The 144,179-nt window shown below is 45.9% G+C and overlaps 1 protein-coding gene and 1 pseudogene across 1 annotated transcript; both read left to right on the forward strand.

The window, feature by feature from the left end:
- Positions 1-83,337: 83,337 nt before the first annotated feature.
- LOC139001066 (proline-rich protein 23C-like) lies at positions 83,338-84,083 on the forward strand (the record flags this gene model as incomplete). Its single annotated transcript, XM_070402905.1, has 1 exon — positions 83,338-84,083. A coding segment is annotated over one exon (746 nt), but the record flags the coding sequence as incomplete, so codon positions are not given.
- Positions 84,084-85,958: 1,875 nt separating this feature from the next.
- Positions 85,959-86,324, forward strand: LOC139001067 (transcription initiation factor TFIID subunit 10 pseudogene; annotated as a pseudogene).
- Positions 86,325-144,179: the final 57,855 nt, after the last annotated feature.

A 144,179-nucleotide genomic window follows, 5' to 3' on the forward strand; every position in this document is an offset into this window, starting at 1 on the left:
TGAGTGTCCCTGCTTGGCCTCCCGGGTCCCCTGCTGTGGAATGTGGCATTTATGAAACTGGCGCGGAAGTGACCATTAGACACTGTGAGGTTCAGGAAAGAGCCTTTATTTAAGCAGCACTGCTGGTTCTGAGGCCTCTAAGATCCAGATCCTGAACTGCCTGGACAGTGAGATTTCTCTCTCTACACTGGAAGCGTTAAAGAGAATAAAACAGGGCAGAGAAAGACTTATTGTGCTTAGTGGAGATCCTGCAGAAAGCTTGCAGCCTTGAGCACAGCACAGCTCAGATAACCAGAAGACACCTGGCATGGGAGGAACCAAGGACGGACCAGACACCCACGTCAGCAGAGCGGCTTGCAGGACCAGATAATTAAGAGGGGGCAGTGACTTAATTATAGGCTCTCAGGAGTGTGCATGAGGTTACTGGCACAGATTCAGATTGCTAGCCCCCACCTCCCAAAAAATGTCTTTTTCCTCATCACCCCCAGACCAGTGCCCCCAGTCAGGAAAACGTGTCGCCTGACTTGCAGAGGGCACCCCTCGGTTAGAGGGTGTCTCTTACCCATCTGGCCAGGTGGAAGCCCCAGCGCTTCTCTGGGGACCCAGTGCCCAGAAACAAGGGGAACTGAACACTTTCCCTGCTGAGGAGGGAGGTACCCCCACCTGCTAACAGAACCCCACAGCCCCCCACAAAAGGCCCCGGGCTGCCCCTCCCCTTCTACCCTCCCTAGGGGACTCCTTCCTTTCCCGTTGGGGAGGGCACCCCCTCTCGTGCTACCCAGGGAATCCCACTCACTAGGAGGTGCCCTCCTGCTCCTTTGCAAGCTCAGAATGTGTGTGTGTGGGGGGAGGGGACAGTTAAATGGCTCAGCGAGAGATCTGGTCCCAGGGAGGGGGTGGGGTGCAGGGGGAGCACCAGCTCAGAGTGGGGCAAAGGGCTGAGGGGCCTGGAGGCCAGGCAGGACTCTTAGGGGTCCCAGATGCCGCCTCCTTTATCTTCCACCCTGAATGCGCCCCATCTCTGCTGACCTGGCAACTCAGCAGAGTCGGGCCTGGTTAGGGCTTGGATGGGAGCCAGCCGGGGAGTATGGAGTGCTGTAGGCTTTTCTGCCCCAGAGATGCCAGCCTGCCCGCTCCCCAAGCTGAACAGGCACCTGCTGCTCCTCCGGGCAAGTCCATCAGCTCAACAGGGCCTCCTGCTGGCAGGTCCTCATCGCACCTGCTGTTCCTGGGGCCCCATGTTCTGAGATGTCACATCCTTGACTCCATTTCAAGGATCAGATGCATTTCGCGCTCCGATTCTTGCTACGTTCATGTTGTGCACGAGCAGGACTCCCTCACTCAGAGAGGAAATGTTCCCGTGGGGACTGCCTGCTGGTGACATCAGGCAGATCCATCAAGCCCAGGCCTGAGTCCAGGACATGCTGAGAGGTGCTGTGGCCTGAGGTGTCCAATCCGGATGCTGTGATGCAAACCCAGGCGGAGTGACTGCATTACCAATGTGCTGTCAGCATTGTCACAACAGCAGGGCCATGTGCCACCATGTCAACAGGAAATGCTAAGGATAAACCTGAGGAAGTTGACAGTGAAAAGTATAAAACGTTACAAGAGAATGAACCTGAGTAGACGTCCTAGTTCACAGTCCCAACTCCCAGTGTCTCTGAGGTGACTGTTTCCCAAACGGAATGAGCACCCTCCCAGGTCTTCAGGAAAACATGCTTCCCGGAGGAAGGAGGGGAGATTTCAGCAAAGCGAGGGGACCTGTGAGGAAAGACACGAATGGAGCAACAGCCTGGAATAACCCTTCTGTGTGTCAGGAGAACTGCCTGCGCCTGCGAAGGGGCAGGAGGGAGGTTTAGCACAGGAACCTTGTCCTTGTGAAGCAGGAGGAGCTGATGGAGTCTACAAGGAGAGAGGGTGGGAGGCAGCCCCGAGGCTGACAGGCAGGTGAGTACGGGCCTGGCCTGGGCTGTGACCTGCATGTGCCCCTGGGGAACAGGCAGGTGGGTGTCATCTGACCTCCCAAGTAGCTGTGAGACCTGCCAGTGAACAAACGGGGCCCCATGGGATCTCAGGCTCCTGCCTGTGTCTCCAGGGCTTCCAAATGCTTGTCAGACCTGGATAGAAAGTCTATCCATACACCTTCCCCCCAGTAACAGCGTCTTCCAGGGCCTCCTCAGCCTGTGCTGAGACCATGTGCCATGCCCTGTGGGAGCCGGCGCTGAGACTGAGCTTGTGGGGGAGGGGGGAGGGGGAGGGAGGACGGCAGGTCTGCAGTGACGCTTGTGTTCCTGACCTTTTTCTTCCTTGTGACTGTGACCCTGAAGGTCTCTGTGGGACCCAGAGCCCAGGCTTCCCTCTGCCCCACAAGGAGTCAGAGATTGTCCCACAGAGCAGGACCCTGGAAAGGGCCAGAGAAGGCAGACAGCTGAGCAGAGATTGGGATCAAGAGCTACGGATGACTTAGGGTCACCCAAGAAACACAACCAATGGGATGGATCGCTATTTTATATTTAGCTCTATTTTTCTCACCTCTATCTTACCATCTTTCTCTCTCTCTCTCTCTCTCTCTCTCCATTTTTAAGAATTTTACAAAAATTGTTTCCCATGACTTTAAAACCCGGCAAGGTTAAATGTGCAGTAGCGTATGGCAGGCCACCGACAGAGAGAAGAACGGCAACATGTGACCATTTCGTCTGCGGGCAACCTGCTGGCGAATTCCCGCACTGGAGAGGTCAGTTGTTGAGCTATCAGGTACGCTGCTGACTTTCTAATTCCCACCGACACGCATGGAGATCTCTGCGCGTCAATCTAATTATTTAATTATTAAGTGATATAAGCAGACACACTAGAGCAGCGGTTCTCAACCTGGGGGTCACGACCCCTTTGGCGGTCGAACGACCCTTTCACAGGGGTCGCCTAAGACCATCCTGCATATCAGATATTTACATAACAATTCATAACAGTTATGAAGTGGCAACGAAAATAATTTTATGGTTGGGTCACAACATGAGGAACTGTATTTAAAGGGCCAGAAGGTTGAGAACCACTGCACTAGAGTAAAGCTTTAACAACAATCTGAGAGCATGGGCTGCCTCCGCTCCCACAGGGCAGGCGCTGTCATAGCACCTGGGGCTCTGGCTGTGGGGGTGGGGGGGGCGCCTGTGCTGAGCTTCAGGGCTAAGGGCAGCTTCCAGGTGTCTCCCTGTGTCCTGCGGTCCCCTCACCTTGTGACCTCCCACATGACCCAGGTGGCTCTCCCCGATGCACATGCTCATGCAGCGCCACCCAGCACCACCCTCCTGCAGGGTGGGCCCTGCCCTCTGCCCTCTGCAGGGGCCCTGCAGCGCTCCCCGCTCACCAGCCTCTGTCATGGGCTGTGACCCAGGAACCAATGCCCACAAAATACACACCCTCTGGGGATGCAGATCCTGGTTCTGGTCTCCATGTCACCTACAGCAGATGCTCCTACTTACAGCTTATGGATGAAACTGCACAGCACGGACCGCAAACCAAAGGTCCACGCAAAATGCCGGTGCCCCTAATGGGTACCAAGTTGGACTGACTGTTACTGTCTTAAAATTCTTATATGGAGCGAGGACGGGGAAATGAGTCTCTAGCTCATCTTTTTACTGCTTTCTCACCCCAACCTCACACAGGTGGCCTCAGCGCTTGCTTCTCAGAGTGTATTCAGATCTGGGGGCTCTCACACCATTGTCTCTCCTTTTTGAAATCCCATCTCATTTCCCCGTTTCCTGCATCTCTGCTCTGTGTGTTCTGACCTCTCAAGTGAACTGAACTGTGGACAAGGGGAGAGGGAGCAGCAAGCCCTGCTTCCCACTTTCACTTGTATTTTTGTGTCTTGCTTCCAGGCTGTGCTGACTCCGACAGCGGTTGCTTCCTGGGCTCAAGAGCGAGAGCATGTGCCAGAGAGGAGGCAGCAGCACAAAGATGAGCAATGGCCTGGCAACAACAGCAGCCAAGCAGCAGCCATAGAAACTGGGACCTGGAAGGTCTGCTCGCAGCCATCCAAGATGGAGCTGCGGCTTCACGTCAGGCAGAAATGCTTCCCAAGACTCTCCGAGGTCCTGCCTCCAAAAAGGCTGCACATTAGGGCCCGACCTGGGGAGACCTCGGTGATGTTCCACGTCAGTGAAGGGTGAAGACAGCTTTCCCCCTCCAGCTGGTCCCTGCACTCTGTGGTCACTCCTGCGCCCAACCTGTGACCACTCTGCGGCCAGAAGGCTCTTCCAGCATCTCTGCTTTGAGGAGCTGGCACATCTCTCACTGCTTGTCCTCAGCCTGGTGACCTCCCACAGGCAGACACTTTATGTTCTGGGCAGATTCTTCCTGGACCATCTATGGAATTGTCAATGGGAGGCTGACGCCAAAGCTCAGGAGTTAAGAGACTAATGGAATCTGACCACAGGGATCCCGGATAATCCAATGTCAGGTCTTTGTGAACCAAAAACAACAGCTGACTCCTGTGCCCTGTCTGCACGCCCCCTGCCTGTTGCTGGTTCTCGCTATGGCCTTCTGTGGCCACAGGCGGTAGGGTGTCCTCTGGTTTCCTGTGCTCCCTGAAGGAGTCACCCTGACGCCCGCGGACCCCTGTTCTCAGTATGTGCGTGCTGCTGACCTCATCGCTGTGTCAGCATTGTAATGCATGGGGCTCTATCCAGTGAAGGAGAAATCTGGGACAGTTAAGGAGGGCAACGTGTATAGCTCTGACCTCATCATTTATAACTCAGCCAGGGCACCTGCCTTAGGCCTGTCAGTTCCCTAGAAATTTCTGGAAGTGAAAGATGAAGGCTGCATAACATGAATTGGGAATCAAATATGACAGTTTAGTAAATGTAACAAATTTTAAGGAAACAAAAAATAAATGAATGGGATCTGCTGTGGGGGTGAATAAGCGCGTTTGTGTGTGTGTGTGTGTGTGTGTGTGTGTGTGTATTTAAATATATTTATTTATTTATTATAGAGAATAAGGGAGAGGGACAGAGAGTTAGAAACATCAATGAGAGAGAAACATCAATCAGCTGCCTCCTACACGCACACCACTGGGGATATGCCCGCAACCAAGGCACATGCCCTTGGCTGGAATCAAACCTGGGACCCTCCAGTCCCCAGGCTGACGCTCTATCCACTGAGCCAAACTGGTTAGGGCGAGTGTGTTTGTTTTAATATCATCTTTTTGGAGTGACCTTGGTGGAAGGGGGTGGAAGGGTGCATGTTTTCCCTCCCCCTGAAATATCAACAAGTTAAGAATATATAATTCCATAAAGAAATCCCTGCTCAACACAGAGGCATGACTGAGAGACCTGCACACTGAAACGTCTAAAGGTGGGCTCCCAGGAATGAATGGGGAGATGAGAACAGAGAAAAACACAGGTGGCCCACAGACCTGTGGGGAACTAGTGGGGGGCTCAGCTGGGAGAGGGGAGGAAACTGGCAGCAGCAGGAAATTCCTTTGGTGGTGGTGGTGGGGGACGTCCCAGCAGGGCGAGCTGCAAGCAGCGAGAGAGTGACAGTGTCTGAGTGGGCAGACGCCTGGCAGAGCACGGGGTTCTCCCATGCAGCTCACACTGTGGAGCTGGGAGGTGGGTCTCAGACAAAGAAACGAAACCACAGAGCCTGGCTGCTGCCTGAGCTCCCAAAACTCCTCTCCCATTACCTGGGAGTCAGCTGAGGAGCATATGATCTGTAAACCAAGAGCTGCTGCGGTAGAATCCTGTTTTCCTCTGTGACTGATCCCCGAGAGGGGTGCTTGGGGTGGGACCCCATGGAGGTCAGGGGTCGCCATTAAGGTGAGGGCAAAACAAACCAGGCGGCACAGATGAACTTTTAGGGAAGCTGAGTCTTTTCAGCACTGGGAGACCACAGAGGTAAAAATCTTGCGATTCAATGCATCTCCTGGGAAACAGCAGAAAGAGCTCTTCAGAAATAAGTGCATAAGGAAACGAGGACAGCAAACACCAAAAAGAACCGCAGTAACGAAGATGACCAGAAAGAAAATGGAAAATATCCAGTGAGCAGGGTGGAACACCTGGGAACATGGGATATAAATGAGGAGGGCAATGTGCATAGCTCGTTGAGAGGCAATTCAGTGCAGAGAGGCAATTCAGCGCACTTAAGAAACAAATCAATGAACAAAACAAGGACATTGAAACTTTAAAAAAAGAAATAATCAAAAATCCTGGAAATGAAGCATGTAATTGAGATTAAGAGTGAACTAGTGAGCCATAGCGGTCAGACAAGAAGAAGAAATAAAAGGCATGTATATTGGAAAAGAAGAATTAAAACAGTCATTATTCTCACATGACATGATATTGTACATAGAAAGACTCCATCAAAAAAGTACTAGACTGAATAAATGAGTTCAGCAATGTAGCAGGATATAAAATTAACACCCAGAAATCTATAGATTTTTTCAACAACGATAATGAGCTAAAAAAAAAAAAAGAAACTAAAAACACAATCCCATTTATCATTGCACCAAAAAAATTAAGATACCTAGGAATAAACTTAACTAAGGAGGTGAAAGACCAGTACTCGGAAAACTACAGGACATTGAAAAAAGAGAGAGAGGAAGACATAAACAAATGGAAGAATATACCATGTTCATGGACTGGTAGAATCAGCATCATTAAAATATCTATACTACCCAAAGCAATTTATAGATTCAATGCAATCCCCATTAAAATAACAATGGCATATTTCACAGACCTAGAACAAATGCTCCAAAAATTCATATGGAATAAAATAATTTCTCAAATAGCCACAGCAATCCTGAGAAAGAAGAAGAAAGTTGAAGGGATCACAATACCAGATATCAAACTATATTACCAAGCTACAGTTCTCAAAACTGCCTGGTGCTGGCACAAGAACAGACATATAGACCAATGGAACAGAACAGAGAATCCAGAAATACACCCAAGCTATTATGCTCAATTAATATTTGACAGATGTTACAATGAAATCAAGAACAAACAATGCAATCAAGACAGTCTCTTCAATAAATGGTGCTGGGAAAACTGGACAGATACATGCAAAAAAAATGAAACTAGACCACTAATTTACACCATACACAAAAACAAACTCAAAATGGCTAAAGGACTTCAATGTAAGATGAGAAACAATAAAAATCTTAGAAGAATAGGCAGCAAAATCTCAGGCATATGTCATAGCCATATGTTTACCAATACAGCTCCTAGGGCAAAGGAAACTAAGAAGAAAATCAACAAATGGGACTACATCAGAATAAAAAGCTTCTGCACAGCAAAAGAAACCATCCACAAAACAATAAGAAAGCCCACTGCATGGGAGAACATATTTGCCAATGTTATATCCGATAAGAACCTAATCGCCAAAATTTACAGGGAACTCATACAACTTAAAAAACAGAAGATAAACAATCCAATAAAAAAAAATGGGCAAAGGACTTAAATAGACACTTTTCGAAAGAGAACATACAGAAGGCCGAGAGACATATGAAAAATGCTCAAAGTCACTAATCATCCGAGATGCAAATCAAAACATCAATGAGATACCATCTCACACCTGTCAGAATGGTCATCATCAATAAATCAACAAACGACAAGTGCTGGTGAGGATGTGGAGAAAAAGGAACCCTTGTGCACTGCTGGTGGGAATGCAGACTAGAACAGCCACTGTGGAAAACAGTATGGAGTTTCCTCAAAAAATTAAAAATGGAACTCCCATTTGACCCAGTGATCCCACTTCTAGAAATATATCCCAAAAAATCAGAAAGGACATATGTTCACAGCAGCACAATTTAACATAGCTAAGATTTGGAAACAGCCTAAGTGCCCATCAGCAGATGAGTGGATTAGAAAACTGTGGTACATCTACACAATGGAATACTACGCTGCTATAAAACAGAAGGAACTTTTAGCATTTGCAACAGCATGGAGGGACATGAAGAGCATTATGCTAAGCAAAATAAACCAGTCACAGAAAGATAAATATCACATGATATCACTAATTTGTGGAATATAATGAACAACATAAACTGATGGACAAAAATAGATCCAGAGACAGGGGACAGACCACCAAACCTCAGAGGGAAAGGGGGTGAGGGGGGAGATAAGAGCTCAACTAAATCAGGAAGAATTAGAAAATCTAAATTGACCAATCAGCAGCGAGGAAATTGAAACAACCATAAAAACCTCCCAAAAAGCCAAAGTCCGGGACCAGATGGCTTCCCCAGTGAATTCCACCAAGCGTTAAAGGAACATTTAAAGCCTGTGCTTCTCAACTCTTCCAGAAAATTGAAGAAGAGGCGACACTTCCTATGAGGCCAACATAACCCTGATACCAGAACCTGGCAAAGAAAGAAAACTACGGACCATTATCTGTGATGAATACAGATGCAAAAACCCTAAACAAAGTACCAGCAAATCAAACACAGCAGTACATCCAAAAAACAGTACATTACTATCAAGTAGGGTTCTTTTCAGGGGCAAATCAGTCAATGAACTACACAAAATTAACAACAGAAAAGGTAAAAATCATATGATCCTATCGATAGATGCAGAAAAACCATTTGTCAAGATACAACACCCACTTGAATGGCGGCCAGTGCGCCTGCCTGTAAGCAGGTTGCCTCCGCGTGAGCGGCCCTGAGTGCCGCCGCCGCCGCCATTGCCGCCGAAGCATCCAGATCCTCGGTTTGTAGCCACCCAGCCTCTGTTGACACTCGGTACCGGCCTGGGCTGCGTGACTATCTTCGAGGTGAGGATCTGGATGTGGAGGGGACGGCCATCCAAAGGGACGCCGTTGTACTGCTTCCTGGCTTCCAGGGCGTCTGCCTTGCGCTCAAAGTGCACGTGGGCTGTTCCCAGGCTGCGGCCAGAGCGGTCGTAATGGACAGCGGCGTGCTTCAGAGGCCCGAACTCCGCAAACAGCTGCTGGATGTCCGCGTCGGACACTCCGAAGTCCAGGTTGGACAGCAGCAGCTTCCCCCCGGTCATCAGGCCGGCGCCCCTGCCGAAGGCCCTGCGGAAGCGGTCGTGGTGCCACTGGTCGGGAAGCTGTCTCGGCCTGCTGTAGGGCGCCGGCCGGTTCCTGCCTCGGCCGAGGGCCGCCCTGTTCCGGAAGGGCCCGCCGCCCCAGCTCTCGGGGGCGGGGGCGGGGGCGGCGGCGGCGGCGGCCTGCGCTCCGCCACCGCGGGGGCCTCCCTGGGAGCCGGCCCTGCCTCGGTCCCTGCCCCCGCCGCGGCCTCCCTGGGAGCCGGCCCGGCCTCGGTCCCAGCCTGGGTCCCCGCCTCGGTCCCCGCCCCCGGCCCCGCCGCGGCCGCGGCCGCGGCCCCGGCCATGGCCGTCCCGCTGGCTCCGGTCCAGCCGAATGATGTCGTCCAGTGACATGTGGATTTTGTCGGCCATGGCGGGCCCCGAATCAGCCTCGGATCGAGCCCGTGCGGAGGCACGCCGGTCCTTCACTTCCTTCCCGCGCGGCGCCGGGGCTCTCCCAGAGCTTGGGGTCCAGGCCCAGGGGTTCCCAAGGGTGTGGACGGGTCGGTGAAGAAGAAATGACACCGAGACAGCGTTCAGTGGATCAGCAGCCCAGCCAGGCTCTAGCCAGGTGCTCTCGCGGCTTCTATGTCCCGGGACCGGGTCTTGGCGAGACCTCTCTCCTGAAAGCTCCCTTGGAGAACGAGGACGACGACCACGACCACAAGCCTAGGGCTGAGAAGCTCTGCAAAGAAGGCCCTGCGTTCTTTTATAGCCCCAGAGCTGGTGGGAGGAGCCAAATCAGCTGCCCGCTCGACCAATCAGCCGCCCCCAGGACCGACGTCACCGGTTGGGCCTCAAGTTGAGGAGAGGAGGCTTGCATTGGCGCTGCAGGACCAGGAGAGGGCGCCACTGGCCCGCACAAGCGACTCACGGGGCTTGGGGGAGGACTTGGGAGACAGGGCAGGTGCCCAAGGAGGCCTGCAGGGCTCTGTCTCCACGCCTTGCGGGACGGCATCGCCGTTTTTTCTCGGTGGAAGAGGGGACAATACATACTTAGACAGGCTCCCGTGGACCCAGGACGGGCCAAAAGGAAACAAAGCCACGGAAAATCTCCTAGGCGTGCCTCACTCGGCAGATATCTTGTTAGCGGGATCTTGTGCTCCCGTGTGTGTGTGTGTGTGTGTGTGTGTGTGTGTCGGGGGACGCGGGGGGAGGGGGGATTGGAGGCGGGAGGGATAGGTGTGTGGGTGTGGGTGTGGGTGTGGGAGTTTGTGTGTGCGTCTGTGCGTGTACATCCGCAGTCACGCACGGACACTCCTTGCTTTGAACGGTCCGTCGCCATCCATGAACACCCTTCAGTCCCTGCCTTCTCAAAGACAACGCCCCCTGCACGTCCTTCCCGCCTCGGGTCGAGCCAGAAATGGGGAAGTCCAGTCACCTGTCTGTGCTTTCCCCACAGGCGTTTGCAGGAGGGGGGCTTGCATTGACGCTTCTCGACCAGCAGAGGGCGGGGCGGGCTCTTCGGCCCCTGCCCCAGTCCACCCAAATTCTGTAATCCACAGCCAAAGATGACGTCCTGGCCTGTCCACATGATCGACACCGCGCCCACGCCCGCTGCTCCCCCCCCCCCCCCCCCCGCCCCTAACCCCCACTCCCAACCCCGCTCACTCTGTGGATGGACGGTCAGGCCCCCTCCCAGAGACCAAGTCCAGGCCTGGCCACCTGGGCTTGCCAAAGCCTCAGAAATTGGAAAGGCGGGATCAACCTTTTTTTTTCTGAGGAGGGTATTTTGTTGTTGTTGTTTTATCGGAGGGAACGAGTTATTTTGTTTGTTTGTTTGTTTGTTTATCCCACAGCTTTTCGGGTGATTATGGTCAAGGTGAAAACAGCAACCGGTAAAATGAATCCCGAAAATGACTCGGCACAAAACAGGTCTTTTTCAGAGTTCTTGAATAAAATACAAGTTAACGAAAAATCTTTCCAGGAGTTTTAAATCCTATTTCCAAACAGAAGAAACAACTCCATCATTGGCCCCAGGTCCCCGGCCGTCCTCGCGCACACTGACTTGCTGGAGCTTTAGCTGGTGTCCATCATCGCATCGTCATCGTCCAGCAGGGCGTCCAAGTCCTCGGCGTCCTTCATCGCGCTGTCAGCGTCCAGCTGGGAGTCCAACTCCACGGTGTCCCTCATGGAGCTGTAAGCGTGCTTCTGGGCGTCCAACTTTTTGGTGTCCCTCATGGCATGGTAAGCGCCCAGGTGGGCGTCCATCCTTTTGGTGTCCCTCATCGAGTTGTAAGCGCCCTTTTGGGCGTCCAACTGCTGGGTGCCCCTCATCGCGCTGTAAGCGTCCTGCTTGGCGTCCAACCGCTTGGGGCCCCTCATCGAGTTGTAAGCGTCCAGCTGGGAGTCCAACTCCTCCGCCGAGATCTGTGGCTCTGAATGGCGGCCAGTGCGCCTGCCTGTACGCAGGTTGCCTCCGCGGGAGCGGCCCTGAGTGCCGCCGCCGCCGCCGCCGCCGCCGCCGCCGCCGCCGCCGAAGCCTCCAGATCCTCGGTTTGTAGCCACCCAGCCTCTGTTGACACTCGGTACCGGCCTGGGCTGCGTGACTATCTTCGAGGTGAGGATCTGGATGTGGAGGGGACGGCCATCCAAAGGGACGCCGTTGTACTGCTTCCTGGCTTCCAGGGCGTCTGCCTTGCGCTCAAAGTGCACGTGGGCTGTTCCCAGGCTGCGGCCAGAGCGGTCGTAATGGACAGCGGCGTGCTTCAGAGGCCCGAACTCCGCAAACAGCTGCTGGATGTCCGCGTCGGACACTCCGAAGTCCAGGTTGGACAGCAGCAGCTTCCCCCCGGTCATCAGGCCGGCGCCCCTGCCGAAGGCCCTGCGGAAGCGGTCGTGGTGCCACTGGTCGGGAAGCTGTCTCGGCCTGCTGTAGGGCGCCGGCCGGTTCCTGCCTCGGCCGAGGGCCGCCCTGTTCCGGAACGGCCCGCCGCCCCAGCTCTCGGGGGCGGGGGCGGGGGCGGCGGGCGGCGGCGGCCTGCGCTCCGCCACCGCGGGGGCCTCCCTGGGAGCCGGCCCTGCCTCGGTCCCTGCCCCCGCCGCGGCCTCCCTGGGAGCCGGCCCGGCCTCGGTCCCAGCCTGGGTCCCCGCCTCGGTCCCCGCCCCCGGCCCCGCCGCGGCCGCGGCCGCGGCCCCGGCCATGGCCGTCCCGCTGGCTCCGGTCCAGCCGAATGATGTCGTCCAGTGACATGTGGATTTTGTCGGCCATGGCGGGCCCCGAATCAGCCTCGGATCGAGCCCGTGCGGAGGCACGCCGGTCCTTCACTTCCTTCCCGCGCGGCGCCGGGGCTCTCCCAGAGCTTGGGGTCCAGGCCCAGGGGTTCCCAAGGGTGTGGACGGGTCGGTGAAGAAGAAATGACACCGAGACAGCGTTCAGTGGATCAGCAGCCCAGCCAGGCTCTAGCCAGGTGCTCTCGCGGCTTCTATGTCCCGGGACCGGGTCTTGGCGAGACCTCTCTCCTGAAAGCTCCCTTGGAGAACGAGGACGACGACCACGACCACAAGCCTAGGGCTGAGAAGCTCTGCAAAGAAGGCCCTGCGTTCTTTTATAGCCCCAGAGCTGGTGGGAGGAGCCAAATCAGCTGCCCGCTCGACCAATCAGCCGCCCCCAGGACCGACGTCACCGGTTGGGCCTCAAGTTGAGGAGAGGAGGCTTGCATTGGCGCTGCAGGACCAGGAGAGGGCGCCACTGGCCCGCACAAGCGACTCACGGGGCTTGGGGGAGGACTTGGGAGACAGGGCAGGTGCCCAAGGAGGCCTGCAGGGCTCTGTCTCCACGCCTTGCGGGACGGCATCGCCGTTTTTTCTCGGTGGAAGAGGGGACAATACATACTTAGACAGGCTCCCGTGGACCCAGGACGGGCCAAAAGGAAACAAAGCCACGGAAAATCTCCTAGGCGTGCCTCACTCGGCAGATATCTTGTTAGCGGGATCTTGTGCTCCCGTGTGTGTGTGTGTGTGTGTGTGTGTGTGTGTGTGTCGGGGGACGCGGGGGGAGGGGGGATTGGAGGCGGGAGGGATAGGTGTGTGGGTGTGGGTGTGGGTGTGGGAGTTTGTGTGTGCGTCTGTGCGTGTACATCCGCAGTCACGCACGGACACTCCTTGCTTTGAACGGTCCGTCGCCATCCATGAACACCCTTCAGTCCCTGCCTTCTCAAAGACAACGCCCCCTGCACGTCCTTCCCGCCTCGGGTCGAGCCAGAAATGGGGAAGTCCAGTCACCTGTCTGTGCTTTCCCCACAGGCGTTTGCAGGAGGGGGGCTTGCATTGACGCTTCTCGACCAGCAGAGGGCGGGGCGGGCTCTTCGGCCCCTGCCCCAGTCCACCCAAATTCTGTAATCCACAGCCAAAGATGACGTCCTGGCCTGTCCACATGATCGACACCGCGCCCACGCCCGCTGCTCCCCCCCCCCCCCCCCGCCCCTAACCCCCACTCCCAACCCCGCTCACTCTGTGGATGGACGGTCAGGCCCCCTCCCAGAGACCAAGTCCAGGCCTGGCCACCTGGGCTTGCCAAAGCCTCAGAAATTGGAAAGGCGGGATCAACCTTTTTTTTCTGAGGAGGGTATTTTGTTGTTGTTGTTTTATCGGAGGGAACGAGTTATTTTGTTTGTTTGTTTGTTTGTTTATCCCACAGCTTTTCGGGTGATTATGGTCAAGGTGAAAACAGCAACCGGTAAAATGAATCCCGAAAATGACTCGGCACAAAACAGGTCTTTTTCAGAGTTCTTGAATAAAATACAAGTTAACGAAAAATCTTTCCAGGAGTTTTAAATCCTATTTCCAAACAGAAGAAACAACTCCATCATTGGCCCCAGGTCCCCGGCCGTCCTCGCGCACACTGACTTGCTGGAGCTTTAGCTGGTGTCCATCATCGCATCGTCATCGTCCAGCAGGGCGTCCAAGTCCTCGGCGTCCTTCATCGCGCTGTCAGCGTCCAGCTGGGAGTCCAACTCCACGGTGTCCCTCATGGAGCTGTAAGCGTGCTTCTGGGCGTCCAACTTTTTGGTGTCCCTCATGGCATGGTAAGCGCCCAGGTGGGCGTCCATCCTTTTGGTGTCCCTCATCGAGTTGTAAGCGCCCTTTTGGGCGTCCAACTGCTGGGTGCCCCTCATCGCGCTGTAAGCGTCCTGCTTGGCGTCCAACCGCTTGGGGCCCCTCATCGAGTTGTAAGCGTCCAGCTGGGAGTCCAACTCCTCCGCCGAGATCTGTGGCTCTGAATGGCGGCCAGTGCGCCTGCCTGTACGCAGGTTGCCTCCGCGGGAGCGGCCCTGAGTGCCGCCGCCGCCGCCGCCGCCGCCGCCGCCGCCGCCGAAGCCTCCAGATCCTCGGTTTGTAGCCACCCAGCCTCTGTTGACACTCGGTACCGGCCTGGGCTGCGTGACTATCTTCGAGGTGAGGATCTGGATGTGGAGGGGACGGCCATCCAAAGGGACGCCGTTGTACTGCTTCCTGGCTTCCAGGGCGTCTGCCTTGCGCTCAAAGTGCACGTGGGCTGTTCCCAGGCTGCGGCCAGAGCGGTCGTAATGGACAGCGGCGTGCTTCAGAGGCCCGAACTCCGCAAACAGCTGCTGGATGTCCGCGTCGGACACTCCGAAGTCCAGGTTGGACAGCAGCAGCTTCCCCCCGGTCATCAGGCCGGCGCCCCTGCCGAAGGCCCTGCGGAAGCGGTCGTGGTGCCACTGGTCGGGAAGCTGTCTCGGCCTGCTGTAGGGCGCCGGCCGGTTCCTGCCTCGGCCGAGGGCCGCCCTGTTCCGGAACGGCCCGCCGCCCCAGCTCTCGGGGGCGGGGGCGGGGGGCGGCGGCGGCGGCGGCCTGCGCTCCGCCACCGCGGGGGCCTCCCTGGGAGCCGGCCCTGCCTCGGTCCCTGCCCCCGCCGCGGCCTCCCTGGGAGCCGGCCCGGCCTCGGTCCCAGCCTGGGTCCCCGCCTCGGTCCCCGCCCCCGGCCCCGCCGCGGCCGCGGCCGCGGCCCCGGCCATGGCCGTCCCGCTGGCTCCGGTCCAGCCGAATGATGTCGTCCAGTGACATGTGGATTTTGTCGGCCATGGCGGGCCCCGAATCAGCCTCGGATCGAGCCCGTGCGGAGGCACGCCGGTCCTTCACTTCCTTCCCGCGCGGCGCCGGGGCTCTCCCAGAGCTTGGGGTCCAGGCCCAGGGGTTCCCAAGGGTGTGGACGGGTCGGTGAAGAAGAAATGACACCGAGACAGCGTTCAGTGGATCAGCAGCCCAGCCAGGCTCTAGCCAGGTGCTCTCGCGGCTTCTATGTCCCGGGACCGGGTCTTGGCGAGACCTCTCTCCTGAAAGCTCCCTTGGAGAACGAGGACGACGACCACGACCACAAGCCTAGGGCTGAGAAGCTCTGCAAAGAAGGCCCTGCGTTCTTTTATAGCCCCAGAGCTGGTGGGAGGAGCCAAATCAGCTGCCCGCTCGACCAATCAGCCGCCCCCAGGACCGACGTCACCGGTTGGGCCTCAAGTTGAGGAGAGGAGGCTTGCATTGGCGCTGCAGGACCAGGAGAGGGCGCCACTGGCCCGCACAAGCGACTCACGGGGCTTGGGGGAGGACTTGGGAGACAGGGCAGGTGCCCAAGGAGGCCTGCAGGGCTCTGTCTCCACGCCTTGCGGGACGGCATCGCCGTTTTTTCTCGGTGGAAGAGGGGACAATACATACTTAGACAGGCTCCCGTGGACCCAGGACGGGCCAAAAGGAAACAAAGCCACGGAAAATCTCCTAGGCGTGCCTCACTCGGCAGATATCTTGTTAGCGGGATCTTGTGCTCCCGTGTGTGTGTGTGTGTGTGTGTGTCGGGGGACGCGGGGGGAGGGGGGATTGGAGGCGGGAGGGATAGGTGTGTGGGTGTGGGTGTGGGTGTGGGAGTTTGTGTGTGCGTCTGTGCGTGTACATCCGCAGTCACGCACGGACACTCCTTGCTTTGAACGGTCCGTCGCCATCCATGAACACCCTTCAGTCCCTGCCTTCTCAAAGACAACGCCCCCTGCACGTCCTTCCCGCCTCGGGTCGAGCCAGAAATGGGGAAGTCCAGTCACCTGTCTGTGCTTTCCCCACAGGCGTTTGCAGGAGGGGGGCTTGCATTGACGCTTCTCGACCAGCAGAGGGCGGGGCGGGCTCTTCGGCCCCTGCCCCAGTCCACCCAAATTCTGTAATCCACAGCCAAAGATGACGTCCTGGCCTGTCCACATGATCGACACCGCGCCCACGCCCGCTGCTCCCCCCCCCCCCCCCCGCCCCTAACCCCCACTCCCAACCCCGCTCACTCTGTGGATGGACGGTCAGGCCCCCTCCCAGAGACCAAGTCCAGGCCTGGCCACCTGGGCTTGCCAAAGCCTCAGAAATTGGAAAGGCGGGATCAACCTTTTTTTTCTGAGGAGGGTATTTTGTTGTTGTTGTTTTATCGGAGGGAACGAGTTATTTTGTTTGTTTGTTTGTTTGTTTATCCCACAGCTTTTCGGGTGATTATGGTCAAGGTGAAAACAGCAACCGGTAAAATGAATCCCGAAAATGACTCGGCACAAAACAGGTCTTTTTCAGAGTTCTTGAATAAAATACAAGTTAACGAAAAATCTTTCCAGGAGTTTTAAATCCTATTTCCAAACAGAAGAAACAACTCCATCATTGGCCCCAGGTCCCCGGCCGTCCTCGCGCACACTGACTTGCTGGAGCTTTAGCTGGTGTCCATCATCGCATCGTCATCGTCCAGCAGGGCGTCCAAGTCCTCGGCGTCCTTCATCGCGCTGTCAGCGTCCAGCTGGGAGTCCAACTCCACGGTGTCCCTCATGGAGCTGTAAGCGTGCTTCTGGGCGTCCAACTTTTTGGTGTCCCTCATGGCATGGTAAGCGCCCAGGTGGGCGTCCATCCTTTTGGTGTCCCTCATCGAGTTGTAAGCGCCCTTTTGGGCGTCCAACTGCTGGGTGCCCCTCATCGCGCTGTAAGCGTCCTGCTTGGCGTCCAACCGCTTGGGGCCCCTCATCGAGTTGTAAGCGTCCAGCTGGGAGTCCAACTCCTCCGCCGAGATCTGTGGCTCTGAATGGCGGCCAGTGCGCCTGCCTGTACGCAGGTTGCCTCCGCGGGAGCGGCCCTGAGTGCCGCCGCCGCCGCCGCCGCCGCCGCCGCCGCCGCCGCCGAAGCCTCCAGATCCTCGGTTTGTAGCCACCCAGCCTCTGTTGACACTCGGTACCGGCCTGGGCTGCGTGACTATCTTCGAGGTGAGGATCTGGATGTGGAGGGGACGGCCATCCAAAGGGACGCCGTTGTACTGCTTCCTGGCTTCCAGGGCGTCTGCCTTGCGCTCAAAGTGCACGTGGGCTGTTCCCAGGCTGCGGCCAGAGCGGTCGTAATGGACAGCGGCGTGCTTCAGAGGCCCGAACTCCGCAAACAGCTGCTGGATGTCCGCGTCGGACACTCCGAAGTCCAGGTTGGACAGCAGCAGCTTCCCCCCGGTCATCAGGCCGGCGCCCCTGCCGAAGGCCCTGCGGAAGCGGTCGTGGTGCCACTGGTCGGGAAGCTGTCTCGGCCTGCTGTAGGGCGCCGGCCGGTTCCTGCCTCGGCCGAGGGCCGCCCTGTTCCGGAACGGCCCGCCGCCCCAGCTCTCGGGGGCGGGGGCGGGGGGCGGCGGCGGCGGCGGCCTGCGCTCCGCCACCGCGGGGGCCTGCCTGGGAGCCGGCCCTGCCTCGGTCCCTGCCCCCGCCGCGGCCTCCCTGGGAGCCGGCCCGGCCTCGGTCCCAGCCTGGGTCCCCGCCTCGGTCCCCGCCCCCGGCCCCGCCGCGGCCGCGGCCGCGGCCCCGGCCATGGCCGTCCCGCTGGCTCCGGTCCAGCCGAATGATGTCGTCCAGTGACATGTGGATTTTGTCGGCCATGGCGGGCCCCGAATCAGCCTCGGATCGAGCCCGTGCGGAGGCACGCCGGTCCTTCACTTCCTTCCCGCGCGGCGCCGGGGCTCTCCCAGAGCTTGGGGTCCAGGCCCAGGGGTTCCCAAGGGTGTGGACGGGTCGGTGAAGAAGAAATGACACCGAGACAGCGTTCAGTGGATCAGCAGCCCAGCCAGGCTCTAGCCAGGTGCTCTCGCGGCTTCTATGTCCCGGGACCGGGTCTTGGCGAGACCTCTCTCCTGAAAGCTCCCTTGGAGAACGAGGACGACGACCACGACCACAAGCCTAGGGCTGAGAAGCTCTGCAAAGAAGGCCCTGCGTTCTTTTATAGCCCCAGAGCTGGTGGGAGGAGCCAAATCAGCTGCCCGCTCGACCAATCAGCCGCCCCCAGGACCGACGTCACCGGTTGGGCCTCAAGTTGAGGAGAGGAGGCTTGCATTGGCGCTGCAGGACCAGGAGAGGGCGCCACTGGCCCGCACAAGCGACTCACGGGGCTTGGGGGAGGACTTGGGAGACAGGGCAGGTGCCCAAGGAGGCCTGCAGGGCTCTGTCTCCACGCCTTGCGGGACGGCATCGCCGTTTTTTCTCGGTGGAAGAGGGGACAATACATACTTAGACAGGCTCCCGTGGACCCAGGACGGGCCAAAAGGAAACAAAGCCACGGAAAATCTCCTAGGCGTGCCTCACTCGGCAGATATCTTGTTAGCGGGATCTTGTGCTCCCGTGTGTGTGTGTGTGTGTGTGTGTGTGTGTGTCGGGGGACGCGGGGGGAGGGGGGATTGGAGGCGGGAGGGATAGGTGTGTGGGTGTGGGTGTGGGTGTGGGAGTTTGTGTGTGCGTCTGTGCGTGTACATCCGCAGTCACGCACGGACACTCCTTGCTTTGAACGGTCCGTCGCCATCCATGAACACCCTTCAGTCCCTGCCTTCTCAAAGACAACGCCCCCTGCACGTCCTTCCCGCCTCGGGTCGAGCCAGAAATGGGGAAGTCCAGTCACCTGTCTGTGCTTTCCCCACAGGCGTTTGCAGGAGGGGGGCTTGCATTGACGCTTCTCGACCAGCAGAGGGCGGGGCGGGCTCTTCGGCCCCTGCCCCAGTCCACCCAAATTCTGTAATCCACAGCCAAAGATGACGTCCTGGCCTGTCCACATGATCGACACCGCGCCCACGCCCGCTGCTCCCCCCCCCCCCCCCCCCCGCCCCTAACCCCCACTCCCAACCCCGCTCACTCTGTGGATGGACGGTCAGGCCCCCTCCCAGAGACCAAGTCCAGGCCTGGCCACCTGGGCTTGCCAAAGCCTCAGAAATTGGAAAGGCGGGATCAACCTTTTTTTTCTGAGGAGGGTATTTTGTTGTTGTTGTTTTATCGGAGGGAACGAGTTATTTTGTTTGTTTGTTTGTTTGTTTATCCCACAGCTTTTCGGGTGATTATGGTCAAGGTGAAAACAGCAACCGGTAAAATGAATCCCGAAAATGACTCGGCACAAAACAGGTCTTTTTCAGAGTTCTTGAATAAAATACAAGTTAACGAAAAATCTTTCCAGGAGTTTTAAATCCTATTTCCAAACAGAAGAAACAACTCCATCATTGGCCCCAGGTCCCCGGCCGTCCTCGCGCACACTGACTTGCTGGAGCTTTAGCTGGTGTCCATCATCGCATCGTCATCGTCCAGCAGGGCGTCCAAGTCCTCGGCGTCCTTCATCGCGCTGTCAGCGTCCAGCTGGGAGTCCAACTCCACGGTGTCCCTCATGGAGCTGTAAGCGTGCTTCTGGGCGTCCAACTTTTTGGTGTCCCTCATGGCATGGTAAGCGCCCAGGTGGGCGTCCATCCTTTTGGTGTCCCTCATCGAGTTGTAAGCGCCCTTTTGGGCGTCCAACTGCTGGGTGCCCCTCATCGCGCTGTAAGCGTCCTGCTTGGCGTCCAACCGCTTGGGGCCCCTCATCGAGTTGTAAGCGTCCAGCTGGGAGTCCAACTCCTCCGCCGAGATCTGTGGCTCTGAATGGCGGCCAGTGCGCCTGCCTGTACGCAGGTTGCCTCCGCGGGAGCGGCCCTGAGTGCCGCCGCCGCCGCCGCCGCCGCCGCCGCCGCCGCCGCCGAAGCCTCCAGATCCTCGGTTTGTAGCCACCCAGCCTCTGTTGACACTCGGTACCGGCCTGGGCTGCGTGACTATCTTCGAGGTGAGGATCTGGATGTGGAGGGGACGGCCATCCAAAGGGACGCCGTTGTACTGCTTCCTGGCTTCCAGGGCGTCTGCCTTGCGCTCAAAGTGCACGTGGGCTGTTCCCAGGCTGCGGCCAGAGCGGTCGTAATGGACAGCGGCGTGCTTCAGAGGCCCGAACTCCGCAAACAGCTGCTGGATGTCCGCGTCGGACACTCCGAAGTCCAGGTTGGACAGCAGCAGCTTCCCCCCGGTCATCAGGCCGGCGCCCCTGCCGAAGGCCCTGCGGAAGCGGTCGTGGTGCCACTGGTCGGGAAGCTGTCTCGGCCTGCTGTAGGGCGCCGGCCGGTTCCTGCCTCGGCCGAGGGCCGCCCTGTTCCGGAACGGCCCGCCGCCCCAGCTCTCGGGGGCGGGGGCGGGGGGCGGCGGCGGCGGCGGCCTGCGCTCCGCCACCGCGGGGGCCTGCCTGGGAGCCGGCCCTGCCTCGGTCCCTGCCCCCGCCGCGGCCTCCCTGGGAGCCGGCCCGGCCTCGGTCCCAGCCTGGGTCCCCGCCTCGGTCCCCGCCCCCGGCCCCGCCGCGGCCGCGGCCGCGGCCCCGGCCATGGCCGTCCCGCTGGCTCCGGTCCAGCCGAATGATGTCGTCCAGTGACATGTGGATTTTGTCGGCCATGGCGGGCCCCGAATCAGCCTCGGATCGAGCCCGTGCGGAGGCACGCCGGTCCTTCACTTCCTTCCCGCGCGGCGCCGGGGCTCTCCCAGAGCTTGGGGTCCAGGCCCAGGGGTTCCCAAGGGTGTGGACGGGTCGGTGAAGAAGAAATGACACCGAGACAGCGTTCAGTGGATCAGCAGCCCAGCCAGGCTCTAGCCAGGTGCTCTCGCGGCTTCTATGTCCCGGGACCGGGTCTTGGCGAGACCTCTCTCCTGAAAGCTCCCTTGGAGAACGAGGACGACGACCACGACCACAAGCCTAGGGCTGAGAAGCTCTGCAAAGAAGGCCCTGCGTTCTTTTATAGCCCCAGAGCTGGTGGGAGGAGCCAAATCAGCTGCCCGCTCGACCAATCAGCCGCCCCCAGGACCGACGTCACCGGTTGGGCCTCAAGTTGAGGAGAGGAGGCTTGCATTGGCGCTGCAGGACCAGGAGAGGGCGCCACTGGCCCGCACAAGCGACTCACGGGGCTTGGGGGAGGACTTGGGAGACAGGGCAGGTGCCCAAGGAGGCCTGCAGGGCTCTGTCTCCACGCCTTGCGGGACGGCATCGCCGTTTTTTCTCGGTGGAAGAGGGGACAATACATACTTAGACAGGCTCCCGTGGACCCAGGACGGGCCAAAAGGAAACAAAGCCACGGAAAATCTCCTAGGCGTGCCTCACTCGGCAGATATCTTGTTAGCGGGATCTTGTGCTCCCGTGTGTGTGTGTGTGTGTGTGTGTGTCGGGGGACGCGGGGGGAGGGGGGATTGGAGGCGGGAGGGATAGGTGTGTGGGTGTGGGTGTGGGTGTGGGAGTTTGTGTGTGCGTCTGTGCGTGTACATCCGCAGTCACGCACGGACACTCCTTGCTTTGAACGGTCCGTCGCCATCCATGAACACCCTTCAGTCCCTGCCTTCTCAAAGACAACGCCCCCTGCACGTCCTTCCCGCCTCGGGTCGAGCCAGAAATGGGGAAGTCCAGTCACCTGTCTGTGCTTTCCCCACAGGCGTTTGCAGGAGGGGGGCTTGCATTGACGCTTCTCGACCAGCAGAGGGCGGGGCGGGCTCTTCGGCCCCTGCCCCAGTCCACCCAAATTCTGTAATCCACAGCCAAAGATGACGTCCTGGCCTGTCCACATGATCGACACCGCGCCCACGCCCGCTGCTCCCCCCCCCCCCCCCCCCCCGCCCCTAACCCCCACTCCCAACCCCGCTCACTCTGTGGATGGACGGTCAGGCCCCCTCCCAGAGACCAAGTCCAGGCCTGGCCACCTGGGCTTGCCAAAGCCTCAGAAATTGGAAAGGCGGGATCAACCTTTTTTTTCTGAGGAGGGTATTTTGTTGTTGTTGTTTTATCGGAGGGAACGAGTTATTTTGTTTGTTTGTTTGTTTGTTTATCCCACAGCTTTTCGGGTGATTATGGTCAAGGTGAAAACAGCAACCGGTAAAATGAATCCCGAAAATGACTCGGCACAAAACAGGTCTTTTTCAGAGTTCTTGAATAAAATACAAGTTAACGAAAAATCTTTCCAGGAGTTTTAAATCCTATTTCCAAACAGAAGAAACAACTCCATCATTGGCCCCAGGTCCCCGGCCGTCCTCGCGCACACTGACTTGCTGGAGCTTTAGCTGGTGTCCATCATCGCATCGTCATCGTCCAGCAGGGCGTCCAAGTCCTCGGCGTCCTTCATCGCGCTGTCAGCGTCCAGCTGGGAGTCCAACTCCACGGTGTCCCTCATGGAGCTGTAAGCGTGCTTCTGGGCGTCCAACTTTTTGGTGTCCCTCATGGCATGGTAAGCGCCCAGGTGGGCGTCCATCCTTTTGGTGTCCCTCATCGAGTTGTAAGCGCCCTTTTGGGCGTCCAACTGCTGGGTGCCCCTCATCGCGCTGTAAGCGTCCTGCTTGGCGTCCAACCGCTTGGGGCCCCTCATCGAGTTGTAAGCGTCCAGCTGGGAGTCCAACTCCTCCGCCGAGATCTGTGGCTCTGAATGGCGGCCAGTGCGCCTGCCTGTACGCAGGTTGCCTCCGCGGGAGCGGCCCTGAGTGCCGCCGCCGCCGCCGCCGCCGCCGCCGCCGCCGCCGCCGAAGCCTCCAGATCCTCGGTTTGTAGCCACCCAGCCTCTGTTGACACTCGGTACCGGCCTGGGCTGCGTGACTATCTTCGAGGTGAGGATCTGGATGTGGAGGGGACGGCCATCCAAAGGGACGCCGTTGTACTGCTTCCTGGCTTCCAGGGCGTCTGCCTTGCGCTCAAAGTGCACGTGGGCTGTTCCCAGGCTGCGGCCAGAGCGGTCGTAATGGACAGCGGCGTGCTTCAGAGGCCCGAACTCCGCAAACAGCTGCTGGATGTCCGCGTCGGACACTCCGAAGTCCAGGTTGGACAGCAGCAGCTTCCCCCCGGTCATCAGGCCGGCGCCCCTGCCGAAGGCCCTGCGGAAGCGGTCGTGGTGCCACTGGTCGGGAAGCTGTCTCGGCCTGCTGTAGGGCGCCGGCCGGTTCCTGCCTCGGCCGAGGGCCGCCCTGTTCCGGAACGGCCCGCCGCCCCAGCTCTCGGGGGCGGGGGCGGGGGGCGGCGGCGGCGGCGGCCTGCGCTCCGCCACCGCGGGGGCCTGCCTGGGAGCCGGCCCTGCCTCGGTCCCTGCCCCCGCCGCGGCCTCCCTGGGAGCCGGCCCGGCCTCGGTCCCAGCCTGGGTCCCCGCCTCGGTCCCCGCCCCCGGCCCCGCCGCGGCCGCGGCCGCGGCCCCGGCCATGGCCGTCCCGCTGGCTCCGGTCCAGCCGAATGATGTCGTCCAGTGACATGTGGATTTTGTCGGCCATGGCGGGCCCCGAATCAGCCTCGGATCGAGCCCGTGCGGAGGCACGCCGGTCCTTCACTTCCTTCCCGCGCGGCGCCGGGGCTCTCCCAGAGCTTGGGGTCCAGGCCCAGGGGTTCCCAAGGGTGTGGACGGGTCGGTGAAGAAGAAATGACACCGAGACAGCGTTCAGTGGATCAGCAGCCCAGCCAGGCTCTAGCCAGGTGCTCTCGCGGCTTCTATGTCCCGGGACCGGGTCTTGGCGAGACCTCTCTCCTGAAAGCTCCCTTGGAGAACGAGGACGACGACCACGACCACAAGCCTAGGGCTGAGAAGCTCTGCAAAGAAGGCCCTGCGTTCTTTTATAGCCCCAGAGCTGGTGGGAGGAGCCAAATCAGCTGCCCGCTCGACCAATCAGCCGCCCCCAGGACCGACGTCACCGGTTGGGCCTCAAGTTGAGGAGAGGAGGCTTGCATTGGCGCTGCAGGACCAGGAGAGGGCGCCACTGGCCCGCACAAGCGACTCACGGGGCTTGGGGGAGGACTTGGGAGACAGGGCAGGTGCCCAAGGAGGCCTGCAGGGCTCTGTCTCCACGCCTTGCGGGACGGCATCGCCGTTTTTTCTCGGTGGAAGAGGGGACAATACATACTTAGACAGGCTCCCGTGGACCCAGGACGGGCCAAAAGGAAACAAAGCCACGGAAAATCTCCTAGGCGTGCCTCACTCGGCAGATATCTTGTTAGCGGGATCTTGTGCTCCCGTGTGTGTGTGTGTGTGTGTGTGTCGGGGGACGCGGGGGGAGGGGGGATTGGAGGCGGGAGGGATAGGTGTGTGGGTGTGGGTGTGGGTGTGGGAGTTTGTGTGTGCGTCTGTGCGTGTACATCCGCAGTCACGCACGGACACTCCTTGCTTTGAACGGTCCGTCGCCATCCATGAACACCCTTCAGTCCCTGCCTTCTCAAAGACAACGCCCCCTGCACGTCCTTCCCGCCTCGGGTCGAGCCAGAAATGGGGAAGTCCAGTCACCTGTCTGTGCTTTCCCCACAGGCGTTTGCAGGAGGGGGGCTTGCATTGACGCTTCTCGACCAGCAGAGGGCGGGGCGGGCTCTTCGGCCCCTGCCCCAGTCCACCCAAATTCTGTAATCCACAGCCAAAGATGACGTCCTGGCCTGTCCACATGATCGACACCGCGCCCACGCACGCTGCTCCCCCCCCCCCCGCCCCAAACCCCCACCCCCAACCCTCCCCCACCCCCGCTCACTCTGTGGATGGATGGTCAGGCCCCCTCCCAGAGACCAAGTCCAGGCCTGGCCACCTATGAAGTTACAATGGCTCTGACGTTATGATGGCTACGACGTGACGATGGCTCCATTGAAAATGGCTACGCCGACACAATGGCTATGGTATTACAAATATTATTACTTTGCAATGTCTACGACTTTACAAATGCTACGCCGTCTCAATGGCTGTGACGTGATAGTGGCTATGAGGTTACAATGGCTATTATACCACAATGGGTGTGAAAGTACAATGGTTATGGCACTAGAGTGGCTAGGCCATTACTATGGATCCGATGTTTCATGGGCTATGACATTACAGTAGCTATGATATTGCAAGAGCCATGAATTTGCAGTAGATATGATGTGCTAGTGGCTATGACATCACAAATGGTATGAAGTCACAATTGACAAGCCTTCACAATGACTATGATATCACAAGGGCTATGATGTTCCAATTGCTGTGACGTCACAATGGCTAAGACGTCACAATGGCTACGACGTCACAATGGCTATGACAATACAGTGGGAACGACTTTACTATGCCTATTGCATGGTAGCGCCTAAGATATTCCATTGGCTGTGACATTATAGTGGCCAGGACGTCACGGTTGCTGTAACGTCGTGTTGGCAATGACATCGCAATTGTTATGAAGTCACAAATGACATGACTTCACAATGACTATGATATCACAAGGGCTATGATGTTACAGTGGCTATGATGTCACAATGGCTATGAGGACACAATGGCTATAACGGTACAATGTCTGTGATATTATTGTGACTGTGACTTTACAAAGGCTATGACATTATTGTGGTAATGATGTCATAGTAGCTATGACGTTACCACGGCTCTGATGTTTTCATGGCTATGATGACAATGAGTATGCAGACACAATGGCTAGCATATTACAAAAGCGATGACTTTACAAAGTATTTGATATTACAAAGGTTACGACGTTACAATGGCTATGACATTAATGTGGCTGTGAGGTTTCAATAGCTATGACATCACAATGCCCATGACATAACAATGGCTATGACGTCACAATGGCTATTACGGGACAGTGATAATGACTAGACTATCTCTATGACATTGTGGTGCCTATCACATTACGATGGCTGTGACATTATAGTGGCTATGCCATCACAATGTCTATGACATCATGATGGTTATGAAGTCAACGGCAATGACATAACAATGTCTATGAAACTACAGTGGCTTTGACCTTACAATATATATGATGTCATAGTCGCTGTGATGTCACAATGGCTATGCCATCACAATGGCTATGACATCACATTTTCTATGACATCATAGTTGCTATGATGTTCCAATGGCTATGACATGAAAATGGCTATGACGTTAAATTTGCAATGACTTAAATATATCTGTGTCATTACGCTGCCTGTGACGTTACAATGGCTGTGAAATTATTGTGGCTATGACGATGCACTTCCTGTGGCATTGTATTAGCTATGACTTTTCAATGGCTGTGAAATTAAAGTGGGTATGATGTCACGTTGGCTATGTCATCACTATGGCTATGACTTGATAATGGCCATGACATCACAATTGCTACGAAGTCACACTTGATATGACTTCACATTCATGTGATGTCACAACAGCTCTGATGTTAACATTGCTATGTCACAATTGCTACAACGTCACAATTCCTATGGCGTTGCAATGGCTGTGATATTATCATGACCATGACGTTATAAAAGCTATGACATTATAGTGGGTAGGACGTCCCAGTGGCTATGAAGTTACAATGGCTCTGATGTTATGATGGCTACGACGTGACGATGGCTCTATTGAAAATGGCTACGCCGACACAATGGCTATGGTATTACAAATATTATTACTTTCCAATGTCTACGACTTTACAAATGCTACGCCGTCTCAATGGCTGTGACGTGATAGTGGCTATGAGGTTACAATGGCTGTGATATCACAATGGGTATGAAGGCACAATGGTTATGGCACTAGAGTGGCTAGGACATTACTAGGGATCCGATGTTTCATTGGCTATGACATTACAGTAGCTATGATATTGCAAGAGCCATGACTTTACAGTAGATATGATGTGCTAGTGGCTATGACATCACAAATGGTATGAAGTCACAATTGACAAGCCCTCTCAATGACTATGATATCACGAGGGCTACGATGTTTCAATTGCTGTTACATCACAATGGCTAAGACGTCACAATGGCTACGACGTCACAATGGCTATGACAATACAGTGGGAATGACTTTACTATGTCTATTGCATGGTAGCGCCTAAGATATTCCATTGGCTGTGACATTATAGTGGCCAGGACGTCACGGTTGCTGTAACGTCGTGATGGCAATGACATCGCAATTGCTATGAAGTCACAAATGACATGACTTCACAATGACTATGATATCACAAGGGCTATGATGTTACAGTGGCTATGATGTCACCATGGCTATGAGGACACAATGGCTATAACGGTACAATGTCTGTGATATTATTGTGACTATGACTTTACAAAGGCTATGACATTATTGTGGTTATGATATCATAGTAGCTATGACGTTACCAGGGCTCTGATGTTTTCATGGCTATGATGACAATGAGTATGCCGACACAATGGCTAGTCTATTACAAATGCGATGACTTTACAATGTATATGGTATTACAAAGGTTACGACTTTTCAATGGCTATGACATTAATGTGGCTGTGAGGTTTCAATGGCTATGACGTCACAATGCCTATGACATAACAATGGCTACGACGTCACAATGGCTATTACGGGACAGTGGAAATGACTAGACTATCTCTATGACATTGTCGTGCCTATCACGTTACTATGGCTGTGACATTATAGTGGCTATGCCATCACAATGTCTATGACATCATGATGGTTATGAAGTCAACGGCAATGACATAACAATGTCTATGAAACTACAGTGGCTTTGACCTTACAATATATATGATGTTATAGTGGCTGTGATGTCACAATGGCTATGCCATCACAATGGCTATGCCATCACAATGGCTATGACATCACAGTTTCTATGACATCATAGTGGCTATGACGTTCCAATGGCTATGACATGAAAGTGGCTATGACGTTAAATTTGCAATGACTTAAATATGTCTGTGTCATTACGCTGCCTGTGACGTTACAATGGCTGTGACATTATCGTGGCTATGACGATGCAATTCCTGTGGCATTGTAGTAGCTATGACTTTTCAATGGCTATGAAATTAAAGTGGGTATGACGTCACATTGGCTACGTCATCACTATGGCTATGACTCAATAATGGCCATGACATCACAATCGCTACGAAGTCACACTTGATATGACTTCACATTTATGTGATGTCACAACAGCTATGATGTTAAAATTGCTATGTCACAATTGCTACAACGTCACAATTCCTATGGCGTTGCAATGGCTGTGATATTATCATTACCATGACGTTATAAAAGCTATGACATTATAGTGGGTAGGACGTCCCAGTGGCTATGAAGTTACAATGGCTCTGATGTTATGATGGCTACGACGTGACGATGGCTCTATTGAAAATGGCTACGCCGACACAATGGCTATGCTATTACAAATATTATTACTTTCCAATGTCTACGACTTTACAAATGCTACGCCGTCTCAATGGCTGTGACGTGATAGTGGCTATGAGGTTACAATGGCTATGATACCACAATGGGTGTGAAGGCACAATGGTTATGGCACTAGGGTGGCTAGGCCATTACTATGGATCCGATGTTTCATTGGCTATGACATTACAGTAGCTATGATATTGCAAGAGCCATGACTTTACAGTAGATATGATGTGCTAGTGGCTATGACATCACAAATGGTATGAAGTCACAATTGACAAGCCCTCTCAATGACTATGATATCACGAGGGCTACGATGTTTCAATTGCTGTTACATCACAATGGCTACGACGTCACAATGGCTATGACAATACAGTGGGAACGACTTTACTATGCCTATTGCATGGTAGCGCCTAAGATATTCCATTGGCTGTGACATTATAGTGGCCAGGACGTCACGGTTGCTGTAACGTCGTGATGGCAATGACATCGCAATTGCTATGAAGTCACAGATGACATGACTTCACAATGACTATGATATCACAAGGGCTATGATGTTACAGTGGCTATGATGTCACCATGGCTATGAGGACACAATGGCTATAACGGTACAATGTCTGTGATATTATTGTGACTATGACTTTACAAAGGCTATGACATTATTGTGGCTATGATATCACAGTAGCTATGACGTTACCACGGCTCTGATGTTTTCATGGCCATGATGACGATGGTTATGATGACAATGAGTATCCCGACACAATGGCTAGAATATTATACATGCGATGACTTTACAATGTATATGATATTACAAAGGTTACGACGTTTCAATGCCTATGACATTAATGTGGCTATGAGGTTTCAGTGTCTATGACGGCACAATGCCCATGACATAACAATGGCTATGACGTCACAATGGCTATTACGGGACAGTGGAAATGACTAGACTATCTCTATGACATTGTGGTGCGTATCACGTTACGATGGCTGTGCCACAATAGTGGCTATGCCATCACAATGTCTATGACATCATGATGGTTATGAAGTCAACGGCAATGACATAACAATGTCTATGAAACTACAGTGGCTTTGACCTTACAATATATATGATGTTATAGTCTCTGTGATGTCACAATGGCTATGGATCACAATGACTATGACATCACAATGGCTATGACGTTAAATTTGCAATGACTTAAATATGTCTGTGTCATTACAGTGCCTGTGACGTTACAATGGCTGTGACATTATAGTGGCTATGACGATGCAATTCCTGTGGCATTGTAGTAGCTATGACTTTTCAATGGCTATGAAATTACAGTGGGTATGACGTCACAAAGGCTACGTCATCACTATGGCTATGACTTGATAATGGCCATGACATCACAATTGCTACGAAGTCACACTTGATATGACTTCATATTCATGTGACGTCACAACTGCTATGATGTTAAAATTGCTATGGCACAATTGCTACAACGTCACAATTCCTATGGCGTTGCAATGGCTGTGATATAATCAGGACTATGACGTTATAAAAGCATTGACATTATAGTGTTTAGGACGTCCCAGTGGCTATGAAGTTACAATGGCTCTGATATTATGATGGCTACGACTTGACGATGGCTATATTGAAAATGGCTATGCCGACACAATGGCTATGATATTACAAATATTATTACTTTCCAATGTCTATGACCTTACAAATGCTACGCCGTCTCAATGGCTGTGACGTTATTGTGGCTAAGAGGTTACAATGGCTATGATATCACAATGGGTATGAAGGCACAATGGTTATGGCACTAGAGTGGCTAGGCCATTACTATGGATCCGATGTTTCATTGGCTACGACATTACAGTAGCTAAGATATTGCAAGAGCCATGACTTTACAGTAGATATGACATGCTAGTGGCTATGACATCACAAATGGTATGAAGTGACAACTGACATGACTTCACAATGACTATGATATCACAAGGGCTACGATGTTACAGGGGCTATGATGTCACAATGGCTATGAGGACACAATGGCTAAAACAGTACAATGTCTGTGATATTATTTTGACTATGACTTTACAAAGGCTATGACATTATTGTGGCTATGATGTCACAGTAGCTGTGACGTTACCACGGCTCTGATGTTTTCATGGCCATGATGATGATGGCTATGATGACAATGAGTATGCCGACACAATGGCTAGGATGTTACAAATGCGATGACTTTACAATGTATATGATATTACAAAGGTTACGACGTTTCAATGGCTATGACATTAATGTGGCTATGAGGTTTCAATGGCTATGACGTCACAATGGCTATTACAGGACAGTGGAAATGACTAGACTATCTCTATGACATGGCGGTTCCTATCACGTTACGATGGCTGTGACACAATTGTGGCTATGCCATCACGATGTCTATGACATCATGATGGTTATGAAGTCAACGGCAATGACATAACAATCTCTATGAAACTACAGTGGCTTTGACCTTACAATATATATGATGTTATAGTCTCTGTGACGTCACAATGGCTATGGATCACAATGGCTATGACATCACAATGGCTATGACGTTCCAATGACTATGACATCAAAATGGCTATGACGTTAAATTTGCAATGACTTAAATATGTCTGTGTCATTACGCTGCCTGTGACGTTACAATGGCTGTGACATTATAGTGGCTATGACGATGCAATTCCTGTGGCATTGTAGTAGCTATGACTTTTCAATGGCTATGAAATTAAAGTGGGTATGACGTCACAAAGGCTACGTCATCACTATGGCTATGACTTGATAATGGCCATGACATCACAATTGCTACGAAGTCACACTTGATATGACTTCACATTTATGTGACGTCACAACAGCTATGATGTTAAAATTGCTATGTCACAATTGCTACAACGTCACAATTCCTATGGCGTTGCAATGGCTGTGATATTATCATGACTATGACGTTATAAAAGCTATGACATTATAGTGGGTAGGACGTCCCACTGGCTATGAAATTACAATGGCTCTGATGTTATGATGGCTACGACGTGACGATGGCTATATTGAAAATGGCTACGCCGACACAATGGCTATGATATTACAAATAGTATTACTTTCCAATGTCTATGACCTTACAAATACTACGCCGTCTCAATGGCTGTGACGTGATAGTGGCTATGAGGTTACAATCGCTATGACATCACAATGGGTATGAAGGCACAATGGTTATGGCACTAGAGTGGCTAGGCCATTACTATAGATCCGATGTTTCATTGGCTATGACATTACAGTAGCTATGATATTGCAAGAGCCATGACTTTACAGTAAATATGACGTGCTAGTGGCTATGACATCACAAATGGTATGAAGTCACAACTGACAAGCCTCACAATGACTATGATATCACAAGGGCTACGATGTTCCAACTGCTATGACGTCACAATTGCTACGACGTCACAATGGCTATGACAATACAGTGGGAATGACTTTACTATGTCTATTGCATGGTAGTGCCTAAGATATTACATTGGCTTTGACATTATAGTGGCCAGGACATCACGGTTGCTGTAACGTCATGATGGCAATGACATCGCAATAGCTATGAAGTCACAGATGACATGACTTCACAATGACTATGATATCACAAGGGCTACGATGTTACAGTGGCTATGATGTCACAATGGCTATGAGGACACAATGGCTAAAACGGTACAATGTCTGTGATATTGTTGTGACTATGACTTTACAAAGGCTATGACATTATTGTGGCTATGATGTCACAGTAGCTGTGACGTTACCACGGCTCTGATGTTTTCATGGCCATGATGACGATGGTTATGATGACAATGAGTATCCCGACACAATGGCTAGAATATTATACATGCGATGACTTTACAATGTATATGATATTACAAAGGTTACGACGTTTCAATGCCTATGACATTAATGTGGCTATGAGGTTTCAGTGTCTATGACGGCACAATGCCCATGACATAACAATGGCTATGACGTCACAATGGCTATTACGGGACAGTGGAAATGACTAGACTATCTCTATGACATTGTGGTGCGTATCACGTTACGATGGCTGTGCCACAATAGTGGCTATGCCATCACAATGTCTATGACATCATGATGGTTATGAAGTCAACGGCAATGACATAACAATGTCTATGAAACTACAGTGGCTTTGACCTTACAATATATATGATGTTATAGTCTCTGTGATGTCACAATGGCTATGGATCACAATGACTATGACATCACAATGGCTATGACGTTAAATTTGCAATGACTTAAATATGTCTGTGTCATTACGCTGCCTGTGACGTTACAATGGCTGTGACATTATAGTGGCTATGACGATGCAATTCCTGTGGCATTGTAGTAGCTATGACTTTTCAATGGCTATGAAATTAAAGTGGGTATGACGTCACAAAGGCTACGTCATCACTATGGCTATGACTTGATAATGGCCATGACATCACAATTGCTACGAAGTCACACTTGATATGACTTCACATTTATGTGACGTCACAACAGCTATGATGTTAAAATTGCTATGTCACAATTGCTACAACGTCACAATTCCTATGGCGTTGCAATGGCTGTGATATTATCAGGGCTATGACGTTATAAAAGCTATGACATTATAGTGGGTAGGACGTCCCACTGGCTATGAAATTACAATGGCTCTGATGTTATGATGGCTACGACGTGACGATGGCTATATTGAAAATGGCTACGCCGACACAATGGCTATGATATTACAAATAGTATTACTTTCCAATGTCTATGACCTTACAAATACTACGCCGTCTCAATGGCTGTGACGTGATAGTGGCTATGAGGTTACAATCGCTATGACATCACAATGGGTATGAAGGCACAATGGTTATGGCACTAGAGTGGCTAGGCCATTACTATAGATCCGATGTTTCATTGGCTATGACATTACAGTAGCTATGATATTGCAAGAGCCATGACTTTACAGTAAATATGACGTGCTAGTGGCTATGACATCACAAATGGTATGAAGTCACAACTGACAAGCCTCACAATGACTATGATATCACAAGGGCTACGATGTTCCAACTGCTATGACGTCACAATTGCTACGACGTCACAATGGCTATGACAATACAGTGGGAATGACTTTACTATGTCTATTGCATGGTAGTGCCTAAGATATTACATTGGCTTTGACATTATAGTGGCCAGGACATCACGGTTGCTGTAACGTCATGATGGCAATGACATCGCAATAGCTATGAAGTCACAGATGACATGACTTCACAATGACTATGATATCACAAGGGCTACGATGTTACAGTGGCTATGATGTCACAATGGCTATGAGGACACAATGGCTAAAACGGTACAATGTCTGTGATATTGTTGTGACTATGACTTTACAAAGGCTATGACATTATTGTGGCTATGATGTCACAGTAGCTGTGACGTTACCACGGCTCTGATGTTTTCATGGCCATGATGACGATGGTTATGATGACAATGAGTATCCCGACACAATGGCTAGAATATTATACATGCGATGACTTTACAATGTATATGATATTACAAAGGTTACGACGTTTCAATGCCTATGACATTAATGTGGCTATGAGGTTTCAGTGTCTATGACGGCACAATGCCCATGACATAACAATGGCTATGACGTCACAATGGCTATTACGGGACAGTGGAAATGACTAGACTATCTCTATGACATTGTGGTGCGTATCACGTTACGATGGCTGTGCCACAATAGTGGCTATGCCATCACAATGTCTATGACATCATGATGGTTATGAAGTCAACGGCAATGACATAACAATGTCTATGAAACTACAGTGGCTTTGACCTTACAATATATATGATGTTATAGTCTCTGTGATGTCACAATGGCTATGGATCACAATGACTATGACATCACAATGGCTATGACGTTAAATTTGCAATGACTTAAATATGTCTGTGTCATTACAGTGCCTGTGACGTTACAATGGCTGTGACATTATAGTGGCTATGACGATGCAATTCCTGTGGCATTGTAGTAGCTATGACTTTTCAATGGCTATGAAATTACAGTGGGTATGACGTCACAAAGGCTACGTCATCACTATGGCTATGACTTGATAATGGCCATGACATCACAATTGCTACGAAGTCACACTTGATATGACTTCATATTCATGTGACGTCACAACTGCTATGATGTTAAAATTGCTATGGCACAATTGCTACAACGTCACAATTCCTATGGCGTTGCAATGGCTGTGATATTATCAGGACTATGACGTTATAAAAGCATTGACATTATAGTGTTTAGGACGTCCCAGTGGCTATGAAGTTACAATGGCTCTGATATTATGATGGCTACGACTTGACGATGGCTATATTGAAAATGGCTATGCCGACACAATGGCTATGATATTACAAATATTATTACTTTCCAATGTCTATGACCTTACAAATGCTACGCCGTCTCAATGGCTGTGACGTTATTGTGGCTAAGAGGTTACAATGGCTATGATATCACAATGGGTATGAAGGCACAATGGTTATGGCACTAGAGTGGCTAGGCCATTACTATGGATCCGATGTTTCATTGGCTACGACATTACAGTAGCTAAGATATTGCAAGAGCCATGACTTTACAGTAGATATGACATGCTAGTGGCTATGACATCACAAATGGTATGAAGTGACAACTGACATGACTTCACAATGACTATGATATCACAAGGGCTACGATGTTACAGGGGCTATGATGTCACAATGGCTATGAGGACACAATGGCTAAAACAGTACAATGTCTGTGATATTATTTTGACTATGACTTTACAAAGGCTATGACATTATTGTGGCTATGATGTCACAGTAGCTGTGACGTTACCACGGCTCTGATGTTTTCATGGCCATGATGACGATGGCTATGATGACAATGAGTATGCCGACACAATGGCTAGGATGTTACAAATGCGATGACTTTACAATGTATATGATATTACAAAGGTTACGACGTTTCAATGGCTATGACATTAATGTGGCTATGAGGTTTCAATGGCTATGACGTCACAATGGCTATTACAGGACAGTGGAAATGACTAGACTATCTCTATGACATGGCGGTTCCTATCACGTTACGATGGCTGTGACACAATTGTGGCTATGCCATCACGATGTCTATGACATCATGATGGTTATGAAGTCAACGGCAATGACATAACAATCTCTATGAAACTACAGTGGCTTTGACCTTACAATATATATGATGTTATAGTCTCTGTGACGTCACAATGGCTATGGATCACAATGGCTATGACATCACAATGGCTATGACGTTCCAATGACTATGACATCAAAATGGCTATGACGTTAAATTTGCAATGACTTAAATATGTCTGTGTCATTACGCTGCCTGTGACGTTACAATGGCTGTGACATTATAGTGGCTATGACGATGCAATTCCTGTGGCATTGTAGTAGCTATGACTTTTCAATGGCTATGAAATTAAAGTGGGTATGACGTCACAAAGGCTACGTCATCACTATGGCTATGACTTGATAATGGCCATGACATCACAATTGCTACGAAGTCACACTTGATATGACTTCACATTTATGTGACGTCACAACAGCTATGATGTTAAAATTGCTATGTCACAATTGCTACAACGTCACAATTCCTATGGCGTTGCAATGGCTGTGATATTATCATGACTATGACGTTATAAAAGCTATGACATTATAGTGGGTAGGACGTCCCACTGGCTATGAAATTACAATGGCTCTGATGTTATGATGGCTACGACGTGACGATGGCTATATTGAAAATGGCTACGCCGACACAATGGCTATGATATTACAAATAGTATTACTTTCCAATGTCTATGACCTTACAAATACTACGCCGTCTCAATGGCTGTGACGTGATAGTGGCTATGAGGTTACAATCGCTATGACATCACAATGGGTATGAAGGCACAATGGTTATGGCACTAGAGTGGCTAGGCCATTACTATAGATCCGATGTTTCATTGGCTATGACATTACAGTAGCTATGATATTGCAAGAGCCATGACTTTACAGTAAATATGACGTGCTAGTGGCTATGACATCACAAATGGTATGAAGTCACAACTGACAAGCCTCACAATGACTATGATATCACAAGGGCTACGATGTTCCAACTGCTATGACGTCACAATTGCTACGACGTCACAATGGCTATGACAATACAGTGGGAATGACTTTACTATGTCTATTGCATGGTAGTGCCTAAGATATTACATTGGCTTTGACATTATAGTGGCCAGGACATCACGGTTGCTGTAACGTCATGATGGCAATGACATCGCAATAGCTATGAAGTCACAGATGACATGACTTCACAATGACTATGATATCACAAGGGCTACGATGTTACAGTGGCTATGATGTCACAATGGCTATGAGGACACAATGGCTAAAACGGTACAATGTCTGTGATATTGTTGTGACTATGACTTTACAAAGGCTATGACATTATTGTGGCTATGATGTCACAGTAGCTGTGACGTTACCACGGCTCTGATGTTTTCATGGCCATGATGACGATGGTTATGATGACAATGAGTATCCCGACACAATGGCTAGAATATTATACATGCGATGACTTTACAATGTATATGATATTACAAAGGTTACAACGTTTCAATGCCTATGACATTAATGTGGCTATGAGGTTTCAGTGTCTATGACGGCACAATGCCCATGACATAACAATGGCTATGACGTCACAATGGCTATTACGGGACAGTGGAAATGACTAGACTATCTCTATGACATTGTGGTGCGTATCACGTTACGATGGCTGTGCCACAATAGTGGCTATGCCATCACAATGTCTATGACATCATGATGGTTATGAAGTCAACGGCAATGACATAACAATGTCTATGAAACTACAGTGGCTTTGACCTTACAATATATATGATGTTATAGTCTCTGTGATGTCACAATGGCTATGGATCACAATGACTATGACATCACAATGGCTATGACGTTAAATTTGCAATGACTTAAATATGTCTGTGTCATTACAGTGCCTGTGACGTTACAATGGCTGTGACATTATAGTGGCTATGACGATGCAATTCCTGTGGCATTGTAGTAGCTATGACTTTTCAATGGCTATGAAATTACAGTGGGTATGACGTCACAAAGGCTACGTCATCACTATGGCTATGACTTGATAATGGCCATGACATCACAATTGCTACGAAGTCACACTTGATATGACTTCATATTCATGTGACGTCACAACTGCTATGATGTTAAAATTGCTATGGCACAATTGCTACAACGTCACAATTCCTATGGCGTTGCAATGGCTGTGATATTATCAGGACTATGACGTTATAAAAGCATTGACATTATAGTGTTTAGGACGTCCCAGTGGCTATGAAGTTACAATGGCTCTGATATTATGATGGCTACGACTTGACGATGGCTATATTGAAAATGGCTATGCCGACACAATGGCTATGATATTACAAATATTATTACTTTCCAATGTCTATGACCTTACAAATGCTACGCCGTCTCAATGGCTGTGACGTTATTGTGGCTAAGAGGTTACAATGGCTATGATATCACAATGGGTATGAAGGCACAATGGTTATGGCACTAGAGTGGCTAGGCCATTACTATGGATCCGATGTTTCATTGGCTACGACATTACAGTAGCTAAGATATTGCAAGAGCCATGACTTTACAGTAGATATGACATGCTAGTGGCTATGACATCACAAATGGTATGAAGTGACAACTGACATGACTTCACAATGACTATGATATCACAAGGGCTACGATGTTACAGGGGCTATGATGTCACAATGGCTATGAGGACACAATGGCTAAAACAGTACAATGTCTGTGATATTATTTTGACTATGACTTTACAAAGGCTATGACATTATTGTGGCTATGATGTCACAGTAGCTGTGACGTTACCACGGCTCTGATGTTTTCATGGCCATGATGACGATGGCTATGATGACAATGAGTATGCCGACACAATGGCTAGGATGTTACAAATGCGATGACTTTACAATGTATATGATATTACAAAGGTTACGACGTTTCAATGGCTATGACATTAATGTGGCTATGAGGTTTCAATGGCTATGACGTCACAATGGCTATTACAGGACAGTGGAAATGACTAGACTATCTCTATGACATGGCGGTTCCTATCACGTTACGATGGCTGTGACACAATTGTGGCTATGCCATCACGATGTCTATGACATCATGATGGTTATGAAGTCAACGGCAATGACATAACAATCTCTATGAAACTACAGTGGCTTTGACCTTACAATATATATGATGTTATAGTCTCTGTGACGTCACAATGGCTATGGATCACAATGGCTATGACATCACAATGGCTATGACGTTCCAATGACTATGACATCAAAATGGCTATGACGTTAAATTTGCAATGACTTAAATATGTCTGTGTCATTACGCTGCCTGTGACGTTACAATGGCTGTGACATTATAGTGGCTATGACGATGCAATTCCTGTGGCATTGTAGTAGCTATGACTTTTCAATGGCTATGAAATTAAAGTGGGTATGACGTCACAAAGGCTACGTCATCACTATGGCTATGACTTGATAATGGCCATGACATCACAATTGCTACGAAGTCACACTTGATATGACTTCACATTTATGTGACGTCACAACAGCTATGATGTTAAAATTGCTATGTCACAATTGCTACAACGTCACAATTCCTATGGCGTTGCAATGGCTGTGATATTATCATGACTATGACGTTATAAAAGCTATGACATTATAGTGGGTAGGACGTCCCACTGGCTATGAAATTACAATGGCTCTGATGTTATGATGGCTACGACGTGACGATGGCTATATTGAAAATGGCTACGCCGACACAATGGCTATGATATTACAAATAGTATTACTTTCCAATGTCTATGACCTTACAAATACTATGCCGTCTCAATGGCTGTGACGTGATAGTGGCTATGAGGTTACAATCGCTATGACATCACAATGGGTATGAAGGCACAATGGTTATGGCACTAGAGTGGCTAGGCCATTACTATAGATCCGATGTTTCATTGGCTATGACATTACAGTAGCTATGATATTGCAAGAGCCATGACTTTACAGTAAATATGACGTGCTAGTGGCTATGACATCACAAATGGTATGAAGTCACAACTGACAAGCCTCACAATGACTATGATATCACAAGGGCTACGATGTTCCAACTGCTATGACGTCACAATTGCTACGACGTCACAATGGCTATGACAATACAGTGGGAATGACTTTACTATGTCTATTGCATGGTAGTGCCTAAGATATTACATTGGCTTTGACATTATAGTGGCCAGGACATCACGGTTGCTGTAACGTCATGATGGCAATGACATCGCAATAGCTATGAAGTCACAGATGACATGGCTTCACAATGACTATGATATCACAAGGGCTACGATGTTACAGTGGCTATGATGTCACAATGGCTATGAGGACACAATGGCTAAAACGGTACAATGTCTGTGATATTGTTGTGACTATGACTTTACAAAGGCTATGACATTATTGTGGCTATGATGTCACAGTAGCTGTGACGTTACCACGGCTCTGATGTTTTCATGGCCATGATGACGATGGTTATGATGACAATGAGTATCCCGACACAATGGCTAGAATATTATACATGCGATGACTTTACAATGTATATGATATTACAAAGGTTACGACGTTTCAATGCCTATGACATTAATGTGGCTATGAGGTTTCAGTGTCTATGACGGCACAATGCCCATGACATAACAATGGCTATGACGTCACAATGGCTATTACGGGACAGTGGAAATGACTAGACTATCTCTATGACATTGTGGTGCGTATCACGTTACGATGGCTGTGCCACAATAGTGGCTATGCCATCACAATGTCTATGACATCATGATGGTTATGAAGTCAACGGCAATGACATAACAATGTCTATGAAACTACAGTGGCTTTGACCTTACAATATATATGATGTTATAGTCTCTGTGATGTCACAATGGCTATGGATCACAATGACTATGACATCACAATGGCTATGACGTTAAATTTGCAATGACTTAAATATGTCTGTGTCATTACAGTGCCTGTGACGTTACAATGGCTGTGACATTATAGTGGCTATGACGATGCAATTCCTGTGGCATTGTAGTAGCTATGACTTTTCAATGGCTATGAAATTACAGTGGGTATGACGTCACAAAGGCTACGTCATCACTATGGCTATGACTTGATAATGGCCATGACATCACAATTGCTACGAAGTCACACTTGATATGACTTCATATTCATGTGACGTCACAACTGCTATGATGTTAAAATTGCTATGGCACAATTGCTACAACGTCACAATTCCTATGGCGTTGCAATGGCTGTGATATTATCAGGACTATGACGTTATAAAAGCATTGACATTATAGTGTTTAGGACGTCCCAGTGGCTATGAAGTTACAATGGCTCTGATATTATGATGGCTACGACTTGACGATGGCTATATTGAAAATGGCTATGCCGACACAATGGCTATGATATTACAAATATTATTACTTTCCAATGTCTATGACCTTACAAATGCTACGCCGTCTCAATGGCTGTGACGTTATTGTGGCTAAGAGGTTACAATGGCTATGATATCACAATGGGTATGAAGGCACAATGGTTATGGCACTAGAGTGGCTAGGCCATTACTATGGATCCGATGTTTCATTGGCTACGACATTACAGTAGCTAAGATATTGCAAGAGCCATGACTTTACAGTAGATATGACATGCTAGTGGCTATGACATCACAAATGGTATGAAGTGACAACTGACATGACTTCACAATGACTATGATATCACAAGGGCTACGATGTTACAGGGGCTATGATGTCACAATGGCTATGAGGACACAATGGCTAAAACAGTACAATGTCTGTGATATTATTTTGACTATGACTTTACAAAGGCTATGACATTATTGTGGCTATGATGTCACAGTAGCTGTGACGTTACCACGGCTCTGATGTTTTCATGGCCATGATGACGATGGCTATGATGACAATGAGTATGCCGACACAATGGCTAGGATGTTACAAATGCGATGACTTTACAATGTATATGATATTACAAAGGTTACGACGTTTCAATGGCTATGACATTAATGTGGCTATGAGGTTTCAATGGCTATGACGTCACAATGGCTATTACAGGACAGTGGAAATGACTAGACTATCTCTATGACATGGCGGTTCCTATCACGTTACGATGGCTGTGACACAATTGTGGCTATGCCATCACGATGTCTATGACATCATGATGGTTATGAAGTCAACGGCAATGACATAACAATCTCTATGAAACTACAGTGGCTTTGACCTTACAATATATATGATGTTATAGTCTCTGTGACGTCACAATGGCTATGGATCACAATGGCTATGACATCACAATGGCTATGACGTTCCAATGACTATGACATCAAAATGGCTATGACGTTAAATTTGCAATGACTTAAATATGTCTGTGTCATTACGCTGCCTGTGACGTTACAATGGCTGTGACATTATAGTGGCTATGACGATGCAATTCCTGTGGCATTGTAGTAGCTATGACTTTTCAATGGCTATGAAATTAAAGTGGGTATGACGTCACAAAGGCTACGTCATCACTATGGCTATGACTTGATAATGGCCATGACATCACAATTGCTACGAAGTCACACTTGATATGACTTCACATTTATGTGACGTCACAACAGCTATGATGTTAAAATTGCTATGTCACAATTGCTACAACGTCACAATTCCTATGGCGTTGCAATGGCTGTGATATTATCATGACTATGACGTTATAAAAGCTATGACATTATAGTGGGTAGGACGTCCCACTGGCTATGAAATTACAATGGCTCTGATGTTATGATGGCTACGACGTGACGATGGCTATATTGAAAATGGCTACGCCGACACAATGGCTATGATATTACAAATAGTATTACTTTCCAATGTCTATGACCTTACAAATACTACGCCGTCTCAATGGCTGTGACGTGATAGTGGCTATGAGGTTACAATCGCTATGACATCACAATGGGTATGAAGGCACAATGGTTATGGCACTAGAGTGGCTAGGCCATTACTATAGATCCGATGTTTCATTGGCTATGACATTACAGTAGCTATGATATTGCAAGAGCCATGACTTTACAGTAAATATGACGTGCTAGTGGCTATGACATCACAAATGGTATGAAGTCACAACTGACAAGCCTCACAATGACTATGATATCACAAGGGCTACGATGTTCCAACTGCTATGACGTCACAATTGCTACGACGTCACAATGGCTATGACAATACAGTGGGAATGACTTTACTATGTCTATTGCATGGTAGTGCCTAAGATATTACATTGGCTTTGACATTATAGTGGCCAGGACATCACGGTTGCTGTAACGTCATGATGGCAATGACATCGCAATAGCTATGAAGTCACAGATGACATGACTTCACAATGACTATGATATCACAAGGGCTACGATGTTACAGTGGCTATGATGTCACAATGGCTATGAGGACACAATGGCTAAAACGGTACAATGTCTGTGATATTGTTGTGACTATGACTTTACAAAGGCTATGACATTATTGTGGCTATGATGTCACAGTAGCTGTGACGTTACCACGGCTCTGATGTTTTCATGGCCATGATGACGATGGTTATGATGACAATGAGTATCCCGACACAATGGCTAGAATATTATACATGCGATGACTTTACAATGTATATGATATTACAAAGGTTACGACGTTTCAATGCCTATGACATTAATGTGGCTATGAGGTTTCAGTGTCTATGACGGCACAATGCCCATGACATAACAATGGCTATGACGTCACAATGGCTATTACGGGACAGTGGAAATGACTAGACTATCTCTATGACATTGTGGTGCGTATCACGTTACGATGGCTGTGCCACAATAGTGGCTATGCCATCACAATGTCTATGACATCATGATGGTTATGAAGTCAACGGCAATGACATAACAATGTCTATGAAACTACAGTGGCTTTGACCTTACAATATATATGATGTTATAGTCTCTGTGATGTCACAATGGCTATGGATCACAATGACTATGACATCACAATGGCTATGACGTTAAATTTGCAATGACTTAAATATGTCTGTGTCATTACAGTGCCTGTGACGTTACAATGGCTGTGACATTATAGTGGCTATGACGATGCAATTCCTGTGGCATTGTAGTAGCTATGACTTTTCAATGGCTATGAAATTACAGTGGGTATGACGTCACAAAGGCTACGTCATCACTATGGCTATGACTTGATAATGGCCATGACATCACAATTGCTACGAAGTCACACTTGATATGACTTCATATTCATGTGACGTCACAACTGCTATGATGTTAAAATTGCTATGGCACAATTGCTACAACGTCACAATTCCTATGGCGTTGCAATGGCTGTGATATTATCAGGACTATGACGTTATAAAAGCATTGACATTATAGTGTTTAGGACGTCCCAGTGGCTATGAAGTTACAATGGCTCTGATATTATGATGGCTACGACTTGACGATGGCTATATTGAAAATGGCTATGCCGACACAATGGCTATGATATTACAAATATTATTACTTTCCAATGTCTATGACCTTACAAATGCTACGCCGTCTCAATGGCTGTGACGTTATTGTGGCTAAGAGGTTACAATGGCTATGATATCACAATGGGTATGAAGGCACAATGGTTATGGCACTAGAGTGGCTAGGCCATTACTATGGATCCGATGTTTCATTGGCTACGACATTACAGTAGCTAAGATATTGCAAGAGCCATGACTTTACAGTAGATATGACATGCTAGTGGCTATGACATCACAAATGGTATGAAGTGACAACTGACATGACTTCACAATGACTATGATATCACAAGGGCTACGATGTTACAGGGGCTATGATGTCACAATGGCTATGAGGACACAATGGCTAAAACAGTACAATGTCTGTGATATTATTTTGACTATGACTTTACAAAGGCTATGACATTATTGTGGCTATGATGTCACAGTAGCTGTGACGTTACCACGGCTCTGATGTTTTCATGGCCATGATGACGATGGCTATGATGACAATGAGTATGCCGACACAATGGCTAGGATGTTACAAATGCGATGACTTTACAATGTATATGATATTACAAAGGTTACGACGTTTCAATGGCTATGACATTAATGTGGCTATGAGGTTTCAATGGCTATGACGTCACAATGGCTATTACAGGACAGTGGAAATGACTAGACTATCTCTATGACATGGCGGTTCCTATCACGTTACGATGGCTGTGACACAATTGTGGCTATGCCATCACGATGTCTGTGACATCATGATGGTTATGAAGTCAACGGCAATGACATAACAATCTCTATGAAACTACAGTGGCTTTGACCTTACAATATATATGATGTTATAGTCTCTGTGACGTCACAATGGCTATGGATCACAATGGCTATGACATCACAATGGCTATGACGTTCCAATGACTATGACATCAAAATGGCTATGACGTTAAATTTGCAATGACTTAAATATGTCTGTGTCATTACGCTGCCTGTGACGTTACAATGGCTGTGACATTATAGTGGCTATGACGATGCAATTCCTGTGGCATTGTAGTAGCTATGACTTTTCAATGGCTATGAAATTAAAGTGGGTATGACGTCACAAAGGCTACGTCATCACTATGGCTATGACTTGATAATGGCCATGACATCACAATTGCTACGAAGTCACACTTGATATGACTTCACATTTATGTGACGTCACAACAGCTATGATGTTAAAATTGCTATGTCACAATTGCTACAACGTCACAATTCCTATGGCGTTGCAATGGCTGTGATATTATCATGACTATGACGTTATAAAAGCTATGACATTATAGTGGGTAGGACGTCCCACTGGCTATGAAATTACAATGGCTCTGATGTTATGATGGCTACGACGTGACGATGGCTATATTGAAAATGGCTACGCCGACACAATGGCTATGATATTACAAATAGTATTACTTTCCAATGTCTATGACCTTACAAATACTACGCCGTCTCAATGGCTGTGACGTGATAGTGGCTATGAGGTTACAATCGCTATGACATCACAATGGGTATGAAGGCACAATGGTTATGGCACTAGAGTGGCTAGGCCATTACTATAGATCCGATGTTTCATTGGCTATGACATTACAGTAGCTATGATATTGCAAGAGCCATGACTTTACAGTAAATATGACGTGCTAGTGGCTATGACATCACAAATGGTATGAAGTCACAACTGACAAGCCTCACAATGACTATGATATCACAAGGGCTACGATGTTCCAACTGCTATGACGTCACAATTGCTACGACGTCACAATGGCTATGACAATACAGTGGGAATGACTTTACTATGTCTATTGCATGGTAGTGCCTAAGATATTACATTGGCTTTGACATTATAGTGGCCAGGACATCACGGTTGCTGTAACGTCATGATGGCAATGACATCGCAATAGCTATGAAGTCACAGATGACATGACTTCACAATGACTATGATATCACAAGGGCTACGATGTTACAGTGGCTATGATGTCACAATGGCTATGAGGACACAATGGCTAAAACGGTACAATGTCTGTGATATTGTTGTGACTATGACTTTACAAAGGCTATGACATTATTGTGGCTATGATGTCACAGTAGCTGTGACGTTACCACGGCTCTGATGTTTTCATGGCCATGATGACGATGGTTATGATGACAATGAGTATCCCGACACAATGGCTAGAATATTATACATGCGATGACTTTACAATGTATATGATATTACAAAGGTTACGACGTTTCAATGCCTATGACATTAATGTGGCTATGAGGTTTCAGTGTCTATGACGGCACAATGCCCATGACATAACAATGGCTATGACGTCACAATGGCTATTACGGGACAGTGGAAATGACTAGACTATCTCTATGACATTGTGGTGCGTATCACGTTACGATGGCTGTGCCACAATAGTGGCTATGCCATCACAATGTCTATGACATCATGATGGTTATGAAGTCAACGGCAATGACATAACAATGTCTATGAAACTACAGTGGCTTTGACCTTACAATATATATGATGTTATAGTCTCTGTGATGTCACAATGGCTATGGATCACAATGACTATGACATCACAATGGCTATGACGTTAAATTTGCAATGACTTAAATATGTCTGTGTCATTACAGTGCCTGTGACGTTACAATGGCTGTGACATTATAGTGGCTATGACGATGCAATTCCTGTGGCATTGTAGTAGCTATGACTTTTCAATGGCTATGAAATTACAGTGGGTATGACGTCACAAAGGCTACGTCATCACTATGGCTATGACTTGATAATGGCCATGACATCACAATTGCTACGAAGTCACACTTGATATGACTTCATATTCATGTGACGTCACAACTGCTATGATGTTAAAATTGCTATGGCACAATTGCTACAACGTCACAATTCCTATGGCGTTGCAATGGCTGTGATATTATCAGGACTATGACGTTATAAAAGCATTGACATTATAGTGTTTAGGACGTCCCAGTGGCTATGAAGTTACAATGGCTCTGATATTATGATGGCTACGACTTGACGATGGCTATATTGAAAATGGCTATGCCGACACAATGGCTATGATATTACAAATATTATTACTTTCCAATGTCTATGACCTTACAAATGCTACGCCGTCTCAATGGCTGTGACGTTATTGTGGCTAAGAGGTTACAATGGCTATGATATCACAATGGGTATGAAGGCACAATGGTTATGGCACTAGAGTGGCTAGGCCATTACTATGGATCCGATGTTTCATTGGCTACGACATTACAGTAGCTAAGATATTGCAAGAGCCATGACTTTACAGTAGATATGACATGCTAGTGGCTATGACATCACAAATGGTATGAAGTGACAACTGACATGACTTCACAATGACTATGATATCACAAGGGCTACGATGTTACAGGGGCTATGATGTCACAATGGCTATGAGGACACAATGGCTAAAACAGTACAATGTCTGTGATATTATTTTGACTATGACTTTACAAAGGCTATGACATTATTGTGGCTATGATGTCACAGTAGCTGTGACGTTACCACGGCTCTGATGTTTTCATGGCCATGATGACGATGGCTATGATGACAATGAGTATGCCGACACAATGGCTAGGATGTTACAAATGCGATGACTTTACAATGTATATGATATTACAAAGGTTACGACGTTTCAATGGCTATGACATTAATGTGGCTATGAGGTTTCAATGGCTATGACGTCACAATGGCTATTACAGGACAGTGGAAATGACTAGACTATCTCTATGACATGGCGGTTCCTATCACGTTACGATGGCTGTGACACAATTGTGGCTATGCCATCACGATGTCTGTGACATCATGATGGTTATGAAGTCAACGGCAATGACATAACAATCTCTATGAAACTACAGTGGCTTTGACCTTACAATATATATGATGTTATAGTCTCTGTGACGTCACAATGGCTATGGATCACAATGGCTATGACATCACAATGGCTATGACGTTCCAATGACTATGACATCAAAATGGCTATGACGTTAAATTTGCAATGACTTAAATATGTCTGTGTCATTACGCTGCCTGTGACGTTACAATGGCTGTGACATTATAGTGGCTATGACGATGCAATTCCTGTGGCATTGTAGTAGCTATGACTTTTCAATGGCTATGAAATTAAAGTGGGTATGACGTCACAAAGGCTACGTCATCACTATGGCTATGACTTGATAATGGCCATGACATCACAATTGCTACGAAGTCACACTTGATATGACTTCACATTTATGTGACGTCACAACAGCTATGATGTTAAAATTGCTATGTCACAATTGCTACAACGTCACAATTCCTATGGCGTTGCAATGGCTGTGATATTATCATGACTATGACGTTATAAAAGCTATGACATTATAGTGGGTAGGACGTCCCACTGGCTATGAAATTACAATGGCTCTGATGTTATGATGGCTACGACGTGACGATGGCTATATTGAAAATGGCTACGCCGACACAATGGCTATGATATTACAAATAGTATTACTTTCCAATGTCTATGACCTTACAAATACTACGCCGTCTCAATGGCTGTGACGTGATAGTGGCTATGAGGTTACAATCGCTATGACATCACAATGGGTATGAAGGCACAATGGTTATGGCACTAGAGTGGCTAGGCCATTACTATAGATCCGATGTTTCATTGGCTATGACATTACAGTAGCTATGATATTGCAAGAGCCATGACTTTACAGTAAATATGACGTGCTAGTGGCTATGACATCACAAATGGTATGAAGTCACAACTGACAAGCCTCACAATGACTATGATATCACAAGGGCTACGATGTTCCAACTGCTATGACGTCACAATTGCTACGACGTCACAATGGCTATGACAATACAGTGGGAATGACTTTACTATGTCTATTGCATGGTAGTGCCTAAGATATTACATTGGCTTTGACATTATAGTGGCCAGGACATCACGGTTGCTGTAACGTCATGATGGCAATGACATCGCAATAGCTATGAAGTCACAGATGACATGGCTTCACAATGACTATGATATCACAAGGGCTACGATGTTACAGTGGCTATGATGTCACAATGGCTATGAGGACACAATGGCTAAAACGGTACAATGTCTGTGATATTGTTGTGACTATGACTTTACAAAGGCTATGACATTATTGTGGCTATGATGTCACAGTAGCTGTGACGTTACCACGGCTCTGATGTTTTCATGGCCATGATGACGATGGTTATGATGACAATGAGTATCCCGACACAATGGCTAGAATATTATACATGCGATGACTTTACAATGTATATGATATTACAAAGGTTACGACGTTTCAATGCCTATGACATTAATGTGGCTATGAGGTTTCAGTGTCTATGACGGCACAATGCCCATGACATAACAATGGCTATGACGTCACAATGGCTATTACGGGACAGTGGAAATGACTAGACTATCTCTATGACATTGTGGTGCGTATCACGTTACGATGGCTGTGCCACAATAGTGGCTATGCCATCACAATGTCTATGACATCATGATGGTTATGAAGTCAACGGCAATGACATAACAATGTCTATGAAACTACAGTGGCTTTGACCTTACAATATATATGATGTTATAGTCTCTGTGATGTCACAATGGCTATGGATCACAATGACTATGACATCACAATGGCTATGACGTTAAATTTGCAATGACTTAAATATGTCTGTGTCATTACAGTGCCTGTGACGTTACAATGGCTGTGACATTATAGTGGCTATGACGATGCAATTCCTGTGGCATTGTAGTAGCTATGACTTTTCAATGGCTATGAAATTACAGTGGGTATGACGTCACAAAGGCTACGTCATCACTATGGCTATGACTTGATAATGGCCATGACATCACAATTGCTACGAAGTCACACTTGATATGACTTCATATTCATGTGACGTCACAACTGCTATGATGTTAAAATTGCTATGGCACAATTGCTACAACGTCACAATTCCTATGGCGTTGCAATGGCTGTGATATTATCAGGACTATGACGTTATAAAAGCATTGACATTATAGTGTTTAGGACGTCCCAGTGGCTATGAAGTTACAATGGCTCTGATATTATGATGGCTACGACTTGACGATGGCTATATTGAAAATGGCTATGCCGACACAATGGCTATGATATTACAAATATTATTACTTTCCAATGTCTATGACCTTACAAATGCTACGCCGTCTCAATGGCTGTGACGTTATTGTGGCTAAGAGGTTACAATGGCTATGATATCACAATGGGTATGAAGGCACAATGGTTATGGCACTAGAGTGGCTAGGCCATTACTATGGATCCGATGTTTCATTGGCTACGACATTACAGTAGCTAAGATATTGCAAGAGCCATGACTTTACAGTAGATATGACATGCTAGTGGCTATGACATCACAAATGGTATGAAGTGACAACTGACATGACTTCACAATGACTATGATATCACAAGGGCTACGATGTTACAGGGGCTATGATGTCACAATGGCTATGAGGACACAATGGCTAAAACAGTACAATGTCTGTGATATTATTTTGACTATGACTTTACAAAGGCTATGACATTATTGTGGCTATGATGTCACAGTAGCTGTGACGTTACCACGGCTCTGATGTTTTCATGGCCATGATGACGATGGCTATGATGACAATGAGTATGCCGACACAATGGCTAGGATGTTACAAATGCGATGACTTTACAATGTATATGATATTACAAAGGTTACGACGTTTCAATGGCTATGACATTAATGTGGCTATGAGGTTTCAATGGCTATGACGTCACAATGGCTATTACAGGACAGTGGAAATGACTAGACTATCTCTATGACATGGCGGTTCCTATCACGTTACGATGGCTGTGACACAATTGTGGCTATGCCATCACGATGTCTATGACATCATGATGGTTATGAAGTCAACGGCAATGACATAACAATCTCTATGAAACTACAGTGGCTTTGACCTTACAATATATATGATGTTATAGTCTCTGTGACGTCACAATGGCTATGGATCACAATGGCTATGACATCACAATGGCTATGACGTTCCAATGACTATGACATCAAAATGGCTATGACGTTAAATTTGCAATGACTTAAATATGTCTGTGTCATTACGCTGCCTGTGACGTTACAATGGCTGTGACATTATAGTGGCTATGACGATGCAATTCCTGTGGCATTGTAGTAGCTATGACTTTTCAATGGCTATGAAATTAAAGTGGGTATGACGTCACAAAGGCTACGTCATCACTATGGCTATGACTTGATAATGGCCATGACATCACAATTGCTACGAAGTCACACTTGATATGACTTCACATTTATGTGACGTCACAACAGCTATGATGTTAAAATTGCTATGTCACAATTGCTACAACGTCACAATTCCTATGGCGTTGCAATGGCTGTGATATTATCATGACTATGACGTTATAAAAGCTATGACATTATAGTGGGTAGGACGTCCCACTGGCTATGAAATTACAATGGCTCTGATGTTATGATGGCTACGACGTGACGATGGCTATATTGAAAATGGCTACGCCGACACAATGGCTATGATATTACAAATAGTATTACTTTCCAATGTCTATGACCTTACAAATACTACGCCGTCTCAATGGCTGTGACGTGATAGTGGCTATGAGGTTACAATCGCTATGACATCACAATGGGTATGAAGGCACAATGGTTATGGCACTAGAGTGGCTAGGCCATTACTATAGATCCGATGTTTCATTGGCTATGACATTACAGTAGCTATGATATTGCAAGAGCCATGACTTTACAGTAAATATGACGTGCTAGTGGCTATGACATCACAAATGGTATGAAGTCACAACTGACAAGCCTCACAATGACTATGATATCACAAGGGCTACGATGTTCCAACTGCTATGACGTCACAATTGCTACGACGTCACAATGGCTATGACAATACAGTGGGAATGACTTTACTATGTCTATTGCATGGTAGTGCCTAAGATATTACATTGGCTTTGACATTATAGTGGCCAGGACATCACGGTTGCTGTAACGTCATGATGGCAATGACATCGCAATAGCTATGAAGTCACAGATGACATGGCTTCACAATGACTATGATATCACAAGGGCTACGATGTTACAGTGGCTATGATGTCACAATGGCTATGAGGACACAATGGCTAAAACGGTACAATGTCTGTGATATTGTTGTGACTATGACTTTACAAAGGCTATGACATTATTGTGGCTATGATGTCACAGTAGCTGTGACGTTACCACGGCTCTGATGTTTTCATGGCCATGATGACGATGGTTATGATGACAATGAGTATCCCGACACAATGGCTAGAATATTATACATGCGATGACTTTACAATGTATATGATATTACAAAGGTTACGACGTTTCAATGCCTATGACATTAATGTGGCTATGAGGTTTCAGTGTCTATGACGGCACAATGCCCATGACATAACAATGGCTATGACGTCACAATGGCTATTACGGGACAGTGGAAATGACTAGACTATCTCTATGACATTGTGGTGCGTATCACGTTACGATGGCTGTGCCACAATAGTGGCTATGCCATCACAATGTCTATGACATCATGATGGTTATGAAGTCAACGGCAATGACATAACAATGTCTATGAAACTACAGTGGCTTTGACCTTACAATATATATGATGTTATAGTCTCTGTGATGTCACAATGGCTATGGATCACAATGACTATGACATCACAATGGCTATGACGTTAAATTTGCAATGACTTAAATATGTCTGTGTCATTACAGTGCCTGTGACGTTACAATGGCTGTGACATTATAGTGGCTATGACGATGCAATTCCTGTGGCATTGTAGTAGCTATGACTTTTCAATGGCTATGAAATTACAGTGGGTATGACGTCACAAAGGCTACGTCATCACTATGGCTATGACTTGATAATGGCCATGACATCACAATTGCTACGAAGTCACACTTGATATGACTTCATATTCATGTGACGTCACAACTGCTATGATGTTAAAATTGCTATGGCACAATTGCTACAACGTCACAATTCCTATGGCGTTGCAATGGCTGTGATATTATCAGGACTATGACGTTATAAAAGCATTGACATTATAGTGTTTAGGACGTCCCAGTGGCTATGAAGTTACAATGGCTCTGATATTATGATGGCTACGACTTGACGATGGCTATATTGAAAATGGCTATGCCGACACAATGGCTATGATATTACAAATATTATTACTTTCCAATGTCTATGACCTTACAAATGCTACGCCGTCTCAATGGCTGTGACGTTATTGTGGCTAAGAGGTTACAATGGCTATGATATCACAATGGGTATGAAGGCACAATGGTTATGGCACTAGAGTGGCTAGGCCATTACTATGGATCCGATGTTTCATTGGCTACGACATTACAGTAGCTAAGATATTGCAAGAGCCATGACTTTACAGTAGATATGACATGCTAGTGGCTATGACATCACAAATGGTATGAAGTGACAACTGACATGACTTCACAATGACTATGATATCACAAGGGCTACGATGTTACAGGGGCTATGATGTCACAATGGCTATGAGGACACAATGGCTAAAACAGTACAATGTCTGTGATATTATTTTGACTATGACTTTACAAAGGCTATGACATTATTGTGGCTATGATGTCACAGTAGCTGTGACGTTACCACGGCTCTGATGTTTTCATGGCCATGATGACGATGGCTATGATGACAATGAGTATGCCGACACAATGGCTAGGATGTTACAAATGCGATGACTTTACAATGTATATGATATTACAAAGGTTACGACGTTTCAATGGCTATGACATTAATGTGGCTATGAGGTTTCAATGGCTATGACGTCACAATGGCTATTACAGGACAGTGGAAATGACTAGACTATCTCTATGACATGGCGGTTCCTATCACGTTACGATGGCTGTGACACAATTGTGGCTATGCCATCACGATGTCTATGACATCATGATGGTTATGAAGTCAACGGCAATGACATAACAATCTCTATGAAACTACAGTGGCTTTGACCTTACAATATATATGATGTTATAGTCTCTGTGACGTCACAATGGCTATGGATCACAATGGCTATGACATCACAATGGCTATGACGTTCCAATGACTATGACATCAAAATGGCTATGACGTTAAATTTGCAATGACTTAAATATGTCTGTGTCATTACGCTGCCTGTGACGTTACAATGGCTGTGACATTATAGTGGCTATGACGATGCAATTCCTGTGGCATTGTAGTAGCTATGACTTTTCAATGGCTATGAAATTAAAGTGGGTATGACGTCACAAAGGCTACGTCATCACTATGGCTATGACTTGATAATGGCCATGACATCACAATTGCTACGAAGTCACACTTGATATGACTTCACATTTATGTGACGTCACAACAGCTATGATGTTAAAATTGCTATGTCACAATTGCTACAACGTCACAATTCCTATGGCGTTGCAATGGCTGTGATATTATCATGACTATGACGTTATAAAAGCTATGACATTATAGTGGGTAGGACGTCCCACTGGCTATGAAATTACAATGGCTCTGATGTTATGATGGCTACGACGTGACGATGGCTATATTGAAAATGGCTACGCCGACACAATGGCTATGATATTACAAATAGTATTACTTTCCAATGTCTATGACCTTACAAATACTACGCCGTCTCAATGGCTGTGACGTGATAGTGGCTATGAGGTTACAATCGCTATGACATCACAATGGGTATGAAGGCACAATGGTTATGGCACTAGAGTGGCTAGGCCATTACTATAGATCCGATGTTTCATTGGCTATGACATTACAGTAGCTATGATATTGCAAGAGCCATGACTTTACAGTAAATATGACGTGCTAGTGGCTATGACATCACAAATGGTATGAAGTCACAACTGACAAGCCTCACAATGACTATGATATCACAAGGGCTACGATGTTCCAACTGCTATGACGTCACAATTGCTACGACGTCACAATGGCTATGACAATACAGTGGGAATGACTTTACTATGTCTATTGCATGGTAGTGCCTAAGATATTACATTGGCTTTGACATTATAGTGGCCAGGACATCACGGTTGCTGTAACGTCATGATGGCAATGACATCGCAATAGCTATGAAGTCACAGATGACATGACTTCACAATGACTATGATATCACAAGGGCTACGATGTTACAGTGGCTATGATGTCACAATGGCTATGAGGACACAATGGCTAAAACGGTACAATGTCTGTGATATTGTTGTGACTATGACTTTACAAAGGCTATGACATTATTGTGGCTATGATGTCACAGTAGCTGTGACGTTACCACGGCTCTGATGTTTTCATGGCCATGATGACGATGGTTATGATGACAATGAGTATCCCGACACAATGGCTAGAATATTATACATGCGATGACTTTACAATGTATATGATATTACAAAGGTTACGACGTTTCAATGCCTATGACATTAATGTGGCTATGAGGTTTCAGTGTCTATGACGGCACAATGCCCATGACATAACAATGGCTATGACGTCACAATGGCTATTACGGGACAGTGGAAATGACTAGACTATCTCTATGACATTGTGGTGCGTATCACGTTACGATGGCTGTGCCACAATAGTGGCTATGCCATCACAATGTCTATGACATCATGATGGTTATGAAGTCAACGGCAATGACATAACAATGTCTATGAAACTACAGTGGCTTTGACCTTACAATATATATGATGTTATAGTCTCTGTGATGTCACAATGGCTATGGATCACAATGACTATGACATCACAATGGCTATGACGTTAAATTTGCAATGACTTAAATATGTCTGTGTCATTACAGTGCCTGTGACGTTACAATGGCTGTGACATTATAGTGGCTATGACGATGCAATTCCTGTGGCATTGTAGTAGCTATGACTTTTCAATGGCTATGAAATTACAGTGGGTATGACGTCACAAAGGCTACGTCATCACTATGGCTATGACTTGATAATGGCCATGACATCACAATTGCTACGAAGTCACACTTGATATGACTTCATATTCATGTGACGTCACAACTGCTATGATGTTAAAATTGCTATGGCACAATTGCTACAACGTCACAATTCCTATGGCGTTGCAATGGCTGTGATATTATCAGGACTATGACGTTATAAAAGCATTGACATTATAGTGTTTAGGACGTCCCAGTGGCTATGAAGTTACAATGGCTCTGATATTATGATGGCTACGACTTGACGATGGCTATATTGAAAATGGCTATGCCGACACAATGGCTATGATATTACAAATATTATTACTTTCCAATGTCTATGACCTTACAAATGCTACGCCGTCTCAATGGCTGTGACGTTATTGTGGCTAAGAGGTTACAATGGCTATGATATCACAATGGGTATGAAGGCACAATGGTTATGGCACTAGAGTGGCTAGGCCATTACTATGGATCCGATGTTTCATTGGCTACGACATTACAGTAGCTAAGATATTGCAAGAGCCATGACTTTACAGTAGATATGACATGCTAGTGGCTATGACATCACAAATGGTATGAAGTGACAACTGACATGACTTCACAATGACTATGATATCACAAGGGCTACGATGTTACAGGGGCTATGATGTCACAATGGCTATGAGGACACAATGGCTAAAACAGTACAATGTCTGTGATATTATTTTGACTATGACTTTACAAAGGCTATGACATTATTGTGGCTATGATGTCACAGTAGCTGTGACGTTACCACGGCTCTGATGTTTTCATGGCCATGATGACGATGGCTATGATGACAATGAGTATGCCGACACAATGGCTAGGATGTTACAAATGCGATGACTTTACAATGTATATGATATTACAAAGGTTACGACGTTTCAATGGCTATGACATTAATGTGGCTATGAGGTTTCAATGGCTATGACGTCACAATGGCTATTACAGGACAGTGGAAATGACTAGACTATCTCTATGACATGGCGGTTCCTATCACGTTACGATGGCTGTGACACAATTGTGGCTATGCCATCACGATGTCTATGACATCATGATGGTTATGAAGTCAACGGCAATGACATAACAATCTCTATGAAACTACAGTGGCTTTGACCTTACAATATATATGATGTTATAGTCTCTGTGACGTCACAATGGCTATGGATCACAATGGCTATGACATCACAATGGCTATGACGTTCCAATGACTATGACATCAAAATGGCTATGACGTTAAATTTGCAATGACTTAAATATGTCTGTGTCATTACGCTGCCTGTGACGTTACAATGGCTGTGACATTATAGTGGCTATGACGATGCAATTCCTGTGGCATTGTAGTAGCTATGACTTTTCAATGGCTATGAAATTAAAGTGGGTATGACGTCACAAAGGCTACGTCATCACTATGGCTATGACTTGATAATGGCCATGACATCACAATTGCTACGAAGTCACACTTGATATGACTTCACATTTATGTGACGTCACAACAGCTATGATGTTAAAATTGCTATGTCACAATTGCTACAACGTCACAATTCCTATGGCGTTGCAATGGCTGTGATATTATCATGACTATGACGTTATAAAAGCTATGACATTATAGTGGGTAGGACGTCCCACTGGCTATGAAATTACAATGGCTCTGATGTTATAATGGCTACGACGTGACGATGGCTATATTGAAAATGGCTACGCCGACACAATGGCTATGATATTACAAATAGTATTACTTTCCAATGTCTATGACCTTACAAATACTACGCCGTCTCAATGGCTGTGACGTGATAGTGGCTATGAGGTTACAATCGCTATGACATCACAATGGGTATGAAGGCACAATGGTTATGGCACTAGAGTGGCTAGGCCATTACTATAGATCCGATGTTTCATTGGCTATGACATTACAGTAGCTATGATATTGCAAGAGCCATGACTTTACAGTAAATATGACGTGCTAGTGGCTATGACATCACAAATGGTATGAAGTCACAACTGACAAGCCTCACAATGACTATGATATCACAAGGGCTACGATGTTCCAACTGCTATGACGTCACAATTGCTACGACGTCACAATGGCTATGACAATACAGTGGGAATGACTTTACTATGTCTATTGCATGGTAGTGCCTAAGATATTACATTGGCTTTGACATTATAGTGGCCAGGACATCACGGTTGCTGTAACGTCATGATGGCAATGACATCGCAATAGCTATGAAGTCACAGATGACATGGCTTCACAATGACTATGATATCACAAGGGCTACGATGTTACAGTGGCTATGATGTCACAATGGCTATGAGGACACAATGGCTAAAACGGTACAATGTCTGTGATATTGTTGTGACTATGACTTTACAAAGGCTATGACATTATTGTGGCTATGATGTCACAGTAGCTGTGACGTTACCACGGCTCTGATGTTTTCATGGCCATGATGACGATGGTTATGATGACAATGAGTATCCCGACACAATGGCTAGAATATTATACATGCGATGAATTTACAATGTATATGATATTACAAAGGTTACGACGTTTCAATGCCTATGACATTAATGTGGCTATGAGGTTTCAGTGTCTATGACGGCACAATGCCCATGACATAACAATGGCTATGACGTCACAATGGCTATTACGGGACAGTGGAAATGACTAGACTATCTCTATGACATTGTGGTGCGTATCACGTTACGATGGCTGTGCCACAATAGTGGCTATGCCATCACAATGTCTATGACATCATGATGGTTATGAAGTCAACGGCAATGACATAACAATGTCTATGAAACTACAGTGGCTTTGACCTTACAATATATATGATGTTATAGTCTCTGTGATGTCACAATGGCTATGGATCACAATGACTATGACATCACAATGGCTATGACGTTAAATTTGCAATGACTTAAATATGTCTGTGTCATTACAGTGCCTGTGACGTTACAATGGCTGTGACATTATAGTGGCTATGACGATGCAATTCCTGTGGCATTGTAGTAGCTATGACTTTTCAATGGCTATGAAATTAAAGTGGGTATGACGTCACAAAGGCTACGTCATCACTATGGCTATGACTTGATAATGGCCATGACATCACAATTGCTACGAAGTCACACTTGATATGACTTCATATTCATGTGACGTCACAACTGCTATGATGTTAAAATTGCTATGGCACAATTGCTACAACGTCACAATTCCTATGGCGTTGCAATGGCTGTGATATTATCAGGACTATGACGTTATAAAAGCATTGACATTATAGTGTTTAGGACGTCCCAGTGGCTATGAAGTTACAATGGCTCTGATATTATGATGGCTACGACTTGACGATGGCTATATTGAAAATGGCTATGCCGACACAATGGCTATGATATTACAAATATTATTACTTTCCAATGTCTATGACCTTACAAATGCTACGCCGTCTCAATGGCTGTGACGTTATTGTGGCTAAGAGGTTACAATGGCTATGATATCACAATGGGTATGAAGGCACAATGGTTATGGCACTAGAGTGGCTAGGCCATTACTATGGATCCGATGTTTCATTGGCTACGACATTACAGTAGCTAAGATATTGCAAGAGCCATGACTTTACAGTAGATATGACATGCTAGTGGCTATGACATCACAAATGGTATGAAGTGACAACTGACATGACTTCACAATGACTATGATATCACAAGGGCTACGATGTTACAGGGGCTATGATGTCACAATGGCTATGAGGACACAATGGCTAAAACAGTACAATGTCTGTGATATTATTTTGACTATGACTTTACAAAGGCTATGACATTATTGTGGCTATGATGTCACAGTAGCTGTGACGTTACCACGGCTCTGATGTTTTCATGGCCATGATGACGATGGCTATGATGACAATGAGTATGCCGACACAATGGCTAGGATGTTACAAATGCGATGACTTTACAATGTATATGATATTACAAAGGTTACGACGTTTCAATGGCTATGACATTAATGTGGCTATGAGGTTTCAATGGCTATGACGTCACAATGGCTATTACAGGACAGTGGAAATGACTAGACTATCTCTATGACATGGCGGTTCCTATCACGTTACGATGGCTGTGACACAATTGTGGCTATGCCATCACGATGTCTATGACATCATGATGGTTATGAAGTCAACGGCAATGACATAACAATCTCTATGAAACTACAGTGGCTTTGACCTTACAATATATATGATGTTATAGTCTCTGTGACGTCACAATGGCTATGGATCACAATGGCTATGACATCACAATGGCTATGACGTTCCAATGACTATGACATCAAAATGGCTATGACGTTAAATTTGCAATGACTTAAATATGTCTGTGTCATTACGCTGCCTGTGACGTTACAATGGCTGTGACATTATAGTGGCTATGACGATGCAATTCCTGTGGCATTGTAGTAGCTATGACTTTTCAATGGCTATGAAATTAAAGTGGGTATGACGTCACAAAGGCTACGTCATCACTATGGCTATGACTTGATAATGGCCATGACATCACAATTGCTACGAAGTCACACTTGATATGACTTCACATTTATGTGACGTCACAACAGCTATGATGTTAAAATTGCTATGTCACAATTGCTACAACGTCACAATTCCTATGGCGTTGCAATGGCTGTGATATTATCATGACTATGACGTTATAAAAGCTATGACATTATAGTGGGTAGGACGTCCCACTGGCTATGAAATTACAATGGCTCTGATGTTATGATGGCTACGACGTGACGATGGCTATATTGAAAATGGCTACGCCGACACAATGGCTATGATATTACAAATAGTATTACTTTCCAATGTCTATGACCTTACAAATACTACGCCGTCTCAATGGCTGTGACGTGATAGTGGCTATGAGGTTACAATCGCTATGACATCACAATGGGTATGAAGGCACAATGGTTATGGCACTAGAGTGGCTAGGCCATTACTATAGATCCGATGTTTCATTGGCTATGACATTACAGTAGCTATGATATTGCAAGAGCCATGACTTTACAGTAAATATGACGTGCTAGTGGCTATGACATCACAAATGGTATGAAGTCACAACTGACAAGCCTCACAATGACTATGATATCACAAGGGCTACGATGTTCCAACTGCTATGACGTCACAATTGCTACGACGTCACAATGGCTATGACAATACAGTGGGAATGACTTTACTATGTCTATTGCATGGTAGTGCCTAAGATATTACATTGGCTTTGACATTATAGTGGCCAGGACATCACGGTTGCTGTAACGTCATGATGGCAATGACATCGCAATAGCTATGAAGTCACAGATGACATGGCTTCACAATGACTATGATATCACAAGGGCTACGATGTTACAGTGGCTATGATGTCACAATGGCTATGAGGACACAATGGCTAAAACGGTACAATGTCTGTGATATTGTTGTGACTATGACTTTACAAAGGCTATGACATTATTGTGGCTATGATGTCACAGTAGCTGTGACGTTACCACGGCTCTGATGTTTTCATGGCCATGATGACGATGGTTATGATGACAATGAGTATCCCGACACAATGGCTAGAATATTATACATGCGATGACTTTACAATGTATATGATATTACAAAGGTTACGACGTTTCAATGCCTATGACATTAATGTGGCTATGAGGTTTCAGTGTCTATGACGGCACAATGCCCATGACATAACAATGGCTATGACGTCACAATGGCTATTACGGGACAGTGGAAATGACTAGACTATCTCTATGACATTGTGGTGCGTATCACGTTACGATGGCTGTGCCACAATAGTGGCTATGCCATCACAATGTCTATGACATCATGATGGTTATGAAGTCAACGGCAATGACATAACAATGTCTATGAAACTACAGTGGCTTTGACCTTACAATATATATGATGTTATAGTCTCTGTGATGTCACAATGGCTATGGATCACAATGACTATGACATCACAATGGCTATGACGTTAAATTTGCAATGACTTAAATATGTCTGTGTCATTACAGTGCCTGTGACGTTACAATGGCTGTGACATTATAGTGGCTATGACGATGCAATTCCTGTGGCATTGTAGTAGCTATGACTTTTCAATGGCTATGAAATTACAGTGGGTATGACGTCACAAAGGCTACGTCATCACTATGGCTATGACTTGATAATGGCCATGACATCACAATTGCTACGAAGTCACACTTGATATGACTTCATATTCATGTGACGTCACAACTGCTATGATGTTAAAATTGCTATGGCACAATTGCTACAACGTCACAATTCCTATGGCGTTGCAATGGCTGTGATATTATCAGGACTATGACGTTATAAAAGCATTGACATTATAGTGTTTAGGACGTCCCAGTGGCTATGAAGTTACAATGGCTCTGATATTATGATGGCTACGACTTGACGATGGCTATATTGAAAATGGCTATGCCGACACAATGGCTATGATATTACAAATATTATTACTTTCCAATGTCTATGACCTTACAAATGCTACGCCGTCTCAATGGCTGTGACGTTATTGTGGCTAAGAGGTTACAATGGCTATGATATCACAATGGGTATGAAGGCACAATGGTTATGGCACTAGAGTGGCTAGGCCATTACTATGGATCCGATGTTTCATTGGCTACGACATTACAGTAGCTAAGATATTGCAAGAGCCATGACTTTACAGTAGATATGACATGCTAGTGGCTATGACATCACAAATGGTATGAAGTGACAACTGACATGACTTCACAATGACTATGATATCACAAGGGCTACGATGTTACAGGGGCTATGATGTCACAATGGCTATGAGGACACAATGGCTAAAACAGTACAATGTCTGTGATATTGTTGTGACTATGACTTTACAAAGGCTATGACATTATTGTGGCTATGATGTCACAGTAGCTGTGACGTTACCACGGCTCTGATGTTTTCATGGCCATGATGACGATGGCTATGATGACAATGAGTATGCCGACACAATGGCTAGGATGTTACAAATGCGATGACTTTACAATGTATATGATATTACAAAGGTTACGACGTTTCAATGGCTATGACATTAATGTGGCTATGAGGTTTCAATGGCTATGACGTCACAATGGCTATTACAGGACAGTGGAAATGACTAGACTATCTCTATGACATGGCGGTTCCTATCACGTTACGATGGCTGTGACACAATTGTGGCTATGCCATCACGATGTCTATGACATCATGATGGTTATGAAGTCAACGGCAATGACATAACAATCTCTATGAAACTACAGTGGCTTTGACCTTACAATATATATGATGTTATAGTCTCTGTGACGTCACAATGGCTATGGATCACAATGGCTATGACATCACAATGGCTATGACGTTCCAATGACTATGACATCAAAATGGCTATGACGTTAAATTTGCAATGACTTAAATATGTCTGTGTCATTACGCTGCCTGTGACGTTACAATGGCTGTGACATTATAGTGGCTATGACGATGCAATTCCTGTGGCATTGTAGTAGCTATGACTTTTCAATGGCTATGAAATTAAAGTGGGTATGACGTCACAAAGGCTACGTCATCACTATGGCTATGACTTGATAATGGCCATGACATCACAATTGCTACGAAGTCACACTTGATATGACTTCACATTTATGTGACGTCACAACAGCTATGATGTTAAAATTGCTATGTCACAATTGCTACAACGTCACAATTCCTATGGCGTTGCAATGGCTGTGATATTATCATGACTATGACGTTATAAAAGCTATGACATTATAGTGGGTAGGACGTCCCACTGGCTATGAAATTACAATGGCTCTGATGTTATGATGGCTACGACGTGACGATGGCTATATTAAAAATGGCTACGCCGACACAATGGCTATGATATTACCAATAGTATTACTTTCCAATGTCTATGACCTTACAAATACTACGCCGTCTCAATGGCTGTGACGTGATAGTGGCTATGAGGTTACAATCGCTATGACATCACAATGGGTATGAAGGCACAATGGTTATGGCACTAGAGTGGCTAGGCCATTACTATAGATCCGATGTTTCATTGGCTATGACATTACAGTAGCTATGATATTGCAAGAGCCATGACTTTACAGTAAATATGACGTGCTAGTGGCTATGACATCACAAATGGTATGAAGTCACAACTGACAAGCCTCACAATGACTATGATATCACAAGGGCTACGATGTTCCAACTGCTATGACGTCACAATTGCTACGACGTCACAATGGCTATGACAATACAGTGGGAATGACTTTACTATGTCTATTGCATGGTAGTGCCTAAGATATTACATTGGCTTTGACATTATAGTGGCCAGGACATCACGGTTGCTGTAACGTCATGATGGCAATGACATCGCAATAGCTATGAAGTCACAGATGACATGGCTTCACAATGACTATGATATCACAAGGGCTACGATGTTACAGTGGCTATGATGTCACAATGGCTATGAGGACACAATGGCTAAAACGGTACAATGTCTGTGATATTGTTGTGACTATGACTTTACAAAGGCTATGACATTATTGTGGCTATGATGTCACAGTAGCTGTGACGTTACCACGGCTCTGATGTTTTCATGGCCATGATGACGATGGTTATGATGACAATGAGTATCCCGACACAATGGCTAGAATATTATACATGCGATGACTTTACAATGTATATGATATTACAAAGGTTACGACGTTTCAATGCCTATGACATTAATGTGGCTATGAGGTTTCAGTGTCTATGACGGCACAATGCCCATGACATAACAATGGCTATGACGTCACAATGGCTATTACGGGACAGTGGAAATGACTAGACTATCTCTATGACATTGTGGTGCGTATCACGTTACGATGGCTGTGCCACAATAGTGGCTATGCCATCACAATGTCTATGACATCATGATGGTTATGAAGTCAACGGCAATGACATAACAATGTCTATGAAACTACAGTGGCTTTGACCTTACAATATATATGATGTTATAGTCTCTGTGATGTCACAATGGCTATGGATCACAATGACTATGACATCACAATGGCTATGACGTTAAATTTGCAATGACTTAAATATGTCTGTGTCATTACAGTGCCTGTGACGTTACAATGGCTGTGACATTATAGTGGCTATGACGATGCAATTCCTGTGGCATTGTAGTAGCTATGACTTTTCAATGGCTATGAAATTACAGTGGGTATGACGTCACAAAGGCTACGTCATCACTATGGCTATGACTTGATAATGGCCATGACATCACAATTGCTACGAAGTCACACTTGATATGACTTCATATTCATGTGACGTCACAACTGCTATGATGTTAAAATTGCTATGGCACAATTGCTACAACGTCACAATTCCTATGGCGTTGCAATGGCTGTGATATTATCAGGACTATGACGTTATAAAAGCATTGACATTATAGTGTTTAGGACGTCCCAGTGGCTATGAAGTTACAATGGCTCTGATATTATGATGGCTACGACTTGACGATGGCTATATTGAAAATGGCTATGCCGACACAATGGCTATGATATTACAAATATTATTACTTTCCAATGTCTATGACCTTACAAATGCTACGCCGTCTCAATGGCTGTGACGTTATTGTGGCTAAGAGGTTACAATGGCTATGATATCACAATGGGTATGAAGGCACAATGGTTATGGCACTAGAGTGGCTAGGCCATTACTATGGATCCGATGTTTCATTGGCTACGACATTACAGTAGCTAAGATATTGCAAGAGCCATGACTTTACAGTAGATATGACATGCTAGTGGCTATGACATCACAAATGGTATGAAGTGACAACTGACATGACTTCACAATGACTATGATATCACAAGGGCTACGATGTTACAGGGGCTATGATGTCACAATGGCTATGAGGACACAATGGCTAAAACAGTACAATGTCTGTGATATTGTTGTGACTATGACTTTACAAAGGCTATGACATTATTGTGGCTATGATGTCACAGTAGCTGTGACGTTACCACGGCTCTGATGTTTTCATGGCCATGATGACGATGGCTATGATGACAATGAGTATGCCGACACAATGGCTAGGATGTTACAAATGCGATGACTTTACAATGTATATGATATTACAAAGGTTACGACGTTTCAATGGCTATGACATTAATGTGGCTATGAGGTTTCAATGGCTATGACGTCACAATGGCTATTACAGGACAGTGGAAATGACTAGACTATCTCTATGACATGGCGGTTCCTATCACGTTACGATGGCTGTGACACAATTGTGGCTATGCCATCACGATGTCTATGACATCATGATGGTTATGAAGTCAACGGCAATGACATAACAATCTCTATGAAACTACAGTGGCTTTGACCTTACAATATATATGATGTTATAGTCTCTGTGACGTCACAATGGCTATGGATCACAATGGCTATGACATCACAATGGCTATGACGTTCCAATGACTATGACATCAAAATGGCTATGACGTTAAATTTGCAATGACTTAAATATGTCTGTGTCATTACGCTGCCTGTGACGTTACAATGGCTGTGACATTATAGTGGCTATGACGATGCAATTCCTGTGGCATTGTAGTAGCTATGACTTTTCAATGGCTATGAAATTAAAGTGGGTATGACGTCACAAAGGCTACGTCATCACTATGGCTATGACTTGATAATGGCCATGACATCACAATTGCTACGAAGTCACACTTGATATGACTTCACATTTATGTGACGTCACAACAGCTATGATGTTAAAATTGCTATGTCACAATTGCTACAACGTCACAATTCCTATGGCGTTGCAATGGCTGTGATATTATCATGACTATGACGTTATAAAAGCTATGACATTATAGTGGGTAGGACGTCCCACTGGCTATGAAATTACAATGGCTCTGATGTTATGATGGCTACGACGTGACGATGGCTATATTAAAAATGGCTACGCCGACACAATGGCTATGATATTACCAATAGTATTACTTTCCAATGTCTATGACCTTACAAATACTACGCCGTCTCAATGGCTGTGACGTGATAGTGGCTATGAGGTTACAATCGCTATGACATCACAATGGGTATGAAGGCACAATGGTTATGGCACTAGAGTGGCTAGGCCATTACTATAGATCCGATGTTTCATTGGCTATGACATTACAGTAGCTATGATATTGCAAGAGCCATGACTTTACAGTAAATATGACGTGCTAGTGGCTATGACATCACAAATGGTATGAAGTCACAACTGACAAGCCTCACAATGACTATGATATCACAAGGGCTACGATGTTCCAACTGCTATGACGTCACAATTGCTACGACGTCACAATGGCTATGACAATACAGTGGGAATGACTTTACTATGTCTATTGCATGGTAGTGCCTAAGATATTACATTGGCTTTGACATTATAGTGGCCAGGACATCACGGTTGCTGTAACGTCATGATGGCAATGACATCGCAATAGCTATGAAGTCACAGATGACATGGCTTCACAATGACTATGATATCACAAGGGCTACGATGTTACAGTGGCTATGATGTCACAATGGCTATGAGGACACAATGGCTAAAACGGTACAATGTCTGTGATATTGTTGTGACTATGACTTTACAAAGGCTATGACATTATTGTGGCTATGATGTCACAGTAGCTGTGACGTTACCACGGCTCTGATGTTTTCATGGCCATGATGACGATGGTTATGATGACAATGAGTATCCCGACACAATGGCTAGAATATTATACATGCGATGAATTTACAATGTATATGATATTACAAAGGTTACGACGTTTCAATGCCTATGACATTAATGTGGCTATGAGGTTTCAGTGTCTATGACGGCACAATGCCCATGACATAACAATGGCTATGACGTCACAATGGCTATTACGGGACAGTGGAAATGACTAGACTATCTCTATGACATTGTGGTGCGTATCACGTTACGATGGCTGTGCCACAATAGTGGCTATGCCATCACAATGTCTATGACATCATGATGGTTATGAAGTCAACGGCAATGACATAACAATGTCTATGAAACTACAGTGGCTTTGACCTTACAATATATATGATGTTATAGTCTCTGTGATGTCACAATGGCTATGGATCACAATGACTATGACATCACAATGGCTATGACGTTAAATTTGCAATGACTTAAATATGTGTGTCATTACAGTGCCTGTGACGTTACAATGGCTGTGACATTATAGTGGCTATGACGATGCAATTCCTGTGGCATTGTAGTAGCTATGACTTTTCAATGGCTATGAAATTAAAGTGGGTATGACGTCACAAAGGCTACGTCATCACTATGGCTATGACTTGATAATGGCCATGACATCACAATTGCTACGAAGTCACACTTGATATGACTTCATATTCATGTGACGTCACAACTGCTATGATGTTAAAATTGCTATGGCACAATTGCTACAACGTCACAATTCCTATGGCGTTGCAATGGCTGTGATATTATCAGGACTATGACGTTATAAAAGCATTGACATTATAGTGTTTAGGACGTCCCAGTGGCTATGAAGTTACAATGGCTCTGATATTATGATGGCTACGACTTGACGATGGCTATATTGAAAATGGCTATGCCGACACAATGGCTATGATATTACAAATATTATTACTTTCCAATGTCTATGACCTTACAAATGCTACGCCGTCTCAATGGCTGTGACGTTATTGTGGCTAAGAGGTTACAATGGCTATGATATCACAATGGGTATGAAGGCACAATGGTTATGGCACTAGAGTGGCTAGGCCATTACTATGGATCCGATGTTTCATTGGCTACGACATTACAGTAGCTAAGATATTGCAAGAGCCATGACTTTACAGTAGATATGACATGCTAGTGGCTATGACATCACAAATGGTATGAAGTGACAACTGACATGACTTCACAATGACTATGATATCACAAGGGCTACGATGTTACAGGGGCTATGATGTCACAATGGCTATGAGGACACAATGGCTAAAACAGTACAATGTCTGTGATATTATTTTGACTATGACTTTACAAAGGCTATGACATTATTGTGGCTATGACGTCACAGTAGCTGTGACGTTACCACGGCTCTGATGTTTTCATGGCCATGATGACGATGGCTATGATGACAATGAGTATGCCGACACAATGGCTAGGATGTTACAAATGCGATGACTTTACAATGTATATGATATTACAAAGGTTACGACGTTTCAATGGCTATGACATTAATGTGGCTATGAGGTTTCAATGGCTATGACGTCACAATGGCTATTACAGGACAGTGGAAATGACTAGACTATCTCTATGACATGGCGGTTCCTATCACGTTACGATGGCTGTGACACAATTGTGGCTATGCCATCACGATGTCTATGACATCATGATGGTTATGAAGTCAACGGCAATGACATAACAATCTCTATGAAACTACAGTGGCTTTGACCTTACAATATATATGATGTTATAGTCTCTGTGACGTCACAATGGCTATGGATCACAATGGCTATGACATCACAATGGCTATGACGTTCCAATGACTATGACATCAAAATGGCTATGACGTTAAATTTGCAATGACTTAAATATGTCTGTGTCATTACGCTGCCTGTGACGTTACAATGGCTGTGACATTATAGTGGCTATGACGATGCAATTCCTGTGGCATTGTAGTAGCTATGACTTTTCAATGGCTATGAAATTAAAGTGGGTATGACGTCACAAAGGCTACGTCATCACTATGGCTATGACTTGATAATGGCCATGACATCACAATTGCTACGAAGTCACACTTGATATGACTTCACATTTATGTGACGTCACAACAGCTATGATGTTAAAATTGCTATGTCACAATTGCTACAACGTCACAATTCCTATGGCGTTGCAATGGCTGTGATATTATCATGACTATGACGTTATAAAAGCTATGACATTATAGTGGGTAGGACGTCCCACTGGCTATGAAATTACAATGGCTCTGATGTTATGATGGCTACGACGTGACGATGGCTATATTGAAAATGGCTACGCCGACACAATGGCTATGATATTACAAATAGTATTACTTTCCAATGTCTATGACCTTACAAATACTACGCCGTCTCAATGGCTGTGACGTGATAGTGGCTATGAGGTTACAATCGCTATGACATCACAATGGGTATGAAGGCACAATGGTTATGGCACTAGAGTGGCTAGGCCATTACTATAGATCCGATGTTTCATTGGCTATGACATTACAGTAGCTATGATATTGCAAGAGCCATGACTTTACAGTAAATATGACGTGCTAGTGGCTATGACATCACAAATGGTATGAAGTCACAACTGACAAGCCTCACAATGACTATGATATCACAAGGGCTACGATGTTCCAACTGCTATGACGTCACAATTGCTACGACGTCACAATGGCTATGACAATACAGTGGGAATGACTTTACTATGTCTATTGCATGGTAGTGCCTAAGATATTACATTGGCTTTGACATTATAGTGGCCAGGACATCACGGTTGCTGTAACGTCATGATGGCAATGACATCGCAATAGCTATGAAGTCACAGATGACATGGCTTCACAATGACTATGATATCACAAGGGCTACGATGTTACAGTGGCTATGATGTCACAATGGCTATGAGGACACAATGGCTAAAACGGTACAATGTCTGTGATATTGTTGTGACTATGACTTTACAAAGGCTATGACATTATTGTGGCTATGATGTCACAGTAGCTGTGACGTTACCACGGCTCTGATGTTTTCATGGCCATGATGACGATGGTTATGATGACAATGAGTATCCCGACACAATGGCTAGAATATTATACATGCGATGACTTTACAATGTATATGATATTACAAAGGTTACGACGTTTCAATGCCTATGACATTAATGTGGCTATGAGGTTTCAGTGTCTATGACGGCACAATGCCCATGACATAACAATGGCTATGACGTCACAATGGCTATTACGGGACAGTGGAAATGACTAGACTATCTCTATGACATTGTGGTGCGTATCACGTTACGATGGCTGTGCCACAATAGTGGCTATGCCATCACAATGTCTATGACATCATGATGGTTATGAAGTCAACGGCAATGACATAACAATGTCTATGAAACTACAGTGGCTTTGACCTTACAATATATATGATGTTATAGTCTCTGTGATGTCACAATGGCTATGGATCACAATGACTATGACATCACAATGGCTATGACGTTAAATTTGCAATGACTTAAATATGTCTGTGTCATTACAGTGCCTGTGACGTTACAATGGCTGTGACATTATAGTGGCTATGACGATGCAATTCCTGTGGCATTGTAGTAGCTATGACTTTTCAATGGCTATGAAATTACAGTGGGTATGACGTCACAAAGGCTACGTCATCACTATGGCTATGACTTGATAATGGCCATGACATCACAATTGCTACGAAGTCACACTTGATATGACTTCATATTCATGTGACGTCACAACTGCTATGATGTTAAAATTGCTATGGCACAATTGCTACAACGTCACAATTCCTATGGCGTTGCAATGGCTGTGATATTATCAGGACTATGACGTTATAAAAGCATTGACATTATAGTGTTTAGGACGTCCCAGTGGCTATGAAGTTACAATGGCTCTGATATTATGATGGCTACGACTTGACGATGGCTATATTGAAAATGGCTATGCCGACACAATGGCTATGATATTACAAATATTATTACTTTCCAATGTCTATGACCTTACAAATGCTACGCCGTCTCAATGGCTGTGACGTTATTGTGGCTAAGAGGTTACAATGGCTATGATATCACAATGGGTATGAAGGCACAATGGTTATGGCACTAGAGTGGCTAGGCCATTACTATGGATCCGATGTTTCATTGGCTACGACATTACAGTAGCTAAGATATTGCAAGAGCCATGACTTTACAGTAGATATGACATGCTAGTGGCTATGACATCACAAATGGTATGAAGTGACAACTGACATGACTTCACAATGACTATGATATCACAAGGGCTACGATGTTACAGGGGCTATGATGTCACAATGGCTATGAGGACACAATGGCTAAAACAGTACAATGTCTGTGATATTATTTTGACTATGACTTTACAAAGGCTATGACATTATTGTGGCTATGACGTCACAGTAGCTGTGACGTTACCACGGCTCTGATGTTTTCATGGCCATGATGACGATGGCTATGATGACAATGAGTATGCCGACACAATGGCTAGGATGTTACAAATGCGATGACTTTACAATGTATATGATATTACAAAGGTTACGACGTTTCAATGGCTATGACATTAATGTGGCTATGAGGTTTCAATGGCTATGACGTCACAATGGCTATTACAGGACAGTGGAAATGACTAGACTATCTCTATGACATGGCGGTTCCTATCACGTTACGATGGCTGTGACACAATTGTGGCTATGCCATCACGATGTCTATGACATCATGATGGTTATGAAGTCAACGGCAATGACATAACAATCTCTATGAAACTACAGTGGCTTTGACCTTACAATATATATGATGTTATAGTCTCTGTGACGTCACAATGGCTATGGATCACAATGGCTATGACATCACAATGGCTATGACGTTCCAATGACTATGACATCAAAATGGCTATGACGTTAAATTTGCAATGACTTAAATATGTCTGTGTCATTACGCTGCCTGTGACGTTACAATGGCTGTGACATTATAGTGGCTATGACGATGCAATTCCTGTGGCATTGTAGTAGCTATGACTTTTCAATGGCTATGAAATTAAAGTGGGTATGACGTCACAAAGGCTACGTCATCACTATGGCTATGACTTGATAATGGCCATGACATCACAATTGCTACGAAGTCACACTTGATATGACTTCACATTTATGTGACGTCACAACAGCTATGATGTTAAAATTGCTATGTCACAATTGCTACAACGTCACAATTCCTATGGCGTTGCAATGGCTGTGATATTATCATGACTATGACGTTATAAAAGCTATGACATTATAGTGGGTAGGACGTCCCACTGGCTATGAAATTACAATGGCTCTGATGTTATGATGGCTACGACGTGACGATGGCTATATTGAAAATGGCTACGCCGACACAATGGCTATGATATTACAAATAGTATTACTTTCCAATGTCTATGACCTTACAAATACTACGCCGTCTCAATGGCTGTGACGTGATAGTGGCTATGAGGTTACAATCGCTATGACATCACAATGGGTATGAAGGCACAATGGTTATGGCACTAGAGTGGCTAGGCCATTACTATAGATCCGATGTTTCATTGGCTATGACATTACAGTAGCTATGATATTGCAAGAGCCATGACTTTACAGTAAATATGACGTGCTAGTGGCTATGACATCACAAATGGTATGAAGTCACAACTGACAAGCCTCACAATGACTATGATATCACAAGGGCTACGATGTTCCAACTGCTATGACGTCACAATTGCTACGACGTCACAATGGCTATGACAATACAGTGGGAATGACTTTACTATGTCTATTGCATGGTAGTGCCTAAGATATTACATTGGCTTTGACATTATAGTGGCCAGGACATCACGGTTGCTGTAACGTCATGATGGCAATGACATCGCAATAGCTATGAAGTCACAGATGACATGACTTCACAATGACTATGATATCACAAGGGCTACGATGTTACAGTGGCTATGATGTCACAATGGCTATGAGGACACAATGGCTAAAACGGTACAATGTCTGTGATATTGTTGTGACTATGACTTTACAAAGGCTATGACATTATTGTGGCTATGAGTTTTCAATGGCTATGACGTCACAATGCCTATGACATAACAATGGCTATGACGTCACAATGGCTATTACAGGACAGTTGAAATGACTATACTATCTCTATGACATTGCGGTGCCTATCACGTTATACTGCCTGTGACATTATAGTGGCTATGCCATCACAATGTCTATGACATCATGATGGTTATGAAGTCAACGGCAATGACATAACAATGTCTATGAAACTACAGTGGCTTTGACCTTACAATATATATGATGTTATAGTCGCTGAGATGTCACAATGGCTATTCCATCACAATGGCTATGACATCACAATGGCTATGACGTTCCAATGACTGTGACATCAAAATGGCTATGACGTTAATTTTGCAATGTCTTAAATATGTCTGTGTCATTACAGTGCCTGTGACGTTACAATGGCTGTGACATTATAGTGGCTATGACGATGCAATTCCTGTGGCATTGTAGTAGCTATGACTTTTCAATGGCTATGAAATTAAAGTGGGTATGACGTCACAATGGCTACGTCATCACTATGGCTATGACTTGATAATGGCCATGACATCACAATTGCTACGAAGTCACACTTGATATGAATTAACATTTATGTGATGTCACAACTGCTATGATGTTAAAATTGCTATGTCACAATTGCTACAACGTCACAATTGCTATGACGTTGCAATGTCTGTGATATTGTCACGACTATGACGTTATAAAAGCTATGACATTGTAGTGCGTTGGACCTCCCAGTGGCTATGAAGTTACAATGGCTCTGATGTTATGATGGCTATGACGTGACGATGGCTATATTGAAAATGGCTATGCTGACACAATGGCTATGATATTCCAAATATTATTACTTTCCAATATCTATGACCTTACAAAAGCTACGACGTCTCAGTGCCTGTGACATTAAAGTGGCTATGAGGTTACAGTGGCTATGTCGGCACCATGCCTATGACATGACAATGGCAATGACGTCACAATTGTTATTACATTGCAGTGGCTATGACATTTCAACTGCTATGACATCAAAATCGCAATGATGCTAAAATGGCTATGATGTTACAGTGGCTATGTCTTGACAATGGCTTTAAGAAATGACGTTTCAATGTCTACGAAACTACATTGGCGATGATATTATAATACATATGGTAATATAGTCGCTGTGATGTCACAATGGCTGTGCCATCACAATGGCTATGCCATCGCAATGGCTACGACATTGCAGTGGCGATGACATAACAATATCTAGGACTTCATAATGGCTATGACGTTTGAATAGCTATGATCTTTAAATGGCTATAACTTTAAATTTGCAGTGACTTAACTATGTCTATGTCCTTATGGTGCCAATTATGTTACAATGGCTGTGACAGTATAGTGGTTATGACCTCACAATGGCTACAATTATACGATGGATATGATGTCAGAGAGGCAATAACGTCACAATGTCTTTCACGTTCTTGTAGCTATGACGGTACAATACCTGTAGCATTATAGCAGCTACGCCGTCTCAATGGCTGTGACATTAAAGTGGCTATGAGGTTACAATGGCTATGATATCACAATGGGTATGAAGGCACAATGGTTATGGCACTAGAGTGGCTAGGCCATTACTATGGATCAGATGTTTCATTGCCTATGACATTACAGTAGTTATGATATTGCAAGAGCCATGACTTTACAATATATATGATGTGCAAGTGGCTATGACATCACAAATGGTATGAAGTCACAATGGATAAGCTTTCACAATGACTATGATATCACAAGGGCTATGATGTTCCAATTGCTATGAGGTCACAATTGCTACGACGTCACAATGTCTATGACAATACCGTGGGAATGACTTTACTATGTCTATTGCATTGTAGTGCCTAAGATATTACATTGGCTGTGACATTATAGTGGCCAGGAAGTCACAATTGCTGTAACGTCATGATGGCAATGACATCGCAATTGCTATGAAGTCACAATTGACATGACTTCCCAATGACTATGATATCACAAGGTCTATGATGTTACAGTGGCTATGATGTCACAATGGCTATGAGGACACCATGGCTATAACGGTACAATGTCTGTGATATTATTGTGACTATGACTTTACAAAGGCTATGACATTATAGTGGTTATGATGTCATAGTAGCTATGACGTTACCACGGCTCTGATGTTTTCATGGCCATGATGATGATGGCTATGATGACAATGAGTATGCCGATACAATGGCTAGGATATTACAAATGCTATGACTTTACAATGTATGTGATATTACAAAGGTTGCGACGTTTGAATGGCTATGACATTAATGTGGCTATGAGGTTTCAATGGCTATGACGTCACAATGCCTATGACATACCAATGGCTATGATGTCACAGTGGCTATAACAGGACAGTGGAAATGACTATACTATCTCTATGACATTGTGGTGCCTATCACGTTACGATGGCTGTGACATTATAGTGGCTATGCCATCACAATGTCTATGACATCATGATGGTTATGACGTCAACGGCAATGACATAACAATGTCTATGAAACTACAGTGGCTTTGACCTTACAATATATATGATGTTATAGTCGCCGTGATGTCACAATGGCTATGCCATCACAATGGCTATGACATCACAATTTCTATGACATCATAGTGGCTATGACGTTCCAATGGCCATGAGATCACAGTGGCTATCTAGTTACAATGGCTATACCATCAGAGTGGCCATGACTTTATAGTGACTCTGACGTTACAATGGCTAAGACATCACAATGGCTATGACATCAAAATGGCTATGACGTTAAATTTGCACTGACTTAAATATGTCTTTGTCATTACGGTTCCTGTGACGTTACAATGGCTGTGACATTATCGTGGCTATGACAATGCAATTCCTGTGGCATTGTAGTAGCTATGACTTTTCAATGGCTATGAAATTAAAGTGGGTATGACGTCACAATGGCTATGTCATCTCTATGGCTATGACTTGATAATGGCCATGACATCACAATTGCTATGAAATCACAGTTGATATGACTTCACATTTATCTGATGTCACAACAGCTATGATGTTAAAATTGCTATGTCACAATTGCTACAATGTCACAATTGCTATGACGTTGCAATGGCTGTGATATTATCATGACTATGACGTTATAAAAGCCATGACATTATAGTGGGTAGGACGTCCCAGTGGCTATGAAGTTACAATGGCTCTGATGTTATGATGGCTACGACGTGACGATGGCTATATTGAAAATGGCTATGCCGACACAATGGCTATGATATTACAAATATTATTACTTTCCAATGTCTATGACCTTACAAATGCTACGACGTCTCAATGGCTGTGACATTTAGGTGGCTATGAGGTTACAGTGGCTATGACGGCACCATGCCTAAGACATTATAATGTCAATATCCTCACAATTATTATTACACTGCAGTGGCTATGACATTTCAACTGCTATGACATCAAAATCGTAATGATGCTAAAATGCTATGGTGTTACAGTGGCTATGTCTTAACAATGGCCATAAGAAATGAAGTTTCAATGTCTACGAAACTACAGTGGCAATGATATTATAATATATATGATAATATAGTCACTGTGATGTCACAATGGCTATGCCATCACAATGGCTATGCCATCGCAATGGCTACGACATTGCAATGTCTATGACTTAACAATATCTATGACTTCATAATGGCTATGACCTTTGAATGGCTATGATGTGAAAATGGCTATAACTTTAAATTTGCAGTGACTTAACTATGTCTATGTCATTATGGTGCCAATTATGTTACAATTTCTCTGACATTATAGTGGTTATGACCTCACAATGGCTACAATTATACGATGGATATGATGTCAGAAAGGCAATGACGTTACAATGTCTATCACGTTATTGTAGCTATGACAGTACAATGCCTGTAGCATTATCGTAGCTATGCCGTCTCAATGGCTGTGACATTAAAGTGGCTGGAGGTTACAATGGCTATGATATCACAATGGGTTATGAAGGCACAATTGTTATGACACGAGAGTGGCTAGGCCATTACTATGGATATGATGTTTCATTGGCTATGACATTACAGTAGCTATGATATTGCAAGAGCTATGACTTTACAATAGATATGATGTTTTAGTGGCTATGACATCACAAATGGTATGAAGTCACAATTGATAAGACTTCACAATGACTATGATATCACAAAGGCTATGATGTTACAATTGCTATGACGTCACAATTTCTACGACGTCACAATGGCTATGACAATACAGTGGGAATGACTTTACTATGTCTATTACATTATAGTGCCTAAGATATTACATTGGCTGTGACATTATAGTGGCCAGGACGTCACGGTTGCTGTAACGTCATGATGGCAATGACATCGCAATTGCTATGAAGTCACAAATGACATGACTTCACAATGACTATGATATCACAAGGGCTATGATGTTACAGTGGCTATGATGTCACAATGTCTATGAGGACACCATGGCTATAACGGTACAATGTCTGTGATATTATTGTGACTATGACTTTACAAAGGCTATGACATTATAGTGGTTATGATGTCATAGTAGCTATGACATTAACACGGCTCTGATGTTTTCATGGCCATGATGATGACAGCTATGATGACAATGAGTATGCCGACACAATGGCTAGGATATTACAAATGCTATGACTTTACAGTGTATATGATATTACAAAGGTTACGACATTTCAATGGCTATGACATTAATGTGGCTATGAGGTTTCAATGGCTATGACGTCACAATGCCTATGACATACTAATGGCTATGACGTCACAATGGCTATTACAGGACAGTGGAAATGACTATACTATCTCTATGACATTGTGGTGCCTATCACGTTACGATGGCTGTGACATTATAGTGGCTATGCCATCACAATGTCTATGACATCATGATGGTTATGAAGTCAACGGCAATGACATAACAATGTCTATGAAACTACAGTGGCTTTGACCTTACAATATATATGATGTTATAGTCGCTGTGATGTCACAATGGCTATGTCATCACAATGGCTATGCCATTACAATGGCTATGACATCACAATTTCTATGACATCATAGTGGCTATGACATTCCAATGGCTATGAGATCACAGTGGCTATCTAGTTACAATGGCTATGCCATCAGAGTGGCCATGACTTTATAATGACTCTGACGTTACAATGGCTAAGACATCACAATGGCTATGACATCAAAATGGCTATGATGTTAAATTTGCAATGACTTAAGTACGTCTGTGTCATTATGTTGCCTGTGACGTTACAATGGCTATGACATTATTGTGGCTATGACGATGCAATTCCTGTGGCATTGTAGTAGCTATGACTTTTCAATGGCTATGAAATTAAAGTGGGTATGATGTCACAATGGCTACGTCATCACTATGGCTATGACTTGATAATGGCCATGACATCACAATTGCTATGAAGGCACACTTGATATGACTTCACATTTATATGATGTCACAACAGCTATGATGTTAAAATTGCTATGTCACAATTGCTGCAACGTCACAATTGCTATGACGTTACAATGGCTGTGATATTATCATGACTATGACTTTATAAATGCTATGACACTATAGTGGGTAGGACGTCCCAGTGGCTATGAAGTTACAATGGCTCTGATGTTATGATGGCTATGACATGATGATAGCTATATTGATAATGACTATGCCGACACAATGGCTATGATATTACAAATATTATTACTTTCCAATGTCTATGACCTTACAAATGCTATGACGTTTCAATGGCTGTGACATTAAAGTGGCTATGAGGTTACAGTGGCTATGACGGCACAATGCCTATGACATTACAATGGCTATGACGTCACAATTGTTATTACACTGCAGTGGCCATGACATTTCAACTGCTATGACATCACAATCGCAATGACGGTAAAATGGCTATGATATTACAATGGATAAGTCTTAAAATGGCTATAAGTTCACAATCTCTATGATGTTACAGTTGCTATGCAGTCACAATGGCTATTACAATACAATGGCAATGACTCTACTATATCGATGACGTTATAGTGCCTATAGTATTACAATGGCTGTGACATTATAGTGGCTATGACGTCACATTGTCTATGGTGTCAGGATGGCAATGACAGCAATGGAAATGACGTTTCAATGTCTATGAAACTACAGTGGCTATGATATTATAATATCTATGATAATATAGTCGCTGTGATGTCACAATGGCTATGCCATCACAATGGCTATGACATTACAATGGCTATGATATCACAATGGCCATGATTTTGCAATAGCTATGACATTATAATGGCTATGACATTACAATATCTAGGACATCAAACTGGCTATGACATCACAATTGCTATGAAGTCACAATTGCTATGACTTCACAATGACTATGATACCACAAGGGCTTTGATGTTACAATGGTTATGACATCACAAGTGCTACGACATCACAATGGCTATGACGTCACAACGGCTATGACAAGACAGTGGCAATGACTTTACTATGTCTATGACATTATAGTGCCTATCATGTTACAATGGCTGTGACATTATCGTGGCTATGACATCACAATATCTATGACGTCATGATGGCTAACTACAGTGGCTATGACATTACAATATATGTTGTGTTATACTCACTGTGATGTCACAATGACTATGCCATCACAATGGCTATGACATTACTATGGCTATGATATCACAATGGCTATGCCATCACAATGGCTATGACCTTTGAATGGCCATGATGTTAAAACATCTATGTTATTACATTTGCAGTGACCTAACTGTGTCTATGTCATTATGGTGCCAATGATTTTACAGTGCCTGTGACATTATAGTTGCTATGACCTCACAATGGCTACAATTTTATGTTGGATATGATGTCCAAAAAAAATGACGTTACAATGTCTATCACATTATTGTGGCTATGATGGTACAATGCCTGTGGCATTATAGTAGCTGTGACGTTTCATTGGCTGTGACATTAAAGTGGCTATGAGTTACAATGGCTATGATGTCACAATGGCTATGAAGGCACAATGGCATGACACTAGAGTTGCTATTTCATTACTATGGATGCAATGTTACACTGGCTAAGACATTACAATAGCTAAGATGTTACAATAGCTATGACTCTACAATAGATGTTATAGTGGCTATGATGTCACAATGTCTATGCCATTATGGCTATAACATTACAATGGCTATGACATAACAATTGCTATGAAGTCACAATTGATATAACTTCACAATGACCATGATACCACAAGGGCTATGATGTTACAACTGCTATGACGTGACAATGGCTATGACATCACAAAGGCTACAAAGTTACAATGGCTATGCCATCACAGTGGCTATGACGTTACAATTGTTCTGAGGTAATGATGGCTATGACATCTGACGATGCAATTCCTGTGGCATTGTAGTAGCTATGACTTTTCAATGGCGGTGACCTTAAAGTGGGTATGACTATGATATCACAATGGCTATGTCATCACTATAGCTATGACCTTATAATGGCCATTACATAACAATGGATACGCCATCACAATGGCTATGACATTACGATGGCTATGACATCAAAATGGCTATGAATCGCCGTCACCCATTGGAGGTCAGGTTTAGTGTGGGGACGCTCATACCCCAGGCTAGGCCCCCACATGTGCCCGCCCTTCAGGTGGCATTCACCAAAAGCATCTCAAGGAAACATTCTCCTGAACCTGGCTGCGATGCCTGGCGTGCTTCACCGTCGCCTCTTGTGCGGACTCCTCGGACCCAGGACCCATGAAGAGTGTTGGGGGGGGGGAAGGTTATTTTATTTTTTCTTTGCTCGTTTCTCGTCATTCATTGCAATTGATTCTATTTCTCGGCAATGAATGGTTACAAACTTCGGTCCCATTTGTATTTTTTTAATCAGTAGAATTTCTGGATTTTAAGGACTATTTCAGTGCTTATCGTTGCCTGTCACATATCTGTCTGTGCTTTCCATCCATGGCAAACGGATGCCCTTAAACCTAATGAATTTACAAAAAAAAAAAAAAAAAAAAAAAAAAAAAAAAAAAAAACAACTTAAAATGACCTTAACCACATGCTTCATTTAAGAATTGACATGTAAGTCTATAGAAGCCCTGTTCACTGTCTCTGCTATCCAAGTTGTCAACTGTCCTTGAATACATCTAGCAGTGATGGAGTGTGGTGTGAGGTAGAGCTTTACCTTGGGGGTGGTTTGGGGTGTGTGTGTGTGTGTGTGTGTGTGTGTGTGTGTTTCTCTTGGTTTTTCAACCTCCACTGTAAGGAGAGGCTGTTCATTTGTCCTAAGTCAAGAATCCAGGTAACCACACAACGAAAGTCATGAGAGGCAAGCGAGAAATGTGAGAAAGGAATTCAAAACACTCAGTAAACCATAACATCGCAAGCACCCTTAACTGGCTATAAGCTCTTCCAGTATAAACAGATGACAAGATCCAATTGAAAGACAAAACAGAACCCTGCAGGTGTGGCTCAGTAGGTGAGAGGTCCTATCATGCAATGGAAAGCTGAGGGTTCCATTCGGGGTCACAAGGGAATCCTGGTCAAGGGCACACACATGGTTGCACTGACCAGGTTCTATCCTGGCTCTGGGCAGGGTGCTTTGGTGGGAGGCAACCAACTCATGTTTCTCTCACATCACTGTTTCTCTCTCTGTCTCTCTCTCTCTCTCTCTCTCTCTCTCTCTCTCTCCTTCTGCTGAACGTGGCTGCGATGCCTGGTGTTGATTCCTCCAAAGGAGGCCACGAGGGAGGGGTGCGGGAAGGGGGAGACCGGAGACCCAAAAACACCGAACAAAGCAGGCCTTGGAGGTTATGGGAGGCAGAGGCTGAAGTTGAGGTGAATAAAATGTGTATGCTTTTGTATATTAGCTCTGAGAGCAGGATGCCAGAGGCCACCAGCAGCTGGTGGAGGCAGGCGAGGAGCTCCCCAGAGCCCCCAGATGGAAAGGGGTCCCACGGCCACCTTGATTTGTGACTCCTGGCATCTGGACTCTCAGGGGATTCCTCTCTGTTCTTGTAACCCCCTTCTTTGGTGGCAGAGGGACATGGCGACTCTAGGAATTGAATAGGATGCAGCCGCATCCTCAGCCCCAGCTCCCATGCTGCACCCCAGTGTGAACCGGACTCTGGAGGACCCGGGCCCGCCAAGCGCTGCCGGATTGAGGAGCCTGCGGGCCCTGAAGACGGGATGGCACCCAGCCTGCAAGGCCCCCCGGTGCCCTGGGCCGTAGACGCGCTCACCTCAGTGCTGGTCGTGGCTGAAGGCTGTGCCCTGCCTAGCGTCAACACGGTCCTGGAGACCCAAAGCAAGCCCACATTGGTCCCACCAGTATCTCTGGTCCCTGAGGCGCGCTTGGGCTCTGGAGAGGGGGCGCACTCACCCGTCGGCCTGGAACCCGGCACTCTCCTGGATGATGCTCCCACAGGAGCCATCACTATCCAGCAGGAATTCTGCACGTCAACCCCACACATCGCCCTCCCAATAGAGGCCCCCCACCAGGACGAGGAGGTGTCGTCCTGGTTCCAGGCTCCCTTGATGCTCCCTGCAAGCTGGCTCACTGGAACCCGGTCAGGCAGCCCACTTCTCCCACACGGCCCCATCCGAGGGCCATGGCCTCCACCCCTGAGGCCTAGTCCAGAGAGAAACGCACCTGGGCCCTACTCCAACCTGAGCTTCAATCTGTGGAAGCCCTTCCCAAGCTCACCGCTCCAAACTCTACCTCTGTCCCCAAGCCCCAGTCCAGGTCCTCGGGTTCGCCGCCCCTGGCTGCATGCTCTGGGGCCTGCTCCAAAGGCCTGGAAATGCCTGTTTTAGGAATGAATGGGATGCAATCCCTCCTCAAGGGGCTGAGGACCAGGAGAAGGGATTCTGATAGCTGTTGTGAGTTTACCACACATGTGAAAACAATGAATAAAGACAGATGCTCTTTTGATGCAGGCTGCTTTGCAGAATTGTCGATCAATGGTCACCACCAGGTAAAGCACCGGCAAGTCCGTGCGTGCATGGAGCTAAGCCAGGACGTCGTCTTGCACTGCTTACCGAGGGAGAGCTGGCAGGGTGCTGTGTCCAATGAGGGAGTTGAAAACAAACAAACAAACAAACAAAAATCTTAAAATAACCCTCCTTATAAAAACCTTTAAAAAAAATAAACTCTTTAAAAAAAAAAACAACCCTCCTTAGAAATGACATCAATCCAGCCTTTCAATGCCCAGAAGCTTAGGCAAGCCCAAGTGGCCTGGCCCGGACTTGGTCTCTAGGTAGGGGCTTGACCAGCCATGCAGGGAGGGAGCGTGGCGGGGCGGGTGTCCACCAGATGACCCAGCTCAGGCGGGGCCGTCCCGCCCTGTGCTGGTCGAGAAGCGCCAATGCAAGCCGCCCTCCTGCAGCCAGAGCCCTGTGCCTGGACTTGACCTGAGCATGGAAGGACCAGCAAGGGGCACGCTAATATACAAAGCCATACACCTTTTATTCACATCAACTTCCGCCTCTGCCTCCCATGACCTCCAAGGCCAGCTACATTCGGTGTGTCTGCGTCTCTGGGCTACCACCTTCCACCCCCTCCCCACTCCCCCTCATCCCCCACCCACGCCCGGCCCATTTCCTTCGAGGAATGAATGCCAGGCGAAGCCACGTTCAGCAGAACCTTTTATTTCAGTACTTTCGCAGGGCCTAACTTGGGGGCATGTGCGCCCAACAGGTGATGCTTTCACAGTTGTCACAGTCCAGGGGGCGGCTGATTGGTCGAGCGGCTGATTGGGCTCCTCCCACCAGGCTCTGGGGCTATAAAAATAAGCAGGGTCTTCTGTGCGGAGCTTCTCAGCCCTAGGCTCGTTGTCTTGGTCGCCATCGCCTTCCTCGTTCTCCAAGGGAGCTTTCAGGGGAGAGGTCTCGCCAAGACCCGGTCCTGGGTCATAGAAGCCGCTGAAGCACCTGGCTAGCACCTGGCTAGGCTGCTGATCAACTGAACGCCGTCTCCGTGCCGTTTCGTCTTTGCCGGCTCTGTCCCCGCCTTTGGGAACGCCTGGAACGCCTGGGCTGGGGTCCCAACAGAGGCACAGGAGGAGCTAGCCATATCCCAAGATGATGAAGAGAACGGAAAGTCATCCTGAGCTGCCGCCAGAGGTCATCCAAAAGCCTCGCAGCCGCCTGCACATGCACTTGCTGGAGTCTACGCAGGCTCTCCATGCACTGGGCCAAAGGAGGAAGGATGAGAAAGCTGGCTCGGACCCCAACCTCTGGAGGCCGCACAGGAACAGCTCCTGCGCTGCGCGAGAAGTGACGGACGGCTGAGCTGAAGTGCTGCCTCGATCCCAGGCCGACTCCGCGCCCGCAATGGCCAACAAAGTGAACATGTCTGTGGACGACGTCACTCAGCTGAACCAGAGCCAGTGGGGAGGCTGCGGCGGGGCTGGCACCCCAACAAAGGCAGAGGAGAAGCTCGCTATTCCCAAGAGGAAGGGGAAGAGAAGTCATCCTGAGCTGCCAAAAGAGGCCATCTAAAGGCCTCGCAGCGGCCTCCAGAGGCACTTGCTGGAGTCTGTGCAGGTTTCCCATGCACTGCGCAAGAAGAGTGATGCGAAAGCAGACCCGTCTTCCTCACGGGCCCTGGGAAAATCAAATAATGCCAAAGGCCCCCCAGCCACGCCAGGTTTTCCAACAACCGCTGGATGCGAGCCGCATGAGGGGGCCATGTCTAATGGGGTTTATATGCTGCCGAGCTCGGCCAATGGAGGCGTGAAGCCAGTGGTGTCCAGCACACACCTGCTGGACTTTCTGGGGCAGCTGGAAGGTTACACACCTACCGTCCCAGATCCGGTGACTCGTTTCTACCTGAACCACGCTGGCTTAGAAGCTGCAGACCCTCGCATAGTTAGGCTCTTCTCCATAGCTGCCCAGAAATTCATCGCAGATATTGCCAACGATGCACTGCAGCTGTGCAAAACGAAGGGCACCGCCTCTCGTGGCTCCGGCAAGTACACTCGAACCATGGAGGACTTGGCTGCTGCCCTCAGCAAGTATGGCATCAATGTGAACACACCGCCCTATTTCACCTGAGCCACCCAACCTATATGTACTTGTCTGCCCCCTAATCCCCCACACCGGCCTGTTTTCATAATAAACTTTATTTGGACAGAAATAAAATCGTCATTCCTGTCTAGTCTATTCTGATTGGCTAGTTCCTTACACAACAGGGATTTTTAATTGGTTTGCAAGCCCGTTTTCTAAGGCCCCTGTTGGCTTCGCCCCGCCGCTGGCGGCGCCATCCGGGGCCTGCTCCCAAGACCCGGAGAGGCCTGTTTTAAGGATGAAAGGGCTGCAATCCCTCACTGATTACCAAGGGGGGAGCTGGCGGGGTCCTCTGGCCAATGAGGGAGTTTTTTTCTTTTTTTTTTTTTTAAACAACAAACAACAAAAAATAAATAAATAAAAACCTCCTTGCCAAGACCAGTTTGGCTCAGTGGATAGAGCGTCGGCCTGTGGACTGAAGGGTCCCGGGTTCGATTCCGGTCAAGGGCATTTACCTGGGTTGCGGGCACATCCCCAGTGAGAGGTGTGCAGGAGGCGGCTGATCAATGTTTCTCTCTCATCGATGTTTCTAACTTTCTGTCTTTCTCCCTTCCTCTCTGTAAAAAATCAATAAAATATAAAAAAAAAAAAAAAAACCTCCTTAAAAAAAAACCCCACCTTAAAAACAAACAAACAAATCAACAAAACCGCATTTCTTAGAAATGACATCAATCGAGCCTTTCAACTCAATGCACAGATGCTTGGGCAAGCCCACGTGGCCTGGCAGGGACTTGGTCTCTGACCATCCATCCAGAGAGGGAGCATTGTGGGTTTTTGGGAGGTGGAGCAGATGACCCAGCCAGGGCAAGGACGTCCCGCCCTGTGCTGGTCGAGAAGCGCCTAGGCAAGACCCCCTCCTGCAGCCAGAGCCCTGTGCCTGGACTTGACCTGAGCAGGGAAGGACAAGCAAGGGGCTCGCTAATATACAAAACCATACACATTTTATACACATCAACTTCAGCCTCTGCCTCCCATGACCTCCAAGGCCAGCTACATTCGGTGTGTCTGCGTCTCCGGTCTACCACCGCCCACCACCCACCCACAACAACACCCCACCCTCTCCTGGCCCATTCGCTTCGAGGAATGAATGTCAGGTGCAGCCATGTTCAGCAGAATCTTTCCTTTCGATCCTTTGGGTGAATGCCACCTGAAGGGGCATGCCGTGCGGGGCCTCCCTTGGGGCATGTGCGCCCCCACCTGAAACATGAGGCCCTACCGGTGACGCTTTCACTCCTGGGGGTGGCTGATTGGTGGAGCCGGTGGGCAGCTGGTTTGGCTCCTCCCAACACGCTCTGGAGCTATAAAAGAAAGCACAGTCTACTCTGCCAAGATTCTCAGCCCTAGGCTTGTTGTCTTGGTCATCCACCATGTTCACCAAGCAAGCCTTCAGGGGAGAGATCTCGCCAAGACCCGGTCCCTGGACATAGATGGCGCTGGAGTACCTGGCTGGAACCTGGCTAGGCCGCTGATCAAGTGGACTTGCCTCCTGCGCCCGACAGGTGTGGGCGCCAGACGCTTCACCAAGCCCGCCCCCCCCCCCCCAGTTGCAGACAGTGAGTGACACTCGCCCTCTGCCATTCTCCAGAAGCACCGCCCGCAGCGCCACTGGGATGTTAGGCAGCCACCTCCTCAGCCTCAGCTCCCATGCTGCACCCCAGTGTGAACCGGACTCCGGAGGACCCCGGCCAGCCGAGTGCTGCCAAATTGAGGAGCCCACGGGCCCTGAAGATGGGGTGGCCCCCCGGTGCCCTGGGCCGTAGACGCGCTCACCTCAGTGCTAGTCATGGCTGAAGGCTGTGCCCTGCCTAGCGTCAACACGGTGCTGGAGCCCAAACCCGAGCCCGAGCCCAGGTCGGTCCCGCCAGTGTCTCTGGTCCCTGAGGCGCGCTTGGGCTCTGGAGAGGGGGCGCACTCGCCCATCAGCCTGGAACCCAGCGCTCTCCTGGATCATGCTCCCACGGGAGCCGTCACCATCCAGCAGGAATTCTTCTGCTGGTTAGTCCCACACCGCCAAGCGCTGCTGAAATGATTGGTAGAATCAACATCATTAAATTGTCTCTACTGCCAAAGCAATCTATAAATTCAGTGCACTTCTCATTAAAATACCAAGGGCATATTTCACAGACCTAGAACCAACTCTTCAAAAATTCATCTGGAAGAAAAAACGACCCCGAATAGCTGCAGCGATCCTGAGAAAGAACAAAGTAGGTGGGATCTCAATGCCAGATATCAAGCTGTATTACAAAGCCACTGTTCTCAGAACTGCCTGGTACTGGCACAAGAACAGACATATAGATCAATGGAATAGAATAGAGAGCCCAGAAATCATCCCCAACCAATACACTCAATTAATATTTGACAAAGGAAGCAAGAACATACAATGGAGTCAAGATAGTCTCTTCAATAAATGGTATTGGGAAAATTGGACAGATACATGCAAGAAAATGAAACTAGACCACCAACTTACACCATACACAAAAATAAACTCAAAATGGATATAGGACTTAAATATACAATGGGAAACCATAAAAATACTAGAAGAATCCAAAGGCAACAAAATCTCAGACATATGCCGAATCAATATCTTCACCGATACTGATCCTAGGGCATTGGAAACTAAAGAGAAAATAAACAAATGGGACTACATCAAAATAAAAATTTTCTTCACAGATAAAGAAACCATCAACAAAACAACAAGAAAGCCCACTATATGGGAGAATATATTTGCTAATATTATATCTGATAAGCACCTATTCTCCAACATTTATAGGGTACTCATACAACTTAACAAAAGGAAGATAAACAATCCAATCAAAAAATGGGCAAAGGACCTAAATAGACACCTTTTAAAAGAGGACATTCAGAAAGACAAGAGACATATGAAAACATGCTCAAAGTCGCTAATCATCAGAGAGATGAAAATCAAAACAACAATGATGTACCATCTCACACCTGTCAGAATGGCTATCATCAGCAAATCAACAAATGATAAAGTGCTTGAGAGGATGTGGAGAAAAAGGAACACTTGTGCACTTCTGGTGGGAACGCAGACTGGTGCAGCCACTATGGAAGACAGTATGGAGTTTTCTCAAAAAAACTGGAAATGCAACTCCCGTTTGACCCTGTGATCCCACTTCGAGGAATATATCCCAAGAAACCAGAAACACCAACCAGAAAGGATATATGAACCCATATGTTCATAGCAGCACAATTCACCATAGCTAAGATCTGGAAACAGCCTAAGTGCCCATCAGTAGATGAATGGATTAGAAACCTCTGGTACATCTGCACGATGGAATACTATGCAGCTGTAAAAAAGAAGGAACTCATACCTTTTGCAACAGCATGGATGGAACTGAAGAGCATTGTGCTAAGTGAAATAAGCCAGTCAATGAAGGAAAAATACCACATGATCTCACTCATGCATGGATAATAGAGTCCATTATAAACTTTTGAACAATAATAGATACAGAGGCAGAGTTGCCTCGAACAGACTGTTAAACTACAGCAGGAAGGCCGGGGAGGGGGGCGAGGCAAAGGGGGGGGTAATAGATCAACCAAAGGACTTGTATGCATGCATATAAGCATAACCAATGGACATAAGACACTGGGAGGTAGGGGAGGCCAGGGCATTGTCAAGGAAATGGGCAAAAAACGGAGACATATGTAAGACACTAGTAATAATTTAAGCAATAACAAAATTATTATTTAAAAAAGAAGAAAGAGACCTTCCTTAGTATAAGCCACTGAAGTTTTGGGAACGTTTGTTACTCACCATAACATCTAGCCCAGCGTTTCTCAACCTGTGGGTCATGACCATATTGGGGCTTGAACGACATAATCATTTCACAGGGGTTGCTGAAGACCATCGGAAAACACATGTGTAATTACATATTGTTCTTGTGATGAATCACTATGCTTTAATTATATTCAATTTGTAACAATGAAAATACATCCTGCATATCAGATATTTACATGACGATTAATAACAGTAGCAAAATTATATTTATGAAGTAGCAACGAAAATTATTTTATGGTTGGGGGTCACCACAACATGAGGAACTCTATTAAAGGGTCACAGCATTAGGAAGGTTGAGAACCACTGATCTAGCTGGTCCTAATGGGTGTGCTTTAACAATTCTACTCTCCTGGAGGCAGCAGAGTCTAACATTTTAAGTCAGATCTCTGTTATTAGAAACACTTGGTTTTGCCTTCCAGCCCTGCCTTTATTTAACTCTACTATCAGGCAATTTACATAAAGCCTCTGAGCCTCAATTTGCTCTTCATAAAATCTCAGTTTGCAGAAAGGACTAAATGACATAATAATGCATGTAAAGTACTGAATTCCAGGTCTGGCACATGCAGTAAACATTTGGTAGCTATTAGCTCCATAGTTCCACAATGTGTACTGAATACAAACATTCTAACATTGTATGAAGGGTTAACCTTTTGTTCTTTGTAGTATTTCAAATGTTGTTTTTAAACAAATAAAATTGTACTGTATATATTCTCTCATAGCCTGATTTGTCTCCTAAAAATGTCATATTTTTTATTAAAAATAAAAAATCTGAGAGCTGGTATAGCCCAGAGGATTTAGAATCTTCCCATGCACAGAAAGGTTTCTGGTGAAATTATTCATGAAGCACAGCCTAGTGCCTCTGAAATAGGCACTGTTCTCAGGAATCTGGCTCGATTCCCAGTGGGAGGGTGAGGGGTTGACAGGAGGCAGCTGATCCATGTTTCTATTTTCCCTGTCCCATCCTATCTCTCAAAAAACAAATTAACAAAAAAATCAGTTGGAGACAACAGACCGCAGAAACTACCACTGGCCACCCGATCCTAATGTTGTTATTTCCCAGCAACATTCTGGCTTCCAAACACCTATATTCTCAATGGTCAGTGAGTGACTGGGATACTATTTACACCTGGGAGGCCTGGAAAGGTATATTACCCAAAGGGCTATGCCCCTAATGATGGCTGGGTTTAGCCAATGAAAACCCAGGAGAGGCATATTATCCAGGTGTACATGGTTGAGGGTGGGAGTTCCTGCATCTACCTGGTGGTCATATTGACCTCTTTGGTCTGTTCACAGAGAGTGAGGCTTCCCAGTGCCAGGTCTCCAGAAGGACAAGGCATCAGAGGCAGTATCCCCCTATGAAGGGGTGTGTCTGAGGTTTGCTGAGCCCCAACACGCCAGAATTTGGGCTTGTGTGACTCCTGGACACCTCTCTGCTTACAGAGTTCGACGATGCCTTGTTGAGTTAACCCTCCAGCCTGGTGTGTGGGCACCTCTGGGGTCCTGCAGTCCCGGTCCCACTGCCAGGAACAGTGAGTTCATGTGTAGCAAAAGGTGTGATGGCAAAAGAGGTTAACAGGTTACAATACCTCCATGTGAGGACATGATGGTGTGACTGAACTAGGAGGATTTGGGAAACGTAGGACTTGTTTTGTGTATATAGTCAACAAAGAAGATGAGGCAGAGTTTTGCACAAGGAGTTTTACTTTCATTCTCAGGAATCTGGGGACATGAAAGGTCCTGACGAAAAGAGGGACATTGTGTGAGGTAGTTCTGTAAACTTTCTCCAAAGCAGCTCAGAAGAGGAACAGACTAGAAGAGAGATGATAGAAGCTGGGGACAGGTGGCAAAAGTCCTATAAAAGATAAGGTAACTGGAAAGATTGTGCACTGAGGACTGAGTCTTGAAGGAAAGTGGTCATCTCCAGGACACATGGGCCTATTGACTGGGAAACGGTACTGAGCAGTCTGAGCCCATCGATCCTGGGGTTGGTGGCCAGAGTCTCAACAGATCTTTCTCTGAACACAGATTCTTGCAAATGCAGAGTGGTTTAAGGGTTTTGTTTTGTGGAACTCATATCAGGGCCTCACACTCTTACAACTTCTGTGATAGTGGTATCCTGAGATTGTCTTGCCTCTGTTCTAGCCCTTATATCTGGGGACCTTTATGAGACACCAAGCCCAGAATTCTAAGTACATGTCTAAGGTTGTCTGAAATGACACCTGTTTTTGGCAAACAATGGAATAAGATGTGAGTAGACCTTCCAGTCATAGGTTCCTTTATGTGCAAAGGCTTAGAGTGAAGACTGAGCTCATTCAAGAACAAAGCGGCATCCACAGGCTGGTGCTCTATCCACTGAGCCAAACCAGCTGGGGCTTGTGTCCATTTTTTAAAATAGGAACTGGTGACAATTGAACAGGAATGAGGTCTAGAGGACCTTGTGAAACCTTTGGAGTCTGGTCTGCAGGTGATGGGAGTAATGGCAGATTTGGAGCAGCAGAGGCAGGTGATCTGAACCAGGTCTAATTAGACTTCCTGTGGCTGAAGCATAACCAACCATATTGCTGTGAGGGAGGTGGTAGAAAGTCTAGACTGGAGGTTGCTGTGGTGAGCATGATGGTAAGTGACCCATGATGGTGACTGGGGGTGAAATAAGCTTTTGTTTTCTGGATTAGTGTTTTATGTGTGGCCAACTGGATTTTCTAATTTTGAGTCTGAGAGAGAGGTAAGAGCCAGGAATGACTTGAAAGTTTGAATTTGACAACTGCATGTATGGAAGCACTATCAACTGAGATGCAGATATTCAGAGTAGAAGTGTAATGTTCATTGGGAATACAAAATTGTTATTTTTTATCTGTTTTGGTGTGTGATATTTCAGAGAGCACTTCATAAGCATCTGGAACTCTGAGGAGAAGTTCAGGTTGAAAATGTCTTTAAAGTTGGAAGTGCAGTGACCAGGGTAGACTTGTAGATCATCTTTTTAAAAACTTTTTTTTCTGTTTAATTGGAGAGCAAAGAGAAATTAAAACAAGATGAGACGGCAGCTGTTGCATCTTTGCTTGTGAATCACACACCAGGATTGTGTTGAGAGCCTTTTTGTGGTCAGTAGTCTGACTGATTTATATACGGGAATGAGTGGACATATGTGAGATACACTGGACCTGGGCCAGAGGGCCATAGGTGATGGGACTTGAGTGCTGTGACTGGTGAAGGGACATCAAGTGCAGCACCATAAGAGGTAGGCTCTGGATATCTGAGATTTGATGTGGATCTCAATAGGAGAGGTTGTGGCTTTTTTTTTTGGAGGACAGTTACAGTGATCAATAGGAATGAGAGAGCATATATCAGTGGCATCTTGGCCAGTGTTGGGAATGTTGAAGGGTAAGAGAGAAATACATTACTGAAGGGGTGAATTAGAGTATTGGAAAATATGATGATTAAGAAAAATGGTCCAAGTCATGACGTATTTGTGTTACCTTTGGCATCATGCCTCTGGGAATGAAGCTATGTGAGAGAAGTGTTGTTCAAAGAGTTATGTGTGGCAGAAAGTGCAAATTGATGGCCTCAGCAACCTAAGCTTGGTTTCAAAAGGGTAAAGTCTGATGCCAAAATTTACAGGGAATTGGGATGAGATTCTAGGGAACAAAAGGGTTATTGCCTGACAAGGACAGTGTCAAATCACTCACACTCTCATTATGGACAACATCAATCCATATCCTATGTTCATGACACTCACTGTATTGAAAGGCGTAGTGTGTACAACATTTTTGTACTAGAGAGCAGGTAGGATCTATATGCTCTTTGCCCTTATTGTCATGGGAAGACACTGCATCAGTAGGAATATAAGGAGTGAGTGTCTTTGATGAAACAAAGGCCAGATATCTTTTCTGTAGTCAGAAGTCTAGGGAGCAGATGGATATGGAAGTTGGGGTGTATGATAAATGTAAAATCCTAGGAGAGAAGCTGATAATGGACTGAACTGTCCCCATTATAACAGGATATGAACTTTGAGGATGTGGCCATTGCCTTCTCTCCAGGGGAATGGGGAATTCTTGATGAGGCTCAGAGACTTCTGTACTGCAAAGTGATGCTGGAAGTATTTGCACTTGGATCATCTGTAGGTAAGACCCTCACATATATCCTAATGGACTGAGGTGATGGCATCTCTTCCTTGATATTCCACCTGTAGCTTCCTCTTTCCTACATCCAGACCATGGGCTCTGCAAATTTTCCTCACGCTCATGTGAAATGTACTATAGATGCCAGTTCTGAGCTGTGTTGAGAGCCCTGAGAAATAAACTCCACAAACTTCTTTAACACTATTTTCCTCAGAAAGTGCAGGATGTGTCTGGGAGCCAGGCATCTTACAGAAAGCTTAATGGGTCCCACATGCAGTTTCCCTCCCTGGGAGGGTGACTACGTCTAGATCCTTGGTTTCCACTTCTGCACCTTTCCTCTAGATAAAGGTTCTGGGTGACTGCCTGTGTCAGGTTATGTTCTTTACTTACATGAACAATGGACTCTTCTTGTAAGACTCTCCTTCATTTGGTGTTTATAATATTACCTTCCCTGTATACTATTCCAAGTGGATTTTTCTCTGGACCAGGGCTGGATGGTCACCTCTGTCATCTTTCATTAATACTTGGAATATTTCGGTTTTATGTATTTGTAGAGAAGGTGGTACAGACAGAACCCTAGTTTTTTTTTCACAGGGTGAACATGCAGGATGGTCTCAGAGGAGTTCTGGCCCAGCTGAGTGGAAACTAACAGAATGTGTGACACAAGGGCTGTTTTCAAATTATACCAGAACCCAGATTGATTCCATCACTGCACAGATGCAGGTGCCACTGCCCACACCTCATTTTTACCTTTCCTTTGAACTACTTTACACTTCCTGGCATGTCATTTCACCTGCTTCTCCCTAGCTTTCCACCGTTTTCAACTTTGTGGCATTTTTACATTGCCTGCTCCTCTGCACTGCTGCCTCTGTAGTATTCTTCAACTTTGACCTGCACATGTGTTACGAGGTTCACATACATACTTAAGTAGTCCTGGAAAAACAGCTACTAGTTTATTGAATTTTTCTTGGAATGAGACACAAAGAAAATTCTGCAGAGCTTGTCTATGTTACCTGCAGACAAGCCCTACTGAACAGTGTTAGTGTAAGTAAGGACTGGAAGTTTTACCTCTCTTCCATGTGGTTTTTGCCGTCTTTGTGTCGTATTCCTGGTGAAGTCTTCCTTCCTTTATGATCTTTAGAGGCCCATAATTTCACAGAAGCCTGTTATAAGTCTTCCTTCATATCTCTTCTTTTCATAAAATTGCATGAAGCTGAGGTGTCATGGGCAACACACTTTTGTAATGGAACTTCCCTCTGTCACCACAATCAACATTCATTTCCTCACCTTTTTTCTGTTTCCAGGTTATTGGCATGAAAGGGATTATTACGAGGCCTGTTCTAATCAGAGTGTATCTGTAGAAGGAGAGTCACAGGTCAGGGCTTCTGAGACAGCTCCAGCAACCCAGAAGAACCATCCATGTAAGCAGTTTTTCTTGGTGTTAAAAGAAAATTTGCACCTGAGTGAGTTACAAGCAGCACACTTGGAACACAAAGGCTTCTTCAGTGAAGCATGTGTGAGAGACTTCTGTTCCAGTGCAAACCCTCACCAGCAACATAGGAATGCCAGGGGAAAGACACCCTGGAAAGAAGCTACAGACAGAGCCTCATTTGTGACCAGGTGCAGCTTCTACTTATCAGAGGTGTCTTCAAACAGCAGGGTGGTTGGGGAAGACTCCCAAACTCCCTCAGAGCTTCTCCAGTACCAGGCAACTCATAACACTGAGGAGCCACAGTGTGACAGTGAGATTTCAAAGGAATTTCTCAGTGGACAATGTCATCTCCAGTGGGGTGAATGTGAAAATGCTGCCAGCCACAACCTCAATGTTGTTGGATGTCTGGGTGTATGTTCTGGAGAGTGTGGCACAGGTAGGAAAAATTATAGACGAATCGTTAACCTCATTCAACATAAAGTAGTTCACTGGAAAAAATCGGTATGAGTGTACAGATTGTGGGAAATCCTTCAGTCAGAGGTCCAACCTCATTCGATGTCAGAGAATTCACTCTAGCGTAAAGCCTTATGAGTGTAGTGAATGTGGGAAATCTTTTACCCGCAATAATTCCCTTCTTATCCACAAGAGAGTTCACACTGTTGAAAAACCTTATGGGTGTAGTGAATGTGGGAAATCTTTTAGGGATAATAATAATCTCCTTATCCACAATAGAGTTCACACTGGAGAAAAACCTTATGCGTGTAGTGGGTGTGGGAAATCTTTTACCCGTAATATTTTCCTTCTTGTCCACAAGAGAATTCACACTGGAGAAAACCCTTATGGGTGTAGTGAATGTGGGAAATCATTTACAGATAATAATCTGCTCCTTATCTACAAGGGAGTTCACACTGGAGAAAAATCTTATGGGTGTAGTGAATGTGGGATATCATTTATGGATAATAATGTGCTCCTTATCTACAAGGGAGTTCACACTGGAGAAAAAGCTTATGGGTGTAGTGAATGTGGGATATCATTTACGGATAATAATGTGCTCCTTATCTACAAGGGAGTTCACACTGGAGAAAAAGCTTATGCATGTGTTGAATGTAGGAAGTCTTTTAGGGATAATATTCAGCTCTTTAGCCACAAGAGAGTTCACACTGGAGAAAAGCAGTCTGAGTGTACAGGTTGTGGAAAGTCCTTCAGTCATAGTTCCAATCTCATTCGACATCAGAGAATTCACACTGGTGAAAAGCCTTATGAGTGTAGTGTATGTGGAAAATCTTTTACCCGCAATATTTTCCTTCTTATCCAAAAGAGAGTTCACACTGGAAAAAACCCTTATGGGTGTAGTGAATGTGGGATATCTTTTACAGATAATAGTCTGCTCCTTATCCACAAGAGTTTTCACACTGGAGAAAAGCCTTATGTGTGTAGTGAATATGGGAAGTCTTTTACCCGCAATAATTCCCTTCTTATCCACAAGAGTTCGCACTGGAGAAAAACCTTATGAATGTGGTGAATATGGGAAGTGTTTTAGGGATAATATTCAGCTCTTTATCCACAATAGAGTTCACACTGGAGAAAAGCCTTATATGTGTAGTGAATGTGGGAAGTGTTTTAGGAAAAATAGACAGCTTCTTATCCACAAGTCAGTACACACTGTGGAAAAGCCTTATGAGTGTACAGATTGTGGGAAATATCATAGATAAAAATATGGCCTTATGAGACACCTAAGACTTCACACTGGATAAAAGCTATAAATGTGAAGGGAATACTTCATTTTTCTTACTCAGAATAACAACACTGAAGGAGACTCTATGATACACAGTTGCCTTAATATGATCCCTTTTTATCAGGGAAGATACTCTGCTAGATTCTTCAAAGATTCAGGTACAAGTGAGGTTTTAAGGAGCTAATTGAACTTGCCATTCTGTCCAGGCCTCCTATCTGATTGATGTCACTATTAGTGATTGGGGCTGAAGTGATTACACCTCTAACACCTGGCTCATCTGAGCAATTTGAATCAGTCACAGTCACTGTATGCTCTCTTGTGCTTGAATAAATTCTAAATACTCTGAACCTTTGGCAGGATATTATTCCTTTCTCTCTGACTAGGGAATGGACCTGGTGCAGGGTGTGTCCAGAACACCCATCCTCAGAAAAGAAGTGGTATCTCTTTCAGGGAGTTTATGGTTCTCACATTATGCTGTGATGATTGGCTTAGGTTCTATTTCACCAATCTGAACACTGCTGGCTATGGTTTATGATATTTCAGTAAAGGAGTTTTTCCTGTTGTACCTTTAATTGTGATGGTTCTATTCACTGCCTGCAAATGTTTTGAAAGCACTGTTGTGGTTTGTCAGCATGTAGATGTAAACCAATATGGTGCAGATGTCAAACCTTCAGTGCTTTGTAAAGGAGAACATGATGGCAGAGAATCATTCTTCATCCCAAACGGGCTTATTTTACATTGCTGCCCAAGGTGTTGAAAGAAAAACTGCATACCTTTGTGGTCTTAATTTATATCCTGGTACTTTTGTTATGAGTGAGGTCAGTGGTCACCCAGAAAAGGAAGCCTTTGTTGTCCTTTTGTGAACAATATTTATTATGTTCTTTATTCACAGTATTTATTCTTTAATTCTTATCAATGTTTAGGGGAACTCCTCCCCACATACTGCAAAGAAGCCAAGTGTCACGAAGTGTGAAATTTCATACTCTTGTGACATTTGTTGTAAGACTCTGAGGTTAACCTACCATTGAGACAGAAACACTATATTCATAGTGATGAGAAAGTGACTGCAGTATATTATATGGAAAGTGTCTCTTCTGAAAATAAATCCACAAATATTCTTGGGCCTGTCTCTTGTGTGACCTTTGTGTTCAGACATTCTCAGCACCTCCAAAAATGTTTCCTGTAGCTGAAGTCATTGGCAGAGAAAATAATTTAATAGATTTGTGGATTCTCCTGGTCTCTGTGAGGTGTTCACCACAAAGTCATTTCTCAATATGTAAGAACTCAAAGCTAAGGGAAGGGCAATCCTGTAATAAATCCCAGGATGTGTCTTTTGCAACCAGTCAGCATTCCTGTTGATTCCATGGCAGTAGTCTTCACTGCTTGCCAATATTTGGTGCCGTTGAGGCAATGATGTTCCTCTCAGGATCTCCCTATGCAGTGGTGTGTCTGAGGTTTGCTGAGCCCCAACATGCCAGAATTTGGGCTTTTGTGACTCCTGGACTCCTCTCTCTTTACAGAGTTCGACGATGCCTCACTGGAGTTTACATTGCAGCCTGGGGTGTGGACACCTCTGGGATCGTGAAGTCCAGGTTGCACTGCCAGGAACAGTGAGTAACTCGTGTGTGACAAAAGGTGTGATGGGGGAAAGAGGTTAATAGGCTGCAGTACCTCCATGGGAGGATGTGGTGGTTTGACTGAACCAGGAGAATTTGGAAAACCCAGGCCTTGTTTTGTGTCTAAAGGAACAAAGAAGATGAGGCAGAGTTTTGCATGAGGATTTTCACTTTCATTCTCAGGAAACTGGGGACATGAATGTTCCTGACCAAAAGAGGGACATTGTGTGACACAGTTCTTTAAACTTTTCCCAAAGCAGCTCAGAAGAGGAACAGACTAGAAGAGAGATGATAGCAGTTGTGGACAGGATGCAGAAGTCCTATAAAAGATAAGGTAACAGGTAAGAGTGTGCACTGAGGACTGAGTCTTGAGGGAATGTGGTCATCTCCAGGACACATGGGCCTATTGACTGGGAAATGGTACTGAGCAGTCTGAGCCCATGGATCCTGGGATTGGCGGCCAGAGTCTCAACAGATCTTTCTCTGAACACAGATTTCTGCAAATGCAGAGTGGTTTAACAGTGCTGTTTTGTGGAACTTATATCAGGGCCTCACACTCTTACAACTTCTGAGATAGTGGTGCCTGGGATTGCCTTTCCTCTCTTCTAGCCCATATATTTGGGGATCTTGATGAGACACCAAGCCCAGAATTCTAAGTACATGTCTAAGGTTGGCTGAAATGATCCCTGTTTAAGGCAAATAGTGGAATCAAATGTGAGAAGACTTTTCAGGCACAGGTTCCTATATGTGCAAAGGCTTAGAGTGATAACTGAGCTCATGCAGGAACCTACTGGTGTCCTTTTAAAAAATATATACGTTTTTATTGTTTCCAGAGAGAAAGGGAAAAGGAGAGAGAAATAGAAACATCAATGAACTGAGAGAATCATTGGTGGGCTGACTCCTGCCCCCCACACTGGGGATCAAGCCCACAAACCTGGCATGTGCCCCTGACCGGAATCAAACCCGGGACCCTTCAGTTCACAGGCTGGTGCTCTATCCACTGAGCCAAACCAGCTGGGGCTTGTGTCCATTTTTTAAAATAGAAACTGGTAACAATGGGACAGGTCTGAGGTCTAGAGGAGCTTGTGACACCTTTGGAGTCTGGTCTGCAAGTGATGGGTGTACTGGAAGATTTGGAGCAGCAGAGGCAGGTGATCTGACCCAGGTCTCATTAGGCTTCCTGTGGCTGAAGCATAGCAAACAAAATGGCTGTGAGGGAGATGGTAGAAAGTCTAGACTGGAGATTGCTGAGGTGAGCATGATGGTAAGTGGCCCATGATGGTGACTGTGGGGGTGAAATAAGCAGTTGGATTCTGGATTAGTGTTTTATGTGTGGCCAACTGGATATTCTAATTTTGAGTCTGAGTGAGAGGTAAGAGCCAGGGATGACATGAAAGTTTGAATTTGGCAGCTGCATGTATGGAAGCACTATCAGCTGAGATGCAGATATTCAGATTAGAAGTGTAATGTTCATTGGGGTTAAAAAACTTTTATTTATTTTTAAAAAAATATATTTTATTGATTTTTTACAGAGAGGAAAGGAGAGCGATAGAGAGTTAGAAACATCGATGAGAGAGAAACATTGATCAGCTGCCTTCTGCACACTCCCTACTGGGGATGTGCCCGCAACCAAGGTATATGCCCTTGACCAGGATCGAACCCGGAACCCTTGAGTCCGCAGGCCGATGCTCTATCCACTGAGACAAACCGGTTAGGGCCAAACTTTTTTTTAATCTGTTTTGGTGTGCAATATTTCAGAGAACATTTCATGAGCATCTGGTACTCTGAGGAGAACTTCAGGTTGAAAACTTCTTTAACGTCGGGGGTGTAGCGACCAGGGAAGAGTTGTAGATCATCTTTTTAAAAACTTTTTTTTCTGTTTAATTGGAGAGCAAAAAGAAATTAAAACAAGATGACACAACAGCTTTTGCATCTTTACTTGTGAATCACACAGAAGGATTGTGTTGAGGGCCTTGGTGTGGTCAGTAGTCTGACTGATTTACATATGGGAATGAGTCGTCATATGTGAGATACACCGGACCTGGGAGAGAGGGCCATAGGTGATGGGACTTGAGTGCTTAAAGCTGTGATTGGTGAAGGGACATTAAGTGCAGCACCAGAAGAGGTCAGCTCTGGCTATCTGAGATTTGATGTGGTTCACAATAGGTGAGGTTGAAGAAAAAAAACCAATCAGATAGGGAGGTCATCATAGAAGGACTGAAGGTGCCTCATTGAGTGTGGACTATGAGAGTTGGTGTAGAACTTAATTTAGTTTGAATTTTCCAGGCCTTAACAAAACCACACTTGCTGAGTAATGAGTAAGAAGTCAGGGAGATGACTATGGGGACTGGGACTGTGGAAGTGTAGGTTTGAGAGAGTTATGGTAGCAAGAGTAATGTGTACTTGGAGAAGGCATGTGCATTCATGGCTTCAGGGCCCCTGACATTGACATAAGATGGAATGATAGTGGAATTTATTTCTGGTGATGTTTGGATAATCTGATATACAAAATTTCATATTAATTCCTAAAAATAGGGTCTATAGTAGTGGTACATTATTGGTAAAGAGATTAGATGAAATATATGAGCAACCTGCATTTTATTGTGGAGGGCAGTTACAGTGATCAATAGGAATGAGAGAGCATACATCAGTGTCATCTAGGCTGGCATTGGGAAGGGTGAAGGGTAAGAGAGAAATTCATTACTGAAAGGGTGAATTGGAGTATTGGAAAAGAAGATGATGAAGAATAAATATTCAATTCACAATGTATTTGTCTTACTTTTGGTATTATGACTCTAGGAATGAAGCTGTGTGAGAGCTGTGTGTTTCAAAGACTTATGTGTGGCAGGAAGTGCAAAGTGATGGCCTCAGCACCCTAGGGTTGGTTTCAAAAGGGTGAAGTGTGATGTCAAAATTTTCAGGGACTTGGAATGAGAATGTAGGGAACAACAAGGTTATTGCCTGACAAGAACAGTGTCAAATCACTCATACTCTGATTATGGTCAACATCTATCCATATCCTATATTCATGACATCCACTGTATTCAAAAGGAACAGTGTGGCCAAAATGTTTGTACTAGAAATCAGGTATGATCTATATGCTCATTGTCCTTATTGTCATGGGAAGACACTGCATCAGTAGGAATATAAGGAGTGAGTGTCTTTGATGAAACAAAGGCCTGATATCTTCTCTGTAGTCAGAAGTCTAGGGAGCAGATGGATATGGAAGTTGGGGTGTATGATAAATGTAAAATCCTAGGAGAGAAGCTGATAATGGACTGAACTGTCCCCATTATAACAGGATATGAACTTTGAGGATGTGGCCATTGCCTTCTCTCCAGGGGAATGGGGAATTCTTGATGAGGCTCAGAGACTTCTGTACTGCAAAGTGATGCTGGAAGTATTTGCACTTGGATCATCTGTAGGTAAGACCCTCACATATATCCTAATGGACTGAGGTGATGGCATCTCTTCCTTGATATCCCACCTGTAGCTTTCTCTCCTACAGCCCGACCATGGGCTCTGCAAATTTTCCTCACTCTCATGTGCAATGTGCTATGGATGCCAGTGCTGAGCTATGTGGTAGCCCTGAGAAATAAACTCCACAAACTTCTTTAACACTATTTTCCTCAGAAAGTGCAGGATGTGTCTGGGAGCCAGGCATCTTACAGAAAGCTTAATGGGTCCCACATGCAGTTTCCCTCCCTGGGAGGGTGACTACGTCTAGATCCTTGGTTTCCACTTCTGCACTTTTCCTCTAGATAAAGGTTCTGGGTGACTGCCTGTGCCAGGTTATGTTCTTTACTTACATGAACCATGGGCTGTTCTTGTAAGACCCTCCTTCAATTGGTGTTTGTAATATTACTTTCCCTGTATACTATTACAAGTGGATTTTCTCTGGACCAAGGCTGGATGGTCACCTCTGTCATCTTTCATTAATACTTGGAATATTTCGGCTTTATGTATTTGTAGAGAAGGTGGTACAGACAGAACCCTAGTTTTTTTTCACAGGGTGAACATGCAGGATGGTCTCATAAGAGGCCTGGCCCAGCTGAGTGGAAACTAGCAGAATGTATGACACAAAGGCTGTTTTCAAATTATATCGGGAACCAAATCAATTCCATCACTGCTCAGACGCAAGTGCAATGCCCACACCTCATTTTTACCTTTCCTTTGAACTACTTTACACTTTCTGATATGTCATTTCACCTTTGATTTCCCAGCATTCCGCCATGTTCACCTTCGTGGCATTTTTACATTACTTGCTCCTCTGCACTGCTGCCTCTGCAGTATTCTTCAAGATTGACCTGCACGTGTGTTATGAGGTGAACAAACATATTTAAGTAGTCCTAGAAAAAAAGCTACTCGTTTATTAAATTTTTCCTGAGATTAGACATAGACAAAATTCTTCAGAGCTTGCCTATGTCACCTGCAGACAAGCCTTACTGAACATTGTTAGCCTAACGAAGGGCTGGAAGTCTTACCTCTCTTCCATGTGGTGCTTGCCATCTTTGTTTCATATTCCTGGTGTGGTCTTCCTTCCTTTACAATATTCAGAGGCCCAGAAATTCACAAAAGCCTCTTATTAATCATTCTTGCATATCTCTTCTTTTCATAAAACTTCATAGAGCCATGGTGTCATGAGCCACACACTTTTGTAATGTTACTTCCCTCTGGCGCCACAATCAACATTCATTCCCTCACCTTTTTTCTGTTTTCAGGTTGTTGGCATAAATAGGATGATGAGGTGGTCTGTTCTAATCATAGCATAGCTATAGAAGGAGAGTCACAGGTCAGGGCTTCTAAGACAGCTCCAGCAACCCAGAAGAACCATCCATTTAAGCAGTGTTTCTCGGTGTTTAAAGATATTTTGCATCTGAATGAGTTACAAGCAGCACATTTGGAGCATAAAGACTTCTTCAGTGAGGCATGTGTGAGAGACTTCTGTTTCAGTGCAAATGCTCACCAGCAACGGAGGAATGCCAGGGGAGAGATGTCCTGGAAAGAAGGTATGGACAAGGCCTCATTTGTGACCAGGTGTAGCTTCTACTTATCAGAGGTGCCTTCAAAAAGCAGGGTGGTTGGGGAAGACTCCCAAACTCCCTCAGAGCTTCTCCCGAACCAGGAAACTCATAACACTGAGGAGCCAAACTGTGGCAGTGAGATTTCACAGGAATTTCTCAGTGGAAAAAGTAATCACCAGTGGGGTGATTGTGAAAACGTGACCAGCTATATCCTCAAAGTTCTTGAATGTCAGGATGTGTGTTCTGGAGAGTGTGGCAAATGTAGGAAAAATTATAGATGAATCTTTATCCTCATTCGACATAAAAGAGTTGATACTGGAGAAAAACCATTTGAATGTATCGATTGTGGGAAGTACTTCAGTCAGAGTTCCACCCTCTTTTGACATTAGAGAATTCACACTGGAGAAAAGCCTTATGAGTGTAGTGAATGTAGGAAATCTTTTACCCACAATAGTCAGCTCGTTATCCAGAAGAGTTCACACTGGAGAAAAACCGTATGTGTGTAGTGAATGTGGGAAGTCTTTTAGGGATAACAGCTCCATACCCATAAGAGAATTCACACTGGAGAAAAACTTTATGAATGCTGTGAATGTGGGCAATTCTTTAGTCAAAATAGCTTCTTATACACAAGAGAGTTCACACTGGAGAAAAACGTTATGGGTGTAGTGAATGTGGCAAGTCCTTTAGGGATATTAGTCAGCTCCTTATCCACAAGAGAGTTCACAGTAGAGGAAAGCCTTATGTGTGCAGTGAATGTGGAAAGTCTTTTAGGCAAAATAGTCATCTCCTTATCCACAATAGAGTTCACAGTGGAGAAAAACCTTATGTGTGCAGTGAATGTGGGAAGTGTTTAGGCAAAATAGTCAGCTCCTTATCCTCAAGCCAGTTCACTCTGGGGGAAAACCTTATGAGTGTACAGATTGTGGGAAATATTTTAGCCAAAAATATAGCCTTATGAGACACCTGAGACTTCACACTGGAGAAAAGCCGTAAATGTGAAGGGAATGCTTCATTTTTTTTACTCAAATAACAACACTAAAGGAGACTTTATGATACACAGTTGCCTTAATATGATCCCTTTTGATCAGGTCATACACTCTGCTAGATTCCTCATAATTTTCACGTACAAGTGAGGCTTCAAGGAGCTACTTGAACTTGCCATTCTGCCCAGGCCTCCTATCCAATTGATGTCACTCTGAGTGATTGGGACTGAAGTGATTTCATCTTTAACACCTGGCTCACCTGAACAGTGTGCATCAGTCACAATCCCTGTGTGCTCTCTTGTGCTTGAATAAATTCTAAATACTCTGAACGCTTGGAAGGATCTTCATTCCTTTCTCTCTGCCTAGGGAATGGGCCTGATCCAGGGTTTGTCCAGAACACCCATCCTGGGAACAGAAGTGGTATCTCTCTCAGGGAGTTCGTGGTTCTCATGTTATGCTGTGATGATTGGCTTAGGTTCTATTTCACCAATCTGAACACCACTGGCTATGGTTTATGATATTTTGGTAAAGGTGTTTTTCCTTTTGTACCTTTAATTGTGATGGTTCTATTCACTGCCTGCAATGTTTTGAAAGCACTCTGGTGATTTGTCAGCATGTAAATGTGAACCAATATTGCGGGGACATCAAACCTTCAGTTCTTTGGATAGGAGAATATAATGGCAGAAAATCATTCTTCATCCCAAACTGGCTTATTTTGCATTGCTGCCCAAGGTGTTGAAAGGAAGATTGCATAACTTTGTAGTCTTAATTTATATCCTGGTATCATGGTTATGAGTTAGGTCAATGGTCACCCAGAAGTGGAGGCCTTTGCTGTCCTTCTGTGAAGAATATGGATTATGTTCTTTTTCACAGTAGGTATTTCTTAATTCTTATCAGTGGTTAGGGGAACTCCTCCCCACATACTGCAAAGAAGCCAAGTGCCATGAAGTATGATATTTCATACTCTTGTGACATTTGTTGTAAGACTCTGAGGTTAAACTACCATTGAGATGGAAACACTGTATTCATAGTAATGAGAGAGACTGGAGTAAATTATATGGAAAGTGTCTCTTCTGAAAATAAATCCACAAATGTTCCTGGCCTGTGGCTTGTGTGACCTTTGTGTACAGATATTCTCCACACCTCCAAAAATGTTTCCTGTAGCTGCAGTCATTGGCAGAGAAAATAATTTAAAGGATTTGTGGATTCCCCTGGCCTCTGTAAGGTGTTCACCACAAAGTCATTTCTCAATATGTAAGAACTCAAAACTAAAGGAAGGATAATCCTATAATCAATCCCAGGATGTGTCTTTTGTAACCAGTCAGCATTCCTGTTGATTCCATGGCAGTAGTCTTCACTGCTTGCCAACATTTGCTGCCACTGAGGCAAATCTGTCCCTCCCAGGAAATGAGCACTGACATGCAAGAAAGTGCACTTTTCTACTGTGTGTTATTTTGTGAGCCTTTACTGAGAGATAAAGCTGTGAAACATCACAATTGAAATAATTTTATCTGTCACTATATTCAAGGTGTGGCATAAGTGGACGTTCAGTTATGAGTACATAAACCACAGCACTTGTGCTTTTAAAAAATACCTTCATGTTATTTTTTTAGGAAAAGAGGGAAGGGGGAGAGAGATAAATATACATGAGCTGCCTCTTGCGCACTCCCTACTGGGGCCACAGTTGGGGCTGTGTACTGACCTGAAATTGAACCAGGACGTTTCAGTGTACTGGTTGATACCCACCCAGCTGAGGTACACGGTGAAAGCAGAGTTTATTCCAGTATTTTTTATGTATTATTTTCCATACCAACAATTCTAAACCTACATTTCCCACACTCTACATTTTCCTCCTGCCCTTTTATAATCTCTCTTTCTGACTTTCCCACTCTTCCATGCAATCATTCATTTTCCATCCTTTACATTAAATTAGTTCATATTATTCATAGTTTTATAGTCACTGTAAGGTGTGTACTTTTAAACAAATACTGGTTTCCTTAATGGTACGGATATTTTGAGACTCAGTACAAATGCTTATGTGAATACTGAATTATTTTTAATGCTGACTAGTATTGTATTCTATGGATCACATCTTCACAGACCTACTACTCGATTGGTGTCATAGGGAGTATTTCTGGCTGAAGAGATTTCACCTCTAACACCTGGCTCACCTAAAGAGTGTGCATAAGTCACAACCCCTGTGTGATCAGGGGAAATATATTCTGTGTTCTCACTTGTGCTTGAGAAAATTGTGAGCTCTTGGCAGTATCTTCATTTCTTTATCTATGACGAGGTAATGCACCTGATACAGGGTTCATCCAGGGCACTCATCCTCAGCTAAAAAGTGCTACATCTGTCAAGGACATTGTGGTTTGCACATTATGCTGGGATGAATTGTTTCAGGTTCTAATTCACCAACCTGCAAACTGCTTGCTGTCCTGTTCTGGGCTATGATCATTCAGTAAAGGTGTTGTTGTTTTCTTTTGTACCTTTAATTTTGGGGACTATGTTCACTTCCTGGGATGGCTATAAAGGAAAGTTGTGACCTGTCAGCATGGAGAGGGGAACAGATATGATGGGGTCCCAAACATTCTGTGCTTTGGAAGGCACATAGTAATGGCAGAAAGTCAGTTTGTCCAATTTTGGCTTTTTTTTTTAACTTCTGCCCAGGGCCTTAAAAAATTATCTGCATGACTTTGTGGTTCTAATTTGCAGCCTGGTGACTCTATTATTGGTGAGGTCAACGTTCACACTGGAAAGGAGGCCTTTGTTGTATTTCTGTGCACAATATTAATTATAGTCTCTGGTCACAATAAGTATTACATAATTCTCAACAATGTTTAGGGGAATTGTTCCCCACATACACTAAAGGAGCCATGTCCTGTGATGTATGAAATGTCATACACTGGTGTCATTCTTTATATATTTTTTTAATTGATTTCAGAGATGAAGGGAGAGGGAGAGAGAGATAGAAACATTAATGATGAGAGAGAATCATAGATTGGCTGCCTCCTGCATGCCCCCTACTGGGGATCAAGCCTGCAATCCAGGCATGTGCCCCTGACCAGAATTGAACCTGGGACCCTTCAGTCTGCAGGTTGATGCGCTATCAACTGGGCCCTGGTGTCATTTTTTGTATGACTCTGAGGTTTCAATATAACCACCAGTATGACAGAAACTGCATTCATAGTGAGTGTGAAAGATTGCAGTGAATTAGATGAAAAGTGCCTCTTCATTTGGGTGTTGTTGAATCAAATCAATCTTACCACTATTCTTTTAAAAATGTTTTTATTGCTTTTTTAGAGAGTGAGGGAGACGGAGAAACATCAATGATGAGAGAGAATCATTGATCAGTTGCCTCCTGCATGCCCCCTGCAGGGATGGAGCTCTCCAACCTGGGTATGTGCCTGACCTGGAATTGAACCAGTGATCTCATGGTTTATGGGTCCACATGCAAGCAATGAACCATGGCATGTGGGCAAACTATTCTTTTTTATTATTGATTATTAACTCTATTACAGATGTTCCCATTTTCCCCCATCTCCATCCCCCTTTGCCTCCCTCTACACTGCCCCCACTGCTTCTAGGCCCTCACCACCTTATTGTCTATGTCCTTGGGCTATGTATATATGTATATACTTTAAAATATAATTTTATTGATTTTAGAGAGAGGGAGGGAGAAGGAGAGATAAAAACATCAATGATGAGAGAGAATCACTGATTAGCTGCCTCCTTCACGTACCTCTCCCCTAACTGAGAATTGAACCTACAGACCATGTATGTTCCCTGACCAGGAATAGAACCTTGACCTACTGGTTCATAGATTGCTGCTCAACCATTGAGTCACACCAGCGGTGCTATATTATTTAAAAATTGAAAAAAAAACCAATGTATTTATTGTTTCTAGTATTACAGAAGTCTCCCATTTTCCCCGTGCATATATTCTTTGGGGGATCTCTCCTAGTCCTCTCCATACCCCGCCCCTGGGAGACCTGCCAGTCTGTTCCAGTTAACCAGGCCTCTGGTCCCATCTTGTCTTTCCCCAGGGCCACTTGCTGAACCACATCACCTTTATTCACTAGTGTCATTGGCCTGAATGCTAGCCCTCGCCTTGGCTTTTGAGAAAACTACATTTCCCAGAAAGGAATGGGCCCACGTGGGCGGAGCTAATGGGTGTTTTTGGTGTTAGTGCATCCCCTTAGGGCAGAACTTCCACCTTCCTCCTCCTGGCGGGCATTTTGACCTCTTCAGTTCAAGGACTCACAGTCTTCAGCCCACTGGACATGTGTAGGAGGAGGCCTAGGAGGCAGCGTCCTTGCTGTGCAGCGTGTGTCTGAGGCTTGCTGAGCACCAACAGGCTGGGAGTGGGGCCTCCAAGCCTCCGGGACTCCTCTCTGACCACAGCGTTCCCACAGCCTCACCCCATTTCACCCTCCAGCCTTGGGGACTTGTGCCCCTCAGGTCCTGCAGCCCAGGAAGTCGCATCCAGAATAGTGAGTCTCTCCTGGGTGACACAGGGTGTGATGGGGGAAGAGGGCCACAGGCTGCAGTGCCACCTTGTAAGGACACAGTGGTGAGGCTGATCCATGAGGATTAGGAAAACCCAGGCCTGTTTTGGGTCTAAAGGCAGCAAAGAAGATGAGGTGAGGTTTTGCAGGAGGAGTTTTACTTTCACCCTCAGAATGCTGGAAACATAGATGGTTGGGGGAAAAGGAGGGACATTTTGTGGCGTAGGGTTCTAACTTTTCCTAACATTGCTCAGAGGAAGGACAGACTAGAAGACAGCATCTGTGGACAGGAAGGTGAAGTCCTATAAATGATCAGGTAACTGGCAAGAGTGAGCACTGAGGGCGGAGGCCTGAGATAATACAGGCATCTGGAGGGCACCTGGCCTCTGGGCTGGGCAAGGGCACTGAGCAGCCTGAGCCCATAAATCTTGGCGGTGTTTGCCAGGCTCTCAACAGACCATTTTCTTTACACAAATTCCTGCAAATGCAGAATGAGTTGGGTGTACGGGATGGTGAAGATAATTTCAGGTCTTCACACTCTTGTGGCCTCTGAGATAGTTGTGTCTTGGGGCTGTCCAGCTGCTCTTGTATCCCTTGGACCTGGGGACTTTGAACAGATACTAAGCCCAGACTCCTAAGGTCATGACTAGGGCTTCATGTAGTGGACCTTGTATTTAGCAACCAATGTTATGCGTGATAGCTCCTGCAGGGCATTGGTTATAGATTGTGCAAAGGCTTGTAGTGAAGAGTGAGCTGATTTAGGAACTGGCAGGTACTTAAATTATATATATAAAGTTTTAGATATAGAAAGGAAGGGAGAGGGAGGGGGCAGAGAAACAATGATGAGCAAGAGACAAGGATTGGTTGCAGCCTGCACTACCCCTATTGTGGATCCAGCCCACAACCAAGTCATGTGCATGTGTCTATACCAGTGATGGCAAACCTTTTGAGCTCAGCGTGTCAGCATTTTGATAAACCCTAACTTAACTCTGGTGCCGTGTCACATATAGAAATTTTTTGATATTTGCAACCATAGTAAAACAAAGACTTATATTTTTGATATTTATTTTTATATATTTAAATGCCATTTAACAAAGAAAAATCAACCAAAAAATGAGTTTGTGTGTCACCTCTAACACACGTGTCATAGGTTCACCATCACTGGTCTATACTCAACCAACTGAGACACATCAGCCAGGACTGTAAATCACTTTAATATAGGAGCCCTGGCTGTTTTAGCTCAGTGGATGGAGCGTTGGCCTGTGGACTGAAGACTCCCAGGTTCGATTCTGGTCAAGGGCACATGCACAGGTTGCAGGCTTGATCCCTAGTAGAGAGCATGCAGGAGGCAGCCAATCAGTTATTCTCTCTCATCATTGATGTTTCTATCTCTCTTTCCCTCTCCCTCTCTGAAATCAATAAAAATATATTTTTAAAAATATATAGGAAATCATGGTCAGGTTGGTAATGGTAGTAGTAGCTCAGAAAGGACAGTGTGACCCTGAGGTCTAGGTTTCCTGCTGGGGCCACCGTGGAAGGTGGGTGTCACAACACCGCAGAGAGATAGAAGTTGTCATGTAGAGTGTGGGGGAGAGGTAATCATTTTGCAGTGGCCAAGGCCTTTAAAAGATGAGTGGACCTGATATTATTTAGAAGCAGAAGAGTTAGTCCAACAAAGTGAGACTAGGGCTGGTACATATTAACTTCTCTAAACACTCACCAGGATTTTGTTGTGACCCTTGGTGTGGCCTGGTTTTGGAGAGTTGCAGACAGTCTTGTGGATTAGCTTAGAGGTTTGAGTGGTCATCTGTGAAACTCACTGGGCATGGTCAGAACGCCATCGGGTATGGGACTTGAGTTGCAGTTAAGTGAGAGATGTTGGCAAGCATTCTCTGGACAACAAATGCTGAATTAACTCAGAGACCAAGGAGAGCACTATGGAGGCTGGGGCTGAGGGAGTGCAGGTGTGAGCCATGTGTGGAAAAGAGTGATGTGCACTTGAAGAGGGAATGCGAATTGATGACCACAGCACCCTGACATTGACATAAGAGTGAATGTCGAGAGAGTCCATTTCTGGTGGTGTCTGGATGATCCAATACAGTGACTTTTAGGGTGATTGCCTGTAAAGAGGGGTGTTTTGGTGCTACATTCTAGGTACAGAGCTTCGCTGCCATTTAACTAACCACCTGCCTTTTGTTGTTGGGGGTGACACACTGGTTGATAAGAATGAGAGAGCCTACATCAGTATTACGCAGGCTTCAAAATCTCCACTGGAATGGGTAAGGGAGAAGGGTAAGGGGTAAGAGATTATGGATGTGGTGAACTATAATTTTGAAAAAAGTGATTAGGAAACAATTTGTCCTCACCACAGCAAATTTGCATTACCTTTGAAGTTGTGCTTCTGAGAAGGAAGCTGTGTGAGAGAAGTGTTGTTCAAAGAACTCTGAGCAACAGGTAGTGCAAAGCCATGGCCTCAGTACCTTGGGATTGGGGTCAAGAGGGTGCAGTGTGATGCCATGTATTTGGTGTCTTTGAGAAACAATATGAGGGTATTGCCTGACAAGACCAGTATCAAATCACTCACACTATCTTTATGGCCAGCATCTCTCTTTAACCTATGGTTTTGACACCCATTCTGTTGATAAAAGTCAGTGTGGTGTACACAGGAGTCCATAGCTCAGGTGTCTTATCTGCCTTCATTATAGTTGGAAGAGAAAATGTCAGTAGGAATATAAGAAGACAATGGCTTTCATGGGATGAAAGCCTGGTATTTTCTCTGATGTGTGGAGTGGACAGAGCAGATGGATGTGGAGGGTGGGGAGTATGACAGACTAAGAATCTTAGGAGTGAAGCTGATCTTGGGCTGTACTGTCCCCATTATGACAGGATATGAACTTTGAGGTTGTGGTCATTGTCTTCTCTCAGGAGGAATGGGGGCTCTTTGATGAGGCTCAGAGACTTCTATACTATGATGTGATGCTGGAAGTGTTTGCACTTGTGTCATCTGTAGGTAAGACCTTGATGTTCTCCCAGTGTCCTGAGGTGATGACCTCTCTTCCTTTATTCCTCAGGCAAAGCTTTCTCTCTCCCACAGTGGGAACATGGCCTCTGATAATTTTACCCACTTCCTTGTCAAATGTGCTGTGGCTGACAGGGATGAGCTGGATGTAGAGCCCTGAACAAAGGTCTCCATGAACATCCCTAACACCTGTTACCTCAAAAAGTAAAGGAAACAGAGTGAGGAGTCTTGAAGTGAGCTTAATAGGTCCCAGCTTGCACTTTCTCTTCATGGGAGGCTGACAGTGTCCATATGCATGGCTTCAACTTCTGTACTCTTTCTCTGGGTAACGGTTCTTTGTGGCAACCTGGGTCATGTTATGGTCTTCACTTACATGAACTATGGGCTGTTCTTTTAAGGCTTTCATTCAATTTTTTGGAATATTCTCTTCCCTGAATACTATAGCAAGCTGTGTAGCTCTGGCCCAGTGATGACTGCTCACCTCTTCATCACCTGTTTCTCTGCACTGGTGCCTCTGCAATCATCTGCAACTTTGATGTGCACATGTGTTATGAGGTGCACATATGTGGTAATTAGTCCTCGAAACCAGCTACTCCTTTATTGAATTTTACTTTGAGTAAGACAGAACCAACCTCTTGCTCAGCTTGCCCCCTTCCCCAGTCAACAAGCCCTGCTAAATGCTGTTAGTTGAAGGATTAGCTGGAGCTCCATATTCTAATCCATGTGGTGCTTGCCATTTTTGTGTCATATTTCTGGCAAGGCCTTTCTGTTTTATGATCTTCATTAGCCCAGAAAGTTACAAGAGCCTCTTATTAATCCTTTCTGCATATCTCTTATTTTCAGAGAATTGCATGTACCAACTGTGATACATAACAAACCTTTGCAATGGAAATTCCCCCTGTCACCACATTCAACATTCATTTCCTCACCGTTTCTCACTTTTCAGGTTGTTGGCATTACATGGATGATAAGGAGGCCTGTTCTGGTCAAAGTGTATCTATACAAGGAGAGTCACAGGTCAGGGCTTTTAAGACAGCTCCAGCAACCCAGAAAACCCTTCTGTGTAAGCGGTGTTTCTCTGTGTTACAACATATTTTATTACCTGACTGAGTCAGATGTAGCATATTTTAAGCATAAAGCATTCTGTAGTGATGCACGTGTTGGAGACGTCTGTTTCAGTGCAAATCCTCACCAGCAACAGAAGAATGAGTGTGGACAGGGGCCCTGGAAATAAGCTATGGATAGGGCCTCCTTTGTGAACAGGTGCAGCTTCTACTTATCTTCAGTGCCTTCAACCAGCAAGAAGGTTGGAGAAGACTTTAAATACAACTCAGAGTTTCCCCAGCACCAGCCCACTTCCAACCCTGAGGAACTACACTGTGGCAGTGGGATTTCCCAGGAATTTCTTGATGGAAAAAGTCTTCATCGGGGGGTGAATATGAAAACGCTGGCAGCAACGACCTGAAATTTAGTAAAATTCAGGGTGTCTGTTATGGAGAACTTACTTATGAGTGTAACAACTGTAAGAAAGTTTTTAGACAAATCTTTAACCTCATTCAACATAAGAGAGTTCACACTGGAGAAAAGCTATATGAGTGTAGAGAATGTGGGATGTCCTTTAGTCAAAGGAGTCACCTCACTGGACAACTCAGAGTTCACACTGGAGAGCAGCCATATGAGTGTACTGAATGTGGGAATTCTTTTAGCCAAACATCTAACCTTATTAAACACCTGAAAGTTCACAGTTGCGACAAGCCATATGAGTGCTATGATTGTGGGAAGTTCTTCAGTGATAAGTCTTACCTTGAAAAACACCACAGAGTTCAGAGTGGAGAAAAGTCATATGAATGTAGAAAATGTGGGATGTCCTTTCAGCAAAGGGCTCAACTCACTGTACATCTGAGAGTTCGCACTGTAGAGAACCCATAGGAGTGTACTGAATGTGGGAAATCTTTTAGCCAAAAATCTAACCTTATTAAACACTTGAAAGTTCACACTGGAGAGATGTGTTAAATGTGCAGGGAATGTTTTTATTTTTCTCACTTAGAATAACAACACTGAAGGCAACTCTTTGGGGCCTATTTTCCTAAATTTAAACCCCATTTTAATGGAACATACACTCTTTTAGATTCCTCATAAGTTTCGGGTACAAGTGAGGCTTGAAGGCGCTATATTGCACTTGCTAACATGCCCAGATCTAACACCGGATTGATGTCACAGTGAGCATGTGTGGCTGAAGAGATTTCACCTCTACCACCTGGCTCACCTGAAGAGTGTGCATCAGTCATAAACCCTGTGTGCTCAGGGGAAATGTATTCTGTGTTCTCACTTGTGCTTGGGATAATTCAGATTACTCTGAGCTCTTGACAGGATCTTCATTCCTTTCTCTCTGACTAGAGAATGCATCTGATCCAAGATTTGTCCAGACTACATATCCTAAGCTAAGGAGTGCTACCACATTCAGGGACATTGTGGGTCTCACATTATGCTTTTATGAATTTTTTTACTTTATAATTCAACAACCTGTAAATTGCTTACTGTCCTCTGATTCTGGTTAATGATATTTAGTAAAGATGTTTTTTCTTTTGTAGCTTTAATTTTTTAAAGAAATTTCACTCTGGATGATTTGATACGAATGTTGTGATCAATCATCACAGATATGGTGGGGTCCCAAACTTTCTGTTCTTTGGAAAGTGTATAATAATGTCAGAAAAATCACTCTGTCCAATATTGGCTTATATTATATCTTTCACCAAGGCAATGAAAGAAAGTTTGCATAACTTTATGGTTCTAATTTGCAGCCTGGTGCCTCTAATGTTGGTGAGGTCAGTGGTCCCTCAGAAGAGGAGTCCTTTTTTGTGCTTCTATCATTGTTCTAACATTATCCTCTGAGGAATTTTAGGTTCTAATTCACCAACCTACAAACTGCTTGCTGTCCTCTGTTCTGGTTTATAATCTTTTAGTAAAGGAGTTTTTTGCTTTTTTACCTTTAATTTTGTGGGTTATATTCACTGCATGGGATGATTTGAAAGGATATTTGTGATCTGTCACATGCATAGGGGAACAGATATGGTGGGGTCCCAAACATTCTGAGTTTTGGAAGGCACATAATAATGGCAAGAAATCACTCTTTGTCCAATATTGGCATATTTTCTATTGCTAACCAAGTCCTTTAACGAAAATCTGCATGAGTATTTGATTCTAATTTTTTAGCCTGGTGCCTGTATTATTGGTGAGGTCAAAGATCACCCAGAAGAAGAGTCCTTTGTTGTGCTCTGTGAACAATATGAATTATATTCTCTGTTCACAGTATGTCTTAAATACTGCAAAAGAGCCCTGTGCCATGATGTGTGAAATTTCTTAGGCTGGTTTCATTTGTTGTAGCACTGTGAAGTGCAAGTAATACTGGGACAAACACTGTTTTCATAGTGAGTTGAAGAGACGGCAGAATATTGGATGAAAATTGCCTCTTCTGAACATTATCCACAAATGACCCAGTTTTGAAGCTTGTTTGTTCTTTGTGTAGCTGAAGTGATTGGTTGTGAAAAGAATCTCATGGTTTTGGGGATTCCCTTAAATCCCTGGATGGCAGCGGTTCTCAACCTGTTGTTCGCGACCCCTTTGGGGGTCAAACGACCCTTTCATAGGGGTTGCCTAAATACATCCTGCATATCAGATAATTACATTATGATTCATAACAGTAGCAAAATTACAGTTATGAAGTAGCAACAAAAATAATTTTATGGTTGGGAGTCACCGCAACATGAGCAACTGTATTAAAGAGTTGCAGCATTAGGAAGGTTGAGACCACTACTCTATGGTGTGCACCTCAAGGTTATCACAACAAGAACTCAAGGCTAGAGGAAGGATCATCGTATGATTAGTCCCAAATTATGTGTTTTTGACAATTCAGCATTCCTGATCATTCTGATGGCAGTAGTCTTCACTTCTTGACAATATTTGCTGCCACTGAGGCAACAATGATTCTCTCAGGAAATGAGGAGAGAGATGGTGATGTCTGTATAGAGTTTCCATTTAATTTTCTAACAACAGAGGGATATCTGTGTTTTTATTTGGAACCACATTTTAAGGCTTTACTTAGGTATATGTTTAACTGACATGCAACAAAAAGCACTTTTCTAATGTGCACTATTTGGTGAGGTTGAACGTATGCTTCTCTGTTACCCGTATCCATGGTGGGGCAAAAGTATGCTTATGGTTGTGAGTATGCAAAACACAGAATTTATTTTCTTATTTTAAATAACTATTTATATAAAAGGCTAATATGCAAAGTATCCCCTTGGGAGTTTGAACGGGAGACCAGGAGTTTGATCGCTTGCTATGATGGGCACTGACCTCCAGGGGGCGGCGCAGAATGAAGGAAGGCCCTGGCCAGCAACCAGCAGCTAGGAAAGGAAGGCCCCGATCAGCCCTCATTGCCAGCTAGGCCTAGGGATCCTACCTGGTCAAAAATTTCGTGCACTGGGCCTCTAGTTTTATATGTTTTTATTTTTATTTTTATTGATTTTTAGAGAGAAGATGCAGAGGGAGAGACACATCAATCTTCTGCCTCCTGCATGCCCACTACTGTAGACCCAGGCGCACATGTGACCTGATCTGGAATTAAACCAATGACCTTTCAGTGAACGTGATCATGCCCAAAAAATTAAGAAAGAGTAGCCATGGAGACTTTATACTTTTATTATTATTTATTAACTGTTGTATTATTTTTAATACTAACAACTATAAACCTACTTTTGCACATCCTGTATTCACCTCTTGCCCTTTTATAATCTTTCGGATTCTCCAGTTCTCCGTATAGCCATTGATTTACCTCCTCTTACAATAGATAAGTTCATATTTTCCATAATTTTAAAGGCACTATAAGGTGTATAATTTTTTAACAAACACTGGCTTCCTTTATGCTACACAGGTATTTTTAGATTCAACAGTAATGTTTATGTAAATAGTTAACTTTAATTTTTATTGCTAATAATGTTGTATTCTATGGATAACCACTTAATCCATTGATCGGTATATGGTAACAGTTATTTCCATGTTTGGGGTTTTATAAATAAAACTGCTGGGAATATTGCATTCTGTTCTTCCTACAGGTGTATGTTTTATTTATTTAACTGTTGCAGTGTTGGTGAACGTGTTACATTTTAAGATATGCAGATCTGTGATCTAAAATGGTCATTCCCTTTGCCTTCCTACCCACCCACAGTAATGAAAATTCCAGGTTTAACATTACCCTGGCAGCACATATGACAGTTATTTTTTTTAAATAGTAGGCCAGGAAATGAGTATACTATTAACTTGTTTTTGTTTTGATAACATTTCCCTAAGTATTTTTGATGATGAGCATTTCTTCTCGCTTTAATTTACACCGTCTTTAACTCCTTTGCTAAAATGTCTGCTCAGGAACTTTTGCCTATTTTTTAATTTAATTTATTTTCTTACCAATAGGGGGACAGTGTGGCATCTAAGACATGTGTTTGAGTTTCTCTCCTTCCTCAATTACTCAAGTGACTTCTTTGCCATATGGAACCATTGGTTTTCAATTTTAGAAAGAAAATTGTTTTTCTCAACTTTTATCCTATGGACAATTTATAGCCACTTATAACCTACACTAATAAGTTTAATCTGCATTGTTAACATTCCCCACCAGTATTATTTAAGTCCAAGCATTTAGTAATACTTTAAGTGAAGTCTAGATTTGTAGTATTTGTCAGTTTCCCTGGTTAAGTACTTTCATCATCACCAGGTTCAAACTGCCAGAACAATGGCATTGGACATGGACATGATAAGATATTACAGTAGTACATTGTTATATTTTATTTTCAACATACTGATAAAGTAGCAGTGAATGAGCTCAAGAAAATCCTATATAATAAAAGGGTAAACTGCAAATCGACCAAACCGCGGAACAACTGGTTGTTATGATGCACACTGACCACCAGGGGACAGAAGCTCAATGCTGCCTCCTGGTGGTCAGTGCACTCCCACAGGGGGAGCGCTACTCAGCCAGAAGCCAGGCTGAAGGCTGGCAAGTGCAATGGTGGTAGTGGGAGCCCCTCCTGCCTCCACAGCAACGCTAAGGATGCCCAAATGTGAAAGAGTGCAGGCCAATCTGAAGGACACCCCACCCACCCCGGTGCACAAATGTCGTGCGCCTGGCCTCTAGTTTATAATAAAACATCTGAATTATTGGCAAGTGGCAAGTGTTGAACATTTTTAAAAGTTTGATATAATTGTAATTAATTTAAAGCATACATTTTAACAACATATATATTAAAAATGTTTTTATTGTTTCAGAGAAGGGAGAGAGAGAGAAACATCAAAGAAGAGAGAGAACCATTGATCAGCTGACTCCTGCATGCCCCACACTGTTTATCAAGCCTGCAATCATGGCTTGTGCCCTGACCAGAATCTAACCATGACTTCTTGGTTAATAGGTTGTACTTATCCACTGAGTAATATTGGCTGGACTAAAACACATTTTTTAACAAGCACTTTTATGTTTCCATATATGCCTGCCTACCTGAAACTAAATCCTCCTCCCCTTTTCAGAGCTTCCTAATTGGTACATGAAATTACTGCTGCAATGACATAATCTACCTTTGTAATAGCTTATTTCTTTTTAATATATATATATATATTTTATTGATTTTTTGCAGAGAGGAGAGAGAGGGATAGAGAGTTAGAAACATCGAACAGCTGCCTCCTACACATACCCTACTGGGGATGTGCCCGCAACCAAGCTACATGCCCTTCACTGGAATCGAACCTGGGACCCTTCAGTCTGCAGGCCAATGCTCTATCCACTGAGCCAAACTGGTCAGGGCATAATAGCTTATTTCAAATATCTGCCTATATATATATATAAAAGCCAAGTGACCAGAACTACTGGAATGAACAAAATGACCAGTTGCTGACATGCACTGTGGCCGACCAACTGACCCTATGGGGGCGAGGCCAGCCGGCCAACCTCCTGAGGCTCCCCCTCAGCTGTCCTTCGCCCTGATCAGCACTCTGTTCCACACCCACCTGACCAGCCCATCCCCAATCAGGGACAGGGCCAGTGGCCAATCTCCCACATCCCCTCTCCTGGAAGCTTGACCCCACCTGTGCATGATTTCCTGCACCGGGCCTCTAGTCTACACTAATAAAAGAGAAACATGCAAATTGGTGTCACTCCGCTACCCTTCCCATTGGTTAATCAGGGTGATATGCAAATTAACTGCCAGCCAAAATTGTGGCTGGCAGCCAGGCAGCTTGAAGCTAACAGGAGGCTTGCTTGCTTCTGTGACGGAGGACTTCAACATTCCCTGCCTGCGGCTGCCAGCCTCTGAGCTTGCAGTTTGAAACATTGTTACAAATATAGAAGCTAAACAAAACCCCAGAAACCTGCTTTCAGCCAGCTGGGATCTCAGAGCAGGAGTTGAAACAGTGTTTCGATTATAGAACCCAAACAAACCAGATACCTCCTTTCAGAAGCTGAGGCCTAAGACCTGGAGCCAAGTCTAAGAGCTAAAGCTGTCCCAGAATTTAAAAAAAGAAAAAAAGGACACATTGGGAGCTTCAGTCACCTGCCAGCCTGAAAACAGCCCTTAGCCCTTCACCCAGACTGGCCAGGCACCCCAGTGGGGACCCCCACCCTGAAGGGTGTGTGACCAGCTGCAAACAGCCGTCATCCCCTCACCCAGGCTGGACAGGCACCCAAGCGGGACCCCCCACGCTGATCCAGGACACCCTTCAGGGCAAACCAGCTGGCCCCCACCTGTGCACCAGCCCTCTATCCTATATAGTAAAAGGGTAATATGCCTCCCAGCACCGGGATCAGTGGAACCGCGAAGCCTCCCAGCACTGGGATCAGCATGACGGGGTCAGCGCCCAAACCCCCTGATTGCACTGTGGCTCTGTGTGTGACAAGGGGCGGGGTCACAACGTCACTATCGGCCCTGCTCTGTTTGTGACAGGGGAAGGCGCCCCAACCCCCTGATCAGCCCTGTCTGTGCCTCATAGGGGGAGATCCCCAACCCCCTGATCGCCCTGCGGCTCTGTGTGTGACAGAGTGTGGAGCCCCAACCCCCTGATCGGCCCTGCTCTGTGTGTGACAGGGTGCGGCGCCCCAACCCTCTGATCGGCCCTTCTCTGTGTGTGACAGGGTGCAGCACCTCAACCCTCCCCCACTCCCCCCCCCCCCGCAGGGGCCCTGCTCTGTGTGTGACGGGGTAGAGCCATAACCTCCCCATCAGCCCTGCCCTGAGTGTGACAGTGGCAGCGCCCCAACCCTCTGATCGGCCCTGCTCTGTGGGTGATAGGAGGTGGTGCCCCAACCGCCCCCCACGGGCCCTGCTCTGTGTGTGACCTGGTAGAGCCATAACCTCCCCATCGACCCTGCCCTGACTGTGACAGGGCGTGGCGCCCCAACCCCCTGATCAGCCCTGCTCTGTGTGTGACAGGGAGTGGTGCACCAACTCCCCTATGGGCCCTACTCTGTGAGTGACAGGGGCGAGCTCCTCAACCCCCTGATTGGCCCTGCTGTGTGTGTGACAGGGAGTGGTGCCCCAACTCCCCTATGGGCCCTACTCTGTGAGTGACAGGGGGGAGGCTCCCCAACCCCCTGATGGGCCCTGCTCTGTGCGTGACAGGGGGGAGCTCCCCAACCCCCTGATCAGCCCTGCTCTGTGTGTGACAGGGAGTGGTGCCCCAACTCCCCTATGGGCCCTACTCTGTGAGTGACAGGGGGGAGGCTCCCCAACCCCCTGATGGGCCCTGCTCTGTGCGTGACAGGGGGGAGCTCCCTAACCCCCTGATTGGCCTTGCTCTGTGCATGACAGGGGGTGGCACCAAAACCTCCCCATCGACCCTGCCTTGACTGTGACAGGGGGCGGTGCCCCAAACCGCCAATCAGCCCTACCCTGTGCGTGACTGAGGGTGGCATCGCAACCTCCCAATCCGCCTTGCTCTGAGCCCAACATGGGTCTGCACCTAGGGATTGGGCCTGCCCTCTGCCACCCGAGAGCAGGCCTAAGCCAGCAGGTCGTTATCTCCCGAGAGGTCCCAGACTGCGAGAGGGCAGAGGATGGGCTGAGGGACCCTCCCTCCCCCTGAGTGCACAAACTTTTGTGCACCGGGCCTCTAGTATATATATAGAAGTCTAATATGCAAAATGCCCCCTTGGGAGTTTGACCCTAAGACCAGGAGTTTGATTGCTCACTATGACATGTACTGACCACCAGGGGGAAGCACAGAATAAATAAAGTCCCCGGGAGACAGGCCGAAGACCTGATCAGTGCTGATCATCAGCCAGACCCTACCCATGAATGAATTTCTTGCACCAGACCTCTAGTATTCATATAAACAAAACAGTTATGAAATTTTAAGAATCCTACCCCAGCCTTCTATCATTATCTGCCATCATGGTAGTTCTAATATCTATCTATTCTCAGATACATTAGTGACTTATTTTATTTAAAACCCCTGGTAAATTTGGCCATGGCCAGAGAGCTCAATTGATTAAATGATCATCTCAATAATGCCAAGGTTGCAGGTTCCATTCCCCCCTCAGGTCCCATGCAAGAATCAAACGATGAGTGTATAAAATTAATGAAACAACAAATGGAAGTTTCCCCATTATTCTCTCTCTCTCTCTCTAATCAATATATATGTGTGGGGTTTTTTGGGGGGTTTGTTTGTTTGTTTGTTTGTTTTTACCAGATGAGTCAACACATGTGAACACCATCACAGACCAGGGACGCTGTGGTGAAGCAGCCAGCAGGGTTCTCATGCGGACAGAACACACAGTGAAGGATAGAACAGTAGGGGAGGGTCCCCTGCTGTCAGTGAGGAGGGTGAGGAACGAGCTGAGCTGCACAATCACCCACAGGGAATCATGATACCTATGCTCCCTGAGACTAAAACCTAAGGGCCTGGAAAAAGCTCTGGGCCTGGACATGCCCCTTGTAGTCTCTGCCCCATTCAGCCAGGAGTTGAGACTGAGGTGTTTTGTATTTGAGTGGTTGAGGAGCCCAGAATTCTCCCAGGTATTCAGGAGCAGCCCCTGATACCTGAGGCCCTGAAATCAGTTCACCCACCTTCAACCAGCCCACACACACCCATGGGCCCCACAGGCATTGTTTGAATCTCTGTACTTTTACATTTCTGTGTAATTTTCCAGCCAGTCCTGGAGATACCATGGATTTTCCGGATAACGGTGCTATGATTTTTTCAATGGCAAGAACATTCTGCAATATAAGCATTTCCAGAAGTTGAGAATTGGTCTCAACATAACACATTGTGTGGAAGGGTGTAATGCAGGTGGTGTCCCCATCCTTAAGTTTGGCCAGTGCAGAGAAGACTCTTACTGCTGAAGTAAGGTGATAGACCCTGGACTCTGAGGGACAATATACTATCGGATGTGAGGTTGACAGGGCAGAGAAGTTGTTTATTGGGACAGGATTGATGATAGGATTTCCTGCCATCATATGGAGGAATGTCCATTGTGTATATCCTGTGGCACTGTCTGGGTGGCCCCAATTGTTTGTTGTGTGTGTGTGTGTGTGTGTGTGTGTGTGTGTGTGTGTTCCCCTTCAAGGTATTGCCCATGTCTACTGTGTCAGCCTGTGTGAGCCTGTAGCCTGGACATAAGCCTGGCACCTGAGTGCCCAGCAGAGGCTGGGGGTGTTCTGTACCTGTGTGTTTCTGTGCTTGTGTTATCTGTAGGTTTCTCTCTGAGTCAGTCCAGCCAATTGGAAAGTGAGTAGGAAATCTCCAGAGCAGCGATGTAGAGAACAATATATTCTTCTCCCCCACCCCCAGGTGAGCCCCTTCTTCACCTTCTCTTACAGGCATCTGGTGTCACTTGGGAGGTCCCATCTCAGGCTCCAGGGATGTATTAAGCACAGGGTCAGTTCATAGAACCCCAGGATGTAGCAAGGTGAGGAATTTGGGAAGACTCTAATGACTGACAGGGAATATAGAGTGTGGATGTGCATTGGTGGAGGATCTAGATGATCCAGGATCCTTGTGAAGGAATGTGAGGATGGATGTATGTGGGGGAATGGAGGGAAGCACGGGACTTGGTTGGAAATCTGTAAAGAGGATTCTCCAAAAGGTCGGGGGCCTTTTAGGGGGACCTTGTTGAAGGCAGCAGCCCCTGTCTTGACTTTTCCAAATAAGTCTGAGCCCCTGGGTATTTTGCTGGAATCTTTCTGTTTAGTCCTTTAGACCCGACCTTGTAGAAGCATGTGTTTTCTCAATGATACATTCCCTGCTGATTGTATCTAGAGGTTAATTTTAGTTCAAACTGTTGTTACAATAAAAGCCTACGGAGGCAGATGAACAGGGCTTCTTGGTGCCTATAGCCAAGCAGTTCTTTAGCCTCGCTTTCACAGAAACGAGTGTCTGAGTAATTTATTTATCTGTCGCTTAGGGTCTGCTGGTCAGCCCTGGCAAGTGGTGCTCCATGTGAGGACCAAGGAACACAACAAAACACAACAGAACCCTCAAAAACGAAAGTAACTGTGCAGTAAGTCATTGGAGCCCACTTGGGATTTCTAAGTTCGAGGGAATTCTTTCTCAGCTAAGGTTTCATAATGGGACAAAAGCTGTCCACAGAACAGCAGCAATATATCACAATGTTGAAACAGTTATTAAAAGCATGTGGTCCCTCTGTTACAGAAGAACAACTAACAGGCTTATTAAAAACTAGAGGCCCAGTGCATGAAATTCGTTCTGGGGGTAGGGTGTCCCTCAGCCCAGCCTGAACCCTCTTGCAATCTGGGACCGCTGCCTTTTAACTGCTTGCCTGCCTGCATGCATGCCTGATCTCTCCTAACCACTCTGCCTGCCTGCCTCATCACCCCTAACCACTCACCTGCCTGTCTCATCACTCCTAACCACTATGCCTGGCTGCCTGATTGCCCCTAACCACTCTGTTTGCCTGGCTCATCACCCCTAACTCCTTGCCTGCCTGCCTGATCACCCCTACCTGCCTCTGCCTCTGTCCCCACTGCTGCAGCTTCATCAGGGAAGATGTCTGGAATGACGTCCGGAAGGTTGTTTGGTTGTCCGGTCTAATTAGCATATTACCTTTTTATTATTATAGATTGTTATAATTTATAATCCTTGGTTCCCCGATGCTGGAACACTAGACCTTAATCTCTGGGAACAAGTGGGCAGGAATTTAAAGAGAAATCAAGCCCATAGAAAATGAGTGCCCTTATCATCATTAACTATGTGGGCTCTTTATTTGAGCTGCACTGTGCCCATTTCATATTGAAGATCAAAAGCCTACAGAGCTACAGGAGAATTTACTACTCCCCCACTTCCCTGAAGCAGAACCTGTAGAGCTTGTAATACTAAAGCCCTACCGCTGGAGGAAATATTTCCCGATCCTCCACCTCTGGTGTGGGAATGCACATCAACTAGATCCGTGGCTCTTTGGCCCCTTGAGTGTGGCTCTTCCTAAACCTTAGGAGTACCCTAATTAAGTTAATAACAATGTACCTACCTATATAGTTTAAGTTTAAAAAATTTGGCTCTCAAAAGAAATTTCAATCGTTGTTCTGTTGATATTTAGCTCTGTTGACTAATGAGTTTGCCGACCACTGAACTAGATCCTTAGTTATGGGGTCCTGTGTCAGGCAAGCCATGTTAGAAGGAGAGCTTTTGGCTTGCCCAACTATGCAAAATCAATAAGGTAATAAAGTTTATGAGCTGCTCTCTTTTAACACCTTAAAAGAAATAAGGAAAAGTGTTAGAGAAAATGAGGACAACAGTCCATTTACAAAAGGACTCCTTAATGCTGTTTCTGAAAATTATCACAGGACACCTTGGGACTGGCAGATTTGGGCCAAAACAACTCTGGATGTCAGTCAATATCTATTATGGAGAGCACAATATGATGAGGTCTGGGAGCAGCAGGCTAACCAAAATAACTTAGCAGGTGCTGGTCACATTATGGCCCCAATGCTCCAGGGATGGGGACCATATGTTAATGTACAACAGCAAGTAGACCTGCACCCTCAAGTGTTGGCCCAAACCTCTCTCTGTGCACAACGGGCTTGGGAGCACATTCCAGAAGGCGGATCCCAGCAAGGCTCTTTTGTTAATGTACACCAGGGATCCCAGGGATCTTATGTTGATTTTGTAAATCGCCTTAATCCATTTGCCAGCAGATCAGTCATAGCCAGGTTGCGGATATTCTCTTGCTACAACTTGCATATGAGAATGCCAACGTTGATTGTCAAAAGGCTATACAGCCCATCAGGGGAAAGGCCACCACGGGTGGGGGAATGTATCAGAGCTTGTGGCTAGTAGGAACAGAAACCCACCTGAGTCAGATGCTGGCCATAGCCCTTCAAGCTGTGAATAAGGGCAAGAAAGATTCCAAATGTTACCAATGTAGAAAAAAAGTGGGGGCATTTTAAAAAGGATTGGAGGACTAAAATGCCAGCCTCCTGGGCTGAGATATCTTGGCCCCATCTTTCTGTGCCTGCTGCCATAAGGGGCAACATTGGGCCAATCAATGTAAATCTAAATTTGACAAATATGGCAATTCATTACCACCACTGCAGGGAAGCTCCCAGCGGGGCCAGTCCCAGGCCTCACAAAAAAACAGGACACAACTGACCGCCTTTGTGAGGCAGACAGAAAATCCACTGTCTGCTCCCTCTGAGCAGCTACTGCTGTGAGCCCAGGGTTGGACTTACCAAAACAGAACTAATTCTCAAGGAAGGTGATGAACCTAAAAGGGTCCCTATGAGAATTTGGGGTCCACAGTAGGCATCATTTTGGGATTTTATAACCTTAACTTAAAAGGGGTCACAGTAGTACCTAGTGATTGATAGTGATTACCAGGGATAAATCCAGTTGCATATTTTCCCTGTGCAAATCAAGATCGCACAGTTGTGGTTACTACCATGCTGGGTCCCAAATGCTTTAGGAAAGGAGAGAAACCAAGAAGAGTTTGGCAGTACTGAAGAGCAAGGGGTTTATTGGAATCGCCTAGTAACCAGGGAAAGGCCCCTCCTCACTATAGAAATCCAAGGGAAAAAGTTCACCAGATTGATGGATACTGGGGCAGACGGATCTATCCTTAGGCATCTTGATTTGCCCTCCTCATGCCCCACAGTAAAACAAGATCAAAGGATAGTGGCAATAGGGGAAGTTTTCCAGACATTACAAAGTTCTCAGCCTGTTATGCTGTAAAGGGCCAGTTGGGCAAATTGGCTACATATAACCCCTAATCTTACAAATTCCAGTGAATTTGTGGAGACGAGATCTCCTTTTGAAGTAGGGGCTAACATTACAGACACCTTTTTAGAAATGACCACCGTTGTTATATCTCCCCTACCCTTTACTTGGTTAAGCTAAACCCCTATTTGGGTAGAACAGTGGCCTTTAAAGGGAGAAAATTACAACAGGCACATCTACTCATGAAAGAACAGTTAGAATTTAGGCACAAAGAACCTTCTAATAGCCCCTTGAATTCTCCTATTTTTGTAATTCCCCAAAATTATAAAAAGTGGAGGCTTTTACATGATTTAAGAGCCATTAATTCTAATATTCAACCCATGAGGGCTCTCCAGCCTGGACATCCCTCCTCAGCCATGAACCCACAAGAATGGCCCATTATTATAATAGATTTAAAAGATTGTTCCTATACCATTCCTTTGGCTACCGAGATTGGGAGAAATTTGCATTCACTCTCCCCTCAATTAACAATGAGGAACCTGCTCAGAGATACCACCGGAAAGTCCTCCCACAGGGAATGCCAAATAGCCCAACTATGTGTCAGTATCATGTATATCAGGCGCTTACGCCAACTGGGCAACAGTTCCCTTCTGGAAAAATTATCCGTTGTGTGGAGGACATTGTACTTGCAGCCCCTGATAGGAACCTGTTATATTGTTTGTACTCTTCAGTACAAAAGGAAACGGCCTTAAGAGGCCTTTTAATAGCCCCTGAAAAGGTACAGATGTGACAAAACCATGGAAATATCTGGGGTATATCTTAACTGAAAGAACCATCAGACCCCAAAATGTTATCTTTGATAATAGGGAAATAAAAACTCTAAATGATTTTCAAAAATTTCTGGGGGATATAAATTGGATAAGACTGGTTTTAAGCATTCCCACAGCAAATTTACAAAACCTGTTTAGCATATTAAAAGGGAATCCAGCTTTGAATTCCCCAAGACAGCTCTCTGCTGAAGGAATAGGAGAACTCTGCCTGGTTGAGAATGCTCTCAATACACGATATTTAAATAGTATTTCTCCCCAGCATTCTCTTCAATTATTTTCTATTTCCCACGAGACATTCCCCTACAGGAGTTATAGGGAACTAATTCCTGAAATGAGGTTCACTGAATGGTCGTTTTGCTCCCATTCTCCCTCCAAAATATTATCGCCTTATCTAGCTTTAATTTGCTCTTTAATCCTAGATGGGAGGCAGCAATGTGCTAAACTCACAGGACATGATCCTTAAGTCATTCGCTTCCCACTAAACAAGACTCAATTTGAGAAAGCAGTTTCCACTTCCATAGATTTACAAATTGTCCTAGCTGACTTCTTAGGGCAGGTAGAGCATTCTCTCTGTGCTAAGACATTTTTTTGTCACACACTAAGTTGCTTTATTACACGAAGAATGTACATGCCCTAGCTGGCTTGGCTCAGTGGATAGAGCGTCACCCTGCGGACTGATGGCTCCCAGGTTCGATTCTGGCCAAAGGCACATGCCTGGGTTGCAGGCTAGATCCCCAGTATGGGGTGTGTAGGAGGCAGCCGATCCATGATCCTCTCTTATTGTGGCTGTTTCAATCTCTCCCTCTCCCTTCCTCTCTGAAATCAATAAAAAATATATATTTTAAAGAACACATCAAGCCCTAGCCGGTTTGTCTCAGCGGATAGAGCATCAGCCTGCGGACTGAAGGGTCTCAGATTCCATTCTGGCCAAGAGGACATGCTCGGGTTGCAGGCTCAATCCCCAGTAGGGGGCGTGCAAGAGGCAGCCGATCCATGTTCCTCTCTCATTATGGATGTTTCAGTCTCTCTACCTCTCCCTTCCTCTCTAAAATCAATAAAGAAATACATTTAAAAAAAACATCAGGAATCAGTGTAGAGCATTGTTTGACAACACTTGGGAATCACTGCTAAAGAGCAATACACTGTAGAACAGTATTTGACACTACTTGGGATTCACTTCTAAAAGGCTGGAAACTATATGAAAGTGTTTGAAAGCACTTTGAAATCACTGATCAACATCAGAAACTGTGGAGAACAGCATGTGGCAAAACTTGGGAATCACTGCTAAAGTGCAGTCAGTACACTGACAAAGGGTAGGAAACGGTGCAAAAGTGTTTGAAAACACTTGGAAGTCACTGGTAGCGTTCTAAGATGCCAGAGAGGAAAATGTCACTGAGGCCAAAATCTTACCTCCACCTTCTTAGGGTTTGTGGAGGAGGCGGCCCTGAAAAAATCACCTGACACACGGGGGACGGGGGGCGGGGGGGGGGCGGGTGCGGGGAGACATGAGGGCAATGTTTTCTTTCCCTCAAGTGTCTGATGTGACAAGGGGAGCGCTCCTAAGGAAACCGTGGAAGAGCCACATCCACACTTTTTCAGACTGGGTTGAAAGGAGAGGGGCGATTGTGGGCAAGCCACTAAGTAGGCCGGGAGGCGAAAGGAGAGATGAGGGAGGCCCATTCCTACAGATTCCTCTGCCTCTCAGCTGGCTTCCTGCCTAAAGTGCAAAAACGAGTCCCCGTGTGCGCTCGTCGTCGTCTCTCCCCCCACCCCCACCCCCTCCATCTTTATGTCCAGTTGGAGTCTTTTTTGCCATCTGGCCACTTTGGAATATTGTCTCTGGCTCGCCTGAGCGGCCGTGGTGGCGGCACAGTCACTTCAGGAAGGAAAGGAGAAGATCGGCTTGGTTCCAGGCACCGAATTGTGCCAGAGGCGGGCGGGGCGGGGGGCGGACAGGAGTCATTAGCTGAGCGGGCCCCCAACGTATTTCTAAGACAGTGAGCGACTCTGGTAAGGGCATGCGGTAGGAGGAGAGCAGCTGGAGTTCTGTTTGTTGGCTGGGGGCTTGCAGGGGATGGGGAGGGCCTGGGGTCCGTTTGCTCCTTTGTTGATATCATTTCCTTTCTTACTTTCTTTCTTTCTTTCTCTTTTTTAAAACAAAGGTGAAGAACTCTTCGGGTGGAGGTATTTCTGCAAGAAAGTCTGGCAGGACAGGACATAGGGGCATGCGGGCCAGGCCAGTCCATTGACCAGAAAACGCAAAGGATCTGTAGTGGCTCTGACTAGCGCCCTTCCTTTAAGAAACAGGAAGACAGGGGAGTTTCTCTCGGGGTCCCTCCCTCTCCCCTTCCCCTCCACCCCCTCCCCACCAAACACACACTCACACTCACACTCACACTCACACTCACACACAGTGGCACCCGAGTAGCAAGAGGTTTCCAGAATGAACTGAATTCCAGGGCCTAGCCAGGCAGCCACCCCGCAGCAAGGAAAAGACCATATAAAAACGGCCGCCAGGTGGCACGCGAACACCAGCGAGAACTTCAGTGGGGCGACTCCAGGGCCGTGGGCCAGGCCAGTGGGGCCCAGGAGGAAGCCCCGCTGCCCGCTGTGTGTGTGTTTCGGGGGAAGAGGGGGGCAGGGGACAAGGGTGGCCGATCTCCTCCCTGCGCCCACCTCTCCAGTGGGACCGTGTCGGCCCGGACCCCTGGCGGGCGGCGGGGCAGCAGGGCGGGGCTCCACCACCTGGGGTTTGCCCAGGAAGGCCCCATGCATGTGCGTGCTCACACTCACGGCCTGGCAGCGGAAGGGGGACTGGAAAAGTTTTTTGGGGGGTGGGGCCTGACAGAGGACCAAGAGGACATAACCAGAACACTTTTTGCGGCCTGGGACCTTTAAAACCTAAATGGGTGGGGGGGTGGGGGGGTGAGGGGAGGGGTGTCACGACTCTGAAGACCTAAACGCAGTGAGTACTCACGGGGCAACAACGGAGGAATCATTTTCTCTGTTTCCTTTCAGTTATTATTTTTTTTCGGAATTGAATTTATTGGGGGACACATCGGTGAATAAAATGAAATGAAATGCAATAAGATAAAATGAAAGGCCTGACCTTGCAAACTCAGACACCTCAAGTGACACCCAGGATGTTCTGAATTAAAAAAAAAAAACTTTTTAAAGTAGAAAGCAGTGTATAGTGAGTGGGCAGTCACGCCCTAGGCCCGGTATCTCCCCTGAGAGAGATCACCTTTGAACTTCCTGGCATCTGAGCCTATTGTCTTTCTAAGCCTCTAGGTCCTAGAGTCTAGGATCACATGTCTTTGGAGTAGTGAATGTCCTGGTAACTAGTCACTTTCCTTTTCCCAGTGTCCTCAGGGCACAGCCCAGAGTCCCAGGGTAGAGACCACAAATTCCCTCATTGCTACTGTTGTATATTTTTTTAAAAAGCTAGGGACGAATGAATAAACAAGTGGAAAAACAATTCTCTCTCTCTCTCTCTCTCTCTCTCTCTCTCTCTCTCTCCCCTCTCCCTACCCCCTCCCTCTCCCTTTCACTCTCTGTTTAAATAACAAAACAAAAAAACGGCCCTAGCCAGTTTGGCACAGGGCAGGAGCCCCACTGCCTGCTGTGTGTGTGTTTGGGGGGAGGAGGGGGGCAGGGGGCAAGGGTGGCCGATCTCCTCCCCGCACCCACCTCTTCAGTGGGACCCATGGTGGGTGGTGGGGTGGGGGAGGGGGGGCGTCCCCCACCTGGAGTTTGCCCAGGAAGGCCCCGTGCAGGCACACACACAGCCTGGCAGCAGAAGGGGGACTGGAAAAGTTTTTTGGGGGGTGGGGCCTAACAGATGACCCAGAGGACGTACCCAGAACACTTGTTGCGGGCCCGGGACCCTTAAAACCTCAACCCGGGGAGGGGAGGGGGCGGGGACGGGGCAGGGAGGGGACCTCTGAAGACCTAAAGGCGGCGAGTATTCAAGGGGCAACAACGGAGGAATCATTTTCTCTGTTTGTTTCCTTTCAGTTTTTCGGAATTGAATTTATTGGGGGACACATTGGTGAATTAAATGAAATGGAATGCAATAGGATAAAATGAAAGGTGTAAATACATAAAAAGCTTTGCATTGTGGATGAAAAGGGGACACATGCTAACCTGACCCACTCGGGGGAGACCTGGCCTTGCAAACTCAGACACCTCAAGTGACCACCCAGGATGTTCGGAATTTAAAAAAAAACAAAAACTTTTTAAAGTGGAAAGCAGTGTATAGTGAGTGGCAGTCATGCCCTAGGCCGGGTATCTCCCCTGAGAGAGATCACCTTTGAACTTACTGGCATCTGAGCCTATTGTCTTTCTATGCCTCTAGGTCCTAGAGTCTAGAATCACATGTCTTTGGAGTAGTGAATGCCCCGGTAACTAGTCACTTTCCTTTTTCCCAGTGCCCTCAGGGCACAGCCCAGGGTCCCAGGGTAGAGACCACAAATTCCCTCATTGCTACTGTTGTATATTTTTTTAAAAGCTAGGGACAAATGAATAAACAAGTGGAAAAACAATTATCTCTCTCTCTCTCTCTCTCTCTCTCTCCCTGCCCCCTCCCTCTCCCTTTCACTCTCTCTTTAAACAACAACAAAACATCCCTAGCCGGTTTGGCTCAGTGGATAGAGCATCAGCCTGTGGACCGAGAAGTGTCCCGGGTTCGATTCCGGTCAAGGGCACATGCCTGGGTTGCTGGCTCGATCCCCAGTGTGGGGTGTGCAGGAGGAAGCTGACCGGTGATTCTCTCTCTCTCTCATTGTTGATGTTCTAGCGCTCTCTCCATCTCCCTTCCTCTCTGAAATCAATAAAGATACATTTTTTAAAAAAAAACCACAAATGTATTATTTCACCTTTACATAGTAAAAAGTGTCCTTGTACGATGTTTTGTATTTCCTGTTATTAAAACAGTGAACTTAAAAGGGGGGATGGGAGAGATGGGGAGGAGGATAAAAGGGAGGGGTTGACCTTAGCCGTTTCAAAATGGTGGTTGCCAAGTCACTGGAGCTAAAATGGCGACTGCCTAAACTACCTTTTTAAAAAATATATATATTTTTACTGATTTCAGAGAGGAAGGGAGAGGGAGAGAGAGCTAGAAACATCCACGATGAGAGAGAATCATGGATCGGCTGTCTCTTGCATGCCCCCTACTGGGGATCGAGCCCACAACCTGGACCCCTCTGTCGGCCGCCAGGAAGCAGATTCTCAACATATTGGGATAACGCTCGGTAGAATGGAGAGTGTGTGTGTGTGTGAGTGTGTGTTTTAACCTTGTTGTATAAATGACAAGCAAAAAAGGAGATGTAAGTGGGTTACATGAACTCCGTTGGTGATAGATGAGGGAGGCGCGAGAAAGCAAAGCAGGAGCGGGGGGAGGGAAACCTCTGGGATTGGATAAAAATTAAAGTAAAATGATAGACACATACTTCTTCATACTTCTCTTACTTAGGTTGGCGTAGGATAGTTAATGGCCAGCAATGTACTCAATAAAAATGAGGGGATTTAAAAAGGAAAATTACACCCTAGCGGGTTTGGCTCAGTGGAGATAGAGTGTCGTCCTGTGTACAAAAGGGTCCCAGGTTCGATTCGGGCCAAGGAGACATGCCCGGGTTTCGGGCTGGATCCCCAGAGCCCCTCCACCCCCCAGTAGTGGGTGTTTAGGAGACAGTTGATCCATGATTCTCTGTCATCATTGATCACTCTCTCTTCCTCTTTGAAATCAATAAAAGCACACACACACACACACACACACACTCACACACACACACACACACACAGCTCTGACCAGTTTGTCTCAGTGGATAGAGGGTCAGCCTGTGGACTCAAGGGTCCCGGGTTTGATTCCAGTCAAGGGCATGTACCTTGGTTGCAGGCACATCCCCAGTGGGGGGTATGCAGGAGGCAGCTGATCGATGTTTCTCTCTCATCAATGTTTCTAACTCTCTATCCCTCTCCCTTCCTGTCTGTAAAAAATCAATAAAATATATTTTTTTAAAAAATAATAATAAAAAATTTTAAAAAAAGAAAGATTGACCTTTGTCAGGGAAATCTGTAACCAACAGTGAAATGACCAGCTAGTGAAAGAAACGTGAGCTTGCCAGACAAGGATTTCAGTGTGGATTTTTGTCTTTATTCGATGATCTTACACAAATGACTGTGAAACATTGAAGAAAGAACCCGCCATCCTTACACCCACATCTAAGTGTTGCTGTTTACATTCCTTCGTTCAGCCTATATCCTCATAAGCTTTTTAGCAAGAATATGTGGCACACTTCCGTTTCACGGTCAAGACAGGATCAGAGGCCATGGATCCTGACAACAGATCGGTCTGTTTCATTCCGTCTTTTTCCGTGGTTACATCTACTGCCGTGTCTCGATTTATAAGCGAAACCTAGACAACCGACAAGAAAGTGTTTTGTAGTTGGTCGAAGAACACAGAAAACATCGCTGTCATTTTCGGTGAAGAAAGTCAATTTTGTACAGTCTATGTCAACATAAATAAAATGTGAATTTTTTCAATGGAAAAACAAAACAGCAAAATTAAAATGGGGGTGGGAGGGGGAGGCGGGTTGGAGAGGATCAGAGGGAGGGCTTGACCTTTGCTGTTTCAAAATGGCGGCTGCCAAGACCCTGGAGCCAAAAGGGAGGCTGCCTAAGCTCCCTTCTTTGACAGAAAGGATGACTCCTTTATTCCCACACAACTGTGGACGACGAAAGGGGCCACATGCTAACCCCACGAGCTCAGGGGAAGCCCTGCCTAGCAGTCTTGCAAACCGAGAGGCCTAAAGCCACCGCAGGGATGGTCTGAAGGGAGACTTTTCCTAAGAGCAGTAGTGGTGGGTAGTCCCGTCCTACCTAGGCCGGAGTTTTCCCAGACCAGGTCAGTGTTTACCTTAACTGAACCTATGGTCCTTTTGCGTCTAAGACATAACATACCTATGCTATAAAATGTCAGAGGAACTTGTAACATCCCGCTGTCCCCACTCTGCGCCCTCCCCACACCCCCTCCACACAAGCAAATGCGCCTGGGGGCTCTGCGGGAGAGACCATAAATTCCTTCATTGCTATTGTTATCACCTGTATTATTGCCTGTTAACTATCTATCCTGCACCCACCTAAGGAAAAGAAGTAGGTGTGGCTCTGCCCAGTTTGGCTCAGTGGGTGGAGCCGACGTCAGCCTGCAGTGAACCTTAAGGTCCCGGGTTCGATTTCGTGTCCCGGGCGCATGCCCGCCCGACCAGCCGGGTCACAGGCTCAAGCGAGCCCCACTAGGGGGCGTTCAGGAGGCTGCCGATCCAAGATTCTCTCTCATTGATGAGGTTTCTCTCTCCCTCCCTCTCCCTTTCTCTCTGTAAAAAATCAATAAAATATTTTTTTAAAAAAAATTAAAAAGAAGTGTGCATCTATCATTTTACTTTTTATTCAATCCCAGAGGTCCCCCGCCCCATTTTGGTACCTCCATCGCTCCCTCCCTCCTTCATCTATCACCAGTGGATTTCCTGTAACCCACTTATGTCTCCTCCCTGGATTGGATTGTTACGTATAAAACAAAGTGACGCCCCGGCAGGTTTTGGCCAGTGGGTAGAGCATCGGCCTGGAGACCGAATGGTCCTGGGTTTGATTTCAGTCAAGGGTGCAGGCCCGGTTGTGGGCTCGATCCCCAGTAGCGAGTGTGCAGGAAGCAGCAGACGGGTGATCCTCTCTCATCCTGGACGTTTCTCCCTTCCTCACAGTAATCAATAAAAATGTGTTAAATAATAATTTAGAAAAAGGAATGAATAAAACAAAGTGAAAAACAGTCATTCTCTGGAGCATTGTCCCAAACCCTTGTGATTCTGCTTCCAGGCAAGTGTGGACAGTTTGGCTCAAGTAAACTCACACAAGTTCTTTACAGGTTTGCATGTTTTTCCGTGAACATGACGTATACACCTGCTGGTTTCTGAGGGCAAGGCAACAGAATCTGTCCATGAGGTCCGCTGTGAAACGGTAGAGGCGTCTGTTTCTGCTGTCTGTCAGAAGCCAGGTCACCCTTAGAAAGAGTGTAAAAAACAACAACAACAAAAGACAGACATTGAATTTACAAAGAGAAAGCACACAGAAGCGAACCTCGGGATGATCTGAGGACTGTGAGAGGGAATCTCCCCTTCTCATCACTCATACTGCTTTTGGAAAAATGGCAATGATCCTAAGAGGTGAAGGTATGGAAGCTCTCAGAGACACCAACAGACCGGGGCTACTTTACCCATTCTTAATCCTACCCAAACAAGTCTCCCTCTCCCTGGGAGTCAAGCTTGTGTGCCCACAGCGGTAGGTAGGGGTGCCCCACCGACCGACCGACCGACCAACCGACTGACGGCTGTTTTAAAATCAGAACCTGTCCCCTTTCAATGAGGGCTTAGGACAGGGGCAACTATATTTTCCTGCTCAAATCATCCCCAATTCACCTAGTAGGTTTGTCTTTGTCTGTCTGTCTGTCTGCGTGTTTGTCTTTAAGCCAGTGATGCCAACATTGGTTGTTGGTTTTTGTGGGGTGGGTATTTTTGTTTTTTTTTGGTTTTTGGAGGGTCATGTGTATGTAGACTTCAATGAGCCAGAGACTGAACCAAAATGGGAGAATGATGATTTTTATTTTTCTAAATGTATTTTATTTTTTTTACAGAGGGGAAGGGAGAGGGATTGAAAGTTAGAAACATTGATGAGAGAGAAACATTGATCAGCTGCCTCCTGCACACCTCCTACTGGGGATATGCCCACAACCAAGGTACATACCCTTGACCAGAATCCAACCTGAGACCTTTTAGTCAGCAGGCAGATGATCTCTCCACTGAGCCAAACCAGTTAGGGCTCCATAAGCTAGAATATGCGGAACACTTCTGTTTCATGGTCAAGACAAGATCAGAGGCCATGGATACTGACAACAGATCTGTCTGTCTTTTTCCGTGGTTACATCTACTGCCACGTCTCAATTTATAAGCAAAACCTAGACAACCTTCACGAATGTGTTTTGTGGTTTATCTAGGAAGAATACAGAAAACATAGCTGTTATTTTCGGTGAAGAAAGTCAATTTCGTACAGTGTATTTCAACATAAATGAAATGTGAATTTGTTTAAAAGATAAACAAAGCAGCTAAATTAAAACTGGGGTTGGGGTGGGGGTGGAGAGGATAAGAGGGAGGGGTTGACCTATGCTGTTTCGAAATAGCAGCTGCCAAGTCCCTGGAGCCAAAATGGAGGCTGCCTAAGCTCCCTTTTTGACAGAAAGGATGACTCTTTAATTTCCACACAATTGTGGACAAAAGGGGCCACATGCTAACCCCATGAGCTCAGGGGAATGCCTGCCTGGCAGTCTTGCAAACTGAAAGGCCTAAAGCGACTGCAGGGATGGTCTGAAGGGAGGCTGTCACTAAGAGCACTTGTGGTGGGTAGTCGCGTCCTAGGCCTGAGTCTTCCCTGACCAGGTCAGCGTTTACCTTAACTGAACCTATGGTCCTTTTGCATCTAAGACAACATACCTCTGAAATGTCAGAGGAGCTTGTAACATTAGCCCCCCTACTCTCTCCCCCTCCCCCCCACCTCCGCCCCCCCCCCCCCACACACACACACACAAGCAAATGCCCCTGGATGCCCTGCAGGAAAGAGACCATAAATTCTTTCATTTTTATTGTTATCACGTGTATTGTTGCCTGTTAACTATCTATCCTGCACCCACCTAAGGAAAAGAAGTAGGTATGGCCCTGGCCAGTTTGGCTCAGTGGAAAGAGCCAATGTTAGCCTACAGCGGACCTTAAGGTCCCGGGTTCGATTCGGGGCCAGGGAGTATGCCCGCCCTGGTCACGGGCTCGAGCCCCACTATGGGGCATGCAGGAGGCCGCCGATCCCCAACTCTCCCTCATCAATGATGTTTCTCTCTCCCTCCCTCTCTGCAATCAATAAAAAAATATTTTTTTTAAAAAAAAGAAGTATGCATCTATCATTTTGCTTTATATCCAATCACAGAGGTGTACCCCGACTCCCCATCCCACTGGCCCTTTCCTCCCTCCCTCCCTCATCTATTACCAGTGGATTTCCTGTAACCCACGTATGTCTCCTCCTTGGATTGGATTGTCACGTATAAAACAAAGTAACACCCAGCCGGTATTGGTCAGTGGGTAGAGCATTGGCCTGGAGACCGAAGGGTCCCGGGTTCGATTTCAGTCAAGGGCACAGGCCTGGTTGTGGGCTTGATCCCCACTAGCGGGTGTTTCTATCACTCTCTCCCTCTCCCTTCCTCTCAGAAATCAATAAAAATGTATTAAATAATAATTTAGAGAAAACATGAATAAAACACAGTGAAAAACAGTCATTCTCTGGAGCATTGTCCCAAACCCTTGTGATTCTGCTTCCCGGCAAGTGTGGACAGTTTGGCTCAAGTAAACTCATAAAAGTTCTCTACGGGTTTGCATGTTTTTCCGTGAACACGACGTATACACCTGCTGGTTTCTGAGAGCAAGGCAACAGAATCTGTCCATGAGGTCCGCTGTGAAATGGTAGAGGCGTCTGTTTCTGCTGTCTGTCAGAAGCCAGGTCACCCTTAGAAAAAGTGTAGAAAACAACAACAACAAAAGACAGACATTGGATTTACAAAGAGAAAACACACAGAAGCGAACCTCGGGATGATCTGAGGACTGTGAGAGGGAATCTCCCCTTCTCATCACTCATACTGCTTTTGGAAAAATGGGAATGATCCTAAGAGGTGAAGGTATGGAAGCTCTCGGAGACACCAACAGACCGGGGCTACTTTACCCATTCTTAACCCTACCCAACCAAGTCTCCCTCTCCCTGGGAGTCAAGCTTGTGTGCCCACAGCGGTAGGTAGGGGTACCCCACCGACCGACCGACCAACCGACTGACGGCTGTTTTAAAATCAGAACCTGTCCCCTTTCAATGAGGGCTTAGGACAGGGGCAACTATATTTTCCTGCTCAAATCATCCCCAATTCACCTAGTAGGTTTGTCTTTGTCTGTCTGTCTGTCTGCGTGTTTGTCTTTAAGCCAGTGATGCCAACATTGGTTGTTGGTTTTTGTGGGGTGGGTATTTTTGTTTTTTTTTGGTTTTTGGAGGGTCATGTGTATGTAGACTTCAATGAGCCAGAGACTGAACCAAAATGGGAGAATGATGATTTTTATTTTTCTAAATGTATTTTATTTTTTTTACAGAGGGGAAGGGAGAGGGATTGAAAGTTAGAAACATTGATGAGAGAGAAACATTGATCAGCTGCCTCCTGCACACCTCCTACTGGGGATATGCCCACAACCAAGGTACATACCCTTGACCAGAATCCAACCTGAGACCTTTTAGTCAGCAGGCAGATGATCTCTCCACTGAGCCAAACCAGTTAGGGCTCCATAAGCTAGAATATGCGGAACACTTCTGTTTCATGGTCAAGACAAGATCAGAGGCCATGGATACTGACAACAGATCTGTCTGTCTTTTTCCGTGGTTACATCTACTGCCACGTCTCAATTTATAAGCAAAACCTAGACAACCTTCACGAATGTGTTTTGTGGTTTATCTAGGAAGAATACAGAAAACATAGCTGTTATTTTCGGTGAAGAAAGTCAATTTCGTACAGTGTATTTCAACATAAATGAAATGTGAATTTGTTTAAAAGATAAACAAAGCAGCTAAATTAAAACTGGGGTTGGGGTGGGGGTGGAGAGGATAAGAGGGAGGGGTTGACCTATGCTGTTTCGAAATAGCAGCTGCCAAGTCCCTGGAGCCAAAATGGAGGCTGCCTAAGCTCCCTTTTTGACAGAAAGGATGACTCTTTAATTTCCACACAATTGTGGACAAAAGGGGCCACATGCTAACCCCATGAGCTCAGGGGAATGCCTGCCTGGCAGTCTTGCAAACTGAAAGGCCTAAAGCGACTGCAGGGATGGTCTGAAGGGAGGCTGTCACTAAGAGCACTTGTGGTGGGTAGTCGCGTCCTAGGCCTGAGTCTTCCCTGACCAGGTCAGCGTTTACCTTAACTGAACCTATGGTCCTTTTGCATCTAAGACAACATACCTCTGAAATGTCAGAGGAGCTTGTAACATTAGCCCCCCTACTCTCTCCCCCTCCCCCCACCTCCGCCCCCCCCCCCCCACACACACACACACAAGCAAATGCCCCTGGATGCCCTGCAGGAAAGAGACCATAAATTCTTTCATTTTTATTGTTATCACGTGTATTGTTGCCTGTTAACTATCTATCCTGCACCCACCTAAGGAAAAGAAGTAGGTATGGCCCTGGCCAGTTTGGCTCAGTGGAAAGAGCCAATGTTAGCCTACAGCGGACCTTAAGGTCCCGGGTTCGATTCGGGGCCAGGGAGTATGCCCGCCCTGGTCACGGGCTCGAGCCCCACTATGGGGCATGCAGGAGGCCGCCGATCCCCAACTCTCCCTCATCAATGATGTTTCTCTCTCCCTCCCTCTCTGCAATCAATAAAAAAATATTTTTTTTAAAAAAAAGAAGTATGCATCTATCATTTTGCTTTATATCCAATCACAGAGGTGTACCCCGACTCCCCATCCCACTGGCCCTTTCCTCCCTCCCTCCCTCATCTATTACCAGTGGATTTCCTGTAACCCACGTATGTCTCCTCCTTGGATTGGATTGTCACGTATAAAACAAAGTAACACCCAGCCGGTATTGGTCAGTGGGTAGAGCATTGGCCTGGAGACCGAAGGGTCCCGGGTTCGATTTCAGTCAAGGGCACAGGCCTGGTTGTGGGCTTGATCCCCACTAGCGGGTGTTTCTATCACTCTCTCCCTCTCCCTTCCTCTCAGAAATCAATAAAAATGTATTAAATAATAATTTAGAGAAAACATGAATAAAACACAGTGAAAAACAGTCATTCTCTGGAGCATTGTCCCAAACCCTTGTGATTCTGCTTCCCGGCAAGTGTGGACAGTTTGGCTCAAGTAAACTCATAAAAGTTCTCTACGGGTTTGCATGTTTTTCCGTGAACACGACGTATACACCTGCTGGTTTCTGAGAGCAAGGCAACAGAATCTGTCCATGAGGTCCGCTGTGAAATGGTAGAGGCGTCTGTTTCTGCTGTCTGTCAGAAGCCAGGTCACCCTTAGAAAAAGTGTAGAAAACAACAACAACAAAAGACAGACATTGGATTTACAAAGAGAAAACACACAGAAGCGAACCTCGGGATGATCTGAGGACTGTGAGAGGGAATCTCCCCTTCTCATCACTCATACTGCTTTTGGAAAAATGGGAATGATCCTAAGAGGTGAAGGTATGGAAGCTCTCGGAGACACCAACAGACCGGGGCTACTTTACCCATTCTTAACCCTACCCAACCAAGTCTCCCTCTCCCTGGGAGTCAAGCTTGTGTGCCCACAGCGGTAGGTAGGGGTACCCCACCGACCGACGGACCGACCGACCAACGGCTGTTTTAAAATCAGAACCTGTCCCCTTTCGATGAGGGCATGGGACAGGGGCAACCTATATTTTCCTGCTCAAATCGTCCCCAGTTCACCTGATAGGGACTCAGAGGTTTGTCTCTGTCTGTCTGCATGTCTGTCTTGAAGCCAGTGATGCCAACATATGTTGGTTGTTGGTTTCTGTGGGGTTTTATTAGAAGGGTCATGTGTATGTAGACTTCAATGAGCCAGAGATTGAACCAACAGGGGAGAATGTGATGGTTTTTATTTTTTAAAATATACTTTATTTATTTTTTTTACGGAGAGGAAGGGATAGGGATAGAGAGTTGGAAACATCGATGAGAGAGAAACATCCATCAGCTGCCTCCTGCACATTCCCTACTGGGGATGTGCCCACAACCAAGGTACATGCCCTTGACCGGAATTGAACCTGGGACCCTTGAGTCCACAGGCTGACGCTCTATCCCAGTGATGGCAAACCTATGACACAACTCATTTTTTTTTTGGTTGATTTTTTTCTTTGTTAAATGCATTTAAATATATAAAATGAATATCAGAAATATAAGTCTTTGTTTTACCACGGTTGCAAATATCAAAAAATTTCTATATGTGACAGGGCACGAGAGTTAAGTTAGGGTTTTTCAAAATGCTGGCACACCGATCTCAAAAGGTTCGCCATCGCTGCTCTATCCACTGAGCCAAACCGGTTAGGGCAAGAATGATGATTTTTAAAAAGGGAACATCCCGAGAGGAATCTCATCTGGAGACCGACTAAAGCCATGTCTGTTTGCCAACAGTCCTTTCTCCATGATGAACTTCCACGCAGAGCCCGAGCGACCCGATTCATGGGGGACCCTCCCCGCTCAGAATGGCCCCAAGCAGCCCCAGAGGCTGGCAGAGATGCCTCTCACTCTCGGCTCAGCTCGCTACCCATGTATCTCCGTAGATGGGGAACCAGGCCTCGGTACCTTGAGTGTCCCCTTTTTGGGGGTACATACTCACCAACACTTGGGAGAAATTAGACTCAAGGGGTCCCTCCATCCGAGAAAACAAAAAAGCTAATCTTCTTTGGCAACCTAGCCCGCACCTCCACCCCCACCCCCGCCACTAGAAAGTGGGACAAGGGAGAGGTTTGGCCAGTTCCTGGCACCACTGAGTTGAATGCTACCCACCTTGCCTGCAGCTAGACCTGTTTTGGAATGTTAGGGGCCTACCCCCATCTTTCCAGGCCCCTGTGGTCATGATCAGCTTCCTGGTTATCCTTATCATTTTTTTTGGCGGGGGGTGGGGGGGGGATGTAAAGTGCTTTATTGCTGAGGATCCCAAGAGCTTCAAGGCCGCTGTGTACAGTGAAATCCCCTACCCTGCAGAGGTTTTTGTGAGCAGGGACGGCTGGGACTTGAGCATTTCAGCCCCATGGAAGGCATGGCAGAGTAGTTGGGGGTGAGGGGAGGTAGGTAGGAAGAGACACAAGGTGTGCTGGGGGAAGGGGGGGAGCAGACTGTGCTTGTCTCCCAAACTCTGAGCTCAGTGCATTCACAGATGTCACTATGGGAGCCTGGAATGGGCCATGGTGGGAGTATTTACACCACAGAAATTGCCCAGATGCTACATTCAAGGACTCTCCCTGCCCGGCGAACTGGTTTACCAGGGCACTAGGAGCATGCCACACCTCCTGAGCTGGTTCTGAGTCCACCGCAAGCCTGGCTGCTGTGACAAGCTGCCACTCCCCCATGTGGGGCAGTGCCATCTCCCACGACCTGGACAGAACACAGGTGGGCTGGACAAAGGGGACCTGACCTGGGGATCCGGTCCCTGCCTGGAGCCTAACCTGGCTTGGCCGCCTCAGCCTGTCTGTCCACTGAGAGCTTTAGCCCCGGACTGAAGTGGTGTCCGCTGAAAGGCAGCTCAGAGCGGAGGATAAAACCCTTTTGCTCAGTGGCTCCCAGCAGGCAAGAGGGCCTCAGAGGTAATAAGGGCTTGGTCACCCAGGGCTGACCAAGGGCAGCTGTGGGGGCTGAGATGAAAGGACTGGCCTCGGGAGTGGGGGTCTGAGTGATTCACCGCAGGTCCTGGGAACCAGGCTGTGTGGAGAGTGGAGAGCCGGGCGCACACCTGTGTGCAGAACCAGGGCAGGAGAGCCCAGCTCCCAGATGGGGCAGGGAAATGACCGGCCAGGGTGGGACAGCACCTCTTAGCAGGCAGGAGGGTAGCCCCCACAGACACAGATTTCCGCTGGGCCCACACGGACCTTGGGGCTCAAATACACTCACAGGAAGCAACTCAGCTTTCCCCCTGCCTGCGTGATTCCCCTCTCCCCAGGCCTTCCCCGCCCCAGGCCCAGAGTCTCAGAAGCCCCTGACCTGAGGGCTGAGAGGAAGGGAGCTGGAGTCGGGGATGGGGAGTAGGGGGTGGAGGATGGGGAGTAGGGGGTGGGGTATGGAGCAAGTGGGAGGGGAGGAGGTCAGGGCGATTCATTCCAATGGATCTCACTCCAGGGCTTCATTCAAAAGCAGAAAGGTCTCCATGACCTTAGGGCCTCGGACCTCGCCTCCGGCTTCTCCAAGTCCCCCCACCCTCAGGCCCACAGCTCACCAACTTGGGGGAGGGAGTCTGTTTGAGAAACCGGCCTGGCCTGTCCGGGTGGAAAAGAGTGCCCTCTAACTGCCAACCCAGGAACAAGCTCTCACCCATTTGGGAATCCTGGGAGGGGATGTGGGGAACGAGAGGGAGGGGTTTGAGGGGCGTGAGTCCAAGGTCCAAGGCGAAGGTCAACAGTAGATCTCGGTGTCTTAGATCCCCTAGGAGGAGAGACATAGGTGGGAGTGGAGTGATGAGGGTCGCGGGAGGCCTGGTGAAGGATGATTTGACTCAATAACTCTGGGTCACCAGACTGGCCAGCACACTCTGCTCCAGTTGCCGGTTTTGATCATCCATCCCTCCACCCCTACCCCCCACCACACACATGGCTCCAAGTGTGCCACTCAAGACAGACACCCTTTTATCATTCATCTTTAACTTCCCTGTGGATGGATGGATGGATGGATGGATGGATGGATGAGTGGGTGGATGGATGCGTTCTCCCTCCCACCTTCCCTCCCTTCCTCCCTCCGCCCATCCATCCACTCACCC

Source organism: Myotis yumanensis, unplaced genomic scaffold (assembly GCF_028538775.1).
Source record: "Myotis yumanensis isolate MYYU_CA2020_CCGP unplaced genomic scaffold, mMyoYum1.0.hap1 SCAF_81, whole genome shotgun sequence".
Taxonomy (NCBI): domain Eukaryota; kingdom Metazoa; phylum Chordata; class Mammalia; order Chiroptera; family Vespertilionidae; genus Myotis; species Myotis yumanensis.